Source organism: Notechis scutatus, chromosome 16 (assembly GCF_049901735.1).
Source record: "Notechis scutatus isolate UNSWTSFEM ecotype Mainland chromosome 16, rNotScu1.2, whole genome shotgun sequence".
Lineage (NCBI taxonomy): Eukaryota > Metazoa > Chordata > Lepidosauria > Squamata > Elapidae > Notechis > Notechis scutatus.
The window spans coordinates 1,724,712-1,859,544 of NC_142024.1; the positions used below are offsets into that span (position 1 = coordinate 1,724,712).

General features: G+C 46.3%; 11 protein-coding genes across 27 annotated transcripts in view; 4 read left to right on the plus strand and 7 right to left on the minus strand.

The window, feature by feature from the left end:
* Window positions 1-1,901: 1,901 nt before the first annotated feature.
* TP73 (tumor protein p73) lies at window positions 1,902-35,333 on the plus strand. 3 transcript variants are annotated; one of them, XM_087944483.1, is made up of 14 exons: window positions 1,902-2,002; window positions 3,320-3,409; window positions 4,814-4,937; window positions 12,570-12,815; window positions 25,699-25,885; window positions 26,894-27,009; window positions 27,632-27,741; window positions 28,375-28,517; window positions 28,907-28,995; window positions 29,304-29,428; window positions 30,819-30,973; window positions 31,423-31,555; window positions 32,059-32,152; window positions 33,283-35,333. In XM_087944483.1, exons 2-14 carry the CDS (start codon window positions 3,351-3,353, stop codon window positions 33,604-33,606), a joined length of 1,905 nt encoding a protein of 634 aa, XP_087800609.1. In that variant the 5' UTR covers window positions 1,902-2,002; window positions 3,320-3,350; the 3' UTR covers window positions 33,607-35,333. The 3 variants fall into 3 exon arrangements, with proteins under 3 accessions (XP_087800609.1, XP_087800607.1, XP_087800608.1); XM_087944481.1 differs by lacking the exons at window positions 1,902-2,002; window positions 3,320-3,409; window positions 4,814-4,937 and adding an exon at window positions 6,822-7,106; XM_087944482.1 differs by lacking the exons at window positions 1,902-2,002; window positions 3,320-3,409; window positions 4,814-4,937 and adding an exon at window positions 11,388-12,412.
* A 2,626-nt stretch (window positions 35,334-37,959) lies between these two features.
* LOC113427579 (uncharacterized) lies at window positions 37,960-49,716 on the minus strand. Its single transcript, XM_087944490.1, has 14 exons — window positions 49,551-49,716; window positions 48,944-49,081; window positions 47,663-47,849; window positions 47,168-47,415; window positions 45,526-45,700; window positions 44,546-44,646; window positions 44,321-44,407; window positions 42,766-42,894; window positions 42,296-42,418; window positions 41,847-42,011; window positions 40,448-40,615; window positions 39,318-39,478; window positions 38,438-38,522; window positions 37,960-38,124 (listed from the first exon to the last, which is right to left on the minus strand). Exons 1-13 carry the CDS (start codon window positions 49,714-49,716, stop codon window positions 38,457-38,459), a joined length of 1,914 nt encoding a protein of 637 aa, XP_087800616.1. The 3' UTR covers window positions 37,960-38,124; window positions 38,438-38,456.
* Window positions 49,436-63,344, minus strand: CCDC27 (coiled-coil domain containing 27). Of its 2 annotated transcripts, none has more exons than XM_087944487.1 (13): window positions 62,945-63,344; window positions 62,487-62,678; window positions 61,382-61,511; window positions 60,545-60,679; window positions 59,163-59,296; window positions 57,621-57,797; window positions 56,402-56,665; window positions 55,213-55,399; window positions 54,067-54,197; window positions 52,921-52,998; window positions 51,804-52,016; window positions 50,950-51,054; window positions 49,436-50,824 (listed from the first exon to the last, which is right to left on the minus strand). In XM_087944487.1, the coding sequence occupies exons 2-13, from the start codon at window positions 62,637-62,639 to the stop codon at window positions 50,702-50,704; spliced, it is 1,830 nt and encodes a 609-aa protein (XP_087800613.1). In that variant the 5' UTR covers window positions 62,640-62,678; window positions 62,945-63,344; the 3' UTR covers window positions 49,436-50,701. The 2 variants fall into 2 exon arrangements, with proteins under 2 accessions (XP_087800613.1, XP_087800612.1); XM_087944486.1 differs by having other exon boundaries at window positions 63,181-63,283.
* Window positions 63,345-63,384: 40 nt separating this feature from the next.
* Window positions 63,385-69,875, plus strand: MRPS16 (mitochondrial ribosomal protein S16). 4 transcript variants are annotated; one of them, XM_026690093.2, is made up of 4 exons: window positions 63,385-63,534; window positions 64,263-64,348; window positions 64,632-64,892; window positions 65,857-67,364. In XM_026690093.2, the coding sequence occupies exons 2-4, from the start codon at window positions 64,336-64,338 to the stop codon at window positions 66,009-66,011; spliced, it is 429 nt and encodes a 142-aa protein (XP_026545878.2). In that variant the 5' UTR covers window positions 63,385-63,534; window positions 64,263-64,335; the 3' UTR covers window positions 66,012-67,364. The 4 variants fall into 4 exon arrangements, 3 of the variants coding, with proteins under 3 accessions (XP_026545878.2, XP_026545879.2, XP_087800615.1); XM_026690094.2 differs by having other exon boundaries at window positions 63,388-63,534; window positions 64,266-64,348; XR_015745482.1 differs by lacking the exons at window positions 63,385-63,534; window positions 64,263-64,348 and adding an exon at window positions 69,699-69,875 and having other exon boundaries at window positions 64,616-64,892; window positions 65,857-66,513.
* LOC113427576 (uncharacterized) lies at window positions 65,557-75,341 on the minus strand. The gene is made up of 14 exons (XM_026690091.2): window positions 75,270-75,341; window positions 74,252-74,367; window positions 73,552-73,636; window positions 72,883-72,956; window positions 72,318-72,377; window positions 71,688-71,795; window positions 71,203-71,259; window positions 70,281-70,411; window positions 69,926-69,980; window positions 69,549-69,641; window positions 68,580-68,714; window positions 68,148-68,249; window positions 67,376-67,543; window positions 65,557-66,785 (listed from the first exon to the last, which is right to left on the minus strand). The coding sequence occupies exons 2-14, from the start codon at window positions 74,342-74,344 to the stop codon at window positions 66,624-66,626; spliced, it is 1,323 nt and encodes a 440-aa protein (XP_026545876.1). The 5' UTR covers window positions 74,345-74,367; window positions 75,270-75,341; the 3' UTR covers window positions 65,557-66,623.
* A 696-nt stretch (window positions 75,342-76,037) lies between these two features.
* SLC45A1 (solute carrier family 45 member 1) lies at window positions 76,038-86,195 on the minus strand. Of its 2 annotated transcripts, none has more exons than XM_087944485.1 (9): window positions 86,011-86,195; window positions 83,696-84,104; window positions 82,923-83,015; window positions 82,348-82,572; window positions 80,950-81,680; window positions 79,904-80,057; window positions 79,009-79,185; window positions 77,429-77,580; window positions 76,038-76,463 (listed from the first exon to the last, which is right to left on the minus strand). In XM_087944485.1, the coding sequence occupies exons 2-9, from the start codon at window positions 83,784-83,786 to the stop codon at window positions 76,197-76,199; spliced, it is 1,890 nt and encodes a 629-aa protein (XP_087800611.1). In that variant the 5' UTR covers window positions 83,787-84,104; window positions 86,011-86,195; the 3' UTR covers window positions 76,038-76,196. The 2 variants fall into 2 exon arrangements, with proteins under 2 accessions (XP_087800611.1, XP_087800610.1); XM_087944484.1 differs by having other exon boundaries at window positions 77,429-77,634.
* Window positions 86,196-87,035: 840 nt separating this feature from the next.
* On the minus strand, window positions 87,036-92,048 carry LOC148129374 (claudin-16-like). Of its 5 annotated transcripts, XM_087944437.1 has the most exons (7): window positions 91,802-92,048; window positions 91,260-91,322; window positions 90,168-90,291; window positions 89,937-90,039; window positions 89,005-89,169; window positions 88,529-88,723; window positions 87,036-87,303 (listed from the first exon to the last, which is right to left on the minus strand). In XM_087944437.1, the coding sequence occupies exons 3-7, from the start codon at window positions 90,279-90,281 to the stop codon at window positions 87,215-87,217; spliced, it is 666 nt and encodes a 221-aa protein (XP_087800563.1). In that variant the 5' UTR covers window positions 90,282-90,291; window positions 91,260-91,322; window positions 91,802-92,048; the 3' UTR covers window positions 87,036-87,214. The 5 variants fall into 5 exon arrangements, with proteins under 5 accessions (XP_087800563.1, XP_087800562.1, XP_087800561.1 ...); XM_087944436.1 differs by lacking the exon at window positions 91,260-91,322 and having other exon boundaries at window positions 91,780-92,048; XM_087944435.1 differs by lacking the exon at window positions 91,260-91,322 and having other exon boundaries at window positions 91,802-92,044.
* A 2,195-nt stretch (window positions 92,049-94,243) lies between these two features.
* CLDN19 (claudin 19) lies at window positions 94,244-99,614 on the minus strand. Its single transcript, XM_087944367.1, has 5 exons — window positions 99,326-99,614; window positions 97,331-97,495; window positions 95,914-95,998; window positions 94,847-95,002; window positions 94,244-94,458 (listed from the first exon to the last, which is right to left on the minus strand). Exons 1-5 carry the CDS (start codon window positions 99,546-99,548, stop codon window positions 94,422-94,424), a joined length of 666 nt encoding a protein of 221 aa, XP_087800493.1. The 5' UTR covers window positions 99,549-99,614; the 3' UTR covers window positions 94,244-94,421.
* Window positions 99,615-103,363: 3,749 nt separating this feature from the next.
* P3H1 (prolyl 3-hydroxylase 1) lies at window positions 103,364-114,803 on the minus strand. Its single transcript, XM_087944653.1, has 15 exons — window positions 114,288-114,803; window positions 112,901-113,053; window positions 111,688-111,877; window positions 110,834-110,965; window positions 110,180-110,319; window positions 109,717-109,806; window positions 108,888-108,940; window positions 108,567-108,688; window positions 107,954-108,081; window positions 107,402-107,497; window positions 106,919-107,069; window positions 106,463-106,580; window positions 105,892-105,967; window positions 105,328-105,468; window positions 103,364-104,355 (listed from the first exon to the last, which is right to left on the minus strand). Exons 1-15 carry the CDS (start codon window positions 114,714-114,716, stop codon window positions 104,218-104,220), a joined length of 2,157 nt encoding a protein of 718 aa, XP_087800779.1. The 5' UTR covers window positions 114,717-114,803; the 3' UTR covers window positions 103,364-104,217.
* Window positions 114,804-116,005: 1,202 nt separating this feature from the next.
* C16H1orf50 (chromosome 16 C1orf50 homolog) lies at window positions 116,006-119,489 on the plus strand. The gene is made up of 3 exons (XM_087944658.1): window positions 116,006-116,198; window positions 117,001-117,087; window positions 117,529-119,489. The coding sequence occupies exons 1-3, from the start codon at window positions 116,037-116,039 to the stop codon at window positions 117,673-117,675; spliced, it is 396 nt and encodes a 131-aa protein (XP_087800784.1). The 5' UTR covers window positions 116,006-116,036; the 3' UTR covers window positions 117,676-119,489.
* Window positions 119,490-120,126: 637 nt separating this feature from the next.
* Window positions 120,127-134,833, plus strand: part of CDC42 (cell division cycle 42) — a 15,442-nt gene continuing 735 nt past the window's right edge. The window contains exons 1-6 of one of the 6 annotated variants that reach the window (XM_087944446.1): window positions 120,127-120,262; window positions 125,441-125,582; window positions 127,225-127,297; window positions 128,635-128,744; window positions 129,754-129,951; window positions 133,627-134,619. In XM_087944446.1, the coding sequence (XP_087800572.1) occupies window positions 125,478-125,582; window positions 127,225-127,297; window positions 128,635-128,744; window positions 129,754-129,951; window positions 133,627-133,716 (576 nt within the window). In that variant the 5' untranslated portion in view covers window positions 120,127-120,262; window positions 125,441-125,477 and the 3' untranslated portion in view covers window positions 133,717-134,619. Of the gene's footprint in view, window positions 120,263-125,440; window positions 125,583-127,224; window positions 127,298-128,634; window positions 128,745-129,753; window positions 129,952-133,626; window positions 134,620-134,833 lie in introns of those variants that run through there. The other 5 variants (XM_087944443.1, XM_026690088.2, XM_087944442.1 and 2 more) reach the window with 5 other exon arrangements.

Below are 134,833 nucleotides of genomic sequence, written 5' to 3' on the forward strand. Positions count from 1 at the left end.
GAAAAAAGAAGCGAAACTCCGTCTTTGGTTTTGCTGATCAGAATGAAATTATGTGTGTGTGTGTGTATAATTTCGATAACAACAAATCATTCTCATCAGCAAAACAAGTGTATACACACACACACACACACATACAGACACATATATTTATATACATACATACATCTACACACACATATATATACATACACACACACACACACACACACACACATATATAGTTTTATATATCTATATATTAATGTGTAAAAGCCAAACGTTGAGGGTTTTTATCTAAAGAAAACCTTGTTTTTTTTACTTTTTCTTTCTTTCTCCCATATATCTCCACATCCCTTTTTCCCTGCTCCTTTGCCTTCCCTTCATTTCCTATTTTTATTTTCATTGGATTTGATATCGTAAAACAAATAAAAATAGCTATAAAGGACACACACACATACAAAAAGAAAAAGAAAAAAAAAAACCCAAACCAAACCAACAATCCATCGACTCCCCTCGGTTGCAATTAAGGAGGAAAAAAAAAATGAAATCTCCCACGATATTGCCTCCCACCCCCCACTTCTTATTTCGAACGGGGGAACTTGTTCCGACTTGTTGCTCCGATTCTCAATTTCTGATCGCGGCTAATTATGGGTTGTAATGAGCGGCGAGTCCGTCACGAGCGGCTCCGAGAATTATCCCCTTTGCTTGGTGGGGCTGGAACCAAGTTGGTAAACAATGTGTTAATTGGGTTTAAAAAGAGAGAGAGAAAAAAAAACCAGATTTCTTGGCAAGCTGTTCAGTCAAGGGATGTAATGTTGTCTCGATTGACCAAGTCGGATTAAAAATACAGGAAGTCCTCGATTTACGGCCATGAGGGTTCTCCGTTCCTAAGTGAGACACGTGTCAAGGGAACCTTGCCTTGTTCTACCACTTTTCCAGACCCCCGTCGTTCAGCGAAACCCCCACAGGGGTTCAAGTTAGGTCGTTAAGTGACTCGGTTTCCCCATCTGGAGGTCACAAAAAAAGGCGATGGTGTGACTCCGGGACGCTGCGACGGTTGTTAAATATGAAGCGGTGGCCAAGTGTTTGAATTTTGATCACGGGTTCTGCGGGGATGACGGAACGGTCGTAAGTGTGAAAAACGGCCGTAAATCGCTTTTTCCCCCCAGTGCCGTTCTAACCTCAAACTGTCACTAAGCAAATGGATCTAAATTGAGGGTTACCTCTGGAAGAAGGATGGGATCTACAAAGCCGGAGAACATTTGAGCTGGAAGGGGGTCCTCTGAGGTCATCCAATCCAACCCCCATCCAGGACCTGGAATCTGAGTCCCCGGGGATGCTTGCAACCCATCATGAATGTTTGAGCTGGAAGGGGTTCCCTCTGAGGTCATCCAATCCAACCCCCATCCGGTCCTAAAATCTGATCCTCGGGATGCTGCAACCCATCATAAATGTATGAGCTGGAAGGAGGTCCTCTGAGGTCATCCAATCCAACCCCCATCCGGGACCTGGAATCTGACCCCTGGGGACGCTTGCAAACCCGTCATCATCAACGTGAATCAGTTCTACCAAACATCTGGATGTTGATCGCGTGATACGCACACCCACACCCTGCGGCGGTCGTTAAGTGTGGGGAAAAAAACCCCAGCGATAAGCCAAATTTCCCCCCCCCTCCTCCACCACCAGCGCTGGAAAATTGCTGGATGGATTCGAGGCCGAAAAATGGAAGCGGGTGTCAAAATTGTGCCGGCCGGATTTGGGCATTAAGCTGAGCCACCCAAATTCGGGGGTTGGTCCATGCTTCCTCCCTCCCTCCCCTCCGCTGCCTGTTCCAGGAAGGAGTTGTGTGCAAAGCCACAACTTTTTTTTTTTGGCATAGCTTTGAACAGCTCCAGCGCCATCTCCTTGGTGACCGGGACGCTCCTTGGCCGCTAGCGCCCTGCGTCGGTCCGAATCGCATTCCCTTCCATGCCCTGACAGTTTCCCCTTTCTCTTTCTCCAAAGGGACCCAGGAAACGAGCAGGTAGGCCTTCATCCTTCTCCCCTCCCCGGGGCCCAAAACTCTGAAAATAAAACATGTGCAGGGGAAGAAAAAAAAAAAACCTATATTTTTCCCCCCCCTCCGAACTTGGTGCAAAACTGCCACGGGGTGTGTTTTTTTTTTTTAAAGAGAAGGAAAAGGAATTTATTTTCAGAAGTTAATCCCTTGGCACCGGTGCTCTGTGTGTGTGTGTGTGTGTGTGTGTGTGTGTGCCATCCCTTCCAAGGTGGGCGTTGTGGAACCAGGCCAGGCCCCAACCTTTAATCTCCCCCCCCCCGTGTCCTTCATTTTTGGCTCTTTGGAAGTCTTTGCGTAGAATGGCCAGCCACAACGTCCCTCTCTCGGGGGTTAAGGCGACCAAGACACCGAGATTGATTTATGATGCGCCTGGAGGGAAGGAGGACGTGGAAGGGGGGAGGATGGAGTGGTCAAGGGGTCCCGGGAGGTCATCTAGTCCGGCCCCCTGCCCGAGCAGCCATTTCAATCAATCCATCCATTGGGATAGAGCTCGGCGGGAACCTTATAACGTCTCCTAAACCTCCAGTGACGTCACTAAATGAATGGTTGTAAGTCGAGGACTTCCTGTCCAGGAATTTCAAGTAGTTTTAGGTAATCAGTGACACAATACAGATAGTCCTTGCCTTGTGACCTTCTTCTTCTTCTTCTTCCTCCTCCTCCTCCTTTTTCTTCGGTGACGAAGTTTATCTTCTTCTAAGTGACAATAAAGTTTATCTTCTCCTCCTCCTCCTCCTCCTCCTTCTATTCCTTCTCCTTCTCCTCCTCCTCTTCTTCTCCTCCCTTCCTTCTCCTTTTCTTCTCCTTCTTCTCTTCCTCCTCTTCTTCTTCCCCTCCTCCTCCTTTCTCCTTCTATTTCTTCTCCTCCTACTATTTCTCCTTCTTCTTCTATTTCTTCTCCTTCTATTTCTCCTCCTCCTCTTCTTCTTCTCTTCCCTCTCCCTCTCCCCCTTCTCCTTTTCTTCTTCTCCTTCTCCTCCTTCTCCTTCTCTTTCTCCTTCTCCTTCTCTTTCTCCTCCTCTTCCTCTTCTTCTCCTTCTTCTCCTTCTCTTCTCTTCTCTCCTTCTCCTTCTATTTCTTCTCTTTCTCCTTCTCTTTCTCCTTCTATTTTTTCTCCTCCTATTTCTCCTCCTCCTCTTCTTCTCCTTCCCTCCTCCTCCTCTTCTCCTCCTCCTCCTCCTCCTCCTCCTTTCTTCTCCTCCTCCTCCTCCTCTTCCTCCTTCTAGAGAAACGAATGGATGCGAAAGCTACACAATCTAACACAACTTGTCTTTCCCCCAACAGGGCCACCTATCCTTCCCCAAGTTCGTTGAAGATGTCTCGGGCTTCTCCGGCAGACGAAGGCACAACCTTTGAGCATCTCTGGAGTACCTTGTGAGTAAGACGATTGGTGGTGGTGGGGGGGAAAGGGGGCTCCTTTGAACCTCGCGGGGGCACTCGCAAAATGGTGACACAACGGAGCAGCGATATGATCCTGAAAAGGCAGCCAAGTTGGGTTTGGCTTGACCTGAGAAGAAGAAACTAACGTCTTCAAGGTGGCCTCTGATACAGTGGTCCTCGACTTATGACTGTTCGTTTAGTGACCATTCCAAGTTCCAACAGAGCTGGAAAAAAAGGAATTATCGGTTTTCACACATCCTGCAGCATCCCCACGGTGGTCCTGGGAACGAAATTCAGACGCTTGGCAGCTGATTCATAGTTACGATAGTCGCAGTGTCCTTTTGCGACAAGTCCACGGGGAAGCCAGATTTCACTTAACGACCGGCTTGCTAATTAATCGGCTGCAGTGATTCGCTTAACGACCGAGCCCAGGAAGATCATAGAACGGGGCAAAATTCACACACACCTCGCTTAACAACAGAAAGGGTGGCTGTAATTTGACGAGTCCATTAGCCACGGAGGGACGGTTCATCCCAGTTACTGATTTATTAACTGAGTTAAATCCTAAATCTAAATTACTAAACCCTAATGTCAGGATTCCAGCAACTGCCCTAATTAAATCACGATCCTCGAGCCATGATCCATTAAAAAATCCACCCACGTTCTGGATCCAATGTGATCCAATCTTATTTGGCGATCTGGGGAATCCCCTTTGCCTGAAGCCAGCCTGGGAGAATTCAGCACCTCGGCCAGCGCCTTGTCAGCCATTGTTGGCCCTCCATCCAAGTCACCACTCAACTTAAAAGAGATGAACAGAGTTGGAAGGGGCCTTGGAGGTCTTCTAGTCCAACCCCCTCCCCACTGCCCAAGCGGGAGACCCTACACCATTTCTGACAGACGGCAGTCCAGTCTCTTCTCGAAAGCCTCCAGGGATGATGAAGCTGCCACAACTCCCAAGGGCAACTTCTCTTCCATGGGTTGATTGTTCTCAGAAAATCTCTCCTTATTTCCAGGTTGAATCTCTCCTTGTTCAGTTTCCATCCATTATTCCTTGTCTGGCCTTGAGGTTCTTTGGAGAATAGCTTGACCCCCTTTCCTCCTCTCTGGGGCAGCCCCTCAAATATTGGAAGGCTGCTATCCTGTCTCCCCTGGTCCTCTTCAAAGCCATTGAGAATTTCAACCCTAATTCTCTGTTTATTCCATTTATATAGCTCCCCTTATATGTACTCCTAATTAAAGGCAATTATTATTTGAAATCTGGGCCCCTCTGGCCAAAACATGGAACACGAATGAGCACAGCTTGGGTTGCAAAAGAGCACCCAAAATTTAGGGATGAGTTTGCGGCAAGCTTTCAATCGAGCGCAAAATATCTGATGTTGTGTTTCCTTCTCTGGGCAGGGAGCCGGACAGTACCTATTTTGACCTCCCCCAATCTGGAAATAGGGGAGGGGGAGAACCCCACAACCAAACCGAAGTCACCATGGATGTTTTCCAGATGAGGAGCATGGATGATTCAGTAATGGTAAGTTTTGGGAAAGCGGCGATAGACAAATTTACAAAAATCGGTGGTGTCTGAGCAAGCTGCAATTAGGATGCTAGAGATTGGTGTGGGGGGGAATGGTGCTATGCTAGTCCTTGAGTTACAACCATTGGTTTAGTGGCCCTTGGAAGTTAGAACGGCACTGAAAAGGGGGGAGTTATGACTGGTCCTCAGATTTACAACCATTGCAGCATCCGTTACGGTCACACAATCAAAATTAAGGAGCTTGTATTTATAATTTGCAGCGTCCCGGTGTGTGTGTGTGTGTGTGTGTTGTGCTCATCTGTGATGACCCAGGGTGGGATACAAAAGCAAAAAAAAGTCACAAAAACAGGTGAAGTCCCTTTAATTCCTTCAACTTGGCTTCATTGACTAGAGAAAAAAACTCCCCCACAAACAGTTACGAAAAGGAAGAAATGCCGTTCAAACTCAAAATACATATAAATTATAAATAGGAAAAAACAACACAAACCACACTGAAGCAATTAAGGATAAGGGCTTGAAGACGTCCACGGATATCGAAATACACACACTGGGAAGGACGCCAGAACTCAGATAAGAACTGACAAACTAGAAATATTTTCACTCTTTGCTTCCAGCACTGGCCCATGTGCAGTTCATCCTTTCATACAGTCCTCACAGCTGCAGCCCATGAAGGAGATCAGGGCCCTTTCCTCCCCCGTAGATCACACCATTCACGTTTCTCCCTTATCCACTCCTCCCTGCGTGCCCTAGGATAAAGAGGGGATGGGCCTGGGTCTTCCTCTGGGTGCGGCTTGCTGAATGTGCTTAGCGGCGGAAATTCTGCTTGTGCTTGTAAGTTGAGAGCCGGCTGTCTGCTTCCAGGTTTTGATGCAAAAAAATCCAGGTGTGGTGACCATGTTCCAAAAAAACAAAAAGAGGTTGTGATTTTTGGAAAAAGTGCAGAGAAGAACAAGGATTAAAGGCCTGGAGATTAAAACATACGAAGAACAGTTGCAGGATTTGGGGGTTCGGCTAGTCTGGAGAAAAGAAAGAGTACGTTGGTGACATGATAGCAGTTGTTGTTTCTGTCGTTTGGCTTCTGTGCTGTGCTATTTTCTCTCAGAGCAAGTCCTGGTTTTTGGTTTTAGTTGTGAGTTCCCCTGGTATTATTTGCAAGCCAGGCAGGGGGTCTTTCCATTCGACCAAAGGGAAGAAAGAAAATAATAAATTTGTACCATGAAGGGGTTTTCGGGGGTCACTTCGCTGCTTCAAACATTTGGCAAATGAATTGCAATTCTTAGACTGAATTGTGTCATAATTGCACGAGGGATCCATTTGGTCCAGGGGTAGGCAGGCCCCAAATTTTGTGCTTTGCGGGGGCTACATTTTGGACAACTGGAAACAATTAAGGCATGGATCAAAATTTTCCCCCATCGATTTTTCTATGGGACAGATTCTAGTTTAATGGGGAGTGGGGGGAGAGAAAGACCGTGATGTATGCCCTCTTTCCCCCATCGGGGTCCGTGCTGGGCGTGTTTCCAACGTTTGCCCCATGCCGCCGTGGGAATAAAACCGCCTCGCCGGCCACAAAGGCCTATCTCGCCACGGCTCCGTTGCGCCAGGCGCTTCATTCCCACCAGGGCAGGGAGCACCTCTGCTGCTGCCGACTGCCTGGGAGGGCATTTCAACCACCTGCGTTGCAGAGGAGGGCCGGACGGGCCTTCGCCGTCTTGTGCAAACCGGCATCCACCGTGCGCCGTGCCAGCTCTGCCCTCCCCCCCCCCCATGCAGCACCCTTGGTACTGCCCAATCTTCCAACGGGCATGTTGAAACTTGCCTTCTCTTTAATGAGTAGTCATAAGGGAGGGGGGGAGAAAAGAAAGAGGTTGGCTACGAAGGCTTGGTTGTTAGATGCAACTCAATGACAGCGCCACAATCTAACGGGTGGCAGGAGGAGAGAGAGGGAGAACGAAGCCATCTAGGCTACCACCAACAAGCCAGCTTCGAGTCTGTGCCCCCTGGTCCTTCTGCCATTGGCACCCCCTTGGTGGACCCCCCAAAACCTCCCTCCGTGGTAGCTTCCCTCAACCCTCATGACTCCAGAGGCCAGGAGCTGGTGTGTCACCTTCCAACCCCAAGGAGATAAACATGCTGTATGTTAGCAACTTGGGGCAGCCTTACACCACGGTAGGTGATGGTTTTCTCCATTTAGGAAGGGGGCGGGGGGGGGGGGGAACCAGGCTAGGCCAGGAGAACCTCAACTGGCTTCTGAAAGGCCACCAGGTTTGGTCCAGAAGCTGGTGGAGCCAGATAAGACCGTAGGTCGGTTTGATGAGCTATGGAGGATTCGTGTCTCCTCCACTTTGCGGTGCCCCAAACCGTCATCCGAATCTTGGTTGGGTTTGAGGAGGCTGAAGGTCCTCCTGGGTTGACAGCTGGTTTGTCTCGGTCTCCACCTGTCAAATTTTCATGGGTCGATTCCCCTAAAATGCCAGAAAATTTGGGGCAGGTGGACAAAGGCACCCAAATGGATTTCCATATCATAGAAGGCTTGGAGATGGGTGCCAAGCCAGGGTTGGCTAACTGTGACTTAAATACCAAACCTTCATTAAATTAGGGCCGGATTGAATTCTTGCTCACAGGTTCGACGGACTTCGCTGGCAATGTCCACGAAGGTCAAGGGTCTGTTGTCGCTCTCGTCGAAGGAGATATTAGATGACAAGCTGGCTTGCATAAACGATGCCAACTGTCCGCCAACATTTTTCTCTTTTTTTAAAAAAAAAAAATGCAGCCAGCTTTATTGGATAATATCAAATACGCACGTAGCTGCCTTTATTTTACAATATCCAATGAAGGGAGCTGATTTTTATTCGATAACGTCCAATAACCCCGACGGGAGCTTCGGTGTCGAGAAAAGATTTGGCGCTCTGCTCTCGGTTACTTGCTTTCTAATTCCGAGTTTTTACGATTCGCCCGTGCCAAGAATTAGGACTTGCCCAAATAAAATGCATCAGATTGTGCATATTTCTTATATTTAAACTTATGTTTATTCTTATTTCTATTGCATTGTAAGCTTTTGACAAAATATATCAATAAAAATAAACTGGATCCCAAGAAATCCAAATCAGATTAAAATCTGGATTTGAGGATGGACAGGAGGCGGTGTTTTTGAGACTGGAGTGGGGGGAAATGATCCTCGTCCGCGAGGGTGTGGTCTTGTTTGTTGTAGCCGCCCGACAAACATCTGCAGCTTTTCATGCGCGCCTCTCTGTGTGTGTGTTGTGTGTGTTTGGCGGTTTCCACCAAACCGCAAAACAGTTAGCGAGCTCAGTTTGCTGTTGACAAGGCAGCGGGCCACATCGTTTCTCCAAGCTGAAGCAAGGGTCAAAGGGGATTAAATCCCAAGATTTGGGGGGAGCCAGGATGGCAAAATTTAAAAAGGAGATTCAGATCGTGGAAGATCGAGGGTGCAAAAAAAAAAACCAAAAAAACCCAAGAGGATTTATTTCTCCGGCAGTTGGAAATGAAAAATCCATCCTTCCCCAAATAAAAATAAAACTCGGTTTTCGACGCGGCTGCAGGGTTACGTGGATTTAAGAGGAGATGCCTGTTAAAAAATGTGGCACTGATTTGCCAGCAGTTGTTCACATCGGTCGGATGTTGTTGCGGTACCTTCTGTGTGTGTTTTGCGGTAACCTTATGACTTAATTGCCAAGTGGGAGGGATTGTGTTTCTTTGAATTTGTGCCACACTCGGCAACTGTTGTTTTCAAGTCACATGCAAACCCTGGGTAGTTGTTTTTTTTACAACCTGCCGCGCACTCTCTCTCTCTCTTCATCGTTAGGCTGGACTACAATTCCCAGCAGCCCCAGCCAGCCAGGAAGCTTATTCTTTTGAGTCCTCAACTTACGACAATTCGTGAACAACGGCACTGAACAAAGGGGACTTATTATGACCCGTTTTCACACTTAACGACCGTTTTTCATGCTTATGACCATCGTGGCGACCCCACGGCTGCATGAACCAAATTCGGACGCTTGGCAACTCCTATTTAGGACAGTCGGCGTGTCCCTGGGGTCACGCGATTCCCACACCCCCATTTGCAACCTTTCACGGGGAAGCCGGGTTCATTTAACGACCACGTGACTTGTGGGGGGGTGGGGCTGGACTAGAAGACCTCCAAGGCCAAACCCAGCTATATTCCAACTGATTGACATGGTCCAGGGTCTCCCGTTTGAGCAGGGGTTCAGACTAGAAGACCTCCAGGGCCCCTTCCAGCTCTATTCTGATTGATTTGATTGAAATGGTCCAGGGTCTCCTGCTTGAGCAGGGGGTCAGACTAGAAGACCTCTGAGGTCCCTCCCGACTCTATTCTGATTGATTGATGGATTGAAATGGTCTAGAGTCTCCTGCTTGAGCAGAGGCTGGACTAGACAACCTCTAAGGTCCCTTCCAGCTCCATTATCCTCTAAGATCCATGTTGGTTCACACTGTGTTTTTGGGAAGGATCCCAGCCTGATCGAACTTCCTGTCTCCAAAGAAGTGAGGGGTGTGTGTGGAGGAATTCTGGAGAGAAGGATGAAAATATATATATATATATATATATATATATATATATATATATATATTTCTCGTACCATCCTGCATACTTTCGGGGAGAAAAGAGATGTTTCGTTTTTGCCGGCGCAAGTCAAAGCTTGTTGCAAATTCCAGCCGTTACTCACCAAACACACTGGAAAGATTGTGGGAGACAACACAACACAACCGGAGGTCTCTTCCACCTCCCCTCCTCATTTAAAAAAAACAAACACACACACACACACACACAATTCCAGAACAACTTCAGAAAAGGTCTAAGTGGGTGAGGTTCGAATCCCAAGTTTCGACACGTTCCCTCGACTGCCAAAGTTGGAAAAGAAAAGGGTGGAAGTGGAGCCGACATCTCCGAGAGGCCAGGCGAGGTGATCAGCAGCTAGTCCTCCACTGACGACCGACGCCAAAAACGGGGACGGGATGTTCCTGGCGTTAAGCGAGGGGGCGTCCGATTTTGACGGCCTTTTCTTCGCCGCAGTTGTGAAGCTAACCCTCGTAGTCCTTAAGTGAGTTGGGTGGTCCTTAAGCGCATCAGACTGCCGCTGCTGCCGCCATGGAACTTTGCTGGTTGGAAGCTGTTTAATTTTTTCTTTTTTTTTGCTGTGACCGGATTTTTGCAGCCCTTCCAGCATGGAAAACGCACTTTTTTTTTTTCCTATCAATCAACGAGAATAGAGCTGGAAGGGACCTCGGAGGTCTTCTAGTCCAGCCCCCTACTCAAACAGGAGACCCTAGACCATTCCAATCAATCAATCAATCGATCAATCAATCAGAATAGAGTTGGAAGGGACCTCAGAGGTCTTCTAGTCCAGCCCCCTGCTCAAACAGGAGACCCTAGGTCTGGACCATTCCAGACCAATGACTGTCCAGTCTCTTCTTAAAAACCTCCAGCGATGGAGCCACAGACAACCTCTGGTGGAAAGCTGTTAAGAGGTTGTTGAGAATTGCTGCACAGTGAGAGGAACAGCAAATTGTTGTTATTGTTGTTGTTGTTGTTGATATTATTATTATTATTTTACAAAATGACCATCTTTCACTTCAACAGTGTGTTAACTGGGTACATCTATCTTGTGCATATATTCATATTTAATATACATTTCATGTTATAATATATAGATATATAGATATATATTATATATATATAACCCAAACAGCCTGAAGTCTAGATTAAGATTCCCAATAAGCCTCCTTTGATGGTTTGTGCCTAGCTACTGGTCCCCCAGATTTTGGAGGCCATAAATCTCAGCTTAAGATAAGCCCCCATGGTGGAGATAGTGGTCATTGGATCATTTGCTTCCATCACAGCTCTCTCTCTCTCTCTCTCTTTCTCTCTCTTTCTCTCTTTTACTCTCTCATTCTCTCTTTTTCTTACTCTTGTTCTCTTTCTCTTCTTTCTTTCTCCCTCTTTCTCTTTCTTTTACTTTCTTTCTCTCTTTCTCTTTCTCTCTCTTACTCTTTTTCTTACTCTCGTTCTCTCTCTCTCTCTCTTTCTCTCTTTTACTCTCTCATTCTCTCTTTTTCTTACTCTTGTTCTCTATTTCTCTTCTCTCTTTCTTTCTCCCCCTTTCTCTCTTTTTCTCTTTCTCTTTCTCTCTCTTACTCTTTTTCTTACTCTCGTACTCTCTCGTTCTCTCGTTCTCTCTCTCTCTCTCTCTCTCTGGGAAGCGGAGTACCAAAGCCCATAAACGCAGGGGGGGGGGGATGTTGGTTAGGAAGCACAGGAGGATGGGCCTCGCTCCAACCCGCTTGTGCAAACTTGCCACGGGCAGAGTTTGGAGTCCAGGAGGGGTTGAGTGTCAGATTGGAGACGCAGGCCGGGACAGGCTCCGGTTGGCAAAGTCGACAGCCGCCCCCTCCCCAATTTCTTCCTTCTTCACACACACACACACACACACACACATTTTATGAGCCTTTATGGGTCTTAGCCTTTCCCAGAGCAGGAAAAATATTGACGCAGAGGAAATCTTGAGCTTAGCTTGGCCTGGCTGTGTCTTCCTTCTTAGCTCCCTTCCTTCCATCCTCCTTCTCTTCCATCTTCTTCTACACCTTCCTTTTCCTTCTTTCCTTTCTGCCTTCCTTCTTTCCTCTCTTCCATATCCTTCTTCCATACCTTTTCCTCCTTCCCTCCTTCTTTCATATCCTTCCTTCCCTCCTTCCTCTCCATTTCTTTCATTCCATTCCACTCCTTCCTTTTTCTCCCTCCCTTCTTCCTTTCCATTTCTTCCTTTTCCTCCTTCCTTCCTCCCCTTCCTTACTTCCGGTCTTCTTCCTTTCTTCCTTCCTCTTCCTTTTTCCTTTCCTCCCTCCCTCCCTCCTTCTTCCTTCCCTTTTCCTCCCTCCCTCCTTCTTCCTTCCCTTTTCCTTCCTTCTTCCCTCCTTTCTTACCTTTTCCTCCTCCCTCCCTCCCTCCTTCCTCATCTTTTCCTTCCTCCCTCCCTCCTTCCTTACCTTTTCCTTCCTTCCTTCATCCCTCCTCCTTCCTTCTCCATCCATCCATCCATCCACCCATCCCCAACACAACCCACACGCTCAGTTTATGCTCAACGCGTTAGCGCAACCCCAGGTTCCTTCTGCTGCCAGGTCAACCCCTCGTGGTCCTTCCCCAACCTGCCTCCCCCCGCCCAGCCAGCTTACAAGCCCTCTCCATCCTCTCCCTCGCGCCCACCCTGCCGCCCAAGACCCCCCCTGCCCCATTCCCACCCAACCCTAACCTTCCGTTCCCTCTTCGCCAACTTTTCTCCTCCACCCTTTGCAAACTGCAAAAAGAAAATAAGAAAGAAAGAAAGGGGAAAAAAAGAAAGGAAACTGTGGCACAGAGCAAGTGTGGGCTTGTTTTGAAGGGGAGGGGGTGGAATGCAAAAAAATAAAATAAAAGCCTCCACCGAAAGGACCCCAGCCAGGTATGTAAGCAGGAGCCTCTCCTTACACCTGGTGCATTTTTTGCAGGGTGGGGGCAGCCTCGCTGTGCAACTGGCAGTGTGACTTCTCTTCTCTTCTTCTCCCTTCTCTTCCCTTCCCCTCCCCAACCCTTCCTCTCCCTCCCCCCCCCCCCAACAGTCCCAGTACAATTTGCTAAACAGGAGCATGGATCAGACCGCTGACAGCCAAGCTGCCTCCTCCACGCCTTACAGCTCCGAGCACATCGCTAATGTCCCCACGCTCTCGCCCTACTCCCAGCCCAGCTCGACCTTTGACACCATGTCCCCGGCGCCCATCATCCCCTCCAATACAGACTACCCGGGGCCCCATCACTTCGAGGTCACCTTCCAGCAATCCAGCACGGCGAAATCAGCCACCTGGACGGTAAGTTGGTGTGTGTGTGTGTGTGTCTCTCTCTCTCTACTTTGCTCTCTCCGAAGCGGCTCGGAAGGTGGGGCGGGGGTTCGTAATGGAGGGGTCTCATATTATTTTGGGGGTGGGGTGGGGTTTTTTTCCCTTTTCCTTGTGGGAATGCCACCCCAGGTGGGACAGGGGTGAGCTTGCTGTGCTTTCCCTCCCAATCCGACACCACCACCACCCCGGTCCTAAAATCTGGCACCCCCAAACCCATCCTCCAGAAACGGATGGCCAGCCATCCGCAGCCAACCTCTCCAAGACTTTGAAGGTTGGTCTCTCCAAAAATAGCCCCCTCCTCCCCCAAAAATGAGATTGATCAGGGGTCCGTGGTGCTCTCTGAGCTTGGTGGTTTTCTTGCAGACGTTTCATTACCAAATGAGGTAACAACATCAGTGCTAGAAGGGAGTGGGAGATGAGGAAGAGGAGGAGGACTGTGGGGTCCTTGGTACTCTCTGAGCTTGGTGGTTTCCTTGCAGACGTTTCGTTACCAAACTAGGTAACATCACCAGTGTTAGAAAGGAACGAGGGAGGAGAAGGAGAAGGAGAAAGAAGGAGAGGAGAAACAGAAGGAGAAGGAGAGGAGAAAGAGAATTAGAAAGAAGGAGAAGCAGAAGCAGAAAGAAGGAGAGGAGAAAGAGAAGGGGAAGGAGAAAGAGTAGAAGAAAGGAGAAGAGAAAGAGAAAGAAAGGAGAAGGAAGGGGAGGAGAAAGAGGAGAAAGAGAAGGGAAAGAAGAAGAAGAAGAGGAGGAGAAAGAGAAGAAGAAGGAGAAAGGAGATGAGAAAGAGAAGGGGAAGGAGAAAGAAGGGAAAGGAGAAAGAAGATGAGAAAGAGAAGGGGAAGGAGAAAGAGTAGAAGAAAGAAGTAGAAGAGAAAGAGAAAGAAGGAGAAGGAAGGGGAGGAGAAAGAGGAGAAGGGGAAGGGGAAGGAGAAAGAGAAGGGAAAGAAGAAGAAGAGGAGGAGAAAGAGAAGAAGAAGGAGAAGGAGAAAGTAGGAGAGCAGAAAGAAAAGGAGAAGGACGGTGGGGGTCCTTGGAGCTCTCTGACCTCGGGTCATTTTCTTGCCGATGTTTCACGACCCAAACTAGGTAACGTGATCAGGGCTAAGTCCTAGTTTGTAACCTGGTTTGGCTCATGAAACCTCTGCAAAAACAAAACCCCAAGTTCAGAGGGGATCCCCACATTTCAACCCTGAGCTACCAACATGTGTTTTTTTTTTTTAATTGATAGCCGAGATTGATCTCCGGTTCTCTACCGGCTTAATTTTTATTTTTTTCTCTCGCACGGTGGCCAGGCAGGTTACGTTACTCTGGCCAAAGTTCCCGGCACGTGGATTAAGTGTTTTGGGCTTTTCACGTTGTGTGACCGTCACTTCCAGGAAGTCCTCGTCATATCTGCCTCCTTTGCTTGGAAAGCAGATAAAAGACTCGGTCTGGGATCCTTGTGTCCATTTTACAGATTTTTTTTATCTAGATAGTGACAATAAACAGCATTGCTGCATTGCATTCCAGTAAAAACAGCTAGGTGGCATTTACCGTTAAATACTCTCAGGGTTTAGCTTCAGGAGTGTGTGTGTGTTTCTGTTTGTGTGTGTGTGTCAATGCTGTCCTTCGCCATCTCTCCTTCCTATCGATGCTCCCTTTTTAAAAAATATCTCGGTGCTTTCTTTTACCCAAAAGTCGCATCTGGAGGGGGGAAAATATCTGTTTTCTGAATTCGTTTCCAGAGTGTGCGGCAAAGGGGCAGATTGAACAGCCTTAAAGTGAATTAATTAGAGAGAGAGAGAGAGATAGATAGATAGATAGATAGATAGATAGATAGATAGATAGATAGAAGAGATTGTAGATAGATGAGAGATGATAGATAGATAGATAGATAGATAGATAGATAGATAGATAGATAGATAGATAGATAGACAGACCTATGTACATTTCTTTTCGATAGAAAAAATATCTATATTTCTTTCTCATCCTCATATTATAATTCTCCCCTGTAATATTCTAATATTTAGTTCTGTGTCTGGGTTTAAAGAACTAGAAGCTGTTAATGTAACAAAACATCTAAACAACTAAAGTTTACAAGTTGGGCAAACCAAGTTTACCAGTCGCGCTTTTGAAGTCAGGCAAACTAAGTTGACTAGTTGAGCTGAGGAAGTTGAACAAACCAGGTTTACTTGAGCTTTGTAAGTTGGAAAAACCACGTCTGCTAGTTGAGCTTAACAAATCAGGCAAACCAAGTTTACTAGTTGAGCTTAACAGGTCAGGCAAACCAAGTTTACAAGCCCAGTATCCTATTTTACTAGCCACTTCTTAGGACAACCCAATCCAAAGAGGTTGCTCCCAAAATCATCAGACCCATCATAAACCAGGTTAACTCCAATCCCATCAACTGGGCCAACTGATGCTATTTGGAGGCATACCTGCTTTTCAGGTGACTTCTGATATCCCAGCAACCTTTGCAGCGGAAGCATTCTGGCATGGCTTCAGGACCTCACCCCCTCCTTCTCCATTGGCCACGAAGGAAGCAGGGGTGTGTGGCTTGTCCACCCCGACCAATCAGTGTTTGCGAAATGTAGGCCGCCCTGCCAGGTTGGTGCCCAGACTCAGGTGAGAGATGGGCTAAGTTTTTTCAGCCGGTTTTTCTCTCCAACTCTTTTTCTTGGAGGAGTAAATACAGGGACCTAACTATTCGTTCACTGACCGTTCCAAGTTACGACGACGCTGAAAAAAGCGACTTAGGACCGTTTTTCACACTTGCGATCGTTGTGGTCTTGGGATCAAAATTCAGCCGCTTGGCAACTGACTTATATTTATGATGGTCGCAGTGTCCCGAGGTCGCACGGTCCCCCTTTTGCAACCTTTTGACGAGCAAACTCAACCAGATTTGCTTAATGACCATGCTATTAATTTAACAACCACAGTGATTCACTTAACGACAAGAAAGCTCATAAAATGGGGCAAAAACTCACTTAACAAATGTTTCACTTAGCAACATAAATTTTGGGCTCAGTTGCTGTTGTAACCCAAGGACTACTGCAGAATCGTCTTCTTTTAATGACTCCGTAATCACTTGAGGGGTGGAGTCAGAGACAACTGAATGGAGCTAGCAATTTACTGGCTGAGCCTTCGTCGCCAGTACAAGTTTTGTTCAGCATTTCTCACGTGTTAAAAATTCTTTTGCCTTTACTGCAAAAACGTCCAAAAATTCAGCTTCCAGAGGCAATTGGGGGGATTTTGAAGCGGTGTGAAGGAATAGGCGACCCGGAGGATGGGGGGGGGGGGGGGGGGAGGGTCCTAATGGAAAGAACCCAAACGCCATCTTAGGGGGGGGGGGGGGGGGGCTGGGGGGGGGGGGGGGGGGGGGGGGGGGGGGGGGGGGGGGGGGGGGGGGGGGGGGGGGGGGGAGTCTTGGGGGTGGGGGGTATCCCAAAGTCATGGGGGGGGGGGGGGGGGCCAGACCCAACCAAGTTCGGGGTTTTTTTTCCAAAAAAAAAAAAATTGAGATGAAGGAAAACAAAATATCTAATTGGAGCCCCAAATCATCCAGAAAGTAATTGGGCATCGAATAACCCCACAATTCTTGTGATTTTATTTTATTTTTTATTTTTTGCATGAACCTTCATATCCCAAACTGGCCAAATGCATCGCCCGGCCTTCCTGAGAGCCATCCACAACCCAGCTAATCTTCTAGTCATCTGTGACGAAAGTTGGAGGAAATATATATCATCAGAGCATTTAGAGTATTTCCTATGATTATTATTATTAACACGCTCTGATCAGGGGTGGGATTCAATTTTTTTTAACAACTGGTTCTGTGGGCGTGGCTTAGTTGGTGGGTGTGGCTTGATGGTCATGTGACTGGCTGGGCGTGGCCAACTCAACATCACTCACATTGAGGCACGCATCTCCTTGCCTTGGCCTCTCATGACTTGGGGATGCTGCAACAGTCATAAGTGTGAAAAACGGTCATAAGTCATTTTTTTCAGTGCCACTGTAACTTTGAATGGTCCCTCCACACAAGAAAAGTACCAGCGAAGGAGGGGGGAAAAAACTCCAGAGACGTTCCAGAGACAGGAAGTCTAGTCCTGCCAATAACGTAATAAGGGTTAATGGAGAGGCAGTTTCCGTAAGCAATACCAGAATGTTTCCTTCCTGCCTTCCTTACAGGATTAGCCCAGTAATTTCTTCTAACAACCGGTTCTCCGAACTGCTTAGAAGGTTAACAAACGGTTCTAGCGAATAGGTGCAAACTGGTAGAATCCCACCCCTGGCTCTGATGCTAAGCAGTTCTACTCCCCCTCCCCCCACCCACCTGAAAAGAAATCTCTTCCAAATGCAAAACACAAGCAGAGGAGAGGAGTTTCAGTTTCGGTTTCACAGCAGCAACCAGCTTTAATACAGAACAGTTGAGCTAAGCCACGCCCAGGCTCCTTGCTGTCTCCTTCTTGCTCACAGAGCAAATATGGTTTCAGTTTCCAAACAGCCCTCCACTCTCTCACACACCGACAGGACGCTTAGGTGATGGATGCTGGTAGGCAGAGGCAGAATTTTCCCCTCCTTATTTTCCTCCCCCAAAATTAAGCCCCACCACATAGCTTCGTAGCGAAGCCCATGGGGATCCAGCTAATATATACATATTGCCCTAGTCGCACACCTTCTTTGAAAAGCAAACGAAACACCACAATCCCCAGCGCGTTTTCACCCTTCCCTCTTCACACACACACACACACACGGGCGATCGGTCAGCTGTGGCGGTGCTTGGAAGGACGGTTACACGCCAACCGGTGCAAAAATAAAAATAAAAATAAAAATTGGGGATCTGCCTGTTTGGGCATGTTGGAAATTAGGAACTGCTCCAACAGCTGTTGCTCCTTTTCCCAACCGAGAGATAATTAATATTTTTCACAAATCCACCTCCAGTCGTGCGAATCCCCTTGGATGGCCTGGCAACTGGCAGGGTTGTTGGGGGGGCAACCTCGCCTCCATCTGGCCTAATTGGCATTTGGGGGCGGAGGAAGGGCTTGGGTTTTGGGGGGTCTGCAGAGGCAGGAGAGGGGGCAAGCCGCAATGGAGCTTGGCTTCCTAAATTTGGCCTTTTATGGGGGAGGGGGCAGAAATGAATCTGTAACTCCGTAAAAAAGACTACTTCTTTTAGGAACAAAAACGTCCCTGAAATTATTATTTGTTGCGGTCTCGTCAATAAGATGAAAAGAACCAGGAAGGCGGCATCCTAGGGCTGGAAGGGACCTAGGAGGTCTTCTAGTCCAACCCCTGCTCAAGGCAAGAGACCTGATAGCATCATTAGATAGGGTCTCCTGCTTGGGCAGGGGGTTATCCTTCCTTCTTCCCTTCCCTACCTACCTACCTACATTTCTTTTTCTGTTCTCCTACTTTCCTTTTCCTTCCTTCTTTCTTTCCTTCCTTCCCTCCTCCCTTGTTTCGCTCCTAATTTCTTGTATTCTCCTTTCCTTTTCCTTCTTGTCCTCCTTCCTTCCCTCTCTCCCTCCTTCCTTCCTAATTTCTTTTTCTATTCTCCTTCTTTCCCCTCCCTTCCCACCTACCTATGTTTCTTTTTCTATTCTACTTTCCGTTCCTTCCTTCCCTCCTCCTTCCTTCCTAATGTCTTTCTATATTCTTCCTTTCTTTTCTATTCTCCTTCTTCCTTTCCTTTCCTTCCACTTCTTCCTAATTTCTTCTATTCTCCTCTTCCTTCATCTTTTCTATTCTCCTTCTTTCCCCTTCCTTTCCTTCCACCTTTCTTCCTAATTTCTTTCTATTCTTCCTTCCTTCCAATTTCTTTTCTATTCTTTCTTTCCAATTTCTTCTATTCTTTCTTCAAATTCTCCTTTCTTCTTCTTTCTTTTTCTATTCCTCCTTCCTTCCTAATTTCTTTTCTATTCTCCTTCTTTCCTTCCTTCCTTCCTAATTTCTTTTCTATTCTCCTTCCTTCCTAATTTCTTTTCTATTCTTCCTTCCTAATTTCTTTTCTATTCTCCTTCTTTCCCTTCCTTCCTTCCTTCCTTCCTTCCTATTTTTCTATTCTCCTTCTTTCCCTTCCTTCCTTCCTAATTTCTTTTCTATTCTCCTTCCTTCCAATTTCTTTTTCTATTTCCTTTCTTCCTTCCTAATTTCTTTTTCTATTCTCCTTCCTTCCTAATTTCTTTTTCTATTCTCCTTCTTTCCCCTTCCTTTCTTCCTTCCTCCCTCCCTTCCTCTGTGCTCCGTATTCCTGACAAATGGCAAACTCGTCAACAGAATAACAATCTTGCTCTTATTCTGTTCCTGAAGCAATAAGAATTCAATGCTTTATTCCAAAGGGTTCAGCCCTGGTTTGTGAGCCGGGGGTTAAATTCACAGAAGAAATCTCTCCCTTAGCCACCAAAATTGGGGGGGGGGGCCTCCCTTGCGGTCGTAAGTGGAGGACTCCCCACCATAGGAAGAGGCACGTTGCAGGACCCCGCGTGTCTTTCCCCTCCCTGGATCTGTCCGGACAGATTTTGCCAAGCTGGTTAACGGTATTTGCGGTTTGCAAGCCGCTACACGCCAGAGCGAGACGACATGTGTGTTATTAGCACCTTTCTCGCGCAATCTGCCTGGGCCTGCCCTGCGGATGGGACGCCTCGCAGCTGCTTGTACAAAAGGCGGTAAGGAAATGAGGCTCCCCAGGTCCCCCCCACCCCCACCCCGGCTCTCTTCCCCCAAACAACACACAAACACAATCGCAGCACAACTCCCCCTCGCCCGGTTTGTGCATTTCCGCGCAATCCAGAATCACACTTTTGGTAACAGAGTTGTCAAAAGCCTGCAATATGCACAGGGCTTATCTTTTGAGAGCTGAATGCAATGAAATTTTCATTTTGATTTTTTGCTGATTAGTGTATATTTAAAGTGACAATTAAGTTTCTATTCTATGTTCTATTATATTCTATTGTTCGTCTATTCTATTCTTCATTCTATATTATTCCATTTTATTTTCTGTATTATTGTATTGTATTCTCTATTCTATTCTATTCTATTCTACTCTACTGTCTAGGAAGGAAGGAAGGAAGGAAGGAAGGAAGGAAGGAAGGAAGGAAGGAAGGAAGGAAGGAAGGAGGAAGGAAGGAAGGAAGGAAATAAAAAGGGGGAAGGAAAAAGGGAGGGAGTTTGGGAGGAAAGGAAGGAAGGAAAAAGGGAGGGAAGGAGGAAGGAAGGAAGGAAGGAAATCAAAAGGGAGGAAGGAAAAAGGGAGGGAGTTTGGGAGGAAAGGAAGGAAGGAAATAAAGAGGGAGGGAGGAAAAGGGAGGGAGTTGGGAGGAAAGGAAGGAAGGAAAGAAAAAGGGAGGGAAGGAGGAAGGAAGGAAGGAAAAAAGGGAAGGAAGGAGGAAGGAAGGAAGGAAGGAAATCAAAAGGGAGGAAGGGAGGAAAAGGGAGGGAGTTTGGGAGGAAAGGAAAGGAAGGAAGGAAATAAAGAGGGAGGGAGGAAAAAGGGAGGGAGTTTGGGAGGAAAGGAAGGAAGGAAGAAAAAAGGGAGGAGGAAAGGAAGGAAAGAAAGAAGGGAGGGAGGAAAGAAGGAAGGAAAAAAGGGAGGGAGGGAGGAAAGAAGGAAGGAAAAAAGGAAGGAAGGGGGGAAAGGAAGGAAGGTCTGTCTGTCTGTCTCAATTTGGAGAGCAGGGCTGCCTGCTTCCTTCCCAAGAACCAGGGTGGGTCCAACTCTCCCCCCCCCCAGCTTCCCCTGCCAGACCTGCCCAGCTTCCAGAGAACAAGGCACCCTTGGCAGGTGTGGCCCCCTCCCCTCCGCAGGGGCTGTTGTTGCCATCCTCACCCTCTCTGGGGCCGCCTGGCGGGAGCTGTTGGGGCTTGACAGAGGCGGAAGCGCCTTTGCGTGCGACGAGGATCGCTGCCATGGCCCCGGGGCTCCTCTCCGCTCTTCCTGTCCCAACATGGCAGGACAAACCAACATGCACAGAACTGCTCCTCTCTTGTTTTGGGTTTGCGGCGGAGGTGGGGGGGTGCTCCCTTCCCTGGAAGATGCTCTCCTTTCTGGGAAGCCAAGCCAGCCCAGCCACAAACAAGACCCCTTGGAGGATTATGTGCACGCGATGCCCCGAGACAGGGGGTTTTGCGCTCCCCGATCAATAAACGATGATCGGTTGCTTCTCAGATGCAAGCACGTTAAGGTGGGAACCCTGGCTGATGAACCGCCCAAGCGATTTCGTCCTAGCCACCATGCTAGGACACAAGCCAAGATTCAAGATTTATTCTATTTGGAGGGGACGTGAGTGTACACGAGGATACGTCCACTGGGTTGGACTAGATGACCTCCAAGGTCCCTTCCAGCTAGGAGTCTACCCCACCTGGAATCCATGCAGAGGGTTATAAATATTGCAAATCTAAATATATAAATATGTATATCTACATATTATATTATGTATGTATACAGATATGTATATTTCTATCCATCCATCCATCCATCCATCCATCCATCCATCCATCCATCCATCTATCTATCTATCTATCTATCTATCTATCTATCTATCTATCTATCTATCTATCATCTATCTATCTATCTATCTATTTATCTATCCATCCATCCATCCATCCATCTATCTTCTATCTACCTATCATGTATCTATCTATCCATCCATCCATCCATCCATCTATCTATCTATCCATCCATCTATTTAACTATCTAAATATAAAGATATGATTAAACTGAAGCTTGCTTGTTGTTGGTGACCAAACGTGTCCCATGCCTTCAGTCCTTGGTGGTTTATTCCACAAACCAGCTTTAAACAAACCATACTTTAGCATAATTGCACCCCAAAAAGAAAAACACAATGCTTTTCCTTGAAGGCAAAAAAGAGGCCACTCAGAGTTGGAAAGAGATTAAAATTGGAATCATAAAACTTCACCTCTTTTACAGCTTACGGAATAGCGGTGTTGGAAGGGACCTTGGAGGTCTTCTAGTCCAGCCCCCTTGCTCGAGCAGGAAACCTTATACAACCCTATTGTAGAACTATAATTCCTTTTTTTTTTTTTAATGACTTCCATTTCGTTTCTTAGTCCCCACAAAAAAATCAGAAGTGGCTTTTCCGCTTAAGGGAGATGCTTAAATTTTATTTTTGATTAAGAAATCCAAAGTTTTCATAAAATCAATCGGTGCGTACACACACACACACACACAACACAGGTGTGTACCCAATCGGTTTATCTTTTGGCTGGGTTTCTTCTCTTCTGCAAATTCCCCTCGCCTCCCAATTGCTCCAGGGATGAGCCAAAGGGGGAGGTGGGCTAAAGGGAGGAGGGGGCTTTGCTGGGAAGGAAGGAAGGGGGGGATTGAGCTGGGGATGAAAGATGGGAGGGAGGGGGAGCCAGCTTCTTTTAAGCCATGGGGGGCAGAGGAGGGGTCTTTGCAGTGACTCAGGGCTACGGAAGGATGGGGAGAGCTGCCCACCGAGGGGGAAAGAGTTGGAATAATTTAGACTTCAGGGTTGGGTTGTTGTGGTTTAAATGCAGGAATTTTGAGGCATTTTGTTTTCTTGGGAAACCTTTTATGGATGGTTAGGAGGGGAAACGTCTCTAGTTTTTCCTTCATTCATCCTTTCTTGCTCTTCTATGCATCTATCTACTTTTATTTCCTTCGGTCTTTTCTCGCTCTCCTTCCTTCCTTCCTTCCTTCCTTCCTTCCTTCCTTCCTTCCTTCCTTCCTTCCTTCCATCACTCTCATTCTCCTTCCTTTGGTTCATCCATCCTTTCCCTCCTTCCCAGTTTCCTTCCTCTTTCTTTCCTTTCTTCATTGGTCCATCCATCCTTTCCCTTCCCTCCCTCCCTCTCACCTCCCTCTCCTTCCACCCTCCCTCCCTCCTTCTCTTCCTCCCCTCCCTTCCAATCTTTCCCCTCCCTCCCTCCCTCCTGCCTTTGGTCCATCCATCCTTTCCTTCCCTCCCTGTTTCCTTCCTTTCTTTCGCCTTCCTGCCTTTCTCTTTTTCTTTCTTTCCTTCCTTCCTTTCCTTTCTTCTTTGGTCCATCCATCCTTTCCTGTTGCCTTCTTCCTTCCCCTGTTGCCTTCCTTCCTTCCTTCCTTCCTTCCTTCCTTCCTTCCTTCCTTCCTTCCTTCCTTCCTTCCTTCCCTTTCCTTTCTTTCCTTTGCTTTCCTTTCTTCTTTGGTCCATCAATCCTTTCCCTTCCCTTCCCTACCTCACTCTCACCTCTCTCACTCTCCTTCCTTCCTTTCTTCCTTCCCCATCTCCCTTTCCTTTTCTTCCTTCCCTCCCTCCTTCCCTCCCCCTTTCTTCCTCCCCTCCTTTCCAATCCTTCTCCTGGCCCCTCCATCCCTTCTTCCCCCGCTTCTTGCTGACTCCAGCTCCCATCATCCTCCCCTCCCAACGGGAACCGCTGGCACAGAGGGAGGGAGGCTGCGTGTCCGGACAGGAGGCAGCTGCTTTGGCGTCAAAACATACCTGTGTGGAGTTTGGGGTGTGTGTGTGTGTGTGTGTGTGTGTGTGAGGTGATCTTCAGATCCAGGGATTTCCGAGCATGTGTGCAAGCGCTGGTGGGTGGGAGGCTTGGCACAGGGCTCGGCCTTTCCGCGGGAAGCGGGCGGAATGCTTGGCACGGCGGTGAGGCTTGCCCTGGCGGGATAGGCAAGCCGAGCCGTGCTCTCAAACCCTCCCCCGCCCCCCCGAATGGGGAAGCCAAGGGTGGGGGAGAGGAACCAGGAGCCCCTGCACACCTTGGCCTGGGTCAAGGGCTGCCCCTCTGCAGAGGGCAGGGTCTCTTGGCTGGAAGGCCAAGCGGGGGGAGGGTGAGTCCCGGGGGTGTGTTAACTGGCTGGATGGGGAAAGTGGCTTGGCCTAACCATGGTTTGTGTCAGTCTTCCTTCTTTTTCCTTCCTTCCTTCTTCCTTTTCCTTTCTCTCTCTCTCTTCCTTACACTCCCCTCCGCTCCCTGACTTCCTCTATCTCCCTCCCTCCCTTCTTTCTCTCCCTCTTCTTCTTCCTCTCCTTCCTTCCTTTCCTTATTTCTTTCCCCTTCCTCCCTCCTTCCTCCCTTTCTTCCTTCCCTTCCAATCCTTCCTCTTACTCCCTCCTTCCCTTCTTTCCCCATCTCCTTCTTCCTCTCTCCCTCTCTTCCCCATCTCCCTTTTCTCTCCTTTCTTCCTCCCTCTCTCCCTTCCCTCCTTCCTTCCAAAACTTCATTTTCCTCCCTCCTTCATCTCCTTTTTCTCTCCTTCCTTCCTCTTCCTCCCTCTCTCTCTTCCCCATCTCCCTTTTCTCTCCTTCCTGTCTGCCTCTCCTTCCTTCTTTCCCCATCTCCTTTTTCTTTCCCTTCTCTTCCCTCTCTCCCCATCTTTTCTCTCTTTCTTCCTCCCTCTCTCTTCCTCCTCCTTCCAAACCTTCATTTTCCTCTCTTCCTTCCCCCTCCCTTTTTTCTCTCTTCCTTCCTCTTCCTCCCTCCCTCTCTTCCCCATCTCCTTTTCTCTCCTTCCTGTCTCCTCCTTCCCTTCCATTTAACCTCTTTCCCTCATTTCCCCTCCTCCCTCCTCTCCTCCTTCCTTCCAAACCTTCATTTTCCTCCCTCCTTCATCTCCTTTTTCTCTCCTTCCTTCCTCTTCCTCCCTCTCCTCTCTTCCCCATCTCCCTTTTCTTTCCTTCCTCTCTCTCCCTCCTTCCTTCCAAGCTTTCCTCTTCCTCCCTCCCTCCTTCTGGCAGTTGAACCACCCCACCGCCGTCTTAACATCGCAAAGGGTTGTGCAACCCTCCTCTAAAACAAAATTGCCAATCCCCACCGCTAAGCCACGAGGATCACTAGTTCCCAGAGAGTCACAGCAGTGTCATATTGTGAGTCACGACATCCCAACGCAAAAGACGTGGCCACTTCTCCTCCCCTTCATGGAGTGCCATCAGGTCACTAAACAAAACGGTTAAGTCAAGGACTCCCTGGTTTGATTTACTCAAGATCTATAGCTGCCCTTCTCAACTTTGCGCTACAGATGCTGCCTGAGAAGCGTTTTGAACGCAAAACCCTGTCCCCCCCCTGGCGGCAAAGTCAATTTTCTTTTTGGCTTTGCAAAAAAAGAGAGAGAGAGAGAGAGAGAGAAAATGAACGAATGCAAAAGGAACCCGGCTTTAAGACGATGAGCCGATAATTGAGCTTTAGGGTAGCAACTTGACAGGTTGACGGGAATAAAATCCAGGTTGGCAAATGGTTGACGTCTGGATGAATTAGGAAAAGAGTAGTTGGATTTTCCCCACCGCAGGCTGCCTTCAGCGAGAGCTTCACTGATAATAATCCTAAGGAAATGTTCAAAGCCTGGACAAAATTGTCCTTTAAAAGCGTGCCGCAATTTAAAAATTTTGCACGGGCCGCGTTGACGAAGAAGAGCTGTCCAATTTCCGCCTTTGAATTGATTTAATCCAGTCCAAACAATCTAAAATTCACCCGTTGCGCATCTCCTTTGAAGCCTGCCCACAAGAATATTATGGGGTTTGTTTTGTTTTTGTTTTTTTAGAAAGTTAAAAGCAGAAAGCTCTTTTGGGGTAGGTATTTTCCAAGGGCCGGTTGCAAAGTTGGGCGCTGAGGACTGGAAGCGTGAAGCTTTAGCACTGAGGACTAGAAACATCTTGAAGAACACCCTTTTGACTTTGCGATGACTTGAATTGCTGCCGCTGCTGCTTTGAATGGGCCTGAAACGTTAAATTTAAAAGAGTGATGCGCTAGAGAAAAATTAGGCTCAAGGGGGAAAAAAAGCGAATTTTCAGGCTGTAAAATAATGATGATAAATGACATGAAAAATGGGAGCTGGAGAGGTTGTAGGCTGGAGAAACAAACAGGCCTCGGTTGATTTACGCAAATTCTATTCCGATTTCCAGTATTCGCCTCTGCTGAAGAAACTCTACTGTCAGATTGCAAAGACATGTCCAATCCAGATTAAGGTCTCCACGCCGCCTCCTCCTGGGACGGTCATCCGAGCCATGCCAGTATACAAGAAGGCCGAACACGTCACGGAAGTGGTCAAGCGGTGCCCGAATCATGAACTTGGACGCGATTTCAACGACGGTGCGATCTTTCCCATCCTTTCTCTCTCAAACTCGCCTCTTTGCTTCTCTGAATGCGTTTTTTTTCCGTTCCATAGAAGAGGCTTCTGGTTATTATCATCATCATTTAATGACCCTGTAAATCCCTTGGAGCTAGCAGAGTGTTTTTAGTGGCCAGATGCCCTTCCTGTTGCCAGAGCGGAGTTTTGTTCATTCTCAGTGTGCCCAGAAAGAGAAATATCTGCCTCTACCTAGGATTGAACTCAAAGCCTCCGGATTGTGAGGGCGAGTGCTCCCACCTCTAGGCCAGTACACCATTCTTAAGAGGCTTCTGGTTATCTGCCTCTTTAAATTTAGACTTTGGGATGTTCTTTTTTAAAAAAAAATTCATTTAGAGACTCCTTAACCATCCTATATATTTTTTTAAAAAAAAATTCCTTGCAAAATTTCCCTTGGGAAATTTGATTAATCAATTGAATGATGGATTGATTGCTGTCTGATTGAAGAGTTGATAACTATGACAGTCACAAATATGAATCGGTTGCCAAGCGTCCGAATTTTGAGCACAGGGATGCTGCAAAAGTCCCAAGTGTGAAAAAAATAGGCGTAAGACACTTTTTTCTCGGCTGTTGTCACTTCAAACGGTCGCTAAATGAACCGTATCTGTCTTCCGTCATAAAGCGAGGACTGGGGTCGCTGTTTAGTAAAGAATATCTTGCAATCCCAAAAAGAGATGTGGTGGGGAGGGAAAGGGATTATACCAGATGAGATGTTAATATTCATAATAATAATAATAATAATAATAATAATATTACAGTAGGAAAAGATTTGCCTTGGAAGTATTTTCATAGTGGCTGCACCTGCCCTTGATGGAGCCTCCAAGGACAGGGGCAATATAGCTGATCGCGGTTTTGCACAGCCATCATGAATTAAATCCAGATAATTCGACATTTTTCCTTCTCCAGCTGCAATGCAATTCCCTTGCTCAAATCTGCAACTTTGCAATAAATCGATTTTCTTGGTTTTCTAGGCCTCTCGGCGCCCGCCAGCCATTTAATCCGCGTAGAAGGCAACAATCTCTCCCAGTATGTCGATGACCCCGTGACGGGAAGGCAGAGCGTCATGGTCCCTTACGAGTCCCCCCAGGTGATGTGCCGGGCCTGCAAATTTATGGGATGCTTTGCTTTGCTCTTTGTCCCCCTGTTGGGCTACCAAAGGTGCTAGTCCTCTTTAAGGTTTTTTTGGGGGGGAAAGGATTGGCAGTGCTCGGGGCCGGGAAACCGGTGCATTCAAGAAATTATTCTTGCAAACTTAATCGCCTCAAAAGGAGTGAAGGCTGAACCTTTGATTTCCCTTTTGATATTGAGCCAAGATTTCCATTACGGGGTTAATTTTCATGGGCGGAATGGATGTGTTTGCAGGCAGCAATAAAGGTTAGTGAGAACAAATCTGCTGCCATCTGGTGGCTATCTGAAAAACCGCAGCCACGTCTGTAAGAGTCTCATTTAAAGGGACAACAGAACCCAGCTGCAAGCTAAGCAGGGTCAGGGTGGGTTAGGAGTTGGAGGGGAGACTGGGGAAATGAGAAAAGCCACGTACCAGGTAGCCAGGGTCATTTTCTTGTGTGTTGTGGCCCAAATAAAGGAATCATTGATTTAACTACAGAGGGTTTGTTGTGTTTGGGGAGCTGGGTCCGAACACGTAGCTTATGCATTCCACTCTCCGTTCGTTTGGAAATTGAACCTCCCTCTTGTTTGGTCTCGTCAAGGTGGGCACCGAATTTACCACCATCCTGTACAACTTCATGTGCAACAGCAGCTGCGTGGGAGGCATGAACCGGAGACCGATTTTAATCATCATCACGCTGGAGACGAGAGAGTGAGTTCAGCCCCTTTGGTGCTTCTCTGGAGTCCCGGTCTGCAAGGTCGTTGTTGAGATTAGAACCCGAGCGCCGGGAGTTGGCTTTGTTTTGAGAAAACCAGACACTCCGTACGAGAGATTTTGTAGAATTGGGGGACCCTCCCATACCCTGTGAGAATTTTGCAATGTTTGCTTTCCACCCAAACTGGAAAAGTTGTTTGATCCTTGTAAAAGTTTTCCAAGGGTTTGAGAAACCCCACCGAGCCGATTGAAGATATTTTGCGGCTTCTAGTATGGCACAATTTGCAGGGCACTTTTTTTTTTTTTAATCGTGTCCCGATTTTCAGACACTGTGGTTTTCTTGGCAAGTTTTTTTTGCCATTGCCTCCTTCCTAGGGCTGAAAAAGAGTGGCTGGCTCAAGGTCAACCAGCTGGCTTTCTTCCCAAGGTGAGATTAGAACCGTTTCTAGCCTGATGCCATCGCCACGACGTGAAACTGGTTCTCTCATGTGGCCGTTAAAAACCCCAAATCCCAGCAGGCCGGAAGTTAGTCACCAGTTTGTAAAACGAGGCAAATTTCTCACTTTGCAACAGAAATTTGGGGCTCAGTTGTGTCGAGGACGATCTGTGCTGTTTTTTTTTCCCCTGTAGTGGACAAGTCTTGGGCCGCCGATCGTTTGAAGGCCGGATTTGTGCCTGTCCAGGACGAGACCGGAAAGCCGATGAGGATCACTTCCGAGAACAGCAAGCTCTGAACGAAAACGCTGCGAAGAACGGAAACCCTAATAAGAGGAGTGAGTGTTTGGATTGGGGGTCCCGACCCTTGGAGGCTGGTTAGGGAGATGGGAAATGGAGTCCCATCATGGGAGAGAAGGCATCAGCTTAGGAAGACGGGTTAAAGGGGGGGATCCTTCCAGGATATTGCATTGTCCAACATGTAGTAACGGATTCCCGCCCTGTATTAGCGGGTTGGACGAGATGACCTCCGATTCCCCTTCCGTTCTCCGTTTCTAAGGTTTAGTTTAGATTCTTCCCCTGGGCATGGGTTGGACTCGATGATCTCCAAGTTCCCTTCCCTTCTAGGATTCCAAGCTTTTATTTGGATTCCTGGCCCTCAGGAAGGGGGTTGGACTAGATGACCTCCGAGGTCCCTTCCCTTCTGTGATGCTATGATTCTTCCCAGCTTTCAAACAGAACCCGCAAAGTATCCCAGCGTTGGGGGCCGGGGTTAAGAAACGGAGGCACGGCGAGGAGGAAACGTATTACGTGCCCGTAAGTAGTAAATTTGCAAAAAAAATCCCCCCCAAAATCCCGTTATTCGTGCCTTTTTTAAAAAAAATAAAAAAAATAAAAATCTTGGCACCCAGTTTCTTACAATTAAAAAAAACAAACAACACCCTGAAAATTAGAAATATTTGCAGGTTGCGGGACCCAAGTTGGGGACGCCGCAGTTCGTTCCCGATAATTTCATCTCCGGCACTCAGTCTTTCCCACCGTCGGCGGAGGCCGATGGGAGCTGTAGTCCCCAAGGTGGCTTCCTTTGGATCCAAGCGGTTCCCCTCTGCTTCTCCTTCGCTCAGGTTCGAGGTCGGGAAAACTTTGAGATGCTGATGAAGATCAAAGAAAGTTTGGAACTGGTTGAGCTGGTTCCTCAGCAGTTGGTCGATTCTTACCGACAGCAGCAACAGCAGTTTCTGCAGCGACAGTGAGTCCCGCGCAGACACACACACCCCATCCTTTGTCTCCTTGTTGCAACAAAAACTTTGCAAATGACGGGGAGGAGGGAATCCTGCTGACGCCCAAAATCTCATGTGTTAATTTATAGGTTCACTTCTCCTAACAGGGGTGGGCAGCCCGGATCTTTGTACCTGGGACTTTCATGTCTGGCTGCTCCTATGAAACGTGTAAATCCTGCATTTCAAGTCTTGGAGGTGGCCGAGAATGGCTTAAAGCACAGCCGGGCATCTTAAGGGCCACCTCGGGCTCTTAAGTTGTCCCTGTCCAGCCAGCATGAGGTCAATTGGGAATTAGAAATGAAATGAAATAACTATATAAAATAATAATAGTGTGTGTAGCTCAGGGTTGAAGGTCCTTGCAGACATTTCACGGCCCAACTAGGGAACATCATCAATGCTAGAAGAGAGTGGGGTTTGCAGAGAGGAGGAGGAAGAGGGGGAAGGAGGAGGAGGAGAAGAAGAGGAGGAGGAGAAGAAGAGGAGGAGGAGGAGTACTGTAGGGTCCTTGGTGATCTCTGAGCTTGGTGGTTTTCTTGCAGATGTTTCATAGCCCAACTAGGGAACATCATGGGGGCTAAAAGGGAGAAGGATCTGCACTGGTAGATGTTTCCTAGTTGGATCATGAAACATCTGCAAGGAAACCACCAAGCTCAGAGAGCACCAAGGATCCCCCAGTCGTTGTCCACTTCCACCTTTCTGCAAACCCACTCCCTTCTAGTACGGAGGATGTTATCTAGCTGGCTCATGGAACATCTGTTAGAAATTCTGCTTATATAGGGCACCAAAGGGCAAAGAGTACAATAACCATGTGCTTTACTCCTCAACTATTTTAACTGTAACAGGAAACTCTTACATAGAACAAAAGAGCATAGAGTATTAATATCATATATCCACATTTGTAAACACTGCCATCTGCTGGCTGAATACTACTGTAGTTGTTGCATACAAAGACATTCCAACAATGAATTCCAACAATCTGCAAGAAAGAAAAAAAACACACACACACACAAGCTCTGAGAGCACCAAGGACCCCACAGTCCTCCTCCTCCCTCCCTCTCTCTGCAACCCCGCCTGCCTTTTAGCACTGATGATGTCGCCTAGTTGGGTCATGAAATGTCTGCAAGAAAACCACCAATCTCAGAGAGCACCAAGGACCCCTGAAATAAAATAAAAATAGGCTACAGGGGGCAGGAGAACCTTCAGCTGACTGGCGCCCTCATGTGGCCTGCTTGGGAAAATCAACTGCCCATATCTCTCCACATTGGTTTTTGGGGAGGGCACCACCTTGGCCCGGCTGGAAGGAGGGGTGCCCCCCTCCTGGCATGTCTTGGACTCACTCTCGGCTCCCTTCACCCACAGGACGCACCTCCATTCTCCATCGTCCTATGGCCCGGTCTTGTCCCCCGCGAACAAGCTTCATCCAGGAGGCATCAACAAGCTACCATCCGTGAACCAGCTGGTGGGGCAGCCTCTTCAGCAGGGGCCTGGCACGGGACCCAACCTTGGGCCTATGGGTAAGACTCTGCCCCCCCTTTCAAAGGTATCCCCATAACTTATTTCACACCTGCCCTGCTGATGGTTTCAGGGAACCAGGGTTGGTTGAACCCGAACCAGTTCAGGCCGTTGTGAGTTTCTGGCCCTACCATCACTTCTACAAGTACAGGTAGTCCTTGACTTACAAGAGTTCATTTACTGACCGCTTGAAGTTACTGAAACGGCTGTCAGCATTCTCCAATGAAGGATTTTCACGGGCAGAAGATCCGGTAGCCTAGGCTACAATCTTTTTAAGATAAGAGCGGAATGTACTTCTGGTTTTTAAACTGCTGTAATGCTCCTTCCGATCCCCCCCTCCCCCTGTTTATGGCAACTCAAAAACAGACATAGGAAAGTTTTAGGACACCATAATTGCAAGGAAAATGGGATTTGTAAACTCACCGGGCGTTGTTTCTTTTCCGCACCTCAGGCCCGACGATGCTCAACAATCACACCATGCAGTCCAACGGAGAGATGAACGGGGTGCACTCCTCCCAGCCGATGGTCTCCAGCTCGCACTGCACTCCCCCGCCACCCTACAACCCAGACCCCAGCCTTGTCAGGTATGGGTGCCGTGGGTGGTGGGGAGCGGGGGCCAGTGCTTAAATCCTGTCTGGACCAAGCTGGTTTTGGGCTGAGGGCTGCACGCAATTCCAGGGGGGGTCTCTCTTAACGTGGCAACTTTGAAGACTCGTGGACTTCAACTCCCAGAATCCCCGCAGCTGGTTGCCAAATTTGGGAAACCCCTGGCCTAGAATACCTCTCTTCCTCCCTCCCCCGAAAAAAAAAACCACTGGAAAAATCACCCTCCTGACATGTCATTCCGGAAAACTCTGCTCCCCCGAGGCTCTTTTTGAAACCCAATTCTCAGAAATTTGGGCAGGTGGCACCGGCTGCCCCCCCCCCCTTGTTGGGGAGGATGGGTTTTGTAGTGCTTGCCCACCACTGCATCGCAACCCCCTTAGCATACCCTTCCGAAAAGATTGGGATAGGGCCTTGGGATTTCATCTAAATAATTCTTTTCTCTCTCTCTCTCTCTCTCTCTCTCCTTTATTTCCCTTTGCAGTTTTCTAACCGGATTAGGCTGCCCGAACTGCATCGACTATTTTACTTCTCAAGGTTTACAGACCCTTTATCACCTGCAGAATTTGACCTTGGAGGTAAATACACCTGTTTGGAAAGGTCCCCTGCTTTGTGAGACCTAACCAGGGGTGGGATTCAACATCGTTTACTCCTGGTTCTGCGGGCGTGGCTTGGTGGGCGTGGCAGGGGAAGGAGACTGTAAAAATCCCCCTTCCCTCCCCAGTCTCCACCCCACTGACCTGCTTTCCAGCTCCGTTCTCCTGTGCAGGACAACCCAAGGAGATCCAGCCGGTCAGCTGGGACTCGATGGGAGGCAGAGAAGAGGTGGGGTTGGCGGGGACAGTCAGAGGCGGCTTCGGCCGGTTCTCCGAACGACTCAAGGTTTCCACTACCGGTTCTCCAGAACCAGTCAGAACCGGCTGAATACCCACCTCCGGACCCAACCCATTTCTTTCCTTCCCCCTTCGCTCCGTCTGAGGCCTCCATCCCTCCCCATCCAAGGACTGGCCCGTTTTGCAAAAAAACAAAAAACTAAATTCATATCCGGTGGCAAAGATGGATACAGGCTGCCTTCTCCTGCCCCCCACTCACTCCCCCGAAAGTGAAAGCAGCTGGAGATTGTTTGGCAGATTGGGGGAAGCTGGGGGGAGGGTGTTGGGTTGTTGTTTTCTTTTTATTGCAAATATTCCTGAACAGAATATTTGCAGATCAGGGTTGAACTGTGGGGTCCTTGGTGCTCCCTGAGCTTGGGGGTTTCTTGCAGATGTTTCATGACCAAACTAGAGAACATTGTCAGTGCTAGAAGGGAGTGGGGCTTGTGGAGGGGAGAGGGGGGGGGGAGAAGGAGAGGAGGAAGGAGGAGGAGGAGAGGAGGAGAGCAGAGGAGGAAGGAGAAGGTCTGTGGAGTCCTTGGTGCTGTCTGAGCTTAGTGGTTTCCTTGAAGACATTTCATTACCCAACTAAGTAACATCATCAGTGTTAGCAACGAGTGAGGTTTGCAGAGAGAAGAAGAAGGAAAAGGAGGAGGAGGAGGAGGATTATGGGGCTCTTGGGGCTCTCTGAACCTGGTGGTTTTCTTGAAGACATTTCATTGCCCAACTAAGCAATGTCATCAGTACATCGTCAGTTATGACCTGACCTACTTGGGTCCCGAAACGTTGGCAAGAAAACCACCCAGAGTTGATCCGCGCCTTCCATCTCTCGGTAGGATCTTGCGGCGCTGAAGATCCCGGAGCAGTACCGCATGGTCATCTGGAGGGGCCTCCAGGATTTGAAGCAGAGCCACGATTACGGTGGCCAGCCGCTCCTCCGTTCCAGCAGTAGCAACGCTGCCACCATCTCCATCGGGACTTCCGGAGAGCTGCAACGTCAGCGCGTGATGGAAGCCGTGCATTTCCGAGTTCGCCACACCATCACCATCCCAAATCGGAGCGGGTCCGATGAATGGGCAGACTTTGGCTTCGACCTGCCAGATTGCAAATCCCGCAAACAGTCCATCAAAGAGGAATTTCTCGAGGGGGAAATCAATTGAAGGGATCTCAGGTTGTGGGGGGGGGGGAGTGAGGGATCTGGGGCAAGCCAGCTGGGCCTGCGGACCCCATAGATTTTGCCGCCAGACTGAAGCCACCCCCCTCCAAAACAAAACAAAAAAGTATTTCGGAGAGGTTGTGGCGATGGGACCTCCGCGCTGTCCAACTTTGGTACGTCTGTCGACATTGTCGTTGCCAAAGTGCAACCGCCACCAGAAGGAAAGAGACGGCGTTCCACCAGCAGACTCGGGAAAATCAACAAAAAACTTGCATTTCCACTTTCGTACGTTTTGTCCGACGTTGTTCGCACAAAAATGCAAACCAACCAGAAGGGAAGAGATGCGTCCGATCAGCAGAATTGGGAAATCGATGAAAATTTGAATTTCCTGAACAATCTGGGGGTCGATTTTGCATCCACAAGGAGAGAGAGGATGGGCTGGTTTTCGTTCCTGAACAATCCTCAATTTTTCCTCCAACGACGGCCGTCCTTTCTTCTGAAAAATGGCTTCGTTGCTCCTCAATTCCACCCCCCTGGTTTGGTTGAAAAGAAATCTAGAAACGAGGGTCCCGCCTCCCCAAGCCCCCCCAATCCCTTCCCTTAACGGACTGCCAAAAAGTGTTTGTTTTTCTACAGTGCTACGTAGACTGAAAACAACAACAAAAGAAAAAAAAATGTTTATAACTCGGTCAACAAACCGAAGTGACGTTTGTATTAGTTAGGTTCATCCTTTGCTCCGCTGGAGCAGACATACGCTGTACATAACTGTATTTAACCACTGTCGTAAGGTTTATGTAAGCTATTTTAAGATGGGTGTGGTTTTGTCTACCACCAAGGTTTGACCATTTGGGGTGTCTATTCCGGGGATCTCCTAACTTGGCAACTTTAAGGTTTGTGGACGCCCAGAATTCCCCAGTTAGCACCAAATGGGGCAATTCTGGGACTTGAAGTCTATAAAACTTGGCGACTTGTGAACTTCAACTCCCAGAATTCCTCAGCCACCATCAAATAGCAGGCTAAGGAATTCTGGGAGTTGAAGTCCACAACACATGGCAATTTAAGGTTTTCTGGGAGTTGAAGTCCACAAAACGTGGCAACTTAAGGATTTCTGGGAGTTGAAGTCCACAAAACTTGGCAACTTGTGGACTTCAATTCCCAGAACTCCCTAGCCAGCAGCAAATGGCTGGCTGGGGGATTCTGGGAGTTGAAGTCCACAAGTCTTAAAGTTGCTAAGTTTGGAGAGAAAGAGAAAGACTTATTTGTACAGTCAAAGGGATAAAAATTCATGGATGAATTCGGCTTGGGGAATCCACTCCTAAACTGACCGTCCAATCTCCATCAGGAACAGACTTTTTAAAATTATATGTGCTTTGCCATGAACTCCAAAGTCACATTTCCTATGTTGCAGAAGTAATTTATGCTCGTGTGACAGGGTTGCGATTCAGAAAATGGGTGTCATTTACGGATGCAAAGTTTTCCCACTTGTCACAATCTGCTGCCTAAGATATTTGTTTCAGTCTGCTTAATGATAAAATTAGGAGAAATATTCAGGGGTCATTGGGGGTTGTGGGTCACCAACAACCCCCAAGATAAGCGATCTATACGTAACACCTACATGAGAACTTAACATACGTACATTTTTCAATCTCCATTCCAAACATGCAGCAAATTCCCGGGTAATTTTAAGGTGGGGGGGAGAAATAGCTAGGATTAAAAAGAAGAAGAAAATAATTGGCTTTCCTGATTAAAATCTTTTAGCGTAAGAAAGTGTAAAAAAAAACAACCTCACACTTGCTAGTCCCAAGAGTAAATTCAACGGATCGTAAATATTTTAAAGAAGGTTGTGTTCATTTTGGAAGATTGTCCTCTGATCCCAACCACAGTTCTCACAGCTTTCAAGTGGAAGCTTTGAGGTCCCAATTTAACAGTGCTCCAAATTTTTTTTTGCAGGAGGGAAAGAAAAAAAAATCAAGATTTTCCAGCCAAGTCCAGGATTGAGTTGACTTTTCAAAAGCATTCCTTTTAATATTTTTTTTAATGCAACACCTCTCTCAGCCAAACAAGAGATTCACAGGGCTTGGTTTATTTGCTCGCACAATTGGGTGTTACGCTGTGTTGCTGCTGCTGTGTGTATGTGTGTGTGTGTGTGTGTGTACTGAAACAGCTGGCTGTTTCGCAAGCAAACACATTTCCAGGTCATTTCAAATTCCCCATTTCTCTTAGCAGTTCCCCCCCATAAGGATGAGGGGTAAAAACTTCCTCCTTGTCTAACTAATTCCCCGAGCCAACTGAGAGAGGTATCCTCAAACTGTGCTTTGTGAGCCCAGATCCCGAGATCGAATCACGCCGGCCAAGTGGAAATCCAGTTGAAGCACTTTACTTTCAAAAAAAAGGAAGGAAAAAAATATATATAACTTTTCCATCTCTTATATTGTGGGAGTAAGAGAAATGCCTTTTCTGACCCCACTTTTCCCTGGCAGCAGTATTAACTATCGAAGATTTCTAGGTAAGCCAAGATTGGCAGCAAAAAATAAAATAAAAAATAGTCCAGGAAGAAGCCATGAAGCTATTATCACTGGCTTGTTTGCTTGAAGGAGAACGATGGTTGATTCTGGGGTTTTGTTTTTTTTCATTTGCTTGAGGAGCCAAAATAGGAGAAGAGATGGAGAATGATCTTGTCATCTCAAAGTCTTTGCTTCAGGATAGGGCAGTGATAGATTAAAAAAAAACTGATTTATTATCCCCACAATTTAAATCTCCACAACTTAAAACCTGGAAATAAGGAGAAAATTTCCTCACGGCGAGAGCAATCAAACCATGGAACAGAAGTTGCCTTCGGAAGTTGTGGGAGATTCATCATTGGAGGCTTTCAAGAAGAGATTGGACTGCCATCTGTCAGGAATAGTGTAGGGTCTCCTGCTTAGCAGGGGGTTGGACTAGATGACCTACAAGGTCCCTTCCAACTCTGTTAATCTATATCTAACTTCTCAAACCATGGCCTTAAGTGACCATAAAGGGCCGAGCTGAAGTTTCTGAGATGCTGGCCATACCTAAACAATCCACACGTGTGCCAGACGGATATTTTCTCCCACGAAAAAGAAAAAGTTACAACGGGCCTGGGGGAAAAATAAAGCGACTTATGGCCGTTTTTCACACTTACGACAGTTGTAGCATCCCCGTGGTTCGCGCGATCCGAACTCCGGCGCTTGGCAATTGACTCGTGTTTATGACGGTTGCAGGTTCCCCGAGGTTTACGTAATCCTCTTTTGGCGACCTTCCACGGGGAACCAGATTCACTTAGCAACCACGGCAGGAAAAAGAAAAATCAGGCGAAAGTCGTTTAACAACCCCTCTCACTTAGTGGCAGAAAGGTCGGCCTCCATTGTGGTCGTACCCCGAGGACTACCACCTGTACCACAAATAACGCAGCGAAGAGTTTAAAGGCTGTTTAGAATTCGTGGCTTTCGGGGAGTGTGGCTCAGGACACACCAAATATATCCGCCTCTTTCTGGGGTGATCATTCAGACAACAATCGTGGCTTCAGTTTGGGGGGAATCTGACTGGGAGCCCAAGAAACAGACAGAAATGGACTTCCCCCCCCCCCTTGAATGGTTAAATATGTTTGCTTTGTTGTAATGATCTTTTTGAGGAACAAAAAAAAAATAATTCTTATTTTTGTAAGGTGTTTTTTTTCTCTTCCTTTTGGTAATACAATAAATGTATTTCAAATGTTGTTTTCCCTTCTACGGGGAGGGGAAAAAGAATCACTTTTGTAGAAATGCATATTTTTTTCCCCACATTCCTAAGTAAATATTTCTGACTGTCCGTAGCCAAAATATTAACCCTGTTTAACACTAATTATTCTAAGTGTCTTAAAGCAGTATTTCTCCGCCTTAGCAACTTTTAAAATGGCTCGACTTCCAGAATTCCCCAGCCATTATGTCTCGACTTCAATTCCCAGAATTCCTCAGGCAGTATATCTGGACAATTCCCAGAATTCCCTAGCAAGTATATCTGGACTTCAACTCCCAGAATTCCCTAACCAGTTGAACTCCGTACATCTTAAAGCAACTAAAGTTGAGAAAGAAACACCGTTTTCAACCACAGCCCAGAATGACCGCTGGGAACTGAACGATCGTAGATGTAGATGTCAAAAACAGCCCAGAGAATTCAAGTGGAGGTAAGCTGATCCAGAAAGAAATCTATTAGAAAAATTTATTTTATTTTACTTTTAACTTTAAACCTACCAGGCCTAGGAGTGTTCTGAGCAATTACTTCATCCAGACAATTTTTTTTTTTAGATTCAAACTCGAAAACCAATGCAGAATAAAAGTAAAAAACAACAACAACCACTCACCAAAAAGGAAGGAGACGTTGGTCCAATGGCCATCACATTTTAATCACAGTCTTCATCAAATTTTGCTGCTCATAGTTGGGGGTGGGGTGGTCAAGTGGTACCCAAAGACCTTCATCATCCGTTGCTCAGCCTCTGGTTGATGACCCAACAACTACAGCTCCCATCCTGCTGGGAAAACCTCCCCTTAGTTCCAAAGCTTGGTTATCTGACCATTAGCAAAAATCCAGCCAACTATTCAGGATTATCTCGCACAATGGCAACCCCTCCTGCCAGGAGCCGATGATTAACGAATGAAAGGCAAATTAAAAAGAAGGGGCTTCCAAAACGATTCCTTGCACCCCGGCCTGTTGCAAAGCCTCTCCTTTATTTGGATGCCTCGAGAATCTTCCCAGGTCACTCTCCAAGACCAGGTGGGATTCCTTGCAAGGCTTCAGGCATTATGTGGGTTGTTTTCTGGATGGGTCGGCAAAATACTCACTTTTGGGGTTCTGATATTTTTATTGAATCAGTTTCCTAGGTACGACGGATCCAGAAGGCTTGGCTAGGAATCTGCAGAGGGCCTCCTGCAAGCAAAAGTATATTATTATTATTATTATTATTATTATTATTATTATTATTATTATTATTATTATTATTATCATTATCATTAATACCTAAGATGCTGGCAGCAACCCGTATCAACCATCAGAGACAGTTTGTGATACATTTTTAAATGTTCAGTGGCTGAGTTTCATGTTCAATAGAATAAAAGAGGTAATAATAATAATAATAATAATAATAATAATAATAATAATAATAATAGTACTCAGTCAATACCTAGGGTGCTGGGATCAACCACCAGTGCCAATCAATGATATCTGTGGTATTTTTAAATGTTCAATCGACTGAGTTTCATGTTCAATGAATAAAAGAGGTAATAATAATAATAATAATAATAATAATAATAATAATAATAATAATAATAATAATAATAATAATAATAATAATAATAATAATAATAATACTCAGTCAATACCTAGGATGCTGGTATCAACCACCAGTGCCAATCAATGATATCTGTGGTATTTTTAAATGTTCAATCGGCTGAGTTTCATGTTTAATAAATAAAAAGAGATGATAACAATAATGGTAACAACAACAAGAATAAATCTGACCCCACTCATTTTCCACACTCAGAGCAAGGGGAATCAAATGGTGTCTGCCACCTCAGCCTGCTTGGATCAAGAACTGTCTCTCTCTCTCTCTCTCTGTCTCTCTCTCTGTCTCTCTCTCTCTCTGTCTCTCTCTCTCTCTGTCTCTCTCTCTCCGTCTCTGTCTCTGTCTCTCTCTCTCTGTGGTACTTATAAGGGGTCCCTCACCGGAAAGCCGCAGGTGCCTTCTTCGTAGCCGTGACCGCTGCAGTTCTCCCCTCCGTGTTCCGGGGAAGGGTTGTTGCACCGCCGCGACCGCCGCACGACTCCCAATCCACAGGAGGCGGGACAGGGGGTCCACGAGGCCCAGGGAGACCATGCGCCATCCACTAAGGCCAAGGACAAACCATAGTTTAATCTCCCGAGACCGAGACGTGGCTCAGAAAAAAGGCTGCAAAGACTCCCGATGTCGACTTCCAGAGCCTTGCCGGTGTGGGAGGACGGGGAGTTGTGAATCCCACAATCCCGGGGGGTGGGGAGCGTCTTTCCCACTTCCACAACCATCTTTTTTTGGGGGGGAGTGGTACTGCACAGGTCTGAACAAGCAGGGGGGGGTCACTAACTGTGAGGGTCTGTGGGAAAGACCTTGGGAGACAGGAGGATTAGCCACAGACCAGACATTGGTCTGATAAAGAGGCAACTGAGCCCACTGAAGGAAAAGGGGTGTGGGAAGCACCTAAGCAGGGACCCTCCCTAGTTTCTTGGGCTGCAAAGGTGAGGGGGAGGAGACGGACTTCCCGAATTGCAAAATTCTTCCCTGCGTGGCACGGTGGCCTAGAGGCGGAGCTCTCGCCTCACAATCAGGAGGCTGTGAGTTCGATCCTAGGTAGAGGCAGATATTTCTCTCTCTCTGGGCACAATGAGAATCTATCTGCCGAACAAAACTCCCGCCCTGGCAATAGGAAGGGCATCCGGCCAGTAAACTGCTAGCTCCTTCAGTTGCCTCAGACTCCACCCCACAAGGGATTGCGGGGTCATTAAAAGAAGATGATTCTGCAGTAATACAGGTTGGAGTTCAATCCTAGGTAAAGGCAGATATTTCTCTCTATGGGCACACTGAGAATATAGCTGCCGAACAAAACTCCCGCCCTGGCGACAAGGAAGGGCATCCGGCCAGTAAAACACTCAGCTCCGTTCAGTTGCCCAGACTCCACCCCAATGCAATGGATTACAGGATCATTAAAAGGAGATGATGATTAGAAGCTCCTTCCCTGTTGAAGGAACTGAGGAGTCTACTCAGGAAGTATCTCTGAAAGGATGAACCCGTGAGTCACGGGTCGGGAGTCCTCATTAAATACCGGCACAGTGGCTCGAGTGGCACAATCCGAGTTGCTCCTCCTCCCCTGTGCAAGGGAGACCTCCTCTGGAAGCGGGAGGACTGTCACATAACCGGACCCGTTTCTTGATCCCCGAACACGTCTCCAGGCACACCGACCAAGGGGACCATACCGACCAGCCGCCGTTAGCTGAGACGAGGTTAGACAGAAGCAGAAACAATACTAAATAGGTGGTCTGGGACCAAGTAAAACAAGATTTATTAGTCCTTGACTTGCGACTGCAGTGGAGCCCAACACTTCCATTGTTCAGTGAGTTTTTGTCCCGTTTTGCGACCTTTCTTGTCACAGTTGTGAAGTGAATTCCTGCGGTCGTCAAGTCAGTTGTTTAGTGAAACTGGCTTCCCCCCCTGACTTGGCCGGTCAGAAGGTTGCAAGAAAAGGGGACGTTGCGACTGTCGGAAATACGAGTCGGTGGGCGAGCATCTGAATTTTCGATTGCACGAATGCAAGGATTTCGCAGCAGTCGTCAGCGTGAGAAACACGTTCCTTCGTCCCTTATTTTTCCCTCAGGGACGTTGTAATTCGACTTATGACCTCACCCTGCTTGAGAAGGGAAATTCCAACCCCCTAACGTGGTCGTAAGTCGAGGACTTCCTGTAACCCGACCGATTTTTTTGTCGAAAGGGGAAGAGCGTTGGGACTGGAGCCAGGGGGCTCCCATCTGTAAGGGGAACCATATATAAAATACTAGCAGGATACTTGTGCTTTGCTAAGAAACTATGTGGTAGGGTTTAGTTTTGGGGGGAAAAATAAGGGGGGGGGGAATTGTGTCTCTGCCTACCAGCATCCATCGGTATTCATCTGGCTAGCATCCTGTCAGTGTGTGAGAGAGTTGAGGGCTGTTTGGAAACTGAAAGAGTATTTGCTGTGTGAGCAAGGAGGAGATAGCAAGGAGCCTGGGCGGGGCTTAGCTCAACTGTTCTGTACTAAAGCTGCTTGGTGCTGTGAAATTAAAAGTGAAACCGAAACTCCTCTCCTCTGCTTGTGTTTTGTGTTTGGAAGAGATTTCTTTCCAGGTGGGGAGGAGAAGTAGAACTCCTTAGCATCAGATGATGATGATAATAATAATAATAATAATAATAATAATAATAATAATAATAATAATAATAATAATAATAATAATAATAATAATAATAATAATATAGGAAATACTAAATGCTCTGATGGTCATTTCGAAAAATCATTTCTTAGTGAGCCCCTAGAAACCAAGAGGAGGAACCTATGGACCAAATTTCAAGTTTGTAGGCTTTACGGTTCTGGAGATTTTGCGATGACGCATGAGTGGCATTCCGCTTTTTGTATATATATAGATTGATTTTTCAAAAATTTATTCTTCAGACGGCGAAGAATATGGACTTACTGGGGCAAGGCTGCAGGTTGGGGCACCCCTTGAGGTCAGCCGAAGGGCCCAGGCAGCGCATCCCGCTCTCCTCGTGGGTGCACTTGCGGATACGCATCCGGTTTTGGATGCCGCAAGTGACGGAGCAGGGGGACCACGGCGACCACGGCGACCAGGTGCTCTTGGCTAGGCGGGAGAGGAAAGGAAAAAAAAACAAAACACAGGTAGACCTCATCTAACAACAGAAGTCTGGAAAGGGGTCTGTTTCAGGCTTCTGGAGGGCCTCGGGAGCCCAGGGGAGGCCATTTTCGCCCTCCCGGAATCCTGAGGGAAGCCTCGGGATTCTGGGGAAGGCAGAAAACGGCTCTCCCAGAAGTTCCGGAAGGCCGCGCACGCCATGGTCACGGCCATCCAGCAACCGGACAGCCGAACCGGTCGCTGGGATTTTTCAACCCCACCCCTGGGTTTACCTGCACAGCGTGAGCCGTCGCCCACGAAGCCGCTCTGGCAGGCGCAAAGGTAGGAGCCCAGGGTGTTCAAACACAACGCGCCTCGGTTGCACTTGTGGGTGCCTCTCGTACATTCGTCGACGTCTTGAGGGAAAAAGAGGGGGGCGGAAAAACAGAAGTAAAATAAAGCGGGAGGAAACACGGAAGCAGGCCAAAGTCATTGCTTCATAGCAGAAGTACCTGTGAAGGGAGGTCCAACATGGAACCCACAATCATATACAGGTAGTTCTAAGACTACTTACAACCAGGGGTCTCCAACCTTGGCCCCTTTTAAGACTTGTGGACTTCAACTGCCAGAATTCCCCAGCCAGCTTGGCTGGGGAATTCTGGGAGTTGAAGTCCACAAGTCTTAAAAGGGGCTAAGGTTGGAGACCCCTGACTTAGACAAACTCACTAAAACCTCATCGGGCAAGTGAGAATCTTCTCCCTACCTACGCAGCGGAGTAGGCCGTCTCCTTCTAAGCCCCGAGGGCAGCGGCAGAAATATGACCCGTAGGTGTTGGTGCAGGTGGCCTCAGCCAGGCAACTCAGGGCTGTTTTCCTTTCACACTCATTGATGTCTTTGGGAGGGGAAAAAAGGAAAAGGAGGAGGAGGGAAGGAAGAAGAAGAAGAAGAAGAAGAAGAAGAAGAAGAAGAAGAAGAAGAAGAAGAAGAAGAAGAAGAAGAAGAAGAAGAAGAAGAAGAAGAAGAAGAAGAAGAAGAAGAAGAAGAAGAAGAAGAAGAAGAAGAAGAAGAAGAAGAAGAAGAAGAAGAGAAGGAATAGTGGAAGAGGAGGAGGAGGAGAAGGAAGAAGAAGAAGAAGAAGAGAAGGAATAGTGGAGGAGGAGGAGGAGGAGAAGGAAGAAGAAGAAGAAGAAGAAGAAGAAGAAGAAGAAGAAGAAGAAGAAGAAGAAGAAGAAGAAGAAGAAGAAGAAGGAGGAGGGAGGAGGAGGAGGAGGAGGAGGAGGAGGAGGAGGAGGAGGAGGAGGAGGAGGAGGAGAGGAGGAGGAGGAGGAGGAGGAGGAGGAAGAGGAGGAGGAGGAGGAGAAGGAAGAAGAAGAAGAAGAAGAAGAAGAAGAAGAAGAAGAAGAAGAGAAGAAGAGAAGAAGAAGAAGAAGGAAGGAGGAAGAGAGGAGGAGGAGGAGGAGGAGGAGGAAGGAGGAGGAGGAGGAGGAGGAGGAGGAGGAGGAGGAGGAGGAGGAGGGAGGAGGAGGAGGAGAAAGAGGAGGAAGGAGGAGAAGGAAGAAGAAGAAGTAGAAGGAGGAAGAAGATGAAGGAAGAAGATGAAGGAAGAAAGAAGAAGAAGAGGAAGATAAGGAATAGTGGAAGAGGAGGAGGGGGAGGAAGAGGAATGGAGGAGAGGAGGAGGAATGGAGCAGTAGTGGAAAAAGAGTGAGGAAGAAAGGGAAAAGGGAGAAAGAAAAAGGGGAAAGGAATGGGAGAGAAGGAGGAGGAGAAGTGAAGGAAAAGGTACAAGGAAGGCAGAAAGGAAGAAAGGAAGGGTGATAAGGAGAATGGAAGGAGGGAAGGGAAGGGGAGGGAAGAAGGAAGGAAGGAAGGAAGGAAGGAAGGAGAGAGAAAGAGAAATAAAAATACACTATTTATTAAAAAAAATTGGGCAGAGTTATAATCGTAAGGGGAGGATAAAAAGCAGAATTTGAATACTTTGAACGTGATATTGCTATTGAACATTGATAATATTCTGAACATTCAAAACCTTTTTAAAAGAAAGATAATAATAAGGATCAATAATAATACTACAGCCCCTCCCCATTTATCAACCTGCTGCTTTTGATCTGAGAGGTTACTAATCTGGGATCCTTTGCTGGAGAATCCACAGGTTCTCTCTGAGTTATTTATTTTTTTAATGTTGCTAGGGGATTTCCTATCATTTTAAATCTCCTTTTCGGTTACAAAACCTACTTCGGTAGATTTCCATCCTCGCCAAGGCTAACAACCCAGACCCAGAAACACACAGCTACAAAGAGGCAAAGCTCAAAAGTTACCGACACAATGCACACCCCTTCCTTCGAACCCTGGGTTGCAACGGCAACGCCTTCCTTCTCCACTTCCCTTGCAGGTTTTGCTGACGTCTAGAAATAGAGGCAACATGGTTTGTCTGTTCCAGGTTTCCACGGAGTGTCAAATCAGAATTAACACAGTCCAATTAAACCAAGGTTAGGACGCTGTCCGGGAATTCGAAGAGGCAGAGGGAAAAATCCACTACCTACCTTTCTTTATCAAGAAGAGTCTTTCCGCTACCAAAACACGTCCAGGAACCTCCGAATGGAAATCGTAAACCAGGGCTCGGACGTAACCAAAACTGGACTCCCTGCAAGATGGAAAGAAGGGACAAAAAACACACAGCAAATATTGGCCAATTCTGAAAGAAGAAGAAAAAAGAGAAAAAAGGCTTGCAGAAAATTTCCTGAAACGGGCAGAAAAGGGGCTCCATTTTTATTGATCCCAAACAGAAAGCCGTTTTTGTTTCCCATTTTGGATTTGCTTTGCTTCTGTGGAGTCCCTGGTGCTCTCTGAGCTGGGTTGTTTGCTTGCAAACGTTTCATTACCTGACTAGGTAACCTCATCAGCGCTAGGGAATGTGGGGTTTGTATATAGCAGGCTGCCCTGCCTCTATTGGTGGAGGTGTTTTCTCCTTACGTAGCAGTAAAGGACTATTACAATCGCTTTAAACATGATCAGGAAAAAAAAAAAAGATTTTTGGCCTGTTGTCGAAGTCTAGAATATTGGTTGTCTCAGTCATTAACTTCCAGAGTTTTAATTCTAACTTTACTTCCGTGGGCCTCACCCCATATTTCAGATATCCCCAAGGGGATGTGTGTGAGGGCACTAACGTATCCATCGTCCCTGTCACGTTTTAATTTTTGCCCTTTGCTCGTTCAAATTTGTAATTTTCATTTGACGAAGAAATGTAAATAAATCAATAAGATGATTGTTTTCTGCTCGGTCGTTTGTCTGGGGTTAATCCCCGCTTATCTCCAATGCATTGCCTGCTGGAAGGGATGCGCTCTGGTCTTTTTCCTTCCTAGCTTTTCCTTCCTAGCTTTTTACTGCCTCTTTTAAATGGCGCGTAAATGTGGTTTTCTCTCTATGTGTCTGGTGATGGCTTTCCTTCTAGAAACAGTAATGGCTGGGTGAACGGCTAACCCGCCTCTTATTTTACAAGCAGACAGCAAGCAAGCCAGCCTACGTTAAACTGCTGATCTCCATCTTTTCCACGTCGTCGGCAATGACCACAGCTTGGTTGTCCCTCAAGGTCAGCGGGCGTGGTTCCTTGATCCACTGAACGAAGCTGGAAGGCGAGAGGTGAAGGTACTCAGGTAAGCGGAGGGTCACTGTATCTCCTTCCAGGAAGGGTCCAACCTCTTTTCCGGGGGGGAGGGGGGAAACAAGGAAGAAATCTCTCAGTGTTCCATTGCATCAAATTGGAAACGTGTCAGGGAAAAGAAAGGGGCTAATTCCCTTTTGGAAATTAATAAGGTAAGACGAGAAGGCAAAGAGGAAAATCTTATATATATAATTTTATTCTATGTTCCTATTCTATTCTATTCTATTCCATTCCTAATTTATTCTATTCTTCATTTATTCTATTCTATTCTATTCTATTCTATTCTATTCTATTCTCTACTCTACTCTATTCTATTCTATTCTATTCTATTCCATTCCATTCCATTCCATTCCATTCCATTCCATTCCATTCTATTCTATTCTTCATCTATTCTATTCCATTCCATTCCATTCCATATTCTATTTTATTCTATATTCTACTCTTTTCTATTCTATTCTATTCTACATTCTATTTTCTATTATTTTTTATTTTCTATTTTCTATTCTAAATTCTCCTCCTCCTCCTCCTCCTCCTCCTCCTCCTCCTCCTCCTCCTCCTCCTCCATTCCATTCTTTATACATAAGTTACTCCTCGCCCTACCCTTAGGTACTTTGGAGAATAGTTGGCCCTCTCCTCTCTGTGGCAGCCCTGCAAATATTGGAAGATGCTATCATGTCACCCCTGGTCCTTCTTTTCATTAAACTAGAGTCACATACCCAATTCCAGCAACTGTTCTTTATATGTTTTAGCCTCCAGTCCCCTAATCATCCTGGTTGCTCTTCTCTTTGCACTCTTTCCAGAGTCTCAACATCTTTTTTGTAATGTGGTGACCAAAACTGGATGCCATATTCCAAGGGTGGCCTTACCAAGGCGTTATAAAAGTGATTGTCAGGATTCCAGCAATCGCCCTAATGAAATCATGATTCTCAAGCCAAACTTCAAAAACCTTCAAAGGATTTATTAGAGGTGACATACTGGCACTGCCAACTCTGGCCTACGTCATTTACAGCCCACTGTGACCCTGTTTCCCCACCTCCCCCCTGGGTGTGTCATAAATCAGATTCTCCAATTGAGCCCGTTTACGGGCTGGGTGTTATCAATCACGTTCTCCAATTAAATATATTTGCGGGCAAAAGCTCCGGTATCTTAGCTACACTCTTTTCAAGATAAAGAGTTGGAATGTACTTCCGCTTTCAAACTGCTGCACTGCTCTTCCAGATTTCCTTCCTCCCCCCCCCCTTTTTTGGCAACTACTAAAACAGGCATAGGAATGTTTGATGAGTTGACAGTGATATTAACACTTTATTCTATCCCTCTGTTAATGCAGCCAAGGATTGCATTGGCGTTTTTGGCTGCTGCAGCACACAGCCGGCTCCTATTTAAGTGATCGTCCTCCTCCCGTTCCTTCTATTGAACCAGGTATCACCTATTCTACACCTGCGTGTTGAGCTTTTCCTGCCTAACTGCAAGGACGGCGCTTTTCTCACCACTGACTCCATCTTACCGATCGATTCTCCCTCCAGGGCGAAATAGAACCTCAGTCCAGAAGGGTTTAACATTTGAAAGCGGGTTAAGTCGTAAGCTTCAATTCCCAGAGTTTTGGGGGTCAGGGCGCAGAGCTTCACTTCTGCCCAGAAAAGATTGGGGTAAAAATCGTCATCCTGGATCGAGAGGAGGGTCAGGATATGGCTACGGTTGTGCACCGTTATCCTCAGAGTCCTGTTCCCCATGGATCCCAACCGCTGTCGGTAGCTACGAGGAAGAAAAAAAAAACCGCTTTGTTAAAAAAAAAAAAAGCATAGGTCTCCCTTAACTTACGACCAGAACTGAGCCCAGGGAGACCTTTGTTAAGTGAGTTTTACGACAACAAACTGCCGTAAGTCAAGGACTATCTGTACCTTGGAAATTTCCTGCCTTCCAATGAATACCCATAATTTTACTTGTTCCCAAACAGATGCTCTTGTTTAAGCCGGAGAAACCTTCCACAGCGCAACCTCACCTGTGGTACTGCGGACTCTGTCCGTTGTAAAACTTGTACCAGATCACGCTGGGCGAGCGTCGGTGGGCGGAAGACGAGACGGAGACGTGGAAAGTGACGCGTGGCTCTTTCAGGTGGAGGAGGCACGCCTGCTCGCCCATCTCATCGCAAACAGAAGCGTCAGAAACGGTGATGTGGAAAGCGGGGGCTGCAAAACGATAAGGAAGGTGAATTTGGGGATTAAAAAGAAGAAGAAGAAGAAGTAAGAAACCCAACATCTGACCGTTTTCAGCACGCCGGATATATTTCCCCGCCTTTTCTCTACCTTGCCTTGTGGAAAAGGGACATGATGAATAATCACACTCGGCCAAATAAAATGTTCAATAATTGAGGAGTTGTTGTCAAGAGGGACAACAGAAAGATAGAATGGAGGTCTTTCAGTCCAACCCTGCTGCCTCCCCCTGATCTTAGACCATCTTAGACAAAAACAATATCCTTTGCTTCCTCCAGTCCGAAGCAGGCTACTTCAAAAGTTTTAAAAGAGTACAAATAGATGCCAATTTTTTTACTTTCTTCTTTTTCTTTTTTAACCTTCTTCTTTCTCCATCAAACCCAGAAATAGTCCCAAGCAGGCTACTTTAAAAAAAATTTAAAAGTACAAATAGATGCCAATCCTTTTCTTTTCTTTCTCTTCTTTCTATTTTTTCTTTCTTTTGTTTCTTTCATTTTCTTTCTTTTTTCTTTCTTTCTTTTTCCTTCTTTCTTTCCTTCTCCATCAAGCCCAGAAATAGTTCCAAGCAGGCTACTTTAAACTTTTTTAAAAAACTACAAATAGATGCCAATATTTTTTTTCTTTCTTTCTTTTCCTTTTCCTTTCCTTCTTTTTCTTTCTCTTTTCTTTCTTTCCTCTTTTTCTTTTTCTTTTCTCTTCCCTTTTTCCTTCCTTCCTTCTCCATCAAGCCCAGAAAATTTTTTTACAAGTACAAATAGATGCCAATATTTATTTATTTTCTTTTTCTCTTTCTTTTTTCTTTTTCTTTCTTTCTCTTTCTTTTCTTCTTCTTCTTCTCTCTCTCTCTCTCACTCTCGCTTTTTCTTTCTTTCTTTTCCTTCTTCTTTCTCCATCAAGTTCCCTGGATTCTCCTGCCACCATAATTCCCAGCCATGACTTGGTGGGCTTTGTATCCCAGAATTCCACCGGGCGTTGAGGGGAATGCTGGGAGTTGAAGTACCCACCCCTTGGAAGCTGCTGAGGTCACCTAAAAGGACATGAGTGGGAAGAAAGAGACGAGTGGGACTTGCCTTGGCAAAGATTGATCCCGTCTCCGTCGTAGCCTGGCAAGCAACGGCAATAAAACTCCGAAGAGAGAGCATCCCGTTGACAAATCGCTTTCGGGTGGCACAACATTTTCCGGCGGACACATTCAGGTTTATAAGGATCTAAGGAGCAGAAGAGAAAAAAATAGAGATGGGGAAAAAACACTACTACACAGGTAGTCCTCGACCTACAACAGTTCATTTAGTGACTGTAGTTACAACGGCACTGAAAAAAAAAGCGTCATTTACTGAGTATTCTGTGTTTATTTAGGATGCGTGTTATTCTCTACTCTATTTTCCAAAATGATGTAGGGTCTCCCACTTGGGCGGGGGGTCGGACTAGATGACCTATAAGGTCCCTATAAGGTCCCTTCCAGCTCTGATTATCTGTTATCTGCTTTCCCATGTCAAAATTAGGGCCAGGGCATGAACGAGGGAAGCCAAGCCAAAAACAAGAACGACAGCACCAGAAATTCATGATCACTTGTTTTATTGAGTGATTTAAGAGTCTTATCCTGCCTTTATTACTTGATAAGTAACTCAAGACACCCATATTATTTTGAACCAGCCATTTTGAGGGGAAACAACTCACCATTAATCAGGTTTTTACCCTGCAGGGTGGAGAGGATGATGAGGAGTAGAGGGGAAGGCAGGAAAACCTTCTGCATTTTGCTCAAGGGAGTCTTCCTTCCCCCGTGAACCTTTCGTCCTTTGGCCGAAGAACGCAAGCGAACCGCCATCAGCCCGTCCATCTGCATCCGGTCGGAACGCGCGAGAATCCAGAGTCGGCATGCGAAAGTCCGTTAAACCGTTCTGAAAATTCCAGTTCTGGATTCTACCACCCCCCCCTCCCCAAGAGATTTCATCATCTCCAAAGTGGCATCGTGGGGGAAAAAGGCCCAGAAAGACGGGCCGGCCGAAGAGACCGGGATGAAAAAAAAAGGGGTGGGGGCAATGCGTGGCTAAGAGATTTCCCCAAACGGAATCGAACCCTTTCCCTAGTGCAAGGCCGAAATGAAGAGCTTGAAGAGGTGGGCATGAAAAACATGCGTGGCCTTCCTTGCTCTGGCAAAATATCCACCGGTCAAGGAACCCCAGGGGGCCTTTAGCACCCCCCCCAAAAAAAGAAAATGATTTGGCAAGGTTGATGTAGGAAATGACTAGGCTGAGCCCGAGGGAGGGAGGAGTCAAACGCGTTATCGATCTTGAGTCATCTTCGCCTCCATAAAAGTCCAATTCACCTGAAATTATGTTTAGTTTTATCTACTACCGATTTGCTTTGAATAGTTGGACCCCCCTCTTCTCTGTGGCAGCCCTTCAGATATTGGGAGGCTGCTCTCATGTCTCCCCTAGTCCTTCTTTTCATTAAACTAGACATCCCCGGTTCCTGCAATGCCGTCCTTCGTATTGTTTTACCCTTCCAGGCCCTTCAATCAGTCCTAGTTGCTCTTCTCTCCACTTTTTCCAACGCCTCAATTGCTTTCTTGTAATGCAGGGGACCAGAACTGGATGCAGGTGTGGCCAGACGAAGGCCTTATACAGCTAACACTTCAACCAGTAATCCTACTGATTTCAATTAAAAATCATACTCGCGCACAAGCCAAGGGAAGGAGGAAAAAAAAACACGAGTGCCATCGTTTAATTGGAGACAGGAAAAGCAACAGCTCAGGAGCAGAATAAGGAATTCAAGAGATTTTTTTGGGGGGGGGGGAAGGTTTTTTTTTTTTAAAAAAGGGGGGGTGGTTATTTCCCTCCGCCTTTTTTCTTATGAGTCGGTGGTGGGGCAGGCTCGGAGCTGAGCGACGGGACCTTCACGCCTTTCTGCTTCAGCATTTGATGGAAATCGAGACGGTCGGTGATGATTTTCTGAAAGACAGGGCGTCCGTCAGGAAGGTGTGGGCGGGGGGACAGCCTCGCCGGGCCAGGGGTCTCCCCCCGGCCCCACACCCACGCCGCCGGTCTTTCCACCATCCCGACGACTCCAGGGTTACCTGCAAGGCCTCCAAAACCTCCTCATCGGTGATTTCCGCCTGTGGGGACTTGGTGCCGGGGGTGCTGTAAGCGGCTTGGATGATTTTGCTGCGGAACCTTTCGAACTTTCAAAAGAGAAGAGAGAGAGAGAGAGAGAGAGAGAGAGAAAAGAGGGAAAGCGTAAAAACCGGAACGCAGAATGGGAGGAACAGGCAGCTGCTGGGGACTTGCTATGGTTTGATATTTGCTTCCCTTCAAGGTAGAGCACATTAGAGCCCCCAGAGTCAGGCAGGCTAATGCTAGCGTGTTTCCCCCAAAATAAGACCCGGTCTTGTATTATTATTATTTTTCGCTCCAAAGGACGCGTTAGGGTATCGCGTTAGGCCTTATTTTCCAGTTGGGACTTATTTTCAGGGAAACAGGGTATTTTTATTATAAGGATGCAGTCTAGGTAGTTCTTGGATTGCCACATTTAGTGACCATTCAAAGTTACAACGGCACTGAAAAAAAAATGACTGGGGTTTGGGGTTTTTTTTTTTGGCAGCTGCCACACACCGCTGGCTCATAGTTAAGTGATTGTTACTAAGACACCTAAGGAAGCAGTTCCTGCTCTTGAGCCAGGTAGAGGTAGCCAACTTACAACGGCTTGTTTAGTGACCATTTGAAATGACAACAGCCCACTTATGGCCATGGCGGCATCCCTGCGGTCATGCGATCAAAATTTGGACGCCTGGCAAACCGGTCCCTATTTACGACGGTCACAGTGTCCCCCCCCCCCGGGTCCCGGGTCCCTGGGATATGCTTTTGGGACCCCCTGAGCAGCAAAGTCAATGAGGGAAGCCGGATTCACTTAATGACCGTGTTCCAATCTTACCCGGGCGCTGACGCTCTCCAGGGTGACTCTCGTCTGCTGCTCCGCCCGTTGCAAAATGTCCAGCTGCTTCTGGAGTTCATTCTGGCTGCTCATCTTCTTACCGGTGTGGTGCTTGTTCACCAGTAACTCGGACTGAAGCTGCTGGACGTTGGTTTGTAAGGTGTGGATGGCCTGGTCTCTGTCTGCCAGCTGGACTTCCAGCTTGGTCACCTCCTGGGCAGGAAGGAAGAGGAGGGAAAAGAAAAAGGCAATTGAGAGAATCCGGTCATTTTCGCAGTCCTTTACCTAAACTAAAAATAGGAAGAGAAACAGAACATAGAACTAGAAATATGGAACATAGGAATAGAACAGAACGGTTAGTTCAGTGATGGCTAACCTATGACACGCGTGTCACTCGTGACACGCCGAGGCACTTTGACTGACACGCCTGTGGGTGTGGGGAAAACCTGCACATTTAGAGGCTGCCTGTGCTCTGCTCCAATCCCTGCTCCCTGCTTGTGGCGTGGAGGCGTGGTGTCACCGCTGCCGCGAGATCTTGGCAGCAGAGAACCAGTTTTAACCGCCATCAACTGAGGTTTGTCATTTTCATTACCTCAGGAACGCTACAGGAAGAAAGGAGATCCATGAGGTTCACAGCCCTGTAAGGTGGCCTTCCGATCCCCACATCCTGCACCTGCAGCCCTGAGACCAGGGAGACGAGTTTCACAGCCCTGTGTGATCACCCCAGCCCAGTCCGTCATAAACCAAATTATTGATATTTCTTGGAAGTGACACACGACCCGAGGAAGGCTACACTTTTTCCCGATTTTCGACACACCAAGCTGAAAAGGTTAGCCATCACTGGGTTAGTTAGTTTACTTTATTGTCATTCCACCTTGAACAACAAAATTAAATGCCACCTTCAGCGTAGATTATAACTATATAAAAATAAAACACAAATACACCTCCTTCGCATTCTATACCAATTGAATTGAAAACCCCTGATATTGCATTAACCTTGCACCATACACAGGAGTTGATTGGGTTTACGGAGTGGGGCTGACCCAAACACCCCACAAAGAGGAGAAATCTGCTGAGAAGATATCCAAGGAAGGGGTGTATGTGTGTGTTCCTTTACCTGTCGAAGTTTGCAATTCTCTCTCTCGATGGTGCCCATCATTTCTTCGTGTTTCCTCTCTTCCCGCAAATTGGAAAACTAAGAAGGGAAAGGCAGCGCTTGTGAAAAGTTCCTGCACTGGGGATTTCCAACGAGCAAGTTTTATTTTATTTTATTCCTTTTTTAGAATAAAATGTGTCTTCCCAACCAGATTAGTCAGCAGAACGCTGTAGCTGCCCCCCATCCCAAAAAGCCATCCTAGGTTGCATCAACAGAAGGACAAAAGTCAAGGTGACCAAGAAAGCCTCTTAGGCTAACAAAGAAAAAAAAAATCAAGATGTATTCTGTATTTTGATCACCAAAAAAATTATATATATTTAATCGTAAAAACAAGATAAAAAAAGCAAGCCTGTTGGATTTGACCTTCCTTCCCTTTTATCTTTAGTTTTATCTTTCCCAAATTGGGATTCCTTTTTCTTTTGGTCTCTTCTTCCTCTCCTTCAAAATGATTTCTGCTGCCCATTACACCCACCACAGCTAGTCCTCCACTTAGCAACAGTTTATTTAGTTTCCGAAGTTAACAGCGCTGAAGAAAAAGGTGATCTAGGACCATTTTTCACCGCTCCGGAAGTGGTGATTTGCTCCAACATGGGAGGTTTTAAAAGAACAGATTGGAGAATCCTTTGCAGGGACCCAAGCCGAGCCACTAAACTCACTGGGGGCAGAGTGCGAATCCCAACCCTGTAAAAATCCATTTTTCCCGACCGCCCGGGAGCAGAGGTGGTAATTCAGCCGATTCTGACCGGTTCTCCAGAACCGGTAGCGGAAATCTTGAGTCGTTTGGAGAACTGGCAAATGACACCTCTGACTGGCCCCACCCCCATCTATTCTCCGCCTCCCGAGTCCCGGCTGATTGGCTGGGCCTCCTTTGGTTGCCCTGCACAGGAGAACAGAGCTGGGAAGCAGGTTAGTGGGGTAAGGAAGGAAGGGGGATTTTGCAGTATATCCTTCCCCTGCCACGCCCACCAAGTAATGCCCACCAAGCAACGCCCCACCCATCAGTACTACTACCGGTAATTTACTACTACCTGTGTAATTTATTACTACCAGTAGTTAAAAAAATTGAATTCCACCACTGCACTGGCCGAGGAGCCCGTGTGACCGAACCTTATTCGACATGGCCTCCAGCTGTTTGCCTCGTTCCCCGAGTTCCTTCCGCAAAGCTTCTTTTTCCACGTCGGCTTTCCGCAGTTGGGATTCCTCGAAAGACAGCTCTCTTTGCAGGGATGAAATCGCGCCTGGGGGAGCAAGTGGGAGGCAGGAGAGGAAGCCCACCCACCCACATTTCCACCCCACGCTTCCTTTCTTAGCTTTTTTTTTACAGGCGGTCCTTGACTGAGAACAGTTTGCTTAAGGTCCACTCAAAGCGGCATTTTATTCCGCATTCCTATTCTACTCGACTCCAGGGGTCGCCAGCCAAGTGGGCCGGGGATCACGGGTGGTCCGTGAGAAAATTTTGGTGGTCTGCAGGGAAATGTCACCCCCAAAGCAGCCCCCCCCCAAAGCAATTAATGTGGAGTGTGAAGGATGTGTGTTTGTGTTTATTTTCATGGTCTTGAAGTGCACTGAGTTTGATTTCATTGTACGAGGTGCAATGAAAATAAACTAACTAACTAATCCAGGCTGCGCAGGAACACAAGGCCTGCATCGCTTGCATTGTGAACAACATGAGGTAGTGAGGGGAGCAGGGAAAGGGTGGAGGGGGGGAACTTGCCCCACATGCCCCACACGCCTGGTCTGGTCACCGGGCTGCTTCTTTCCACTTCTTTCTTCTTCTGCTTTTGGCTGCATGCAAGGAAAGCAGCAAAAGTCTTTCTTTCTCTCCCCCAAACTCCGCCAGAAATGAGTCTTTGGGGACCTTGCAAGCCCTCCTGCTCCAAGAGGCTGCGCCAGTGCGACAAGTCTCACAAAGACTCATTTCTGGCGGAGTTTGGGGGAGAGAAAGAAAGACTTCTGCTGCTTCTGCTGTTTTCTTTGCATGAAGTCAAAAGTCTCTCTCTCTCTCTCTCTCTCTCCCCCACTAAGAACAGAGCTGGAGACAGTATTTCTACGATCCCAAATAAAGAATGATCGATCGGTAGGAAAACGGGGAGGGGAATTTTCCTGCAGACTTTTTTGCGGATTTTCCCAGGGTCTCTGGTCCGCGGGGTTTAAAAGGATGAGTTTGGCGGTCCCTGAGGTCCAAAAGGTGGGCGACCCCGCTCTACTTCACTCTTATTTCCCACTCCGGGTTCTCGAGGTGCCTAGGGATACCTGTGGCCAGCTCGTACTCGTTCCGCGCTTTCTTCAGCTCTTCGTAGAGGATCTCGTTCACCTTCTGGAACTCCAGCAGCTTGTAGAGGATCAGCGTGTTCTCCGATTCATCCAGATCGCTCGAATCGCCTTCCTGCCCTTTGGATTCGCTGCTGGAGAGCATCTCATCTTCTATTTCCACCAGGCTCTTTTTCAGCCACGTCGATGTTGCGGGAGGCGGCCGGGAAAGAGTGGGGGGAGAAAAGAGACTCGTTGTTGCGATTGTGATTGTGTTGTTCTTTACAAAAGGGGAGGGGAAGGGGAAAATGCCATCGTCTTTCTGATGATTCCAGGATAGTGGAAGGCATCAGCTGTAACTGTGCTCTCTCTCTCATGAGAGAGCCAGCCCAAAGCTTAGACGGCTAAGTAGGAACAGTTGTTAAAAGTGAATTTTGCCCCATGTTTACGATCATCTTTGCTACGGTTATTGAGGGAATTCGCTGCAGTTGGTAAGTTAGTTGCGCAGTTTGTTCCGTGAAATCGGGCTTCTCATCATTCTTTTGTTCGGTATGGAAGTGTCTCCTGCTTGAGCGGCAGGTTGGGCTAGAAGACCTCCGAGGTCCCGTCCCCCCGCCAACTCTATCATTCTGTTATTCTGTCCACTTTGCTCATCAGGAAGTCGCCAAAGGTAAATCACCTGACTGCCAGGGCAGGGCGAACCATCATAAATACGAGTCCGTTGCCAAGCGTGGGAATTTTGATCTCGCAGGGAGGCTGCGTGAAGTGTGAAAAACGGTCCTAAGTCGCTTTTTCAGAGCCGTTGTCGCTTCGGTCGTTAAACAAACAGTTGCAAGTCGAGGACTATCTGTAATTCACTTTTGCTTTTTGCAATACAGGTAATCCTCCAGTTACAACAGTTCATTTAATGACCAAAGTTACAACGGCACTGGAAAAAGCGACGGGACCATTTTTTCACCCTTACAACCATCGCAGCCTCCCTGCGTGATCAAAATTCCCACACTTGGGCAATGGATCAGTATTTATGACGGTCGCCGTGTCCCTGTGTGTGTGTGTGTGTGTGTCTGGGCCAGAACACCTCCACCGTGGTCGTAAGTCGAGGACCACCCTGCATTCCTATCCCGCCCATGCACTTTTCCAGATCTTTGACCGACCCCGGTGAGTTTTTGGGGAGGAGGGGGTGGCTTCTTACCTCCTTCTCTAAGTGCTCAAGTTCCACCTGGTCTTTCAAGAGCTCTTTCTTCACAAACAGCGCTTTCGAATCCAACATCTCCTCCGACCGGCTCAGCAGCTCTTTCAGGCGCTCAAACTCCTGGCTGGAGTCTTCTGACCGGTCGACCTGGTCCACGTAGACCGAGGGGATGCTCTTCTCGTCCAGCACAATGGAGGGCCAGGTGCCAAGCGTAGGCGGCTGGATGAGTTCCCATTCGGACCAAGCCTCCACTTTGCCACGCTTCTGGGAAGGAGGGTTCGAAAGCAAACTTGATGGATTTTTTTTTGGGAGGGGGGTGACGGGTGAGGGTTCGGCAGTTTGGGCTATTCTGAACGTTGGGATTTACGGGAGGTAACATGGGTAGCCCTCAACTTATGACGATAAGGGAGCCTGCCCATGATGGCTGTAAGTTGAGGACTAGTCATCTGCATTTTTCTCTAGTCTACTCCTATTCTATTTTTATTTTCTATTCTATTCTGTTCTAATTCTAATTCATTCTATTCTATTTCTATTTCTTATTCTTATTCCTATCCTATTCGATTTCGTTCTGTTGTATTCAATTCTAATATAATCTAATCTTATTCTATTTTAATTCTAATTCGTTCTGTTCTATTTTATCCTATTCTATTCTATTCTATTCTATTCTAATCTAATCTAATTCATTCTATTCTAATTCATTCTATTTTAATTCTATTCTAATTCTAATTCATTCTATTCTAATTCATTCCATTTTAATTCTATTCTAATTCTAATTCATTCTATTCTACTTCATTCTATTCTATTCTAATTCTAATTCATTCTAATTCTAATTCATTCTATTATAATTCTAATTCATTTTATCCTATTCTAATTCATTCTATTCTATTCTAATTCTAATTCATTCTAATTCATTCTATTATAATTCTAATTCATTTTATCCTATTCTAATTTATTCTATTCCATTCTAATTCTAATTCATTCTATTCTACTCTACTTTACTCTATTTCTCTCCTATTCCACTCCACTCCACTCCATTTTATTCTATTCTCCCATGGCGTGAAGCAGTATACAAGCCTGCCTAAGGGCTTATTGCTAGTGCTAGTAATAAATCTTGTTAAAGAAAACTTTGCTGCTTTGGGGTGGGGTGGGGAAATAAATAAAAAAAGGTCCCGGCCGCTACCGAGACAAGACTGGGAAGCAAAGAAAAGTGAGTGATTACCTCCTCTGAAATTCTCTCTAAAATAGTGGCCTGCCATTTCTGGAGCTGCTCCAGCTGTTTCTGCATGGCCTGGACCTCTTCCCGCAGAACGGCGATCACTGCCTCCTTCCGGATACACTCGCCTTCAAAAGGAGCCAAGCGGGCAACTTCCTCTCCCATCTTACTGAGGCTCAGATCCTGGGAAGGGAACCAACATTCCTTTAGCCCAACATCCGCACAATGAATGCTCCCTTCTAGGCTTTCCTACTCTAGACCTCTATGGGATTTGCAACCAAACAACACCTGCCTGTTGTTCCACCTATCTAGACCACACCTAGAGTACTGCATCCAGTTTTGTTCACTGCACTATAAAAAAGGTGTTGAGAGTCTTGAAAAGAGTGCAGAGAAAAGCAACCAGGATGATGAGGGGACCAGAGGCTAAAAGACACGACGAGCGGTTGCAAGAACTGGGCATGGCTAGTCTATAGGGAAGAGAAGGACCAGGGGAGGCAGGAGAGCAGTCTTCCAATAGCTGCCACAGAGAGGAGGGAGTCAAGCTATTTTCCAAAGCGAAAGAAAGAAAGAAAGAAAGAAAGAAAGAAAGAAAGAAAGAAAGAAAGAAAGAAAGAAAGGAAGGAAGGAAGGAAGGAAGGAAGGAAGGAAGGAAGGAAGGAAGGAAGGAAGGAAGGAAGGAAGGAAGGAAGGAAGGAAGGAAGGAAGGAAGGAAGGAAATAAAGGCATCTGAGCAAACCATGGATGGACAGAAGCCATGTCTAGTCGGAGGAAAAGAAGGATAGGGTTGACATGATAGCAGTCTTCCAATATTTGAGGGGCTGCCCCAGAGAAGAGATGTAAAAAAGATGCTGAGGCTCTGGGAAAGAGTGCAGAGAAGAGCAACCAGGATGATAAGGGGACTGGAGACTAAAAAGTACGATGAACGGTTGCAGGAACTGGGCCTGGCTAGTCTAGGAAAGAGAAGGACCAGGGGAGACAGGAGAGCAGCCTTCCAATATTTGAGGGGCTGCCACAGAGAGGAGGAAAGGGGGTCAAGCTATTTTCCAAGGCACCTGAAGGCCAGACAAGGAACAATGGATGGAAACTGAACAAGGAGAGATTCAACCTGGAAATAAGAAGAAACTTTCTGATAGGGAGAACAATCCACCCGTGGAACAGAAGTTGCCTTCGGAAGTTGTGGGAGCTTCATCATCCCTGGAGGCTTTCGAGAAGAGATTGGATTGCCCTCTGTCAGAAATGGTGTAGGGCCTCCTGCTTGGGTGGGGGGGGGGTTGGACTAGATGACTTCCAAGGTGCCTTCCAACCCGGTTCATCTGTAATCTGTTCCTTGCAAACTGCTCCCTTCAGCCCCTTTTCTGACTGATCAAACTGTCGCGTGTTCATCTTTAAAAAATGTCCTGCTTTTTTACGGAACTTTTGCAAGTCGGAAAAGCAGCAAACAGGCTCCTGGTTTTAGGCATTCTTCTTATCACGTCCCGAAACGTTTCTGGCCCAACCTGTCTGCCTTCTTTTCCTCCCGCTGGGCTTGCGCTGGGTTCGAATCCTCACCTTGTCATGAAGCACGGGGATGTACCAGGGCATCCGGTTGGTGGAGCGGGCTTTAAGCTGGCTGTGGGGGACGATGCCTTCTGTGAAGCTCTTCCATTTGGGCAAGACCACTTCCGAGGAGAAAGAGGGATAAACTGGGGAGGCGGAAAGAGAAACGTCAAGAGAACAGCCTGCACCCCAAAGTCTTGCTGGGTCCCCTTCCCTCTCTTTGTTGGATGTGGGAGGAACAGAGGCCGACCGTTAGGAGCGAAGCTTTGGAGCTCCAGGGTGGAATTGAGGGGTCCTTGGTGCTCAAGGAGGAGAGAGGGGAGAGGGAGGGGAGGGAGGGAGGGAGGGAGGGAGGGAAGGAAGGAAGGAAGGAAGGAAGGAAGGAAGGAAGGAAGGAGAGATGGAAGGAGGGAGAGGAGGAAGGAAGGAAGGAAGGAAGGAAGGAAGGAAGGAAGGAAGGAAGGAAGGAAGGAAGGAAGGAAGGAAGGAAGGAAGGAAGGAAGGAAGGAAGGAAGGAAGGAAGGAAGGAGAGATGGGAGGGAGAGGAGGAAGGAAGGAAGGAAGGAAGGAAGGAAGGAAGAAGGAAGGAAGGAAGGAAGGAAGGAAGGAAGGAGAGATGGAAGAAGGGAGAGGAGGAAGGAAAGAGAGAGAGAAGGAGAGAGAGAAGGAGAGGAGAGAAGGAAGGAAGGAAGGGAAAGAAGGGAAGGAAGGGAAGGAAGGTAAGGAAGGAAGGGAAGGGAAGGGAAGGGAAGGGAAGGGAAGGGAAGGAAGGAAGGAAGGAAGGAAGGAAGGAAGGAAGGAAGGAAGGAAGGAAGGAAGGAAGGAAGGAAGGAAGGAAGGAAGGAAGGGACTGTGGGGTCCTTGGTGCTTTCTGAGCTTGGTGGTTTTCTTGCAGACGTTTCATGGCCCGACTAGGGAACATCATCAGTGCTAGAAAGGAATGGGGGAGGAGGAGGAGGGGAAGGAGAAAGAGAAGGGGAAAGGAAAGAGAGAAGGGGAAGGAGAAAGGAGAAACAGAAGGGGAAGGAGAAAGAGGAGAATGAAGAAGAGGAGAAAGTGAAGGGGAATGAGAAAAGGAGAAACAGAAGGAGAGGAGAAAGAAAGGGAAAGGAGAAGGAGAAAGGAGGAGAAAGAGAAGGGGAATGAGAAAGAAGGAGAAATAGAAGGAGAGGAGAAGGGGAAGGGGAAGGAGAAGGAGAAAGAAGGACAGGAGAAAGAGAAAAAGGGGAATCTGTTGACGAGGAGGAGGAGGAGAATAAGAATTATGGGGTCCTTGGCTAAAGCCCACACATCACAAGGTTGACCAAAGTGCCATTACTGCTATAAACCTCTTCTGTTTTGAGGGAGGCTGGTGGGGAGAAAACCTATAATTGAAGCCAAACAAAGAAACTTACATCTGATGCGGCTCCTCGAGTCCCAAATTTCGGGATTTTGGACCAGGGAATTCCAGTCGTTGAGGGAGATCTGGGAAGTGAGGCTCATGGTGCTGAGGTTGACAGGGAGATCCCCAGATCTTGAAGTGCTGCTTTCTGGGGAGGAGAGGAATGAAGGGGTGAGGAATGGGGACAGCGAGCAGAGGATTCTTCCCACGTCTGGGGTGGTATCAGGTCTCCTGCCTCGGGTCAGGGGGGTTCGACTAGAAGACCTCCAGGGTCCCTTCCAGCCCTGGGATTCTAGGTGACTCTTCGATAAGCTTGAAAAAAATGTGGATTCATACTTGCGCTAAGCAGCTGCCTGCATTAGCACCAAACGTGGACTGAGCGTCCTTGAGTTACAACCACCGGTTTAGTGGCCGTTTGAAGGGACAGTACTTTCCAAAAGGACCATTTTTCACACTTAACGACCGTCGCAGCGTTCCTCCAGGGTCACATGGCCCAAATTCAGACGCTCGGCAACCGACTTGTATTTACGATGGTCGCAGCATTTGTGTGTCTACGCGATCCCCTTTTGCAACCAATAAGAGTGGGGAAAGCTGGATTCACTCAACAAACCGTGTGACTCACTTAATGGCAGCAGGGATTCCCCTGAACGACTGGCCGCCGAACTGGGGTGAGAGGTTCTGTTTCACGACCGTCTTTAAAGCAGCGCAGGAATTTTTGCGGTCGTTACGTTGAGGAATGCCCGCGCCGTGCCATTTCTCGCCACCCGCCCCAAACCAAGCCGAAGTGGGCAGCGCACGGAGGCCAAGCCAGGGACAAAATGGACACCGGCCAAATGGGTTTTTTTTTTACCGAGAAGGACTGCTGACGTCGCCTGGTTGCAATACTGAGGACATCCGGGCCGTTTCAAGAAGCATTTTTGCAGCAACGAGGAGTCAGAAAAATCATTGAATGTATTGGAGATCTTCCTTTGCGCCTTGCCCTGGGAGACAAGAGAAAGTAAGACTCTCAACGCCTTTGGCTTTGATCAGGATTGTGGTTTGTGTATAGGGATTAAAAACTGACAATATCAACAGCGTATAAAGAGAATTTGTACAAGGTGTTTTATAGAGCAGTGGTCGCCAACCAGAGGGACGGGGACCACTGGTGGTCCACGAAAAGGTTTTGGTGGTCCGCAGAGAAATGTCACCCCCAAAGCAATTAATCCAGGCTGCACGGGAACACAAGGCTACACTGCCCACATGGCCCGCGGGAACACAAGGCTTGCGTTGCTTGCATTGTGAACAACACCAGGTAGTGAGGGGAGGGGGGAAAGGGCAGGGGGGGGGAACTTGCCCCACGCGCCTCACCTGGCCACCGGGCTGCTTCTTTCCACTTCTTTCTTCTTCTGCTTTTAGCTGCACGCAAAGAAAGCAGCAGAAGTCTTTCTTTCTCTCCCCCAAACTCCGCCAGAAATGAGTCTTTGGGACCCTGCAAGGCCTCCTGCTCTAAGAGGCTGCTGCGGCAAAGACTCATTTCTGGCTGAGTTTGGGGGAGAGAAAGAAAAACTTCTGCTGCTTTCCTTGCATGAAGCCAAAAGTCTCTCTCTCTCTCTCTCTCCCCCTCCACCCCCCCGAGAACAGAGCTGGAGACGGTATCCTGCGATCCCAAATAAAGAACAATTAATCGGTAGGAAAACGGGGTGATTTCACTGTCTCAGGGGTCATCAGATCCCCTTTTGCGACCTTTCTGACCAGGGAAGTCGATGGGGGAGCAGGATTGACTTAACAGCCTTGTTACTCACTTAACGACGCCGGCGATTCACTTAACCACGGTGGCAAGGAAAGTTGTAAAAATGGGGCAAATGAACAAATCTCTCGCTTGGCTCAGTTGTGGTCGTTAAGTCAAGGACTACCTGTATTAATACCTATCCAAGTATTAGAACGACTAAATGCCCCCTTTTTGCAAATCCGCTTACCTGTTTCTCATAATAACGCTTGACGGCATGAAATGCTTTACTGGGATGAATTTTGTTGCTGTCTGGATGATTCCACACAAGGGGCTGTTGGGGAGAACTCGTCTTCCTCAACTCTCTGATCCCCTTCGTCATCAAGGTAAGATTTTTCTCCATGAATGCAGAAACCTCGTCCTTTCTTCCAATTAAAAAGTCCTGGATAATTAAAAAAAAAAATCAAGTTGGTCATGCACCATCAAGATGCGATCGATTCCGTCCTGCGTCAATAAATAGATTTTTGGTTTTTTTACCCTGCTTTGAAAGGGGGGAAATAAAGAGATGACTTCTCCGGCTGTTATTAATTTCATTTCTTTGGAAAGAAATATCTGTAGCTTCCCATCAGCAATTTAAACCCGTGTGACTAGCCATATTGGGCGGGGGGAAGCAAGAACATTTTAAAAAATCACCCAGAAAATATCTACGTTAGGAGAAAAAGGCCAGGCAAAACATTGACCAAGATTTTTTTAAAAGCTAATGTTCCTTTATTTTTATTGCTTGTGACAGTGACAAGGTTTGAGTCACAGACTTTGCTCAATGCTTATGGTTTAAGGGAGCTCATGGCTAAGCCATCTTTGGGCCAGTCCTTCTCTCAGACCAGGCCATCTCACAGGGCTGTTGTAAGGCCAGAGATGAAGGTTGGAAGAGGAGGGTGTCTTACGTTCGCTCCCCTCGGACCCCTCGCCGTTTTAGGCCCGCGGGGGTCGCTCAAGGGATCTCGGGCCTCCTTTTTCAGGTTAGGCCAGCCTCGGTTGCTTAGCAACGCGGGGGAAACTCGCCGCGCGGCGCGATGACGCCATCCCCTGCGACACGTGGGCCGCATGCGTGGTCGAGGGCAGACGGGACGAGGAAGGGCACCTCCGAACGGGCGGCCCGGATTCGAGACTCCGCGCATGCGCCTGAGGGTTGCGCTGGATCGGCGTGGGTTTGGCTGGGAAGCCCGCGGGGGATCTTAAGGATCGCTTTTTCCGGGCCACTGGGTGCGGGATCGCGGCTGGGAATCCCATCCTTGCAGGTAAGGCAGAAAATCACCAGGTGCAGCTTATCCATCTCTCTTTCCAACTTGATCCATAATAATATTAATAATACTTGCATCAACTGCACCGGTTGAATTGCAGGCTGGCTGTTGCAAGAAGCTGTTGTTGCAAAGGATGGGGGTGTGAAACTCCTCCGGCCGGATCAGCTCCTTACAAAAACGGAGCAAAAACAGCTTTCCCTCTTGCAGCCAGCCTTGCAACGCTGCAGAAATTCAACAGGCGCAGCTTTGCTTGTTAGGTCACAAAAAAGGATCATAGCCGTCATAAATATGAGACCATTGCCAAGGATCTGAATTTTGATCATGTGACCATGGGGACCACGGTCGTAACTGTGAAAAACGATCTTAAGTCCCTTTTTTCAGTGCCATTGTAACTTCGGTCTCTAAACAAGCTTCTTGTAAATCAAGGAATTTATGTTTTTATATTTATTGAAATCTGAATTGATTATAGGATTCATTCCGATTTTTCAACTGGCTCACCTTTAAGCTTGGGTGGACTTCAACTCCCACAATTCCCCAACTAGCATGGAGAAATAGGAAGATGGCTGGCTTGGGGAATTCTGGGAGTTGTAGTCCACCCAAGTTTAAAAGCTGGCTAACACTGGTTGTGTGAATCGCATCTCGGCTTCCCGGAGCCCATTTTTTCCCTTAAATAAATGCCACTTTATAACTGCAAAGCCTGCCTTTCTCTTTCTGCTCCTTCCCAGCAGCCATCTGGATTCTGTTTCCTCTTTTAAATTTGGATATTTTTTCCCGTTTTCTCTGCTGGAAGACATCGTCATGGTACAACTCGGTAAGTTGGCATTACAGAATATTATATCTACATTCCCCTACAACAGTGATCCCCAAACTTGGCAACTTTAAGACTTCAACTCCCAGTATAGCCTGCTGGGTGACTTTGGACCAATCACCAGGAGACTGGGAGTTCTAGTCCTGCCTGAGCCATGAAAGCCGCCTGGGTGACTTTGGGTCAGTCTCGCTTAGCAACTGCCTCACTTAGCCACCGAAAGGTTGGCCTCCGTTGTCGTCGAGGTCTGCTGACTGACGGTGTCTTCCACCAATGTTTCTCTCACCAGGGCGCCCCCTGCTGAGGAAATACCGCAACGTCCGTGTGGTCATCCGGATGTCCCTCGGCGGTTGCACGAACCGGCCTTTCTACCGGATCGTGGCCGCCCACAACCGGCGCGCCCGCGACGGCAAATACCTCGAGCAGATTGGCTGCTACGACCCACTGCCCAACCGCTACGGCGAGAAGATTATGGGGCTGAACTTTGACCGGTTCAAATATTGGTTTGCCTACGGAGCGACCCTGACGAAGCCCCTTGAAAAACTGCTAGGTAAAGCCCCCCCGCCCCCCTTTTTGGTTTCGGTTACGCCTAGTCCTCGGTTTAATGACCGCTTAACCGAGCCAAACATTTCTTGGAAGGTGCATTCCAGGGGAAAAATCCCCTCAGGGGTCCTTCCCTGGGCTTGTAGTCCTTAGGAACGCTTTTTCACCGGTAGCAAACGGAGCACAAAATTTCTGTCTTTAAGCGAGGCGTTGAATTTTGCCACGTTTTACGACTTTCCTGGCTGCAGTTGTTAAGTGAATCCCACTTCCCTGTTGAGTTTGCTCATCAGAAACTCGTCAAAGGAGATCGCATGACTCCGGGACGCTGCGACCGTCATAAATACGAACCAATTGCCATAGGTCTGAATTTTGATCGGTCCCAAGTCACCTTTTTTTCAGTGCCGTTGTAATTTTGGACACTAAACGAACTGTTGTAAGGTGAGGACTACCTGTATCAGCTCCGCTTTTCAAAAATCAAATTTGTAAAATATTTTTAGACGTTTTTGAAGAATATGGGACGGTCCTTGACTTATGACCGTTTGTCGCACGCCCATTTTGAGAGCTCTCCTGTCACGAGCCCTCCCGTCACAGCGGCACTGAAAAAGGGATCGCTAATCCTCGCAGATATGTCCGCAGTTGCCTGAACCTCACTTACGACCGTTCCAAGCAGCTTCCCACAAGCAAAATCAGATTTTATTTATTTTATATTCGTTTAAGAACATTTATAGGTCCGTTCAACTCGCTCTCAGTGACTTACAAAGATGAGGAGACCAACTCGCTTAATGACCACAGCAAAAATAGTTGTAAATTTGGGCGCAGCCATGCGATGCCTCCCTTAATGGCAAATCTTCTGGTCACGATTGCTGTCGTAATTCAAAGAACTCCCAATACGCTCGATATTTTTTCCTATTGTATTTGCAAAACAATGCATTTTTTTAAATTTTAGGTTTTTTTTTTTTTTTAATTTTTAGGTCTTACTGGATTCCTTCCCCTGCATCCAATGACAGTCACAAACGCGGAACGGTTAAGGAAGAAAAAAGCCCAGGAGGCAGAGAAGGAGGCCGAAAACGAAGAAGGAGAAAAGGAAGATTTGGAGGAAAAGCAGGAACAACAGCAGCAAAATTGATCCATGGAGTGAGAAAAACCTCACGTTTTTGGAGACTGAAAGGATAATGTTGATTTTAGGGTGGTTGTTTTTTAACGCACGACGGTGTGACCTCAGTTTACAAAATCTCACCTTGGATTCTTACCCGTTTGAAGGAAAGTTGCCTCCTGTCTTTAAAAGAGGCACACACACACACCTTGTAGTGCACACCAAAAGGTCTGGTTCACACAACCTGGAACTCGTGTCTTCCTACCCCGAGCGGCTTTTCGTGCAATTAAATCCCAAATTTAAAACGAACCACAGAAAAGTTCGGATTCGATGCCGCTGTGGGTCGCGGCTGAGCTGCGGCCACATTTTAGCGGAATTCTAAATTTGAATTTTCTGCAGTGTTTTTTAAAATAAGGTGCACAGTAGCCTCAAGGCAGAAAAGTAGCTTTTTCCATAGAATTCTTAATTTTCCACACTTTCCGGCGAAACGAAAAATATGTCATTTTTCTGAAATTTTGAGATGGCAGCCGCCGCCGTCTTAGGTGTCGCAGACGATAGGTGTGGTGGTGGCAGAGAAAGTCGCTGCAGAAAGGCCGGGGGAGAAGGGTGCTTTGAGCCTGTCCATCCTCAGCAGGGGTTTTGTAGTCATTCACCGTGCACGTGAGCCAGCTGTGAGTGCGAGTTTTCCCATCCGGTTTCTAAAACCACCACTCGGTTTTCTCTGCGAGCTTTTTCGGCTGCGAACACCAAGAGGTGAGAACAGAGCGTGTCTTCGGCGCTGGTCAGAATTCGAGATGGGTCGTTTTCCTGTTGGAAACGGGAGAAAAGGCTGCCATCTTATGCTATGCAGCTAGTCCTCAACTTACAACCATTCATTTAGAGGCCAAAGTTAACAATGGCAGTGCAAAAAAAAAAAGTTTCTTAGGACTTTTTCACACTTACAACCGTCACTGTATCCCTGTGATCAAAATTCAGGACATGAACTCGTATTTATGACGGTCGCACCGCCCTGGGAAGAGGTGTCACACCATCCCCTTTTGCGACCTGAACAACTGCAGTGATTCATTTAACAACAGGGGTGTGAAAGGTCATAAAAGGGGGCAAAACTCATCAAAGTGTCTCCCTCAACAACAACAGAAATGTTGGGTTCCATTGTGGTCGTAAGTCGAGGACTACTCATGCTGGCTAGGGGTAACTCACCTCATGGCAAGATGGCTGGCAGGCCAATTTTAACAAATAAAAAAATAAATAATTGGACTTGTAGCCGGAAACTGCCACGCTGGGGAAACTTAATTCACCCTAGTAGAATCTGCACAGAGCACTGCAGTCTATCTGAGTTTTTCTATGGTTCTTTTTTTTAAAAAAATAAAGAGGGGAAAAATAAAATAAAACTTCACCAATACGGCTGAGACGAAGTTGTGGATCAAGTAATAATCTGCACCGCAGTGACCATTTAAACAAGCAGGGATGTCGGGCATCACTTGGGGAGAAAACGAGGTCTTTTTTTTTTGAAGGAAGTCGAAAATTTCCACGTCTGCCCCCTCCCCTTTACAGGAAAGCTCGCCCTGGGAAAAAGACGAGAAAGCAAATTATATTTTTGTAACTGGAAACAGCATGGGTGGGAAGAAAAGGGAAAATAAAATGACTGGGGAAACTCCAGGAAAAATGAAGAAGAAACTGAGGGAGAGAATTTCTATTCCTGGCACAACATTCCTGTAGGGTAGACCAGGCTGAAAGGCAGAAGTAATAAATAGGATTTTATCTGGCTTGCATTGCCTTCCTTACTTCCCTACTGCAATGATTGAGCATTGGGTGTGATGGCTTATAACAATATCTCTTTAATTTTTGTGACTTTAGAAAGAGTGGGCTTCAATTCCCAGAATTCCCCAGCCAGCTTGGCTGGCTGGGGAATTCTGGGAGTTGAAGTCCACAAGTCTTGAACTCACAAAGATTAAGCGATAATATCTGATCGTATTTAAGCCAGCCACTTTGCATGTCAATCACATTTACAGCTGGGAAGAGCCCAGCCAATCGTGGTTTATACTCATTCCACTATGCTTCAATAAACCAAGGTTTGATGCAATCTTGAGATTTGGGAGAAATATTTCCACTTCTAAAATAACCTGTCCATTTTCCAAGAAAAACCCAAATTAGCGTTTTGGGCCTCACCTTCGTTCCGTAAATGGTTGTCATCCGCACCCCGAGTTTTTCAGTAAAAGCGACCATCGTGAATGCAGCCGTCGCTCCGCCTTCAAATTCCATATTGACCACCTTGGAAAACCAAAAACACAGGCCATCCTCGACTTGGGAACACAATCATCATCATTGTTTAACGATCCCATAATCCCTTGCAGGGTAGAGAATCTGGGCAACTGAATGGAGCTAGCAGAGTGTTTTTACTGGCTGGATGCCTTTCCTGTCACCAGTGCGGAGTTTTCTTCGGCAAATATATTCTCATTCTGCCCAGAGAGAGAAATAATCTGCCTCTTATCTCGGATCAAACTCACAGGCTCCTGATTGTGAGGCGAGACCTGAAGCAAAGTTAAGGAGCAGCGAAAAAAGCTTTTTGCCTGCTTACCGACGGATGAATACAGGGCGTACCTGGTGGCTAACCACATCGTTGTCACAATCGTAAACACATCTTCCGTACGGGCCGAGCCGCAAAGCCTCCGTCAGGGTTTCTATATCTGACCCACTGTTGCTGCAGACCACGGAGACTGGCCAGTGAAAAGCACCCTGTGGTGGTGATAATCAGCAGGGATGCAAGATTTGGGGAGATTTTGGGCACCCCCCCTCTCAGGTCCCACTTCCCAGACACTAATAAATTGCATAAATCAATTTTTTATGTTTGCATGCTGAATTCACACATTGCACCAAACCGCAGAGGCCCAACACCCTGGTAATTCAATTTAGTTTTCAATTCAATTAATTTTTCAATGCAATTAAATTTTCAATTAAACATTCAATTGCTCAAATTCAATTGTGAATTCCATTTTAAATGCGATTCAGTTTTAAGTTGCAACATTGAATTCAATTTTAAAATGAAGTTAAATGTTCGATTTTCAATTCAATATTCAATTGCTCAATTCAATTGTGAATTCAATTTTAAATCCAACTCAAAGTTTTAAGTTAAAACGTTTAATTCATTGTTCATCCTTCTAACTACAGTTTGTCCAGGAAGTCAGTTCCACGCAGCAGGCCATCAATCATAGTTTCTTAATAGTTTACATCACAATTTTACATATTGGTAACAGAATTTACACATTAATCCCAGCTCTCAACCGAAGAAACAAGGTTGGGAATTTTAGGCCACAAGCCAATGAAATGGCAGACTGGGACAATTTTGGGGTTTTATATAAGAGTTCCTTATGCAATATCAGGGGTTTTCAATTCAATGTATAGAATGTGAAGGATGTATGGTTTGTGTTTATTTTCATAGTTATGCACACTGAAGATGATATTTAATTTCCTTCTATGAGTTGCAATGACAATAAAGTAAACTAAAACTAAACTTCTTGATTATGCAAATAAAGGAATTGGAGGCTCAAACTGGCTTATGATCTAATTCACCTTTTCTGCACGTTCCAGGTAGATTTTCCGCGCAGAATACGGACAGTTTGGTTCCACTGAACAGTCCAAACAGCGATGGCCAGCTCCTTTGGGCTGGAATGAAATCAAAATAAAAGACAAAAATAAGGAAATATGCAATCGTAAAATGAGGACCGTGTGTGTGTGTTGCATATGAGTGTGCATACATGCAAATTAGTGCAACATTTGCACTGAATGTCTGACCCCACAATCAAGAACTGTTTTAACGAATGGAAATCATTTCAATTTAAACCTTAAACATGTAGTTTTAATTCAATTCTATTAAAATGGTTTGATCATTTAATTCAATTCTTGTGCCACCCCATCAAAACAAAATACAACAGCAACCTTTGACAAACCTTGTTCTCTTTTGTGAAATGCGACAGGTGGCCAAAAGAGGAAACTTGTAAACATCTGAAAGGACAGGAGAGAGAGGGGGAAAATATGTGAAGGTTTAATCACAGGGGCTGTGTCAAAGTCTCTAGTCCACAACTTACCACAACCCAACATTTCTGCTGTTAAGTAAGACACTTTTAAAGTGAATTTAAAGTCAAGTCAAGGACCACCTGTATTGTGGACAGATTTTATATTTTTCCAAAAATGTGATTGCAAATCTCTTGTAGCACAAAAGAGGAACAATTTCAATTAAGGGCTGAAAATGATAATGTTAAGAGAGAGAGACAGAGACAGACAGAGAAGGTAAAACACTCCTACCTTTTCCTTCCCATCCAAAAATGGATCAGGTCGAAATCATGGCAGGATTTAGCCAATAAAGAGAAAGAACTTTCGGTTTCGTTTCTCCAATTCCCACGGACGAAGGAATGGGCAAAATGCCAGAAACCTATCTAGAGTGGGGGGAAAAAAGGCAAATGATACACTAGAAAGGCTGAAAATTAAAAAGCGTGCATTTTGATAACCGTTAATGCAGTTTTAGAGCTACTTTGGCCTTGGTGTCAACAAGCTACGAATCTTGGTTTCTTAGTTCTTTTCCTCTAACTGTAGAAAGCCAAGCTGGTTTATCTGCCAGGGCTTCATACTCTGAAGACTTGTAAGTTCAAATCCCCTTAACAAGATTCACATACAATAGTCCTCGACTTACAACAAGCTCGACTTAGTGGCCGTTCAAAGTAACAACGGCAGAGAAAAAAATTAACGTAGGACAGTTTTTCACACTTATGACCATCGCACCATTTTGACGTGATCAAAATTCAGATGCTTGGCGTCTTAACAACTGTATTTCCAACTTAAATAACCACAGATTCACCTAATGGCCGTGGCAAGGTAGGTCATAAAATGGGACAAAACTCATTTAACAACCGTCCTGCTTTGCAACGGAAATGTTGGCTTCCATTGTGGGTCAGGATTACCTGTACATAACATCCTTATAAGCAGTGGGACAACCTACATTTGACGTGTTCCCAACAAGAACTAACAACCAGTTAGGCAATGCTGCCTAGTGGTTAGAGTGATTAATCTGAGCATGGAACTTAAGGGGCCGGGTGGCTTTAAAGACCATAAAATCTCAAACCTGGAAGAAAAAAAATGTGTATTAAAAAAATAAAATTGGAGAAGGAGATACAACGGGAGCAAAGGATACACTTTCGGCATAAATTCCTTTTTATAAAATAATTCTTACAGGTTCCAGATGTTGAATATGGCAGATGTCGCCGATCAAGCCAGCGTCTAGCAATTCCTAAAAAGAAAGAAAAGCTTGTTTTCCATTTTTTTCCCCTTCTTCTTTTCTTTTTTGTGTGTGGGTTCATGAAAGCTGTTCTGTTCTCTTCGGCTCCTGTAAAAAAATAATAATAATAATGGCAATTTTAAGAAGGGGCATCTGAGCATCTGTTTTTTTCCCCCTCCTCCCTCCTGTTCCCCTCTTTTTCCTTGTGTGCGACGTCTTTTAAATTAAATTATCTGTTAAAACCTAATTCCTCCAGGCCTTCGGCCTTTGGTGGGGGGAAAAAAACACCTCAGATTCAAATCTTGGTCCCTCTTATCTTCCCGTTAACATAGCCAGCCAAGTCAGCTGTTGGGAAGAGAGCGCCACCATGCTGTCGAGACAAGAGAGAGGTCATCTAGTCCAACCCCGCTCCCCAAGTTGAGTTCTTAAGAATACCTCACCTTGATCTTCAGGGTGACCGGATGGTAACGGAGCACGTGACATACAGCAAGGATGACGTGGTTACTTTCGCACACCCGGACGACCTCTATGCAATCTTCGGCCGTCACCTAATTCATGAGTGAAGCATTTTTTTAATAAATTAAAAATAAAATAAAATGATGAAATGAAATACAATAAAAATTAAATTAAATTAAGTTAAATCAAAGCAAAGCAAAGCAAATCACAACCCATCAGCTCTGAAAAGTTAGGATTTTGACTGGAAGACCTTTTTAAAATTATCTTTATTTATTTAAGGTCAGGTTTCTATTTTTTCTCTCTCTCATTTCTTCCTTTCCCATGCTGGTTTTGTATAGAATTTTCCCCTAAATATTTGTTTCGTTTGGACAAATGCACCGTTTTCTCGTTGCATGAGGGGTGCATGCAAAACAGCGACAAAACCTGAGGGTTTTGCAACAGCGATTTGGAGGGGGAAAAAATCCAGATTCCTCCTCTAGGCTTAGGGTTTGATAAATACACTGCTAGAAATATACTTTGCATCAATATTAATAATTCCCAATTATCTTAATGTAATATTACTAACAATATTCATAAGTCCAAATATTTGTATTTTAGCCATTGACAGAACTTACCGCCATGGGTTTTTCCAACAAGATGTGATATCCCTTTTGGGCAAAAGCTACTGCAGGTGCCTGATGGAATAATAATAATAATAATAATAATAATAATAATAATAATAATAATAATAATAATAATAATAATAATGTTTGACTAGTGATTTGTGATACAAAACCCAGCACAGTTATCTCATTTGCTGTGTACACTGTCATTTTTTGTGTATAAAGCAATACTAATAATATTAATAATAATAGTGTCTTGCACTATGAATGAGCAACATATAAATGTGATCAAAATGAAAGTACAATAGCAAAGTATTAATGGAAAAAAACTACACAAAACAACACAAACAACACACACACACACACAAAAACCAAAGTTGAATGATGTCATAAAAGATTGCACGGCTTCCAACGTCTTTTTTTCTAATGGCAAAATGTTTATTTTCAGTTTTTGGTGGTTAAGATGCTCCCGGGGACACAAAACAACTGCAAACTGCCATACACTTAAAAATTAAAAACTGATTTTTGTGTTTACAATTTTGACAATGACAATTAAAAGAAAAATAAATGGACTCACCTTATGGAGTCTGTCTGGAGTTGCTATAATCACGGCGTCGGCAAACTTTTCTCGCTCCGCAGCGGCAATCCAATCTTTAAAAGAAGTAACCGCTAAAAACATTGCAGAAATTGGGGGATTCCAATGACCAGAAAATCAGAAGGGGGGGATCTGGAGGTCATCCAATCCAACCCCGTGCTCAGTGCAAACTTCTAAAAAAAAAAATTGAACCTGACCGACTTCTCTTACGGGCATGTAGTTTATTCCTAACACAGTCAAGATTGGCTTTCTTGTAACTTCAATGCATTACAGGTAGTCCTCAACTTACAACAGTTCGTTTAGTAACTGTTCCAAGTTACAGCTCAGGGACTTATGACCATTTTTCATACTTACAACCACTGCATCTTCCCTGTGGAAACTCACTGAACCAACGTCTCACTTTAGACACAGAAATGTTGGGCTTCCCGGCGGCCATCCTCGTGTTTTCAAAACGATTTTAATGATTTTTTTTTAAAAAAATAATGTAAACAATTTTGTATTTTTAAAAAAAAATATTTTTAAGCATTTAAAAAACTTTAAAAAGGAAACTTAAAAACGTTATTTTAAAAAGAGTTTGGTTTTCTTTTTTTTTTTGGCAAGGAGGAGGCTCATTTGAAGGAAAAGAAAGATGAAAATGCAGGAGGCCCTCACCGTCGAAGACATTCTCCGCCGGGATTTGATGCACGTCTTGTAGTTTTTGACGGACAAGTTCCCGAGGATCGGCCACGCCAATCACCTGGAAGAAAGAGAATTGTTCTGACCCAGCTGCCCAAACACAACAAACCCTCTGGAAGTGAATTCAAAAGATTCCTTTAATTAGGAGCGCTGGCAGCCCCGGCGAAGAGTTTCTCTCTCACCGCAGGCTAACAAATCCGTCAGGCCAGAAGATGAATAGTTGCCTGGCACATCTATTCATCTCCGCCCCCTGCCTTTTATCCCCAGAGCTAGGTGTGGCTTCACTAGCAGCAATGGCTTTTCCGTCCCAAGGACCAGCCCATAGATTTCCACTGCTCTCCTCTCCTCTGCCTGCTATGCATTCGTGTGTCAGGCACTGGACCCGGCTGTTCCTCCTCTTCCTCATCAGCCACCTCCAGACCTGGGGGCTGTTGACTCTCCACCTGAGGTCTGACGGATGGCTCAGGCTCCGCCCCCATCTCTCTTTCCACCAACTCCATTCCTCCCTCCCCCCAAGCTCTCAGGTTGCCTTGAGGCTGGCCATGCCTCCTCCTCCTCCTCCGATTAGAGGCATTTTGCTGGATTTATCTTCATACAAAGTCTGCTCAAAAGCAATAATAATAATAATAATAAGAGCAAAATAAATAATGATATGAATCACAAACCAGAATTTTACCTTCATGCGATCCGGGTAACATAAAGCATAAGAAGAATAATTCTCCCCCCGGTTTCCCGCGCCAATAACCAATACGGTGATTTTGCAAGACATCTGGACGAGAGCTTCCCATGGACCTAATCAATGAAAGAATGAGTTCAGAAAACCTTTTGAACACTCATCCCCTCCTTGTGTGGGATTAAGACATCAGGGTTGAAATCAGGAGGTCCTGAGTTCAAGTCCCGCCTTAGGCATGGAAGCTGGTTGGGACTTTACGCCAATCACCAGGAGGTGATGAGTTCTAGACTCACCTTTCAGGCATGCAAGGCAGTTGGACTTTGGACCAATCACCAGAAGACTGGGAGTACAAAGGAGGTAAATAAATAATCCAATAAAATTTTTTTACCAGCCTGGATATGGTTGTTTATTTGAGTCTAACCTTACATAACCTGGATAGGACTTTTTTATTTATTTATTTACCAAATGACTTCCTTCTGGGAATGAGGAAAATTCCATTTTACAGAGCAGTTTTTTTAAAAAAACCATTTAGCATAAACGGATTCCCCCCCACGCCCCCAAAGCTGGAGGATTAAACTGGCCGGGCTTAAAATTGGTCCTAAAACTGGCTGCAGGGGCTGGAAAGAGACAGGACACGCAAGTTAAAGCATTTATAAAACGCATTCCACCCGCAAACACGTGTAGGGATTTCCCACCCACCCCCGGGTTTTGTGAACGCAGGCAAAAGGGTCAGTTTTTCAAGGCAAACTCTTTCCAAAGGGGAAAAGACGTCGCTTCCAAGATTCCAACCCTTCCCTAGAGTGACAAACCACGATCGCAAATCTCAGTTTCCTTTATAGACAAAACCAGGATTACAAATCTCAGTTTCTTACAAACTAGCCTGTTCCTCTTTTGCAAAAAAAATTATTCCTTGGCATTGCAAAAAAATTCTTCTGCCTTCGGTATCTGCTTTGTTTTCCCGACAGGATCATCCAATGCAATTTAAAAAAAATAAAAAATAAAGAAAAAGGAAATTACTCACCGCCCAGAATATAATTGCAGCAAACGGTCTCGGAAACAAAATAGACATTAAAACCGCAGCTGACCAGGCCACGCCCCCTCCTGGCTCCTCATTGGTGCGAGGTTCTTCCAGCGGGGCGCTGACGTCATGAAAAGGAAAGGAGTCTTTACTGGCCGGCAAAGTGAAACCCGAAAGCTGATTGGTTAGAACTTGAGAAGTCAATGGGGAGGGGAGGGGCTTCTCCATTCATCATTTCAACGTGTATATTAAGTTGGGCTATCACTATAATAAAGATTTGATTTGACTTGACTTGATTTTTATTATTTTATTTTATTTTATTTTATTTTATTTTATTTTATTTTGGGCAGAAGCATTTCTTTTTGTAATGCTTACTGTTTTCATGGTTCTTGCAGACAAATAGATGGTGCATCATTATTATTTTCTCTCTCTAAATTAGTGCATAATTAATTTCCCCCCCCTCAAAATTAGTGTTTCTCTACTTCCTCAACTTTTTAGATGTGTGGACTTCAACACCCAAAATCCCCAGCCAGCCTACGTGGAATACAACTCCCAGAATTCCCTAGCCATCATTTGCAGACTTCGCCTACCAGAATTCCCCAAGCAGCATATTCCATAACATGAATCAGGAATGTTGCCCGACTATTTCTGAGTCAATAAAGGCAGTAGCCCCTCTTTGCAAGCCCTTCCTTGAGGTCCAGAGCAATGGGTGAGACTAGATGTTCTCTTAGAACCCCCACCGCCTTTGATATTTTGATAATTCCACAAAAAAAAAAAAATCAAACCAGCCAGCTTGGATATTTTATTTTTATTAGATATGCATCTAGGATTCTCCTTCTTACTCCTGATCCCCAAAAAAAGAGAGAGAGAGAAAGAGAGCATGGTACATGGGGCCTGAATTGCTAATTTATTTATTTATTTTGCACTCCTTCATATGCTCAACATCAGAGGTTGCTGTTCTTCAGCCAGTTCCTCCCCTGGGGGCATTTCGTAAAAGACGCAGAGCGAGGAATACAGGCAGCCCACGAAAGAAACCACGCTGGCAAAGTACATCACCCCATTGGCACTGCCCACCGCGGCCGTTAAAGGACCCATGACGATCGAGACCAGAATCTGGGCCAGGAAATATTGACAGCTCAGGAGGGAGATATCAACACCCATGCCTCGTTTAGTGCCATCTTTGTCAGTGCCGGCAAACTGTCTCGAGAAAGACAGAAGAGAGAGAGAGAGAGAGACGGAGGGGAAGAGAGAGAGAGAGAAGATTAAAAAGGTTTAAAAGTTGCAAAACTTGCCAGCTTTGTACCCTCGATAACTGCATGGCGATAATAAGAGACTAGCTCGATCCCCGTGCTTCACTATGAAACTATGTGGTGGGGCTTAGTTTTTGGAGAGGAAAATAAGGGGTGGGGGGAATTCTGCCTCTGCCTACCAGCATCCATCGGTATTCATCTGGCTAGCGTCCTGTCAGTGTGTGAGAGAGTTGAGGGCTATTTGGAAACTGAAAGAGTATTTGCTGTGTGAGCAAGGAGACAGCGAGGAGCCTGGGTGTGGCTTAGCTCAACTGTTCTGTACTAAAGCTGCTTGGTGCGTCTGTGAAACTAAAACTCCTCTCCTCTGCTTGTGTTTTTGCATTTGGAACAGATTTCTTTCCAGGTGGGGAGGGGGAGTAGAACTCCTTAGCATCAGAGCGCGTTAATAATAATATAGGAAATACTCTAAATGCCCTGATGGTCATGTCGAAAAATCCATTCTTAGGGAGTCCCTAGCAGCCAAGAGGAACATATGGGCCCAATTTCAAGTTTGTAGGCTTGACGGTTCTGGAGAGTTTGTCATGATGCGTGAGGGGCATTTCGCTTTTATAGAGAGAGAGATTATACACAAAGATGCATAGAAAATACTGTAATTATACAGCAATGTTTCGCAACCTTGGCTGTTTGAAGATGAGTGGACTTCAATTCCCAGAATTCCCCAGCCAGCCGGGGAATTCTGGGAGTTGAAGTCCACCCGTCTTCAAACTTCCGTAGAGTAAGAAGTTCTCACATTTCTAAGCCACTTCTAAACCCTTAGACCGTTCTCTTCTAAGGGACTCCCCTCTGAAAGATGAGGGCCCTCTGTACATGCCCAGAGACCCTCCGGCCGAGGAATCTGAGCAGTTGCCGTACCTGCTTACTTTGATAGTAGTCACACAGCAAGGAATAAGGGAGTGTGCAAAGGGTGGAGAACAGCACGCCGTAAGTGACACAGAGCGACAGGATCACGTAGATATTCCGGGTCAAGGTAGCCAGACCGGTGCCCAGGCCGAAAACTAAATAGGCTATAAAATACAGTGTGCGGATGCTGAAGTGTTCTTCCAGTTTTTCAAGGGAGGCTGTCAAAGGAAGGGAAATTGATTCAACCCAATACACAACCCAGCCCGTTCCAGACCTTTAAAAGGAGAAACTGCACGCTGCAAAAGCGTTAATGGCAAATAAATTATTTGGAATGACTAAACCTATCCCTGGTGTTTTCGTTGTGTGTGCGATTTGATTCTCTCTCTCTCCCTCTTTTTTTTAAAAAAAAAAAATTGTATTTTTGTGTCTTGTTTATGAGCCATCTTCAGTTTCATAGAGGAGAAAAGAAGGAAAGTCAAAGGGAGGGAGTAAAGGAGGAAAGAAGGAAGGAGAGGAAGGGAGGGAGGGAGGGAGGAAGAAGGAAGGAAAGACAGGAAGGAAAGACAGGAAGGAAGGAAGGAAGGAAGGAAGGAAGGAAGGAAGGAAGGAAGGAAGGAAGGAAGGAAGGAAGGAAGGAAGGAAAGAAGGAAGAAGAGAGGGAGGGACAGAGGAAGGAAGGAGGGAGGGAGGGACAGAGGAAGGAAGGGAGGGAGGAGAGGAAGGAAGGGAAGGAGAAAGGAAAGAAAGAAGGGAGGGAGGAAAGAAGGAAGGAAAGACAGGAAGGAAGGAAGGAGAGAGGGAGGGACAGAGGAAGGAAGGAGGGAGGAAGGAGAGGGAGGGAGGGAGGGAGGGAGGGAGGAAGGAAGGAAGGAAGGAAGGAAGGAAGGAAGGAAGGAAGGAAGGAAGGAAGAAGAGAGGGAGGGACAGAGGAAGGAAGGAGGGAGGAAGGGAGGGAGGGAGGGACAGAGGAAGGAAGGGAGGAGAGGGAGGAAGGGAAGGAGGAAGGAAAGAAAGAAGGGAGGGAGGAAAGAAGGAAGGAAAGACAGGAAGGAAGGAAGGAAGGAGAGGGACGGAGGGATAGAGGAAGGAAGGGAGGGAGGAATGAAGGGAGGGAGGAAAGAAGGAAGGAAAGACAGGAAGGAAGAAAGGAGAGAGGGAGGGAGAGAGGAAGGAAGGGAGGGAGGAATGAAGGGAGGGAGGAAAGAAGGAAGGAAAGACAGGAAGGAAGGAAGGAAGGAAGGAGAGAGGGAGGGAGAGAGGAAGGAAGGAGAGAGCGAGGGAGGGAGGGACAAAGGAAGGAAAGGAAAAAAGAAAAGAAAGAAAGGGAAAATAATTATAGGAATTTTCCACTGTAACTTCAGAATGAAAGCCACCAGTGGAATAAAGTCTGGAAGAGTCTTAAAAACCCCAATGAGACAATCCTTAAAATGGGTGCAACCTCCTTGCCCTTACCGTGTCTGCAAAGTGGTCCAGCCCTCTCAGAGCTCAGGACAATCTCCCCCCCGCGCAGAAAACCCGCCGCCTGAAACTCCCCCCCCGCCCCGGATCATCCCCAGGGGTCTTCTACCCAAGCGGAAACTCCCTCCGATTACCTGAATACAACGCCGCGCTGAAGGCGTAGACGCACATGCCCCAGCACCCCATGGTGACGCCGGAGTTGTACCTCTGGTGCTCGACTGAATCCGGGGGGGCTTTGGGGTTCCCCTGGTAGACCACCTCCCCCATGAAGTCAGTGTAGAAGAGCAGCATCCCTTCAAAGGACAGCCAGCCTGCGAGCGGAGAATGTGTCGGAAAGGGACACGAGGAAAGAGGAGAAAGAAGGAAGGATGGAGGAGAAGGTGGTTAGAAGATGGTTTTTCAAAGGGGGTTGGAGAACTGAGGGCCCTCCCAAACCTTGATGAGCTATATTCTGCCCCCAGACACACAACAAACCAGGATTGGCCATCCACAATGGTTGGATTGGCACCTGTGGCCAGCCTGCAACCATGTAATCCCATGGGAACTTAGTTTAACTGACTGGCTAGCCTACCTCTCCTGGTTGTTGTGAGTTTAAGCCAGTGGGAAGGACAAAGGAGAGCCAATAGAGATCTCTTTGATCTGTGTTTCTCCGCCTCAGGAATTAGACAGGGGCGGGATTCAGCCGGTTTGGACCGGTTCGAGCAAACCGGTAGCAATTAGTTAGCCCCGGCCATCAGCCCCTCTATCTGTCCTATCTATCCATGTCTTGCAGCCCAGCTGATCCGCGTGGCCAGGGCTCAGCTGTTTTACTCACCGGGGCTGCAGCCGAAAGCAAGTCTTAGAGCTGAAAATGGGCGGTTTTCGAATGGTGTGCGCTTGAAGCACGCGCTCACCAAACCGGTTACACCGCTTGAATCCCACCGCTGGAATTAGAGGACTTCACCTCCCAGAATCCCCTCCCCTTAACGTTGTTGAAGTTGAGAAACATTCTCCTAGATGAAGGAATCAAACCTTTTTTTTTTTTTTTACCTAGGAAATGGTTGATGCAAAGATTGCGAAGAACTTTTGGCATGTGACAGACGGTGGAACACAGGAGTTTGATCGACAGCGGCTGTTCAGGGACGTCATTCAAGCCATTCAATTCACTCTCGTACTTAACTCCATTCAGCAAAATATTTGCTACCTGTGACACAAATATAATATTATTGCAACTAGCTGAAGATGAATATCCCAAGGTCCTCATGGGGATTTCCCAGGGGTTGTTTTGTTTTGTTCTTGTTCTATTATTTGGTTGGTTTGTTATTCTAGTCTAACTTTACATGGGATGGTTCTCCAAGACAATTTAAATAGAAGAATTCACTACCATGAAAGTGAAATTTCTTTGCTACAACACCACTCTGGAATAGGTTGTTGAAAGAAAGAAAGAAAGAAAGAAAGAAAGAAAGAAAGAAAGAAAGAAAGAAAGAAAGAAAGAAAGAAAGAAAGAAAAAAAAAGACAGACAGAAGGACAGACAGAAAGACAGACAGAAAGACAGACAGAAAGACAGAAAGAAAAAGAAAGAGAGAAAGAAAAAGAACAAAAAAGAAATAAAAAGAAAGGAGGAAAGAATGAAAGAAAGAAAAAGAAAGAAGAAAGAAGAAAGACAGACAGAAAGAAAGAAAGAAAGAGAAAGAAGAAGAAAGAGACAGAAAGAAAGAAAGAAAGAAAGAAAGAAGAAAGAAAGAAAGAAAGAAAGAAAGAAAGAAAGAAAAAGAAAGAAAGAAAGAAGGAAAAAAGGAAAAGAAAGAAAGAAAAAGAAAGAATAAAAGAAAGAGAGAAAGAAAAAGAACAAAAAAGAAAGAGAAAGAGAGTAAAAGAAAGAGAAAGAACAAAAAAGAAAAAGAAAAAGAAAGGAGGAAAGAAAGAAAGAAAGAAGAAAGAAAGAAGAAAGAAAGAAAACACAGAGCCACCATTTCTTTTGGTTGATTCCCATCACAGCCTCGCCTTTTCCCAGCGTTTATCACCTGCAGTACATTTTGCGCGGAGCAACAACAGGAGGCTCGAGCAAGTGAGCCCGACTGCCTTTCCAGCTCACCTGTTGGCTAAAGGTGACATTCCTCCGCCGCGTGCTTTCTGGAAGGTTCCCGGTGATGATATCCGGAATTGCCAATGTCTGCGGCCGTTTCAGGATCCCCGACGAACGGGGCTTTATCATGTCCAAGGACCCCGCTCTCTGTCCTTCCCTGCCATTTTCTCTGCTCTCCAACGCCCCGTTTTCGGGACAATGTAACCCCTCTGGAGCTCGGGGCAGGCTGACGCTGACACCGACGCTCTGCCCTGGTAAGCTTCCCGGGATGGACAGGTAGCCGTCGGTTCCGCTGGTGAAGCAGTCGATGAGGACGCTGTCGATATTCGAGGTGCCGAAGGAGGAGGCGAAATCATTGAGCCCCGTCAACGAGCTGTCCCAGCTGATCAGGCTCCCGTATTTCGGGGTCAGGGGGCTGAGTGGAGACATGGGGCTGGTAAAGTTGGCATACATACGGACCGGGTTTTGGGACCCCGCAGGGCTGTCCGGGGGACACTCCTCGAACAGCAACGGGGGAGAAGGCGGGAGGGTCAGATTTGGGCTCTTCATGATGTTCTTCTCCTTGACGAAAGACGGCAAGGAGCGTTCGGGAATGCTGACCAACGTCAGGACGGTGGCAAGCATCAGGGTGATGGAAGTGAAGATGTAGATGACGCGCAGCTGTCCCCCCACGGCCTTCCCGAAGGCGGTGCCGTTCCAGTGAATTCCACCCACGACATAGCCAAAGCCGCCACCGAGTCCTGCGAGGAAGGAACAAAAACCTGGGTCAGTTTAACTTCTGGAAAGTCTCCCTCCACGCCCTTAGATAGAAGCAGCTCCTTTTTCACAGGAAAGGAAAAAGAAGAGGCTGCTTTGAAGAGTTCCCAGTGAAGGGATGCAGCTACTTTAAAGAGTTCAAAGCCAATGGATGCAACCACTTTAAAGAGTTCAAAAACACTAGGATGCAGCTGTTTTAAAGAGTCGCAAACAGGTGGATGCAGCTGTTTTAAAGAGTTCAAAGCAAATGGATGCAGCTACTTTAAAGAGTTGCAAACAGATGGATGCAGCTACTTTAAAGAGTTCAAAAGCAGTTGGATGCAGCCATTTTAAAAAGTTGCAAATGGGTGGATGCAGTTATCTTAAAGCGGTCCAAACAGATGGGTGCAGCTACTTTGAAACTCAGTAAAACAAAGGGAAGCAGCTGCTTTAAAGAGCTGCAAAGAGGTGCCTGATGCTTTTGCCTTAAATCTAAGCATGGCATGGCTGTGGTTGTTGTTGTTGTTATTATTGGAGCTGCTGGACTACAACTCCTGCTCAAAAGAATTTGCTGAGAGAATCCAAGCCTGGGTTTTGCTTCGCTTGGCTTTATGGCTGTTGGGAACCCCTCTAACCATGACTCAACCACCAGGCATTGCGGGGAAAACTGACCAGCTAAAAGAGCGTGAATGTTGAGCGCCCGGTCTTGATCCGACGGGCGACAGACGTCAATCATGTAGGCATGGCTGGGGTTGTCGGCGGAGTCGGCACAGAAGTCCATCAAGATGACACCGCAGATAGTCAGCGCGATGCCCCATTTGTGGTTGTTGCCCGTGTCTGAGATGGTAGCGCCGATATCCCGGCCATTCAGCATCAGGGAGAGTCCCACCAACGCCCCTGCGGAGTAGGCAGAAACGTCCACCGGAAGAACAGTAGGTCCACGCAAGCAACGGGCAATAACACCCACATCCCCACAACCGTTTGTTTCTTCAAAACCCCGAAACCTCATTACAAGTAGTCCCAGACTTACAACAATTCACTTAGCGACCATTCAAAAGGTCCAAACCGGCTGAATCCCACCCCTGCCAACTCGTCGCGTTTCTCCAAACCGGCTAAAGCAATAAGCTAAACGCATCTCCCCGCAAGCAGAAAGGCAGCGTGTCAGCATTTTAACCCAGGCTTTCTTGGAGGGCTAGCTCTCTCAGTGCGAGGAGACACCCCACCCCCCACCCCACACACACAATTACCGATCGCCAGAACAAGGATGAAAGGTCTCCGCCGGCCCATCCGGGAGGTGCACCGGTCACTCCAAGCTCCCAGTAAGGGCTGCAGCAGGAAACCTGGAGTGGGGGGAGGGGGGACAAAGAAAATTGCAGCCACGTGACTTGGCTGTTGGTATTAGTAAAAGAATTCTTACTGGTTCCTTGACTGGGCTCTGGTTCACTCACACCAGCCCAGGACAAGCCACTAGTATATAAATAGAGAACAGATCCCACTCCTTTCTAGCACTGATGATGTTACCCAGTTCGGTAATAAAACGTCATTATCCTCCTCCTTTCTTTTTTCCTCCTCCTCCTCTTCCTCTTCCTCCACCCTCCTCCGTCATTATTCTCCTTTTCCTTCTCCTCCTCCTCCTCTTCCTCTTTGCAAACCTCGCTCTCTTCCAGCACTGATGAGGTTACCTCGTTGGGTCACGAAACGTCTGCAAAACCTTCCCCACCCCGCAATCAAACGCAGAGAGCCCTCTTCAACCCTAAAGCTGCAAAGACCCTCTTCTGTCAGACAGGAAAACCACCTCCCTTCTTACACCAAAGAGAATCAAGAACGGTTCATCTAGAGTCCCTTTCTCGCCCTCACCCTCTTTCCGGGGGTGTAATAGCTGGTTCCTTTCTCCCTAGCAGCTCTTAAGGCCAAGGCTCTCTTGACAAGAGCCGAGAGAGGTGGATCTAGGAGTCCTACACCGGAAACGCATGGCATTTCGGACATTTCAGGACCGGGTCCCCGATTTTAACTCCCTCACCCAGGATTGGGCTGATAAACCACACCATCCCATACAGCTGATCGGGCAGGCCCATCTGAAGCAGGGCCGGCGTGACGTAAGCGGTCTCCATGGCGTAACTGAACTCGATCCCGAACAAGATGCACCCGTTGAACAGCAGTTCCAAAAATGACCTCTCCGGGTGGATCTCGTGAAGGGGGCCCGGTCCTTAGGGCAGGGGGTGTTGGGAGGCGGCGGCGGGGAAGGCCGGATCGATTTCCTCCGCTTCGGATGCCGTTTGAAGTTGTTGGCCCGGTGGCTGATGTGCCGAGGGACGGAGCTGGAATAATGCATGACTTGAGTCCTCCAGAGATCCGGCGAAGAGACGGTAGGGAAGAGCAATTCGCTGGACGGACTGGCGAGGATGGTCGGCGCCGTCATGTTGGGCGTGCTGCAAGGAAGAGACGCGATGAGTTTACTCGTGGGAGATGACCAGGCTGAGCCCAAGAGAAGGAGGAGTCAAACGCCTCATCGGCCTCGAATCCCTTCGTTCCCACAAGCGATCTAAGTCCAGCCCTCCTTGAATTCTTTCGACTCTTATCTACCGTCAATTCGCTTTGAATGTCAGTAGTTTGCATTCTTGTGGAGAGCTTAAGCTTGCAATAAATCTTTATATTGATTTGAACTGCCTGCACTTCCTGGTTTTCCTGTCCTTGACAATACTTTCTCTCTCTCTCTTTCTCTTTCTTTTTCTCTGTCTCTGTCTCTCTGTTTCTCTGTCTTTCTCTCTCTCTCTTTTTCTCTGTGTTTCTTTCTCTCTCTCTCTCTCTCCCCCCCTCTCTCTCTCTCCCTCTCTCTTCTCTTTCTCTCTTTTAATATTATTTATTGTTTTATCACAAAGAGTAAAATACAAAACAGAAAAACAAAACAAAAGCGTACATTGATCCTTAACAACAACAAAAGGGTACAAAAATAAGAGAAGAAAAAGTGATCGAATAAATTTAACATTTAGGATCCACCCTGGTTGGTTGCTGGGGTGGGTGGGGGGAATCAATAAAACATTCCATGCTTTAAAAAAAGGGAACTAAAAATAAGAAAAGAGAAACAAAATTTAGTCACAGATATGAAGAATACATTTGAAAGCTTACACAGAGATACTTGTCATATTTAATTTCTATGTCTAGAAAAATTGTTATATAATATGAGCAAAGTTTGACCTGTTTGGAATTTTGTTAATATAGCTAAAAAAATATTGAATGCCAACCAGCAAATGGAAATATCTCTAGCCATATCTTTCGTCCACTTTGCTAAATGTTGGCTGGCAAAGAAAATATATGTATGATGTCATTTTTCTATACGGTGCTTCAAGTTGCTGTTTTCATACCTGCATTCCTTTGCCTGCTAATATAAATTGTTTCCGTCACTTATCCACTCTTTTTTCTTTTTTTAAAAAAAATCCACTTTGCTTCTTCTCAACTGGAAAGCTAAGCTCATCCTTTTCCTGACATGCTAGATTTCTATGCGCGGGGATGGCTATTTTCACAGAGCTGTCTTTTGTTCCTGCCAAGCCTAAAGAGAGACAGCCAAATATTTTGATTTGGGAAGCCGATCGATGGAGATCCAAAAAAACCAAGAGAGAGACTGCCTGAACTAAAATGACCCCTTAAATCTGGGTAGAGAATGCAGGGATACAAAAAACAATTTTCTGACTTATTTTCCAAAGCACCTGACAAGACAAGGGTGGAAACTGATCAAGGAGAGAATCAACCTAGAATTAAGGAGGAATTTCCTAACAGGGAGGACAATGAACCCGTGGAACAGCTGGCCACCAGAAGTTGTGGGTGCTCCATCACTGCAAGCTTTTAAGAAGAGATTGGACCGCCATTTGTGTGAAATGGCATCGGGCTTGAGCAGGGGGTTGGGCTAGAAGACCTCCAAGGCCCCTTTCAACCCTGTTCCTCTACACTCAATGGCTTGTTGCCAAGAGATGGGGATAGCTTCCCTCTGCACAGAAACCTAAAATCAAGAGGACTAGAAACTTGGGCGGGGGGCGGGAAATCATCCCAGGGGAGCAAACGCAGAGAGCATCTCGCTCCTGGCCTTAGGAAGCAGTTTTAATCGTGGTGGTGGGGAAGGAGGGATTGAGGGAAGTGTAGGAAAATCATGGCCCCTTTTGGAAAGGTGGGGGTCTGAGTATGGGGCACCCCCCCTCTCCGCTTTTCTCTTTGTCTCTCCCCCACCCTCCCCACCCAGCCAAGAGGATGGGGGAGATGCAGACGGGAGCGAGGATGCTTGGCTCCTGTATCCTCTGCAGGGCCTGGAGGCGAGGAGGTTGGGTACCAATCGGGAAGCCTCACCTGGATCACGAGGGCTAAAAGAGCATCCTTGGGAACGGAATTTCTGCACAGAGACCTGGAGTCCTCCAGCAGCTCCCTTGCTAACTTCATCCGCCCCCTCCCCATAAGGAAAGCTGGGGGGGGGGTGTTTCAGGCTGGGAGGTGATGTCACCAGCCTCCGCCCTCCTCTGCTCCCCCCCCCACCAGCTCTGCAGACACCCGCCCACTTCCTCCCCCCTCCACTTAAAGGGACAGGATGGCAGGAAATCCCAGCCTCTCTGCTTTTAGCTGGTGGGTGGAGTTGGAATGTGATCCATGAAATAAATTCTATATCTATATGTCTATATATTTCTATTTCTATTTCTATTTCTATTTCTGTTTCTATTTCTATCTATCTTTCTATCTTTCTCTCTCTCTCTCTCTCTCTCTATCTATCTCTTCTCTCATATGTCTGTCTCATCTTTTTATTCACTCTATATAATCAGTATCTATATCTATCTATCTATCTATCTATCTATCTATCTATCTATCTATCTATCTATCTATCTAATCTGTCTGTCTTTTTGTCTGTCTGTCTATCATCTATCTACCTGTCTGTCTGTCTGTCTGTCTGTCTGTATCTGTCTATCTATCTATCTATCTATCTATCTATCTATCTATCTATCTATCTATCTAATCTGTCTGTCTTTTGTCTGTCTCTATCATCTATCTGTCTATCTATCTATTATCTATCTATCTATCTATCTATCTATCTATCTATCTATCTATCTATCTATCTCTATATGTCTGTCTGTCTATCTATCTATCTATCTATATCTCTATCTGTCTATCTATCTGTCTGTCTGTCTATCTGTCTATCATCTAGCTAGATCTACCTACCTACCTACCTACCCCTTCCAGCTCAATTCTATATGATTGATTGATAATGGTGTGTGAGATTGATTAGGTTGTGCACAGCAGGGAGAAAGTGAGCGGAAAGAGAGAAGTGGAAGACACGTTCCTTTTTACTTTATCAGCCAATGAGTCGCTCAGGATGGAGACAAGGATGCACCAATGAGATCTTTAATCCGAGCATTGTCAGCCTGCTCCATCAGATCTCCCCCCCCCACACCATCCTTCTTATGGCAACTCAAAAGCAAGCCAGGGATGCTTTACGAGTTGACACAACTTCTGTTGGCTTCCCCAAAGATGTGAGAGATGGGATCTCCGAACGCCGGTTTCCACCTCAGACCCGAGAAGCCACTGCGTACATCTTGGGAGTAGATCTCTGCAAAGCGGCGGTGGCACCTCGGGATTTCCTGCCCAGGTCAGCTCCTGTTTAACGACCGGGAAGCAAAGTTCAGTTTGCAACGGGATGTGAAGGTTTAACAGCTGGGCTGGCACCCCACCAAAACGGGTTTTATTTTGAATGTATTTTGGGCAGCTGGTCTCAAACCATCGGCGTTCCTTCCCTCGACCGCATCCGGACTACGGGGGATTATATGGCAGTTTATTTATCCCTCCCCTGGCTGCCGTGTTTAAAAAAGGAGATAAAATAAGAAAGATTTTGCCTGCGTTTGGGAAACGCAGAGGAACACCAGGCGGATCTACTCTGCGAGATGGATAAATCAATTGGATAAATACAAATTAATCGATCAATCCATAGCTCAATCCAAGGCCAAGGAGACTAGGAAACACTTTTTAGGGTGGTGTTTCTCAAATGAGGCAAATTTCAGAAGGGTGGACTTCAACTCCCAGAATTCCCCAGTTGGCATGTATGGACTTCAACTCCCAGAATTCCCCAGCTGGCATGTATGGACTTCAACTCCCAGAATTCCCCAGCCAGCATTCCGATACTTATACAAAAATAATGCTTAAATGTTCAGGAAGTTGAGAATTATGGCCCCTTTAACTCTTAAAATGCAGCTTATCCTGGTTCAGAGAAACGGATGCATTGAGGCTGTGGAATATTTTTCTGGTGTTGGAAACCTCACAACATCCTTGTAAGGTAGGCCAGGATGATGGACAGGATGAGTTCTCACTGATGGCTAAGTGAACATCCATGCGTTTGCCTCGGAGCATCTATCGAACAGACATGAATTTTCTCCAGTCTTGTAGAACAGAGTGGCCATAATCAATGAATGAACCGATCGATCGATGGGAATTCATAAATAGCAATGCATTGCTCTGCTTGGAAGTTGGCTAGATCTTCTAGAACAGGGGTCCCCAACCACCGGTCCGTGGAACAAGTCCTACCGGGCCGCTGGTTGCTGGGCGCCGCCATCTTTTTTTGATGAAAAAGCCAGCTTTCTCCGGAAAAGCTCACCGGAAGCGCTTTTCATCAAGATTTTGATGAAAAGTGAGCTTTTCGGTAGAAAGCTCCGGAAGCACTTTTTCATCAAAAAAAGATGGCGGCGCCCAGCTGATGCCGGTACCGGGCCGCGGCATAAAAAAGGTTGGGGATCACTGTTCTAGAAGGTCCCAAATGGGGAAGCATGGCTCAACGTGAAGAAAGACCTCAGCACGCATTGAGAATCGTCTGTGTACCCATTTCACTGACCTGGAGAGGAACAATGGAGGCAGCACGACAGGAGAATGCAGGCCGCCAGGTTTCCCGCCGAGCCGATCAATCCTAGCCAACAAGACCATCCAAAGTCTTGGTGGACGTCCAAAAAGACATTGAGGGGCACATGGGCAGCCCTTTCCATGTACGCATTTACGGCATACCAGAGGGAGCCCACCAATCCCAGCGCACCTGGGCAGGTTGGTCAAGGAAAGAAAAAAAAAAGGACCGTCATTATTTGAGCCAAAACTCACCTGGAGAAAGGACATCCTCCCAAATCTCAACATTTTAGAAACGACAAAATGTCTTCCTAAATGTCTGTCAGGGTTCCGGTAGTCGCCCTCATGAAATCGTGAGCTTGAAGTCGAGCTTCAAAAAACTTCAAAGGATTCATTAGGAGCAAACATGTCGGCCTGTGGCCCGAAAATGGTGGCGCGCTCGTCAAACAAAGACCAGCCCCCGAGATCTCTTACCTCCGGTCCCAAGTGCCAATCCAGCCGCCGAGTGCATCTTCCGCTTCATCTGCGGCTCGTCCAGGAAGCCTTTGATGCAGTCCAGGCCGCCCACCAAAAGCACCAGGCCGCAGCCTGAAAGCAGGTCGGAAGTGATCAACAATGCCCTCGTCACCACAATTTTCACTGTAAGGGGAGAAAGTTAAGAGAAATAACAGGAAAAAAAAAAAACAGAAGGAGAAGGGGACCCTGGAGGTCATCTAGCCCAATACCCCCTACTCGGGCAGGAGACACTTTCATACGGAATAACAGAATAACAGAGTGAGAAGGGACCTTGAAGGTCATCTATCGATAACCAGCTTCGCTACGAAACTATGTAGTGGGGCTTAGTTTAGGGGGAGGAAAATTAAGCAGGGAGGGGAATTCTGCCTCTGCCTCCCAGCATCCATCAGGATTCATCTGGCTAGCGTCTTGTCGGTGTGAGAGAGTGGAGGGCTGTTTGGAAACTGAAACAGTATTTGCTGTGTGAGCAAGGGGACAGCGAGGAGCCTGGGTGTGGCTTAGCTCAACTGTTCTGTACTAAAGCTGGTTGCTGCTGTGAAACTGAAACTGAAACTGAAACTCCTCCGCTTGTGTTTTGCCTTTGGAAGAGATTTCTTTTCAGGTGGGGAGGGGGAGTAGAACTCCTTAGCATCAGAGCGTGTTAATAATAATAATAATAATAATAATAATAATAATAATAATAATAATAATACAGGAAATACTCTACTCTAAATGCTCTGAGGGTCATTTGGAAAAATCCTTTCTTAGTGAGCCCCTAGAAGCCAAGAGGAACATACGGGCCAAAATATTTGGCTGAATGGCGGAAAAGCTGCTGCCGGCCCCTGTTGACAAAATTGTTCTAAATGGAATTAAATCGAATCAAATTAAATGGGATGAATTAAACCACTTACTGGGATGTTCAGCCAAAATGGAATCGTACTGGTCACAGGTCTTAATGCCGTCTTGGACATTAGTGACGCATTTCCTCCAGAGTCCTTGGCACTTGTGGCTGACCTACGAAAGAAAAGGCCTATGACTGCAGATAGTTTATTTTATGTCGGCTTTATGTCCGTTGGAAGATACGACGGGCTCGGCCGACGTTCTCCGCGATTCAGTTGTGCCGACGTTCTTCTGCCACTGACCTCCAAGCTATCATCAGCGTTCACGATCCAGCAATCCGACCAGGTCGCTGCACCCAGAAACAGAGTGGAAAGCAGAGCCATGAAGAAGCACACCAGTTGCAAAGCGGCTGCCATTTTTGCAGGACTGGAGGAAACCAAAATAAAGCTTTCACTGGATTTTTTAAAAGACGTCATTTCTTTCTCTTCTTCTCCCCCCGCCCTCCACGGCTGAGGAAGCGGTGCCGGTAAAAAAAGAGAAAAAGAAAGAAAGAAGAAAGAAAGAGAGAGAGAGAGAAAGAAAGGAAGAAAGAGAAAGAAGGAAACAAAGAAAGAAGAAAGAAAAAGAAGGAAAGGAAGGAAGGAAGGAAGGAAGGAAGGAAGGAAGGAAGGAAGGAAGGAAGGAAGGAAGGAAGGAAGGAAGGAAGGAAGGAATAAATTACTAAAGGAATTTTGAAACAAGAATTAAAAAGCCAAAACCAACTAAAAATAAAAATAAGATTATATATATATATATTAAAATAGCATTCTAGTATCTTTCTTTCCTTCCTTCCTTCCTTCCTTCCTTCCTTCCTTCCTTCCTTCCTTCCTTCCTTCCTCCCTCTCTCCCTTCTTTCTTTTCTTTCTTTCTTCTTTCTTTCTTTCTTTCTTTCTTTCTTTCTTTCTTTCTTTCTTTCTTTCTTTCTTTCTTTCTTTCTTTCTTTCTTTCTTTCTTTCTTTCTTTCTTTCTTTCCACTCTTAAATATTGCTACTTAAATATTTTTATCCTTTAGTTTGAACAATATTATTTCTCTTTGGATCAGTTTTATGATAACTGAAAATAAGCTTATATATTTTTTTCTTCAAAAAACGCAAGCACCTTAGCTTTCCTTGCTACGTGATACGTTATGCAGAAGCGAACCATTTCTGCTTGAATTGGTTTAGTAGACCTTTCTCATGAATGCTTGCATAATCTGCATTTTTAAACTCCCTGTCCTGTATGAATGGCACACTTTCTCTTCTTCAACACTGCCTGAGTCCTGCTGCCATCTGCCTCTACCCACCCTAATTTAATCAATCGATGTTATTATGATGCATCACTTTAATAAACGATGTTCTCTTTCATTTGTTTCCTACCTAATAAAAGTATTTGTGGCTTTTATTCAAAACTTGTTTCCTGGATGTGGTGAAGTTCTTTTCCTGAACGATGAAAATTCATTGATTAAAATTCAGCTATGAAGTTACATCGGACTTGAATAATTCCTCTCTAGCTTATACATGAAGAAGAGCCTATTGCTTCTTGTGGCGGTCAGTTCCACCGGCAATCAGCTCAAAATCTTTTTAGGAAGTTTTCCCACTCTACCTTTTCCAAACCTCAGCATCATTTATCATCAGGCGTGTCTCACTTTGACACACTCTTACCATTGCTGGCTGGCCCAAAGCTTGCGTTTTGTACGTATTACATCCCCAAATTTTGCACACATTATGCCCCTGAAACATTTTGCAAAGCGAAGCCCTCCCTGTCTTTTATTCCTGCTGAAAAATGGAATTTTACCCACTGAAAAATGATTTTTACCTGCCGAAGAATTTCACGTGCTGAAAAATGGAATTTTACCTACTGAAAAATGAATTTTTCCTGCTGAAAAATGTATTTTACCTGCTGAAAAATGGAATTTTACCTGGACAATGGGTGGACGGGGTGGTCCAAGAAGGCGCTCTGGTTTGTGAAGGCAAAGCTACCTGGAGACCATGCCCCCACCAACTTGGGGGTCAATCAAATGCAATATTTTATGAGTCAGGAGCAAGATCTGATCCAGGAAAAACAGGCTGGAAAAAAAATAAAATAACCCAGCCTTTATTTCACAAATCCACTCCCTGCTCTCGTGATCGAGCATGATTCGAATGGGGAGGGTTCAGTGTTGCTTTTTTAATGTCGGTCCAGCTTTGGGGTTTGACGGGTGACGGCTTTCTGGCAATTAAAACCCTTATGGGTCAGGGAGCACCAAGGAGGCACGTTGACATCTTCAAAAACCTGGCAGGGAAGAAAGAAAAAAAAAAAAACCAGCTCGGTGGTTGTTCCAGCTGTCATTCTTTGAAGGCTAAAGCGGGTGTGTGTGTTTATTAATAATTCCAGTTAATTTGTCTCCAAAAAAAAAAAAAAAAAGAGTGGAGGGTATTGAAGAACGAATGTGTGGCTGGCTGCAAAACTTTTTCCTTCTTTGCTTCCTTCCTTCCTTACTCTCCCCTTCCCTTCCTTTCCCTTCGCTCCTTCCTTCTTCTACTCTCTCATTCCCTTCTCTCTCTCTCCTTCCTTCCTTCTCTCCTTTTCTACCCTCCCTTTCTCTCTATTTCCTTCCTTCCTCTTTCCTTCCTTCCTTTCTCTTTCCATCCTCCCTCCCTCCCTCCTCCCCCTTTCATTTTCCCTTCCTTCTGCCCTCCCTCCTTCCCCTTCTTTTTCTACCCTCCCCTTCTATCTCCTTTCTTCCTTCTTTTCTTTCCTTCCTTCCTCTCTTTCCTCCCTCCTTCCCTTCCCCTTCCTTCCTTCCCTTCCTTTTCTACCCTCCCCTAAACTCTCCTTCTTTCCTCTTCTCTTTCCTTCCTTCCTCCTTCTGCTTTCATTTTTCCTTCCTTCCAACCTCCATCTTTCCCCTTCCTTTCTTCCTTTTCTACTCTCCCCATCTATCTCCTTCCTTCCTTCTTTTCTCTTTCCTTCCTTCCTTCCTTTCTCTTTTCCTCCCTCCCTCCTTCCCCTTCCTTCCTTCCTTTTCCACCCTCCCCTTCTATCTCCTTCCTTCCTTCCTTCCTTCCTTCCTTCCTTCCCACTATTAAAAATTAGAATGAAAAAGAGAAAAAGCTAAATCAATACAGATTGTCCTCAGCTTACAACTTGTTTAGTGACTTTGCTTGTCAGAAGGTCACAAAACGGGGCCCCCAGGGACACTGCAACCATCGTAAACAGGAGTCGCTCACCAAGCGTCTGAATTTGGATCACGGGACCACAGGGGAATGCCGCAACGGTCATAAGTGTGAGACGTGGTCCCAAGTCACTTTTTTTTCAGTGCCGTTGCAACTTTGACCGGTCACTAAACGAACTGTGGTAAGTCGAGGACTGCCTGTATCTTGGAAGAGGGCGCAAAGGACCTCCAAACAGTATCCATCGGCCGATTGCGAATATTTCCATCCCTTTTTTCCCATTTAAAAGTACCACAATATGATGCTTCGGTGCGCAAGAACAGCTTTGGGGATGCCGAACCGAAAAGCTGAGCTTCACTCTTGCAGAATTTCCCCCTTTCCCCCCCTCTTTCGGAGAGGAAAACTCGGCAAAATCCCAGCTGGATGCCGAAAAATAGCCGCCGGAGGACATTCCACTCCAGCTGTTTCCTTCGCAGCATCAATTTGTGCAGAAAAATCAGATTAACGAGTCTTTCCTGTAGGTGTGTGTCCAGCTCCCTCCCCATTTCTCCCCAAAAAATTAAGAAAAAAAAGGAGGTTGAATTGAACAATCAACTTTGAAGAGCCGGAATGGCTGATTCAGGGGTCTCTGCTACTGAAATAGAATAACGGAGTTGGAAGGGGCCTCAGAGGTCATCTAGTCCAACCCCCTGCTCAAGCAAGTGAGTTTATATTATATTAATCCATCAATCAAACAAACAAAGAATAGAGCTGGAAGGGGCCTCAGAGGTCATCTAGTCCAACCCCCTGCTCAAGCAAGTGAGTTTATATTATATTAATCAATCAATCAATCAGAATAAGAGCTGGAAGGGACCTCGGAGGTCATCTAGTCCAACCCCCTGCTCAAGCAAGTGAGTTTAGGTTATATTAATCAATCAATCAATCAGAATAGAGCTGGAAGGGACCTCGGAGGTCATCTAGTCCAACCCCCACTGCTCAACAAGTGGGTGAGGGACCCTGAGGTCAGGGGGGGGGGGGGGGGGTCCCCCCTTTTTTTTTTTTAATTGGGGGGGGTTTTTTTTACTTCCCCCCTCCCCCGGGGCCTCAATCCAAAGCAACAGAATACAAGAATTTATGTACTGGTTTATTTATTTTACAAAACAGGAGAACATCAACTTGTCAAAAGGAGAACCAGGCGCCAAAAAAATACCAATAATAACAACAATAAGAATGTTAAAAAGCGGCTTTAATTCTACCAAAACGGGGCGTTTTCTTTTCTTCCTTTCGCTTTCCCAAAACGAGACGGCCTGAATGTTGGAAAACTGGACTATTATTATCATTATTCTTATCATTTAAAAAAAAAAAATTATTTCAAGCCTGCTCTGGGCTTCCCATGTCGGAAGGTGTCTATACACATTGGTGATTATCCCTTTTGACGGGGAGTCTGAAAAGGGGAAAAAAAAGAAAAACAAAAAAACACAAGAGGGCTGTTAGTTGCCAAACTATCAATGCAAGGAAAGCTCTGTGTGTGTGTGTGTGTGTGTGTGTTTGTCCGGCCGGGCGTGAGAGATTTCATTTTGGGGACACCCCACGCTGCAATTTATTTTATTTTATTTTTTTTAAAAGAGGGGTGTATGAATTGGGGAGGCCGCCCCTCCCTCCCCCCCTCCCTCCTATGCCAAAAAACAAAAAAGCAACCCTGAGATTTGTAGAATGGGAAGGGCGACCCCAGAGGCCATCTAGCCTGACCCCACCCAGCGTCGAGAACGGCACACGTTTCTCCAGTCTCGTCACCCGGAAGAGATCCAAGCCGAAGGGAAGCTTAGACGTACTCTCTCGTGGCGGTTGTCGGAGGTTGTGATTGTCGGTAATATTGCTGCCCCCTCCTGTCTTCCGGTTTGGGGCAGGAACAGGCCAGGAAGCTGCCCCCCAGGATCAGCAAACTGGCCGCCGACCAGCCCACAAAGAGAGCCGGTCCAAATTCGTACCTGGAAGAAAGCCAAACGTCGTTAAGAAGAACGGAACCAGGTTCTAACCAGGATCCTTAACCAATGCTGGTTAATTATCCCAGGCGGATTTGGATGGGGTGTTTGACTTGCCTCCAGAAGCTGTGAATGCTCCAACACTGGAAGGTTTTTAAAAAGATGTTGGATAACCCTTTGTCTGAAGGGGTGTAGGGTTATCCTGCCTAGGCAGGGGGTTGGACTAGAAGACCTCCAGAGGTCCCTTCCAACTCTATTATTCTATTATTCTGCTATTCTTTTTCCTTTCTTCCTTCCTTTCCTCCCTCCTTTCCTTCCTTCCTTCCTACCGCAGCAACATCTCTGCGTGAACACGTGATCAAAATTCTGGGCAACTGACTCGTATTTTACGACAGTCGACGGGGTCACGCCATCCCCTTTCTATGACCTTCTGATGTCGGATTCGCTTAATGACCGGGTGAGTAATTTAACAACCACAGGGATTCACTTAACAATGGAGGCAAGGAAGGTCTCCCAACGGAGCCAACCTCACTTAACCGATGTCTTGTTTAGCAACAGAAATTTTGGGCTGCCATTGTGGTCGTAAGTGCGAGGACTACCTGCCTCGGCTTCCCATTCTCTGATATATTTTTTTTCAGAGCTAACCTGCTCTTGACAATGGAGGCTCTACTCAGGGGAGTGAAATGGTGGCTTTTGGCTGGGTTTTTCCAAACCAGCCTTCGTTTAACTTTCCGGAAAATATGATTTTTTAAAGAGTGTTTTGAGATGGAGGAAAAATCAATTGATTTTTTTGTCTTGGCGGTATTTTTATTTTTTATTTTTTTTTAAAGAAACCTGGGGCACTGAAATTCAAAATTTGGGAGGCGGGTGGGACATGTGATCCGGATGGATGACCTCAAGGGGACTCCCCTACTCACTTGGCATTCAAGGGGGTGCTGGGGTTGAAAAAGTCGTGGGTCACCCGGGATGCGTACCACGAAACGGCCCCGGCTGTGCACAGCCCTGAAAGAGAGAAAACGAATACATAAATAAATAGGGCCAGCCAGAGGGAAATGACAGGTAGTCTTCTAGTTATGGCCAAACTTGACGTTGCTAAATGAAACATTTATTAAGGGAGTTTTGCCCCATTTTACAGCTCAGCGCCCACTTCCATATTTCTTCCTCCCTTCCTCCTGCTTTCTCTCCTTCTTTTGTTCCTTTGTTGTTCTTTCCTCCCCTTCCTCCCTTCACTTCTTTCCTTCCTTCCTTCCTTCCTTCCTTCCTTCCTTCCTTCCTTCCTTCCTTCCTTCCTTCCTTCCTTCTTTCTTTCCTGCTCTTTTATTCTTTTTCTTTTTTGGCATGTTTTACTTACCTTTCTTTCTTTGTTCTTCCTTCTTTCCTTCCTTCCTTCTTCTTCCCTTCCTTCCTTCCTTCCTTCCTTCCTTCCTTCCTTCCTTCCTTCCTTCCTTCTTCTTCCTTCCTGCTCTTTTATTCTTTTTTCTTTTTTTGGCATGTTTTACTTATCTTTCTTTCTTTGTTCTTCCTTCCTTCCTCTTTTCTTCTTACATTTCCATCTTCCCTTTCCTTCCTTCCTTCCTTCCTTCCTTCCTTCCTTCCTTCCTTCCTTCCTTCCTTCTTTCCTGCTCTTTTATTCTTTTTCTTTTTTATGGCATGTTTTACTTACCTTTCTTTCTTTGTTCTTCCTTCCTTCCTTCCTTCCTTCCTTCCTTCCTTCCTTCCTTCCTTCCTTCCTTCCTTCCTCCCTCCCTCCCTCCCTCCCTCCCTCCCTCCCTCCCTCCCTCCCTCTCCTTCCAGCAGCACAATTCCTCCAAACACTCCCACAAGAGGAATTTTGTTCCCTGTTTCACCCTCACCCCTGACCAGGACGTGGCCACCGGCCCTCCCTCCTTAACAGAATTCCATAATATCTTTATTTTGGCCCTTGACCAGCAGAGAGTAAAAAAATGAGATCAACATATTCTGTTTTTTTCCTTCCCTGCCTCTTCCCCCTCCCCCTTCTTCCTCCCCTTCCCTTCCTATATTCCTCACTTCCTCTTCCTTCCTTCCTTCCCTCCTTCTCTTCCTCTCCTTTCCTTTTTCCTTTCCTTCTCCCCCCTTCCCTGTTCCTTCTCCTTTTCCTCCCTTCCTTTCCATTCCACTCCCTCCTTTTTTCCCCTTCTTTCCTGTTCCTTCTCCTTTCTTCCCTCCCTCCCTTTTTCCTTTTTCTTCTTCCCTTCTTTTCCCCTCTTTCTCTCTCTCTCTCTTTCATTTCCCGTCTTTATTTCTTCCTCCAATTAATTTTCAGGCTGGGTATCTTTTGTGGGGGGGGGGGAGCTCTTCCCCCTTTTTCCTTACCGGCCAGCAGGAAAAGGATGCCTCCTAAAACCGCGATCCAGCTTTTGGCCACGGGGTTCTGGTCCGCCACTTTCGTACACTTCATGCCAACCACGCTGACAATCGTCCCCACGAAGCCCAGGAGGATGGAGACCACCATCAGGGCCCGAGACGTCTGGATGTGAACTGCAAGGCAAGGCAACCATTGGGTCACGTGCAGAGCGCAAAGCGGCGAGAATCCCTACGGGCGGTCCTCGCCTTACAACCACAAAATTTCCGAGGCAGGTTGTAAAGCGAGCTTCCCGCCCCCCCTTTTTTTGGGGGGGCTGCAGTTGTCCATTGAATCCCTGCAGTCCTTAAGTGAGTCACGCAAGGTTGTTAAGCGAGCCTGGTTTTCCCCCTCTTTCCCAGTTGACTTTCTCAGGAGGTCGCAAAACGGATCACGGGAGCCCTGGAATGCTGCGACTGTCATAAGTCGGCTGCAACGGTCGTAAGTGTGAATAACGGTACTAAACTACGTATGCCAAGGTGACGGGAGGTATATAAGTTTGGTAAAGAAATAAAATAGAAATAAACAAGTACTCCGCAGTCCAGTTTTTAAAGGATTATTTTGGTGAATTTTAAAGACACCCACGCCGGGAGTTATTTGTAAAATCCCCAAATCTATCCAAAAGAACAGAAGACCAGATAAGTCGGGGGTTGGACTAAGTCCCTTCCAGCTCTATTCTGATTAATTGAAATGTCTGGGGTCTCCTGCAGGAGCAGAGGGGGTTAGTCTAGAAGACCTCCGAGGTCCCTTCCAGCTCTATTCTGACCGATGGATTGATTCCCCCCCCCAAAAAAAAATCTGGCAGCCAAACCAGGAGAGAGAGAGAGAGACCTCCAAACCTTCCCCCAAATCCACGCCCCTCACCCACACACCCACGGCATTCCTTTTCCACGCCACTCCCTGCCCCCCCAGCCGGCCACCGGGACTGAATCCACGTATACATTTTTTTTTGGAAGGAAGATAGATAGATATAAGATAGGCAGATAGATAGATAGATAGATAGATAGATGATAGATAGATAGATAGATAGATAGATAGATAGATAGATAGATAGATAGATAGATTGATAGATGGATGGATGGATGGATGGATGGATAGATAGATAGATAGATGGATAGATAGATAGATAGATAGATAGATAGATAGATAGAGAAAGAAAGAAGGAAGGAAGGAAGGAAGGAGGGGAAGGAAGGAGGAAGGAAGGAAGAAGGAAGGAAGGAAGGAAGGAAGGAAGGAAGAAAGAAAGAAAGAAAAGGGAAGGGAAGGATGGAAGAAAGAAAGAAAGAAAGAAAGAAAGAAAGAAAGAAAGAAAGAAAGAAAGAAAGAAAGAAAGGGAAGGGAGGGAGGAAGGAGGAAGAAAGAAAGAAGGAAGGACGGAGGGAGGAAAGGAAGGGAAGGAAGGAAGAAAGGGAAGGGAGAAAGGGAAGGGAAGGACAGAGGGAGGGAAAGGAAGGAAGGAAGGAAGGAAGAAAAGGAAGTGAAGGAAGGAAGGAAGGAAGGAAGAAGGAAGGAAGGAAGGAAGGAAGGAAGGAAGGAAGGAAGGAAGAAAGGGAAGGGAAGGAAGGAAGGAAGAAAGAGAAAGAAAGGAAGAAAGAAAGAAAGAAAGAAAGAAAGAAAGAAAGAAAGAAAGAAAGAAAGAAAGAAAGAAGAAAGAAAGAAAGAAAGAAAGAAAGAAAGAAAGAAAGAAAGAAAGAAAGAAAGAAAGAAAGAAAGAAAGACCGTCCGGGAAAAGCCAGAGATCTGCCTCTCCCAGCCCCGTCTCGAGCCACCGGTGCCTTTTGCAACGCGCGTGGGTCCGTTCCCACGACCCGGCTCCCCCTCCCCCTCCCACCCCAAAAAGTAGAAATGCCCCGTCCGGGCAAAGCCGGAGACCTGCCCTCCCACACCTTCCCTCCCTTCCCCCGTCTCGGTACCCCCCTCCCCTTTTTATGTTGTTGGTCGCGCGTGGGTCCCCCTTCCCCACGCACCGTCCAGCGAGAGGAGCGACTCGTGCAGCTTGCACTGCACCTGCCCGGTGCTCTGCGCGGCGCAGCTCATCCAGAGCCCCTCGTAGAGCCCCACGGCCGTGATGATGGCATCCCCGGCGTAGGAGCTGTGCTTCCACTGGGGCAGCGCCGAAGCGCAGATGGCGCCCACCCAGCCGGCCAGGGCGAGGAAGTAGCCGGTCAGCTGCAGCCCCGCGCTGGCCATCGAGCCCCACTGGCCGGCTCCGGGACGGTCGGTTCTGCGCCTGGCCGCGGGTGGAGCCCCAAGCCTCACCCTCCTCCTCCTCCTCCTCCTTCTCCGGGCGGGCGGGCGGGCTGACAGCGGCTGGAGCCGGACGGCAGCTGGACCCGCGCCAGGGTGGGAGACCACCGGGAGAGCCGGGCAGAGGTGGGCGCTGAGCGGCAGCCCGGAAAAGCGGGAGCGTTTGGATGCGCTCGGGAAGCGCCCCGGCCCACCCCCACGGGGAGAAAGACCCCCACCCAGGAGAATAGGAGCTGAGGTGGGGGCTGAGTGGTAGATCAGAAAATAGGAGCGTTTGGATGCACTCGGGAAGTGCCCCCCAAGAATGGGAGCTGGGCTGTTGCCAGGATGGGAGACCACCAGGAAAGCCAGAGGTGGGCTCTGAGCAGCAGCCCAGAAAACAGGAAGTGTTTGGATGAGCTCGGGAAGACCTCCCCAGGAGAATAGGAGCTGAGGTGGGGGCTGAGTGGTAGATCAGAAAATAGGAGCGTTTGGATGCACTCGGAAGTCCCCCAAGAATGGGAGCTGGGCTGTTGCCAGGATGGGAGACCAGCAGGAAAGGCAGAGGTGGGCTCTGAGCAGCAGCCCAGAAAACAGGAGTGTTTGGATGAGCTCGGGAAGACCCCCGGAGAATAGGAGCTGAGGTGGGGGCTGAGTGGTAGATCAGAAAATAGGAGCGTTTGGATGCACTCGGGAAGTCGTCCCCCAAGAATGGGAGCTGGGCTGTTGCCAGGATGGGAGACCAGCAGGAAAGCCAGAGGTGGGCTCTGAGCAGCAGCCCAGAAAACAGGAACGTTTGGATGAGCTCCGGAAGAGCCCCCCAGGAGAATGGGAGAGATGTAGGCTACGGGAGAGGCGGAGGTGGGCGCTGACCAGCAATCCAGAAAACAGGAGTGTTTGGATGAGCTTGGGAAGGCCCCCAGGAAAATGGGAGCTGAGGTGGATGGTGAGCAGCAGCCTGAAAAACAGGAGCGTTTGGATGTCCTTGGGAAGCCCCCTGGGAGTATGAGAGCCGGACTCTCACCAGGATGAGAGACCACCAGCAGACCCAGAGGTATGCGCTGTGTGTGTACATGTAATACAACTTCTATTGTGTATATACTGTGTGTGTGTGTGTGTGTGTGTGTGTGTGTGTGTGTGTATACAATATCATACCATAACTATACTATAGTGAATGCAATATTATAAATACATAATATATACTTAGTTAGTTTTGTCATTCCTGCCCGTTCTCCAAATTTTGAGGTCTAAATTCTGCCTTTATTTCTTGGATGGAGCAAAGTTTCTTCTTGACACCCGACGCCTAATTTTGTGTCCTTTTCTATTTCGGAGAGAAAAAATTGTCCAAATTGTGGTTTCGTTTCCAATAAAATGGAAATTCCCAGATTTTTCTCTGCACGGAAGTCGGTCCGTCCTTCTACAAAGTACCCTGATTTCTCTGAACACCCCACCAAGAATCGGGGTCCAGGTTTTCCTCTTCGCTCCCCTCTTCCTCCAGCCATCCACCACTATCCACTCCTGGCCCCTGGCTCTACACATCTGGGTCTGTTGCCTCGCAAACCATGATGGCAAGGATGAAACTTCTAACCAGGTTGGGGGGGGAAAACGTCGCCCACCCAACCCAGAAAAACGAAACAAAACGTAGAATTGCACTCAGCCCTGGGATGGTCTGTGTGCACAAGGGCATTCCTAGCTGGAAGGGCCCTCCGCGTGCGCTTGCACACACAACACACACACACACACACACACACACACACAGCGCTTTGCAGCCTTTTCTGTCAGAAAGAACCTGAGTTGCATGCTAAAAAGGTTAACCTTTGCATTTGGAAGCAAGGCGAGCTTTGTGTCCGAAAATTGTGGGGGCCGCTTGCCATTTCGACTGGAATCCGAGTGGGTTGCGTCTTTGTCAACAAAACAGGCATTGACACACAACGGGCCTGGCGAGAACGTGTGCAACTTTTGCTGTTTAATGGTGGGGTGTTTTTTTTTTTTAAAAAAAAGTTGCTTCGGGCTTCTTATAAGAAACCCGGTTCAAATAATTACAGGTGTTACTTCAATATAGGTAGTGCTTGACTGATACGTTCATTTAGTGTCCGCTCGAAGTTACGACGGCACTGAAAAAAGCCGTGTTTCATACTTACGAACATGGTAGCCTTTTCCCTGTGGTTGTGTGCTCAAAATTCAGATACGTGGCCCACTGCTTCGTATTTATGATGGGCGCAGCGTCCCAAGGTCACATGATCAAAATTCGGAGGCTTGGCCCACTAGTTCGTATTTATGACGGACGTAGTATTCTGGGGAGAATATCCTGGGGAGAATTAAGTTTCAGCTTAATTCACTTAAGGACCGGGAGAAGAAAAAATAAAACGGGCCAAAACTCACCTCACGAACGTTTCACTCAGCAGCCCAAAATTAGGGGCTCAATTGTGCGTGGAACTCGACAGGGAGTCCTCAACCTACGACCCATCCATTTAGTGACCATTCGACGCTACAGCCAGGCTGGGGAAAAAAAAGCAGCTATCCTCGTCCTTATGGCTGTTTCAGGGGTCTGACGGTCGCCCTTGGCAACTCCTCCCCTCAACAAAGCCCGGTTCACGTAACGACCAGGTGACGTCGTTCACAAACAGCAGCGATTCGCTTAAGGACCGCGCCAAAGGCAATTTATGCGACGTACGATGTGTAGTGAATCTACAGGCAGGAACGGACAGTCTCCAAGGGCCGCCCCAGCAACGCTGCCCTGCAGTAGTCTAGACCGAGGAGGGGAGGGTGCTGTGAATTCCTTTGGGGTTCTGGGAACTGTCCCCCACCCCCCCCAAAGAGGCAGGCGGCCGTAACTGAGAAGCAGCTGACCCGTTAACAAGCCAATTAAGGTGAAACCAGGAGGCCGATCGTGAGCTGATTGCTAATGAGAACGGCGGTTAAATATTTCCAACTTGGAGATGGGTGTCCATTGTGCACAGCGGAGGAGGAATTTGTCGTGTTGGGTTTTGTATTTCGCATTGCACACTTCCCTCCCTCCCTCCCTCGGCAGCTGCAGCCAATGCATGCACTAGCCAGCTTTCCCAATCCTGGTTTGTGGGGAAAAAAAACAAGCCGGCATGGACCAGGCGAAATGATAAACCACAGTTGGCTAGGAGGAGGAGGAGGCAAAGGTGGCAGAATGTCCTGCCTCAAACGATGACGTACAGAGGAAGCCCCCGTTATAAAGCGAGGCGGCAAAAACCGTGTGTACGGCTTAATGAATGCCGGCTTGCAAGAGATGAGGACGATGGGAGACGTAGTCCACGCCAGTCACAAATTGCTTGCTCTGGAGGGGACCAAACTCCATCCAAGTTGCTGCCAAGGGAAATTTCCAAGGGTGGTGAGCTTCATGCTCTCTGACCCTTTGGCCGGGCTGGGAATGATGGGAGCTGGAGTGGGGCCCCTAGATGGGGACTTTCCCGCCTGTTTTTCCTAGAAAAAAAAAAATTAAGGTTTCCTCCCCCCTCTCCTTTCTGCCTCATTTCGATCCCTCCTTTGCAAGAAAAGCTTTTCTGCCCGGTTAAATGAATTTAAAAAGCACAATTGTTTCACTTTCCCCTTTCTTTGCGAGTCTGTTTTTCCGGGCCTAGAAATAAAACCAGCTTTATTTTCTCAAGCATTCCAATCTTTGGATGAAGACCACGCCTTAAATATACCTTGTCTTCCTACCTCTTATTAAATTTTTCCTTCCCTCTCTAGCCTCAAAAACCGTCCGTCTCAAAATATCCTTTGCAAAGAGTTCAAAGAGACTCACAAACAGGTTTGCGAAAAATGTATTTATAAAAGCAAGTCCTCGAATTACGACCGTGATCGAGCCCCCAATTTCTGAGGCATTGGCAAAGTGAGTTTTGTCCCAATTTACGACCCTTCCTGCCGCCGTTAAGGGGATCGCGGCAGTTGATCCTAGGTGAATCCTAGGTGAATCCTAGAATTAAGACCACACTCGAGCCCAACGGTTGTTAAGTGAGACATTTGTGAAGCGAGTTTTGCCTCATTTTTACAACATTTCTGGCCATAGTTGTTAAGCGAATCACTGCAGTTATAAAGTTAAGTCACATGGTCGTTAAGTGAATCCGGCTTCCCCGTTGACTTTGCTGGTCGGAAGGTCGTAAAAAGGGGATCGCGTGAGCCCTGGGACACGGCGACCGTCATAAATATGAGACAGTTGCCAATCGATTTTGATCACGGGACTGCGGGGGACCTGCAACGGTCATAAGCCTGAAAAACGGTCCCTTTTTCCCCCAGGGCCGTCGTAACTTGGAACGATCACTAAACGAACTGTTGGGGGACTATCAGTTATGAAGCTACGTCTCTCGAAGTTGCGGGTTCTCCATCGCTGGAATATTTCATGGGAAAAAAAAAATGCAGTATATGAAAACTCCTGCCTCGGGCAGGGCGGGTTGGACTAGAGGACCTCCAAGGTCCCTTTCAACCCGATGAATTTTCCAGCCATTCAAGAAACGGGGAAAGGGCAAACCCCGATATCTCCCGCCTGTATTTTTATAGTCACTGTTTGTTTATAGTCAGTTTTCTCTCTTGCTCCAGAGACCAATTCGTACCCCAAATTATGACGAATTATTTCATAATCCCGCTGTTTGAACCAGATGTGGCTCTATAGTTCGTCTTTCTTTTCAGAAGTTTCTTTGGGGGCTGTTTCGGCCTCTTTGGGGTTCGGTCCCGTTTCGGGGAGCCATTGGGTTTCTTCGGTTTTGAAGAGCATCCGAACCAGGTCATCGGCTTGGATTCTCTCCTGAGTTGAAAAAAAGGGGGAATGAGAGAGAGAAAACGGGGGCGTCCATTTTAATTGAATAACACAACCCGTGGACTTCAACTCCCAGAATTCCTGAGGCAGCGTCCATTTTGCCAGCCCCTGCGAGGTAGGCCAGGCGAAGGATGGCAGGATTTACAAGAAATGTTTATAAAAGTCGACATAAAATTTTAGGTTTGACTCTCAATTCGTGGATGAGAGGGCCATTAAAAAAAAAAAAAAGCTGAGATTTTTTTATTTTATTTTTAGCTTTGGGCCTTTTCATTTTTATCTTTTTTCGTTTTGAGTACAATTTTTTTCATTCAATATTTTTATGAAGGGACTGAAAACCAACACAAACCGCTCTTTGTTGAGAAGACGAAAAAGGAAGACATGAAAGAAAAAGCAAAAGAGGGGGGGGGGGGAAAGAAAGTCAAGAAGAAGCAGAAAGGAAGGGGAAAAAAAGGACTTTTGTTTTTAGAAGCCTTGAGAGGAAAAGTCGGGGACACTGAGGACTAGCTACTTTGTGACCCTCCAATAAAGAGAGGGAGAAAAAAAGTAAAGAAATAGAAAATGGGGGGAAAGGCGTTTTTTGCAGCCTTGAACAAATTTTTGCTTTTTATTATTATTTTCTTGCAAGCCCAGAGCGAATTCTTGAAGTGCAGGCAGAGCAAGTTCCAAGGCACATTGAGGACTAGAACCTTGAGCCCATCGTCCTTTTCTTTTTAAAACAAAGGCATGTGAACTAGATATGATTTTTTTTAAAAAAAATAGTCTTTGATTTCAATAATTTTTTAAAAAATCTCCTTTTTCCTGAGCTTCTCACGGCACGAAACCCCCTACCCGTCTCCTCTAGAACTTTCCTGCTGCACGAATTTCCCCTCCACTATCAAAAAAAAAACCCACACAAGGTCGAGATGGCTGCCATTTTGACTTTTTTGCCCACCACGGGGTCTGAGGAGGTGCTGCACTCACCCGTTCGCTATGGCGGGGGTCCAGGGTAAACCACAAGGCGATGGCGCAACGCTGGCCCTTCGTGACGGCTCGGACGCCGTGGGGGTTTTCCAATCCGGCCGAGAAGCCCACTGTCCGGCCGCACTGGGGCTTCACCTCTGCCTGGAGAGCAAATTGGGATCCACGCAAAAAAACTATTTTAGTAGATAATCCCCCCACCCCAAAATCCATCAAGGCCACCTTGGGGTTTGCTCTCCCAACCGATGTCGCTGATGCGCTGAATTTCTGTGGTTACGGGAGACTGGAAGTGAGCTCTGCCCCGTTTTACAACTTCTCTTGCTGCTGTTAAGTGAATCGTCATAAATACGAGTCAGTTGCCAATTTTGACCACGATATGGATAATGGGGACAAAAGTGGTGACGGTGAAAAACGGAGGTTTTTTTTTCAGTGCATGGGGTAATTTCATACAGTCGCTAAATGAACTGTTGGAAGGCAAGGATTCACTGAAAAAGCGGGTTCCAAATAATAAATTAAAAATGATTGACAACGCACCATAACTGGAAATCCAGAAATTCAGAGACTTACCGTGACGGTCGTGGCATCCAACTCGGTAAAATAAAACTCCCCTCCTTCGAAATCTCCGTTTAAATAAAGGATGGCGCTAGAAAGCAATAAATCTCTTTTATTGACTGGGAGATTAAACCCTGAGGAACCCCCCCAAAAATAAAAAATAAATTCTGATTTTTTCCTTGACTTAAGCGAACGGATCCTAAAAGGAGAAGCTTCCAGATCTTTCTGGAGAAAATCAGGTTGTTTTTATTGAGATGGTGTAAACGGGACAACGAGAACAACAATTGTAAATGGACGAAAAACATACTAGTCCTCAATGTTCAAGGCAGATTAAATTGGCAACTTAAGACCTGTGGACTTCAACTCCCAGAATTCCCCAGCCAGCTGGGAGTTGAAATCCACAAGTCTTTAAGTGACTAGGGAACTCTGGGATTTGAGGTCCACAAGTCCTAAGGTTGCCAAGGTTGGACTGATCTAGGCCCATATTTTTCAACCACTACAACTTTTAAAACGGGGGGACTCCAACTCCCAGGATTCCCCTGCGGCAGGGGAAGATGGGAGCTTCAGACGACCCCGCCAAACTCACCTGTAGTCCCGAAAGGTGTACGCCGGGGGCTCCTTGAGGCACACCATGGCCTCGGCGTTGAGAATGCAGTTGTCGACGTGCACAGGGTGGCTGGGATCTGTTCGGCCCCCCTGTTTATCTAGGGGAGAGAGAAAGGGGGGAGATCCCTTTTGACCCCCTCCTCCCCCACAGCTCAATCTGGCCTTACCCCAAATCGGGGCATCCGGCGAGTTACGAATCCCACCCACCCGGCTGAATCAAATCCCCTTGGGTGGAAAAACAGAAGCTGAAAACGCAGCAGGTTTCTAGTCCTCATGGAGAGCCTGAAATTCTGAGCGAGGAAAAAACTTGGTGGGTTGGGAATCTTACCCCCTTTTCTACTCTCTCAGCCTCAACCTGCCGGCCTTTGTGTCTTCCAGGTTTTAAAAATCAATTCTCTTCCCCCCTCCCCCACCTCGCCGTTGTCCACCTGCTCACCTGCGATGGCCGTCCGGCACACCAGGTGAGTATAGGAGAAATGCAGAGGGACGTCCAGGCGGAAGTAAGACTCTATCACGTGGCGGACTTTCTCTGTGGCGTTGTAGTAGAGGTAAGCGCTCGGCATGGGAACTCTGCCTTCCTGCCCCAGCTGGGGTGGGGTGCGAGAGATCCACACGGAGGAGGAAAAATAAAACCAGGGTTACCCCAAATCTGAGACCCATTGGGGGAAGGGTTTTAGAAATCGATTTAATTTTGGGAATTTAAAAACAAAAACAAATTGCCTCCCACGAGCTTTGGACCTGTCTTTCGAAAGGCTGGGCTTCTAGTCCTCATGAAGGCCCTGGCTTTGGGCAAGGGGTTGGGCTAGAAGACCTCGAAGGACCCTTCTAGCTCTATATTTTTATGCTTTCGGAGACCAGCTTCCCAAATCCCAGATCTTTGCTCTTTTTTGGGGGGTGGGGGGGTGGTGGGGGGGCTTACCTTGAGGGCTTTCAGGACAGTCACCCCATGAAAAGTCTCGCTGGGTGTGTGGGGCGAGGTCTGTCCCCTATAACCGTCGCCCGCCGAAGCAGCTGCCTGCAATACAAGGAGGAAAATTAAAATATCATAGAACTTTATAAACAAAGTTTGTATGATTAAGAAAAGAAAAATCCCAGAAGGAAAACTCCAATTTTTTTTTTTTTTTTGCTTTAGTCCCATTGGGGGGACTGCGGATTTAAAAGATGAAAATGCCCCCCCCCCCAAAAAAAATGTATAAAAAAAGAAGAATTTTGGGTTCGAATTGGTTCTTCACGCAGCAGAAGGAAATGCTGCCATCTAGTGCTCACAAAACGAACTGCCGTAGGTTGTATGGGCGAGTCAGTCCTCAAACGTTCGATTGCAATTGAGCCCAGAAACTTAAAATATTCGTTAAGTGTTTTTTTTTTGGGTCGCTCGCTCACGGGACCACGAAACGTGGTTTCCCCAAAGGGAGGGGGGGCTCCGTGAGTGCAACCTGGGCAGGTATTCCAAAGACCATAGTGCTTGACTTACATTGGTCAGGGCTTGCAATGTCCGGCATTCTTCTTCGGAAAGGACTCCGTCCACCACCACACGCTGAGAGCCGTTCAGGGTCTTGGAGTTCATGGCAACCCTGAGCCCATCGTAAACCAATGGGCCCCCTTGGCAGGAAACAAAATCCTCGAGTTACAACCGTTCACTTAGCGACCGCACCGAAGTGACAACAGGGACCGTTTTTCTTTCTTTTTTTGTTGTAAAAAGTTTTTTATTTTTATGTTTCAAAAAACATCTCTTTTGGTGAACAGCGTGGTTCCAGGTTTTTATATTTCCATCCAAACATGAACATTCAATTTCATATCATATCATTACATTTCATAATTTCTGTCACATGATCTCTTTTTGATGACCAAAAGCCAAAAGCCAGACTCACTTAACGACCGTGTGACTGACTTAACAACCACAGTGCTTCCCTCAACAACTGTGGGGGGGAAGAAAGGCCGTAAAACGGGCAGAATTCCTCGGTGCGCTGTCTCGCTTAGCGGCAGGAATTTGGGGCTCAACGCTGGTCGTAAGTCGAGAACTACCTGATTTTAGCACCTTTGTGGTTTTCCGAGGCCTTCAGGTCCCAATTTTGGGGGCAGCTCACCTTCCCGTACGAGTTTATTCATGTCGGAAGATTCCTTCGTCTTCTCCTCCACCAGATTCTCGATCTCCTTCATGAGATTACCGATCTCCTCAGAGATCCGGGCCGCTGTCTCGCGTTCAACCCTGCGGAGACAGAGCGAAGGCAGGTTTCATCCTTCCGCGAGGCGACACCGAACCTGGGATTTCACCCTGCAATCCAGGTTCATTTTTCCTGCAATCCTGAAGAGATTCTCTCTCTCTCTCTCTCTCTATTTTAGCTATGTTATTGCTGTGATTTTATCCTGGTTAGTCCTTGGCTTATAGTGATTCATTTAGGTCTTACTTTTGTTTCTCCTGAAGCCTCTTGGGAATGACTTCTTCCGGGGTCCATGTGTCCTTTAAAGCCAAGATAAGGACGGTTAAAGAAAATAGCCACACTTTTCTGAACAAAACTTGTGTTTCTCAACTATGATGGTTTCAAGAGGAATGAATTTCAACTTCTAGAATCCCCCAGCCAGCTTGATTTAAGATGGACTTCAACTCCCAGAATCCCCCAGCCAGCTTGCTTTAAGATGCATGGACTTCAACTCCCAGGTTCCCCCAGCTAGAATGCTTTAAGATGGACTTCAACTCCCAGAATCCCCCAGCCAGCTTGCTTTAAGATGCATGGACTTCAACTCCCAGGATCCCCCAGCTAGAATGCTTTAAGATGGACTTCAATTCCCAGAATCCCCAGCCAGCATGCTTTAAGTTGCATGGATTTCAATTCCCAGAATGCCCCAGCCAGCATGCTTTAAGATGGACTTCAACTCCCAGAATCCCCGAGCTAGAATGCTTTAAGATGGATGGACTTCAACTCCCAGAATTCCTTTGTCTGCTTTAAGACATATGGACTTCAATTCCCATCATTCCCCAGCCAGCGTGCAATGCTGGGAGTTGGAGTCCACCCACCTTAAAGCCTAAATTCGAACCTTGCATTTTCTCAAAATATTCCACTTTCGTTTGAATTTCAAGTCCAACTTGTGGGTCTTAAGTCACTATCAAAAATGGCTATTTCAGGGCACAGCACAACAACACAAAAACACACACACACACACACATGCACACACACACACCCTTAAATCTGTCTATCCTATTTTTCAGTTCCTTGGAAAATAACACATTTTGCTTACCGGATCGATGAAAGGAATGCCAAAGATGTCATAGGCAAAATAGAGTAATTCCTTCTCTAAAAGACTCCGCCGGCGATAAATCTGGACTTTCTGCAGCAAAAAAAAAAAAAAAAAGCAGAAAATTGGGTCAAAATGGCTTCCATTTGGCTCCCTGCCCTGGGCACGGGGGCTGGACTAGATGGCCTCCCAGGTCCCCCTCCGACCTTCTCATCCTACGCTTCAGTGTGGATTCTTCTCCTGGGCGGCGGGGGGGGGAGGCTGGACTAGATGACCTCTGGATACACTTTCCACTTTTCTTCGTGAAAAGTTAACTGCCTATTTTACAGTGTCAGCCGAGGCCCGTGCCCAGATTTCTCTTCCAATGGGTCTGGGGGTTAAGGGACCCCTCAAAAGACCCTCTTTTCAAGCCTCTGTGTGTGTGTGTGAATGGGTGGGTGGGTGGATAGCGGGGGAGAAATCTTGCCTCTCTGGGCCCGATGTGTTCGGCCAGGTTTTCTCCCAGCATAGCTGCGTAATAAGCCACATTCTGCTTCATCACATTGTCGTTCGGGAAGAAAAGCAAGTAGGTTTTTGCGCATTCGACTGCCTTCCCATAGTGGCCACCTGTGACAGGGTGGAAGGAGAGCTTTAAGGGAAGACTGGAAATATATCACAATAATCGCCAGACATTCATTCCCATATACTCAGACGCTACCTGAACAGCTCTTAAGTCCTTGGTTAGGACCTGAACTGCTAAGTTTTAACCAAACCCAGACTGTGAATCGAATTGAACATTAAATATATAATAATAACGTAATAATATATATTCAGACATTAACCTAACGGCTCTTAAGTCCTAGATTAGAACCTGATTTTTTTTTAACCAATCCCAGATTGTGAATCAAATTGAAAATTAAATCTATAATAACAATAACAATAATAACAATAACAGCATATAAACACATACTTAGGTGTTACCTTAACAGTTCTTAACAGGTTACCTTAACAGGTTAGAAACCAACATGCCCCGAAACTCAGTTTAAAGGTAGCCAACTTCCCCGAGAGCCCCCTGGAAGACGGAGCGGGGTGCAATTAATGGGACCCCCCCCCCAAACTCCCGTCCCCAAGCCCCACATACTGTTGTAATAGGCGAACTGTAGGTAGTTGAAGTGAGACGGGAGGAAGTCTTCGTTGGGTTTCTCCTGACCGGCTTCCTGCGCCAACTCGGTCACGCATCCTTGCTTGCAGTTCAGCACTTGGGTGTAATGATCTGCCCCCGGGAAGGTCCGAGAAAAAGAGGATTACTCACAGGAAGCCATTGGGATCGAGGGTTCGGACATCGTTCTAAGACAGACGAGCGTTTCCCGACTTTTAGGATGGGTGGACTTCAACTCCCAGAATTCCCCAGCCAGTCTAGGTAGATTTTGACTTCCTGTAATCTTTGTGAGCCTATTTGGACTTCACTTCCCAGAATTCCCCAGCAAGCAGCCCGTGTGAACTTCAACTCCCAGAATCCCCTAGCTAGCACACATTGGATTTCGACTCCCAGAACTCCCCAGAACAGCATATGTGGACTTCGAGTCCCAGAATTCCCTAGCTAGCATGCACAGATAAGCCCTCAAGATACAACAGTTGGTTTAGTGAACACATTTCTCACTTAGCAACATAAATGCTGGACTCAATTATGGTCGTAAGTCGAGAACTAACCGTATGGACTTCAGCTCCCAGAATTCCCTAGCCAGCATCTATTTTCTGGTTGACTTTCAATGTTATTATTTTTTTTAAAAATGGATTTTGGAGGTTTCATACACTGCCCAGAATCCATTGGAGCGGAGCGCTCATAACCAATTTAAATGAATAAATAAAATCCCAGAATCCCCTAGTCATGACCGAGTCAGGCATCCCAGATACATGGCCTTCTCCCAGCCAGCAGCCCATAGCTTCCCGCCGAGCCTTATGGGACTTGTTGTCCCGTTCTTTCCCTCCGCTCACCGATAAAGGCTTGGTAGAAGTCGGCATTGTATTCGAGGTAGTTGTAACCATCGTGGTTGTACGGCTCTTCGCAGAGGACCCGGCACTCCTCGTCGGCTACCCAGTATTCATCCAGCGCCTTCTCCAGGTGCAAAATGGCTGCCTGAGGATTCTCCTCCGTGTAGTAACTCACACCCAGGTGGAAATCTTGCTAGGGAGAGAATTGGAGAAGCCAGCTTTAAACCCCAGAAAGCAAAGCTGAACCGTCTTAGCATCTCCAGCTAGCAATTCTATTTTAAGTAGTCCCTGACTTTCGTCCCTCTTCGAGGCCATCGCTAGGCAGTACGGTCGCTAAGAGAGCCACTCCTTCCTACCAGCAAATCTAGCTCTGTTTATCAGAAGTGGGAAGATGGCAAATGCTGATCACTTAATCGAGGGATACTAAAACCGTCATAAATACAGGTGGTCCTCAACTTACGATGTCAGTCGAGGCCAAAGTTTATGTTGTTAAGTGAGTTTTGCCCCATTTTACAACTTTTTCTTTTGGCCGCAGTTGTTAAGTGAACCATGGCAAGTCGTTAAAATAGCAACCTTCCGGCAAGCAAAAGTCAACGGTTCACTTAGCGACCGACTCATTTAACAACTGCAGTGAAGAATCTCTTTAACAGCTGCAAGACAGGTTGTAAAGCAGCTCAAAACTCACTTAACGACTGTCTCGCCTAGCAACAGAAGTTTTGGGCTCAAAACAGTGGTCATAAGTTGAGAACTGCCTTTATGCTTCTGAAACATCACATCACATACATGTATCCATGTGTGTGTGTGTGTTTATATGTCCATATGTGCGTATATACCGTATATTATATGGTACACGCACACACATTTATAGGTTGTAAACCACCCCGCAGAATCGCTTAGGTGGGATGGAAGACGTAGCACTTTTAATCAATTTCATGCATTTTATTAAATGTAATAAAATATTTTATTCAAGATAATTTTAAATTTTAAAAAAAAGCTTCGATAGCATAAAGACACGCCCTGGGTGATTTTCTTCCTTGCTTTTAAGTTTCGTTGTATTTTTTCCCTCCTGCCTTTTTTATAATTTTGCACATTCTTCTTCTCTCTTTTGCTGCAGTTCTGTAGAATTCTACAAGGTTCTGCAATTCCTTTAATTTAAAAAAAGGGGGAGAGGGGGTGGGGAAAAAGGGGTGTGCATCAAACTGTGACGTGACCTCACCATGTGGGGTTTAGCCTCCAAATCAATAAAATCCGAATCTTTGACCCCAACCATCATCTGGTAATAAGCCAGGTTCTGCCGCATCTCGGCGTGGTCCGGATTGGCTGAGAAGAAGGTCTGGGCGGCTGCCACAGCCTTCTTCAGCTTGTTGATCTGACAAAGAAGAGAAATTCTGATATTTTGGGGGGGAAAGAATGCGGCTGTATTTGGATTAAAAGAGAGACAGAGAGAAAGAAAGAGGGAGAAAGAGAGAGAGGGAGAGAGAGAAAGAGGGAAAAGAAATGAAAGAAAAGGAAGAAAGCTGAGGAAGGGATAAGGAGAGGAGAGCAGAAGGTAGAGAAGGATCAAAAATGGGAAAAGGAGAGAAAGAGAGTGAGAAAAAGGAATGAATGACCAGAAAGAAAAGAGGAAGAAGGGATAAGGGGGAGAGGAGGAAAGCAGAAGGTAGAGAAGGACAGAAAACGGAGAGAGAGAAAAAATAAAGGAAAGAAAAGAAGAAAAGAGAAATATGAGGAAGGGATAACAGGGAGAGAAGGAGAGGGGGAGGTAGAGGAGAGAAGGACAGAAAATGGAAAAAGTAGGAGAGAAAGAGTGAGAAAAGGAATGAATGACCAGAAAGAAAAGAGGAAGAAGGGATAAGGGGGAGAGGAGGAAAGCAGAAGGTAGAGAAGGACAGAAAATGGAGAGAGAGAAAAATAAAGGAAAGAAAAATAAAGGAAAGAAAAGAAAGAAAAGAAGCTGAAGAAGGGATAAGAGAAAGAGAGTGAGGAAAAAAAGGAATGAAAGGAAAAGAGAAAAGGAAGTGGAAAGAAAGCGAGGGAGGGGATCGTGAGATTCGATCTGAAACTTTCCACTTTGGGCATTTACAACTCCCCCTCCCCAAAAACCAGCCAAGGCCCACTCCCCACTTCCTCCATCCTCCCCAGCCCCGAAGTTTACCCTCTGCATGACGCCCGGGGGGGCAGGAGGGATTTGCAAAGCCCCCCGCCCCACTTTTCCACCCGCGCGCCTGCGCCGAGACCCTGCGGAGAGAAGGCGCAGCCCCTCCACCGACGTGGCAAACGGGGCGGAGAGCGGAGCGGGCGGGGCTCCCACGGCCCCCAAAGTTTCCCCCGCCCCCCGCCTCAAATCCCCGATTGCGCGCTGGGGATCACGACCAGCCCCTTCTTCCTCAATTGGAGATTGGATGGCGGGGAGGGGGCAGGAGGCGGTGCCAACCGGTGGGGGCAACCCTCCCACCCCCAAATTTCCCCCTCCCTTCCTTGCTTGGGGTTTGGATGGCAGCAGTAAAGAGGCGCCGGGAGGGAAGAGGAAAAGGATGCGGGGGGGCGGTTGGCAGAGGCGGTGCCAATCGGGACGGGGGGGCGACCCTCCCCAGCCCACCCACCTTGAAATACGCCACTTGCAGGTAGTTGTAAGGGCTGCGCTTGCGGAACTCCAGTTCCACCTCCTCGCCCAGGTAGTATCGAGACGGGCCGGCCGGCAGGCAGCGGCGGAGGCAGGCGGCGCGGCGCAGGAGCTGCTGGAAGAAGCGCAGGTCGCGCAACGGGCGGCGGGGCTCCCGCGCGGGATCCTCGGCCGTGTGGTTGGCCGCGCAGCCCGTCCGGCAGCCGGCCAGGCGTTCCCGGTGCGCGGCCCGTGCCCGGAGCGCCCGCTCCATCTGCAGGATGACGCCGGGCCAGTCCCCGCGGTGGTAAGCCTCGGCTCCGGCCGCTAGCAACTCGTCGGCCGGGCGGAGCTGCTCTACCGTCGGGCCCGAGCCGTCGGCGGCGCTCAGGATCGCGCGCAGGAGCAGGGCAAGCAGCAAGGGCAGCATCTTGGCGAAGCGAAGGGAAGCGCACAATGCCCGGGCTGGCAGGATGGGGCCACGCCCACTCGGGCCACGCCCGTTCTTCGGCCACGCCCACTCACTCTGAGCAACACGTGGCGATGGTGCCCCCCCTCTCCTCCGGGTGGACTACAATTCCCAGAATTCCCCAGCCAGTCTGGGGAATTCTGGGAGTTGTAGTCCACTCATCTTAAAGTGGCTGCAGTGTTTTCAAACTTTGTGATATGATACAAATTCTCTCTTTTTAAGATGAAATGCACGGATTTATCTGCGGGATGGTCCTTTAGTTTCGAATTTCTGTACCTAAGTCGGTTTAAGAAGGGTGGTATGGCTGCCTGGGAGATTCGGGGACGCAGTCCAAACTTTTTCAGTCAATTAGTGCGATTAGACACACAAATTCTTTGTGTGTCTTAATCACACTTGGCCAAATCAATTCAATTCAATTCAAAGGGCTGAAGAAAGGATGGCTACGAAAGGATGGGCCTTGTGGCTCAGCAATAGTCAGAAGGGCAGGATGGGGGCCTGCAGCAAAACTCTTGAAACCAATGGAATGAAAGGGGGGAATGCCGAGGCCATCTAGTCCAACCCTCTTAGCATTTGACAGGCAGATTCGTTGTGGCATAGACCATTACTCTTGCCATGGGTGAGGTTTCAACAAGGAACTCATAAATCACCCCCAAAATATTGCCTTTAATAAAAAGATTTGAACCTTCTGTGCTCAGCTGGAAGTTCAATAAGGAATAGAATAAAATAAAAGAATGGAATGGAATAGAATGTAGAATAGAAAATAGAGAATAGAATAGAATAGAATAGAATAGAATAGAATAGAATAGAATAGAATAGAATAGAATAGAATAGAATAACAGAATTGGAAGGTCTTCTAGTCCAACCCCCTGCAAGGATAACTATCTGTTTTATTTTCCTATTTTAAATATATTTAGCTTTCATCTTTTTTGCTGATAAATTTAAATAAATTCTTAGGCCTACTTACAAAAAAGTTTTACATTGAACGCACAATATTCTACATTAACTAACTCCCCATTCTGCCTTTACTAATTCTTCGTTTACCTCTAACCTTTGCTATCTCTCGGTATGACGCAGTCGCTCTTGCCCCGCCTTTTTGTCACAGGGAGACGTCCGGTTGGCAGATGCCCCGCGAGTCCCGCCTGTTCCCCCGAACGCAGCTCTTTCGTCATCCGTCCAATGAAAAGCCGTCTCCGCTCCTTCCGCCCCGCCCTCTCACTGAGACGCGAGGGCAAGCCCTCCAATAGGAAAGTCGAGTGGGCGTGGCCTGTGCTACCTCCCAGCATGGCGGCCAGAGAAGGGGTGGAAGTGGACGCTCGTCCGGTTCCTCCGCCGGCGAGCTCGGCGCTGGTCGAGCGGGGAGTTTCCGAGGGTCTGCAGCTGACCCCCGCCGCTCGAAAGTCGCAGCCGTCGGATCTGGTGGCTTTGGCCGAGCAAGTGGAGAAGGTGAGCGAGAGTGCCTCTGGGCATGTGCAGAGTGCCGAGGGATCTCAGGTCCCCGGTGTGTCCAGAATGACCCCAAGGGAGACCTGGCTGCTTACGACGAAGGAACTCCAACGATAGGAGTCTATTATTTGGGGTTAATGAAGAAAAAACCCTAATTTTACGAATATAATATAAGAGAGGCCTCTTGTGTGCTGGGTTGCCCTTTTAAATGTTAGATTTTGTATTTATATATTAGTTGTTTGGATTGTATTATTATTTATGTATTTATAATTTATTATTATTGTCTTCAATTCGATTCAGAGTCTGGGACTGACAAAAACAATAGTTCAGGTCCTAACCAAGGTTTTTTTTTTGCATATTATTACTATTACTATTATTATAAACTTTAATTAATTCAACATAAAAGTCAAATGAACGTTTGAAAACATATTATTGACTGGCACTGATGGCTGATACGGGATGCTGCCAGCATTTATTAATAATATTTAATAATTTAATAATAATGTAATGATAATTTCTATGTTAAACATGAAACTCAGTCAACTGAATATTTAGAAATTATTATTACTGGTATTACCATTATTACCATTATTATTACCATTATTATTATTATGCACAAATGACACTTCCCATTATTATTGGTATTGTTGGTATTATTATTGTTGATTTAATCTTCAATTCGATTCACAGTCTGGGATTGGTTAAAAACAAAGTCCTAACCAAGGACCTAAGAGGAGTTGTTAATTTATTTTGTACGCCACCCCGAATTGCTGTTTCAGAAGTCGGCCTTTTGTCTCCCCAGGCGGATGAGTTTGTCCGAGCGAATGCCTGCAACCGGTTAACCGTCATTGCAGAACAAATCCGATATTTGCAAGAACAAGCCAGAAAGGTAATAATGGGCACGACGCCAGACCAGAATTATCCATAGTTGAAGAAGAGTTGAAATACTAAAAAGGGCAAGAGATGATGTAGATATAAATTACTTCTTAATATGGTACCTGCTTTGTTAAGGGTTAGAAAATAAAGGTAGAAAGCAGAAATTGGGAAAATAGTATTATGTATACCGAGATATAACAGAATACATTATAATTACTATATATACGTAAATGTTAGAAGTTGAAAGATTATGTACACCTAAATAGTATTATTATTAGTATTGTGTATAAAATACATTGACCCACACAATTCACTGGTCACCAAACACTTAATGGTTGTTAAAGAAAAAAAAACTATAAGTAAAATTGCAAAAATATATATATATATATTGATGTTTGATGGGAATTCGCCTATTTTTATGCACTAAGTATGACCTGGTTTTCTTAACTTGTAGGTTCTGGAAGATGCCAAAAGAGACGCCGACCTCCACCACGTGGCTTGTAACTTTGTGAAAAAACCTGGAAACACTTATTACCTGTACAGGAGAGAAAGTGGCCAGCGTTATTTCTCCTTGCTTTCCCCAAAGGTATTTGTAAACTGAGAAAAAGTTGACGCGGTAAATCCTCTGGGTTAAAAAAGATAACATTTCCCCCCCTCCTACCCACCTCCAAATTCTGTATATAGGAAAGAGAATTCTGTGTCACACTAAAAATTAAATTTTGAACTTTTAATGTTCGTTGTTCGCCTAGTCTCGACTTATGACAGTTCGTTTAATGACCATTCGAACTTACAATGGCACTGAAAAAAGAACTTATCACTCTTAAGGCTGTTGTAGCATTTCCCCGTGGTCACGTGATCAACAGCCTCGCATTTACGATGATTGCAGTGTCCCAGTTTTCCTCACTGCTGCCAGCCTTCATAAGCTCCGAAGGCAGCACTCCACTCCCTGATGGTCCTGGCCCCATCCCTGCATCCCACGCAGGCCCCTCACCCGAGTCCTCGCTCTCCGAGACCTCAGCCGTCTTAACCTGCTGCCGGCAAACCACAAAAAAAGCGGGGTTGGTTGGCAGCCTGTTTTTTTTTCGGGGGAACCCTGCTTAACACGCTCCTTTCTTCCATCCGTCTAGGAGTGGGGGCTAACTGCCCCAACGAGTTCCTCGCCGGCTACAGGCTGCAACACGACCTCTCCTGGACCCCTTCGGACGAGGCGGAGAAACGGGACACCGAACTCAACATCTTGGAGAAGCTGCTGGACCAACAAGCCATTTTGCCCCCTTGTAGCGAACCCAATTTTTGCGGCCTTACGATGTGACGCCCGGTTCTCCTCTTCGCAAAGGTTCTCTCCTGGCTGCTTCTGAGAAACCGAAAGGGGCAGAATGACTGGAGAACAGCTTCCTCTTCGACACCCATTTGGAAATTTTTTCCTGATTTTTGTTTTGAATTTTAGTTTCCCATCCTTGCAGTTTTAGCCCTTTAGTGACAGGACGGCGGCCTGAGAAAGTAATTTTTGCCTCGTTTCAGGTCCCCTCCTGCAAGGGACAGTCCAAATTAAGACCGCCTCTCCTTTTCCCTCCTCCCCAAGTTGGGAATCCTCTCGCTCTTCAGCAGACAAGGTAAGAGGCGGTAGGGTCCCCTTGGAGGTCATCTAATCCCACCCTGTTCCCAGGGATAAAATCCATCACAACAAACTTGACTGTAATTATATTTATGTCTTGCTTTCCCAATTGGGAAGATTATTTATTTATAGAATGAAGGTTTTTTTCTTTTCATTTTCCCAATAACCTGAGAGGTAGCTTGGACCGAAAGAAAACCACAGGTTTTTTTAAATTATTTTATTTTTAATCAGAGGAAGGAGATTTAACTAATAGTTTTATTTAGTTAGGAATCCCATTGCATTGAGGAGAAAATTCTCTTCCTGTAACGGATGTAATAAGAATATTTATCACGGGGAATGCTGAGTGTCCGGTATGAGGCAACAGATCTTGGTCCTAACAGTTTGGATATTTTAATTATTTTTTTAAGAACCTAAAAACGAACAGAAACTAGTTGAAACAGAACAAAGAAGGAAGGAAAGAGAAGGGAAAAAGTAAACACAAACATGCAACAAGAAAGAATAAAAAAACACAAATTTCTGATTTCCTTTACAGCAAAACATAATTATAAAATAATCACGAGGATTCCAAAAAGGCTCCCTTTTTCCATTTTTTCCAATCATCAAAACCACGAGTGTATTTTTTTCTTGTTTCATGCAAAATGAAATGACTTTGGGCCAGTCCCTCTCTCTCACCACCTCACAGGGTTGTTGTTATTGCGGGGAAAATAGGAGGAGGGACTACTAGATATGTTCGCCGCCTTGAATTATTTATAACAATAATGGAATTTTTTAAAAAAAATCTAATAAAAATGCAAACATCACTACTTTTGTGCATCCCTAATGTTTGGAAATTGAAAGGTGAAAAATTTGACACACCATGTATATATATCTGTATTTCTCTCTGTGTATGTGTGTGTGTGTGTATATATGTGTGTGTGTATATATGAAATCTGTATATGTATATATGGTAGCCTTTGTATCGTGTGTATACACACCACATAGATGTATATAGAGACAAACATGGAGATACACTATTTCCTATACACTATTGCATATCTATCATCCATCTATATAATATACACCTCCATACATGCATATACATAGGCATATGTGTATATGCACTATCTCGTATGTATAGATGCGCACGTATGTCCATATTCATGCAGATATATAGACAGATACACAAAACAGCATGCATACATGCATGTAGCCTATCTGTGCTGGCGTATGCACACGTGTGTGTACACACACAGATAGACAGACAGACAGAGAAGCTAGATGGGATCCTCCTCCATGTCCTCCATTAAGCAGGCCGCCCCTCCCAAGAGAGCGGAGCGGAGGCCCCGCCCGACGCACGAGCGTAACGTGCTCCCTCCCCTCCCCTCCCCGGCGCCGCCTGAAGCCCCGCCTCTGCAGGGACGCGGTGATGTAAGCGCGCCCGCCCGTCCGCCCGCCCCTGCTGCCCAGGCGAGGAGACCCCGCAGCGAGCTGCCAACGCCCGGCGGAGCAGCGCTGTGAGGTAAGAAGGCGGCGGCAACAACGGCGGGATTCTCGGCCCGGTCGGCGGCGGCGGAGGCTGAGGGAGGGAAGGAAGGTAGGCGGGCGGCCTCTGCGGTGCGTCTCCGGGAGGGGGATGAGGGGGAGAAAGGGCCCCCGGGTCGGCCTCGCCTCAGCCTTTGTGGGGGAGGGGGAGCTCGGCCCTTTCCTGAGGGGGTGGGGAGGGGCGCGCTTACCGGGAGGGAGGGGTCACCCGCCGGGGTACGTCTATGTGTGTGTGGGGGGGACGGGACGGGGACACGACGACGGCGACCACAACGCCCATCCTCGGGCGGGGATGATGGGAGCTGCGATACCGGCGGCGCTCGGGGACGGGAGGGGGCTGCCCTTCCCCGTCTCCTCGCTCCCAGCTTCCCCCTCACAGCGGGACGGCCGGGGAGGATGGGCGTTGGAGTTCGGCGAGGAGGGGAGGGGAGGGAGGCGCTTGGGGGGGCAACCTGTGTGTGTGTGTGTTGTGTGTGGGGGGGCGAGGAAACGCCCTCCAAGCTGGGGTCTCTGGTAGGGGAGGGGGCGTCTGCCTGTCCCCCCTTCCCTGCCCCCCGATCGCTTCAGGAAGGGGGCGAAGAGGCCCGGAAGACCATAGAGAGCCGGGCCGCGGGAAGGATCGGTCACTTCCGGCGCTGGGGAGGGGAGGATAAAGGGTGGGGAGAATAGGGGGAGGGGGGGTCCTCCCCGCTGCCTTCCCAGCGTTCCTGGCGGAGGAGGGAGGCAGATGGGGAAAGAGGCCTCCTTTCCTTCTTCTTTCCTTCCTTCTTCCTTCTCCTCTATTCCTCCCTTCCTTTTCTTTCTCCTCCCCCATTATTTCTTCCTTCCTTTCATTTCTTCCTCCCCTCCCTTTATTCTTTCGTTCCTTCTCCAGCCTCCTCCTCCATTCCTTCCTTTCTTCCTCCTCCCCACTTTCTCTTCTTCCTTCTCCTTTTCATCTCTCCCTTCCTTCTCTCCCCTCCTTCTCCTTCGTTCCTTTCTTCCTCCTCCTTTCCTCCTCCTCTTCTCCTCTTCCTTCTCCTTTCCCTTTTCCCTCCCCTTCTCTTTCCTCTTCTCTTCCCTCCCTCCTTCTTCCTTTCTTCTTTTCCTTCTGTCCTTCCTTCCTTCCTTCCTTCCTTTTCCATTTTTCTGTGATTCTGTGGTTTCAATTTGCCTTAAAGCACTTAAGGCTGGCTGGGGAATTCTGGGAGTTGAAGTCTAGAAGAAGAACTCCGAGGTCCCTTCCAGTCCTAGAATTCTAAGACGGAAAACGGCTTGGAAAGATGGGGCTGGTTGAGGATGTTTAGGAAAGGGGGCAGGTTGGGGGATTTCGCCCACTTCTCCTGGGCTATATCGTGGGGCCAAAGGCAACCCAGCTCAGACTCCCCATTAAAATCTCAACAGGTTTCAACATGCACAAAGTGCTGGGAATCCAGTTCAGGGCTCTCTTGCATTGACTGGGAATGTTTAGTCATAAGGGGTTTTTTTTTTTGCACGGGCTAAACTCCCAATTAATTTAGGCAGTACTATAGGTATGTTGTATATACCCAAAATGTAATGGCTTACCTCAGGGGTCTCTCCAAACTTTGCAATTTTAAGGCTTGTGGACTTCAACTCCCAGAATTCTCAGCCAGCCATGCAGCCAAATCCACAAGTCTTAAAAGTTGCTAAGTTTGGAGACCCCCTGGTCTGCCTGATGGGAGACCCCTGACTGGTACGTTTGACATAGGTTCTTTTTATCTGGATGGCAGCAGGCAAAATGGCAGCATTTGAGTTACTGGTGGGAAGCTTTGCTTCTCTTCCCCAATCGAATTTACCTCTGGGAGGTCTCCTCACCACTGTGGAGGAGGCTTCTGCAGCCTTTGAACCCCACTGTCTCAAGAATGGGTGTGTATAGCATTGAATTTCATAGGTGAAAAAGGCAGGATTATACTGTGTCATCACTAGCTTGAATCCCCAAGATCAGAAGCAAAGGGATTATAAAAGCTAGTTAGACCATCTCTCTGATTTGAATAGCATTATACGCTACATTAGCGAAGATTCCCCCCCCCCCATCTTAATCCAGTAGAATTTTTACAGTTTAAATGTCCATTCGTTTCCTTGGTTTAGGATAAAGAATAATTCAGGGGAGCCAACAACATAAATACAGATTATACAGTTGTATATTAGTAACTAGTATTTAAACAAGCAGTTATGGGAATCATAAAAGTGGATTCTCTTATATAATGATATAGTGAGTTGAATCAGAGCATTTTTTTAAACAATTAGTTTTTTTACATATTCAAATGGAGATTGGCTCACCTGTAATGTGGAAATGATAGTCCTTTAATGATTGCTTAGATGTATATAATAATTGTAGAGAGCAGTGTCCTTGGTACTCTTTGTGAATGAACTCGGTATATAATATGTCTCATAATGCTCTTTCTAATACTTCATTTAGGTCAGTATTTTGCATGCACACTTTATTTTCAATCTAAAATTCTGTCCCCTGAGTGATACATGGAATGTGGACATTCTGAAAAAAAATTAAGTCTTGTTTTTAAGATGCTTTAGCGGTTCTCTTAATGTAGAAAAAAACCTCTGAATTAGAAAGTCCCTGTTTTGTAGGCCATCTGTTCTGGGAATGCAGAAGAATCTACAAAGAAATCTTCCCCATCTCAGGATGATAAGAGGTTTTGTGTTCCTTGACATACAAAGCACTTCAAATGTGCTACACCATCCATGTTTAGTTTTTATTACCAGTCCAGATTGAAGGCTCGGTGAGCTGAATTGTGTGAAGGAAAGAGATAAGGAGAGGTTTCAAATGTAAGCCTGGCCGGAGATGGCATTGGAGACCTTCTTGTTATCTTTGCTGATTTGATAGGCGAAGGAGCGGGTGGGCTTAAGTGCCTGCAGAGTTTCTGCTTGCCTGTCCCAGTCAGGCACCCATTTTGGCATAGTTGCAAGAAAGGTTGCAAGACAGGCACGAATCAGGAGAGCCAATAACTTGAGGGATTGCAAATCAACTTTTGTTTGTGGTTGCTTACGCTTTAAAATTTCCTTTTTGTATGCACTTGCACAGAGAGCTGGAAAATTTCTGCCCATCGGTTTGTGTTGGTGAGTGGGGAAGATCAGCGTGTTGATTTGTCCTAGGTCGTCATATTCCTTTGTGTTGATTGGTCTCTGATCGGTCATTTTGACAATGCCACTTAGGTATTCCCCCTGTTTTGGAAAAATGTGTTCAAACATGTCATATGAAAAACCTCTCGGGTTGTTCAACTTCTGTGCAGAATATGCAATAAACAGTTATTCAGTCCCAGCTTAAATGCCAAGAAATGGATAGCAATAATTAAATTTGCTAATTTGGCAGTTACTGGGATTGTACATATGCTAAGAATTAGGTATCATTTCATACTGGATGTAAGATGTCCAGTCTCTACCATATTGTATGCTATATATAGAAGAAAGCAGCCTTATAATTTCAAGGTTTGTTTCCCTAAAGTGGGTTTTGCAATTGACTGATGGTTATTTTGTCAATGCTTGCAGTGTTCCAGTGATGCTCCAGATGTTTGTGATTGCACCCAAAATGCCTATTACTATTGGTACTATCTTTGCTTTTTTTTGCCACAGCAGTTCTTCTGTTTGCAGATATTATTTGATGACTTTTTCTAGTTCTTCCTCTTCTATTCTTCTGTCTCCAGATATTGTCCACAATCCAGATTTTTTTTTGTCTTATCAATAGTTGTTACATCTGGGGTGTTATGCAGCAGGTGGGCTGTCTGTTTGAAACCTAAAAACTTAGAGCACTTTAGCGTCTTCATTTTCTATGACTGGTTAAATTTTAAAAGATGCTCATTTTAATCTTTTCTGACCAGAGTAGAGATCCAGATATTTGTTCTCGATGTGGTAGAATACTAAGTTACTCATTTTTGTTTAGACTCTTAGAAAAAACATTTTCCATTTTAGATGAAATGTAACAAATGTGAGTGAAAAATAATCAGAAGTGTATAGATGTTGTACCACAGTGAAAAGTAAAGTTTGTGTACAAGCACACAGACCAGGTTTACTGTGGCTGCATAACAGGCCTCCTGCAGAAGAAAATAATTATATATTCTCTTGAGATGCATCTTGATGAGACTCTAATAAGTCTTAACAAGCTTTCATTATGGTATTATTTACTCCAATTCCCTAAAACCCTATATCAACAGTCTCCAATACTTTTGCAGCTCTGCTTCCTTGTTGGTAGGCCCATTGATGTGGAGAGAAACATGAAAAGAAACCAGTCAAAGTTCAGTGATACAGAGGAACACTCCCACAAATAGGAAGGGGCCGTGCAGTAATTGTCATTACTTGGTATAAATCTGTGCTGTTCAAAATAATTCACCTCTACATTTAGATGATGAACCAGCCAACTTCTAAGAACTTCTGGATTTCTTAGAAAGGTTGCTATTGAGGGTATAGGACCATGCACATGCGTGAACCTTGAAAATTTCATCAGAAGAATAAGAAAACTGCTGCTGGTTTTCATTTTCCCACCCCCAGAACTGGAATGACTTATAGCAGAATTAAAAATTGCAGAAGGATTTTGGTGTTGGTAGATTTCAGCATCCTGAAAAAGCATGTTCTTTTGGTGTGACGTACAAATGATAGAAATACAGTAAGATGGAATGCGATTGTTACCTCCGAGTGCCTGCTTGCAAAACAGGAAGGAAAGTTCTCGTGGTTAAAACCAAATTCTAACATTGGCATGAAGCTTAGCGCCGGTATGAGTAATAAAAGTTTTACGTTGTGTTGCATGATGTGTGATGTTAATGTAAGTCCTTACATTGCACTACACAACCTCTTGTTTCATATTCCTGCTTTACAGAAAAATCTGTACAGGACGTGTTATGCAAATGCTGGCATTTTCTGTTTGGGGGGGAGAAAAAGAGCCTTTTGCTTCTTGTTAGTCATGATTCAGAGCCTTTTCATCAATGTTTCTACCACCCAGGATCCCTTGAGAATAACACATTTTTCATGGGATTTCCTAGAACTTTCCTTGCGAAGGAACAAAGCTAAAATTTAATTCAGAATCTTATAATCAGCTAGATTAGGTGGGGGAAAATTGGTTTTAATCTCCCTTTCATGCTCCTGTTCTCTTTTGATCTGCTTTTGGGGGGTTCTACTTACTGTAGCTGAATTTCTTGAGAGGCCTATGCTGAAAGTGCAATAACAATAATAAAACGTTTTCTATCCTTCACATAATTACCTGACTTCCTGTTTTTTTCCCCAGATTAATTTTGGACCTGATATAGCAACAAATTTGAACTATGCAGACAATTAAATGTGTGGTTGTGGGAGATGGTGCTGTTGGTAAAACATGTCTTCTAATTTCTTATACAACAAATAAATTCCCCTCTGAATATGTACCAACGGTGAGTAAAAGGTGGTACTTTATCTCTCTCTTTTCTTGTACAAGGTTAACAGAGAATTATGGCGCTGCCAATTAGATATATATGTATGAAATAAAACCCTAACCAGTGATGATGGTAGTAGAAACAATGGCTAGAAGGTCCGGCAAAGCATTTGAAGGAGGCATTCAGCAACATGGATGAGTGAGCATTAAAGGAGCCACATCCTTTTCAAGGCTTGGCCGTCTGCATTTGCACACCTAGACAATGGATGAACTGAGACTGCCAGTGGAGAATAGTCTTCAGCGTGTATATATATGCTGAAGGCTCTTCTCCTCTGGCAGTCTCAGTTAATTGTCTAGGTATGCAAACAACTGGTGACAGCTTGGGTACCCTCGGTGCTCTCTGAGGTTGGTTGTATTCTTGCAGACATTTCCTTACCAAACTAGGTAACATCATCAGTGCACCAAGGACCCCACGGTCCAACCCTGAGCTACAAATATTCTCTCAGTGGATTCAAATATTCCAAAGGTGGCTTAATGCTTCCAGCTTTGCTTTACTTTGCTCGCTCTGACATGCTTAACAAAACTTTTTAAGTGTTTGGCCCAGTACTAAGAGCAAGGGGTTTAGATTTAAATACTTAAATACTAAACCTTGCTGGAGATTTTGACCCAAACTTCAGATGAAGTAGATAAATAAATGGGGGATCAGTTGTACCTTCCCAAATCAAGATCATATGTACATCCTGAACTTTACATAAACAAAGGTAAGTTAATAACTGTTTGCAGTACATTTAACCAGCATTAATATATGTTTCCCTGGGTTGAACAACAGTGAAAAGGTGTGTTATACAGGCACTGATGTATCCTAAGTTATGTTTATCATTTTGTAATTGTTTCTAAATGCAGCACAAAATACCCCCCTCCAAAATAAGACTAGCTGTGTACATATGTGAATACTGACCTTAGTACATAGCCATTTAATTAGTTTTATAATACCAATTAGATTACATTTTTATTCCTGCCTTTTTAAACACAACTTAAGGCAGTGAACAACGTACCTAATATTCCTGCCTCCCAGTTTTCCCCACACCCACCACCTTGTGAAGTGGGTTGGGCAAGAGTGAGTGACTGGTTTTCAGGCCTAAGGAAAACCTAGCACTCAAGTTTCCCGGTTTTTAAGCCAGCATATTCAAGTGTGTTTCACTGCTTGGAAGATTATTTAAATCAAGTTATTTAATCTATAACAACGTTGTGTTTTAAAATGTCCACTTAGGTTCAAATGTCAGTCTGCTGGTTTTTCTTAAAAAAAGAAAAGCCTTTGATTTGTAGGCGGGAAACTTAAAATATTGTAATTACACGTTGACTTCATTGATTAAAAATAATGGTTCTGAGTAGGGCAGGTTGGGTCCCATTGTCATTGATGTTGTTGCCTGCTGGTTAAGGATATATTTTGCTGATTAAATTAGCGATAGCAAATTTTGAAAGGGGGTTCCTTTCCCAACTAGATTAGACTGTTACCCACTACTGATGGATGGACTTGTTCTGCTGGTTTCTTACAGGTTCATATTTCTATATAAACAGTTGATTTAAGTCCCAGGTATGCTTTATGTTTGGCAGATGAATGATCGATGCTGAAAGCTGTTCCTTGTCTTTTAACTCCGCAGGTGTTCGATAACTATGCTGTAACAGTGATGATTGGCGGGGAGCCATACACCTTAGGCCTGTTTGATACCGCAGGTAACTGCTTTTTAAGTCTGTTCATCCTTTGAGGAAGAAGGCGAAGAGGGGTTTGTAGTTGCTATGGCACAGCTTGACTGACTGTTGGTAAAACTTCAATGTACAAGTATGCCGAAAACCAGAGAAATATTATAACCGCTCAAAGCAATGTGTAATGTAAAGAATGCTAGTTTGTTTTGTGGTTCCTTTCCAAACATACCCCTTTTCCCTCGGTGGGACTGTTCGTTTTTTAATTTGTAAGCTGCTTTGGAAGCCTTCCTAGAAGAGGGAAGGAATAAAATGTTCCTTGGTGGATAGTTCTTGCTTTTCTCCTCTTTAAAATCCCTTCTGGGCCTTGTACTCTGTGAACGAGTTGAATCTGCCAGAATGTCTTGGTTTGGGAAATGACACTCGGGATGACTACAGCTGTCATTTCCTGCTTTGCATATCTCGGATAGAAAGGACATTTTTTTAGGTACAGCTTCTTCAGAAGCAGAACTGCTAGTGATCTGCACCGTTACATTTATTGTACCAAGCGTCGCCTCGATCTTTCCTCAGAAAGTGGAGGATTAACAGCATTTGTGTCTGGCCTTGGAGTAAACCTTGACTTCTGTCCTCACAGCTATCCGATACAGTGGGGCCGTTCTTCCTTCTAGAAGCAACAATCTGAAAGTGCAACTGGATTTTATTCTGGGAATTACATCCCTGCTTATTTACATGTTATCATTTGGACTTCTGAGTCACAGGCGGAAAGGGGGGGACGCTTCCCTTTGGAATGCGCACAGCTTAAAGTTTGAGTCGCCTGAAAGAGAAGAGGGCAGTTTTGCTTGACTCTCTTCAGCAATGTTCCTTTCTCATACTGATATATACCTGAGCTAAAATTCTAAAGCCACTGACAGATGTACCGGTGGTTCTCGGTTTGCAGCAGTTCGCTTAGTGACTGAAGTTACAGCGGCATTGAGGAAAAAATGACTTAGCACCATTTTTTCCACACTTAATGACCGTTGCAGCCACCCCCATGGTCATGTGATTTAAATCTGTACCCTTGGCAACTGACTCATATTTATGACGGTAACATTGCCCCCGGGGTCTCCTGTCCAGCAAAGTCAGTGGGGAAGCCAGATTCACTTAACGACCGTATGGCTAACTTAACAACTGCAGTGATTACCTTAACAGCTGTGGCCATAAAATGGAGCAAAACTCACTTTTAACACGTTTCTCCCCTTAGCGACCTAAAGGTTGGGGTCAGTAAGTCGAGGACTACCTGTACACCTGTGTGAAATGTTGCCGTCGTACTTTTTTCTTCATCCAGAGACCAGGTTTCTAATGTCGGTCTCTTATTTTTTTTTTCCCCCCAGGACAGGAAGATTATGACAGATTACGGCCCCTCAGCTACCCACAGACGGATGTGTTTCTGGTCTGCTTCTCTGTGGTCTCGCCCTCTTCGTTTGAAAACGTTAAGGAAAAGGTGAGGGCGTTCGGTCTGCACCCATGGCAGGAGGCTTTTGATCCCAGGGCTCCCTGGTGCTCCCGGAGCCTCGGTTGCATTCTTGCGGGCGTTTCATTAACCAAACTAGGGCAATACCATCAGACTGATAGCAGCAGCCGTAGCCCTTAGACTTGTGTGCCGCCTCACAGTGCATTTCAGCCCTCTCTTAAGTGGATGGCAGACTCCAACAACCTGCGTCCTCATTCTACTGGCCTCAGAAGGCTGAATTGTCCTTGAGCCAGTCAGGATCAAACTCCTGGCTGTGGGAATGGTTAGCCTGCAATCCTGCATTCTAATCACTGTGCCATCATAGAATAGAAAATAGAACAGAATAAGGAATGCAGAATAGAATAGAATAGAATAGAATAGAATAGAATAGAATGCAGAATAGAATAGAATGCAGAATAGAGAACAGAACAGAATAACAGGAAAATAATAGAATAGAAGGGAAATAGAAGAGAATAGCCCTGAGACTTATATACCGCTTCATACTGCTTTACGGCTTTTTCTAAGCGGTTTAGAGTCAGCATTATTGCCCCCCAGCAATCTAGATCCTCATTTTACCAACCTCGGAAGGCTGAGTCGCCTGCCATCCTGCATCCTAAGCACCGCACCACCGGGGACTCGTGATATTAAAACTAGTTGGATCATGAAGCACCTGCAAAAAGAGAACCGCGCTTAGAGAGCAATGCACACCCCTACAGTTCCATCCTGGGCTTCCCATATTCTCTGCCCTGGGTGCCTTTCAACCCTCAACGTCAAGGGCTCTTCAGACTTGGCAGCTTTTAAGACTTGTGGGCTTCAACGCCCAGAATTCCTGAGCTAACATGACGGGAGGAGGAATTCTGGGCGTTGAAGTCCACAAGTCTTAAAAGCTGCCAAGTCTGAAGAGCCCCGCTCAACGGTAACAGCCCAGTGTTTCGTTCATGCGATGTTTTTTTTTTTTTTAACCTGACGGCCGGTGACGTTTCCCCCCCCCTCTCTCCAGTGGGTCCCCGAAATCACTCACCATTGTCCGAAGACTCCGTTTCTGCTCGTCGGGACCCAGATTGACCTCCGAGACGACCCTTCGACGATCGAGAAGCTCGCCAAGAATAAGCAGAAGCCCATCACTCCCGAGGCCGCGGAGAAACTGGCGCGGGACTTGAAAGCTGTCAAATACGTGGAATGCTCTGCGCTCACACAGGTAAGCTGCCCCCCCCCCCCAGTCCAAATCTATGTGCATGGCGGTTGTTAGCGGAAGTTGGGTGGGGCAGAACCTCAGAGGGCAATAGGGCTTCCGACAGGTAAGTTCCTCTTGGAAGGGTCTCGCCATCGGTTTGTGCAGCTGTCAGTCACCTGTAAACATTCTCAAGGTAGGATCGGCCAAAAAAACCCCACAAATCTCTTGGACCAACTTTTGCATGCGGTGCTTTTTAAAAAACAGCAATAAATTGGGTTGCGTAAAGCAAATGGAGACGGCCATTCAGCGTCCCGGCACTCCCCTTCGTATTTAACTCCCCATTGATTCAAAACCTTAATTGCAAGCAGAGCCGGTGTCTCAATAGCCTTTGGATGATAAATTGGATAATTGCAAAAGGCAGGAGGAGGAGGAGGTGACGGTCGAAACAAGCAGGTTAGGCTTGTTGGGCAACCCAGAATCTGTCGGGCTCACCCTGCAAAGTTTTTCAACTCGGATGTTACGATTTATTCGTGGTCTGTGGATGCAAGATAAGAAAAGGTGTTTTTTTTTAATGGATGGTGTGCAGAGTTGGTTGCCTGATAAGTGCACCCTCCTTATGCAGGCCCAGGGAGGAAAGGGTCAGGGATGGCACGAGGCAGGGAGGGAGGCGATGGCATGGTGGCAAAGGGACTTGGTGGTTGGGCAGGAGGGGCTAAATTGCCTGAGTTACACAGTGTGCGCAGCATCAGAATTGCGAGGTGGTATTGTCAGAAACCGAGCACCTTCAGGGAGTTACGGAAGAGCCAAAGGATGGTATTAATACACAGTTTTGAATGATAGCTCTCTGAGTTCACCCCCAGCGTTAAAAGGTGGGGCAGGGCATAAATTAGAGGTAGACTTTGACTTTCAGCTCAGAATTTCTGTGGTTAAGTGAACTTTGCCCCATTTAACGGACTTTCCTGCCACCGTTCTTTAACAAATCACTGCCGTTCTTAAGTTAGTCACATAGTCGTTAAGCGAGCCCCAGCTTCCCCATGGACTGCTTGTCAGAAGGGGATTCGTGCGACGCTGCAACCATCATAAATAGGAGTTGCCAACCATCTGAATTTTGATCACATGGCCATGGGGATGCCATTTTTTTCAGTGCCGTTGTAATTTCAGTCACTAAGCGAACCGTTGTAAGGACTAACTGTAACTGAAATCTTCCCTGAACTGCATTAAAGTGTCAGGGAGGGAAAGTTTTAGAAGCATTTTCTTCTAGTGGGGAATGGAGATAAGGGATGTTTCCTCCCCTACTTAAACAATATTTTTGAGAGGGAGGTTGGCATTCTGGAGTGTAAAGTGTCAAATAAGCAATAGAAATCAAGGTACGTCCAGAGCAACTTAATTCTTGCACTTGGAAGGAAAGCCTCAGCAAATGTGGTTAGCTTTTTTTGAAAAAAAAGTTCTTGTTTTAATATGAACATAAGAGGAAATAAAAAAGAAGAACACAAAGCCAAACAGAAGTGAAAAGAAACCGAAGCATGTTTGATGCAAGAAGTAATTCAGCCTAGTTTTAAAATAAACTTTCAATTGTCTAGTCTTCCTTCATTCCAAGTGTCGTGGCTGCTGCGCACAGCCAAGAACAAATTCTAATGCCAATCAAATGTTCCTGCTTGTTTTCTTAAAGATAGGATTGTTTAAAAAAAATGCGATTAATTAAATACTATTATTAATCCGAAGAATGCTTCTGTATAAAAAGGCAGATTAAAATAAATGCCTATGAAATGGGAACTGTGTTTAGAACTAATGTGTCTCTTGAACACGAAGGAGTCTGTTCAGATTTTTATCTCCTAGATAAAAAAAGAAATGCTATAGGAAAAACCCTTTTTTAGTCTATAGCACTCAATTTATTCTGAAACTATGTAAACATTTTCTGAAACTATGTATAGGTTTGTAATAATGTTAAGGCACTGATCTTAAAATGTAGCACAGTATCAATTATAAACAATTTAGAACCAATTGTAATGCTTCTAAGAGGATATGTGTATATGTATATATTCTAATCGGGGATACGTTGCTAGGAAATATCTGGTACATAAATAGGAAACCTGATTCAATTGCTTCTTTCATGCCAGATGAGCTTCCTAGGAGAAGTTGGTTAGTCCTGAAACCCCAAATTCTCATTTTTCCCCCCCTTAGACAACTAGCCTTTTAGAGACCCTTTCCATAAATACAGGCACACCTTAACCACATTTGAAAGTTTTTGTGGAGACTGTTTTTGTGGAGAGCTTTGTTAATATATACAGTTCATAGAAGATCCTCCGCTGGTGCTGATAGATAATTTCATATCTCACAGTAGATTTAAGACTAGTTCAGTTTTGTGCCAAGCGTTCCCGTTGGCTGCGGTGGTGGTGGTTTCTTTTCTTAGAAAATAATCTGTTGCTGCAGATCAGGACTCTGCGTGCTGATGTGACTATTGCAGACAGATGGAGGGCATTTTATCTGCAATTTCCCTCCCCCCCTGTCTGCCTTATCACTTGGAGTTGACCGAGTATCCCACAGGTTGAATTTCTCATGTTGGAAACGCCGAGTAGTTTTCCCTCGGCCCAGAAAATGGGAAGGGAGCTATTCTAGACACGAATGTAATTAGTTTCCTGTTGAAGTATTAACGCGTTTCTTGGTAGCAAACTCACGTCCAGTTGTATGGGAACAGCTGTTGGAAAGTCGATGCCTTTCTCTAATTTTACTCTGCCTGTGGCAGGCTGAAATATTAAAACCAGAGGGCAGATTATTCATCCGTCGTATTTGTGCAGCCTCCCCTCTCACGAGAAACTAACTCTGAAGGTGGGGTGGGCCGAGGGTAGTAAGTGAAGAATTGGAAATGGCCACCCTTGGAATAGCTGGTTCATCCTGTGAATTTTGCTAACAAATCCGAGTAGCAAATGCTGGTTAACCTAAGTTCTCCTTTTCACACTTTGTAGTCAAAACCTGGTTAGTTTCTATCGAGGGCATGGAGCTGGCCAGTTGTAACTCTGGTTAAGAAGCCATCGTGTGGTTTGCAGAGCAATCCTCATAGTATCGTGCTCATGAGCCGAAAGGGCCTGGATAGTCAGAGCCGCCTCCTACACACAAAAAATCAGGTTGTGTCCCCCGTCCCGCCCCCGGTGTTAATGTGGAAAGAATCCGATGTCACATTTAAGTAAAGACCTTATCCTCCTCATCTTTTTAATGACCCCATAATCCCTTGCGGTATGGAGGCAACTGAATGGAGCTGAGTGTTTATTGGCTAGCTGCCCTTCCTGTCACCGGTGCGGAGTTTTGTTCAGCAGATATATTCTCATTGCGCCTGGAGAGAGAAAGACCTGCCTCTCCCTAGGATCGAACTCACAGCCTCCTGCTTGCGAGGTGAGAGAGCTCTACCTCCAGGCCACCACGCCGCTCCTTAAGTAAAGGCCTTCTCTTTGTATGAGAACTGGTGTTCAGGTAGAATGCATGTGAACCCTTCGCTCCGCTTGCCTCTCCTTTCCTCCTCCGAAGATCCTCTTTGGGCCAAAAGTAAATCTGCTTCCACTGAACACTTTTGTTCCTGAATGCTCTTTTGTATCTGCCTGTGTGTGTGTGTGTGTGTGTGTGTGTCTGTGTGTGTGTGTCTCTCTCTCTCTCTCTAACCCTCTAACAAAGCTACTATCTTTTTCTCCTCCCCCCTATGTCTTATAGAGAGGTCTGAAGAATGTATTTGATGAGGCTATCCTAGCCGCTCTCGAACCCCCGGAAACTCAACCCAAACGGAAATGCTGTATATTCTAAACAGTTTCCTCTTTTTTTTTCTTTTTTTTTTCTTTTCTTTTCCTTTCCTCCTTGTTGCTGCTTCCTCTCTCCTGCTGTAGAAAGTTGGTTGGAAAAACAACAACACCGCCAACACCACCACCAATAAAACCAATCCTGAACGAAAGAAGCCGTGTCTTTACTTAACGTCTTTAGAGCAAACTCTGTATTAGCTTTGAGGGTTGGGAAAGGGATTAGTAGAAACTGCTTTTTAAAAATAAATAAGTTGGGTGCGGCTGCGGAAACATGAAAATAGACCCGTTAAAATGTGCTTCAGGGTTGCTGGCTCTTTAATAACTGTATGAGTAGGTCACTCGGAGATGCCGTGGTAGCTTTGCTTAGAATAACAATTTCGAAAAAAACGGGGAGGAATAATTGAAAAAGAAATGGATAGGATTTTTATATCTAAATGGAAAGGACTGTACAATCTTATTTCTCTTTTCTCCTTCCTTCCCTCCCTCCCTTCCTCTCCTGTTCTTTCTCTCTCAATTGTATTTGCATGATGATTGTATCTGACATGCTGACCTGCAAGTAATACTAAAATGTTTCTCTCTCTCTCTCTCTCTCTCTGTGCAGTGGGTTTTGCTATACTTTTGACTGTTTGTGGTGTCGTGCAGTATTTGTTGGGGTTCTGGGGGGGTGGATGTTTGGGGCACGGGCTCCTCTGACAATGGCCGACATCTGTTTTCCGGTGACATGGTGATAAATCACTTGATTCCTTCTTAAAGCTTGCACTGTAAACATGTAAAAGCTTTCTTGGGGGGGGCGGAAAAAAAAAGAATATATCATACCTTTTTTTTTTTAACCTCTGCTGTCCGAAGGAAGGAAATGGATCTCCAATTGTAGTACCTGAACATTTCAAAATTAAAAAATGAGCTGTTTGTATACATTGCCTGATGAAGCATTATTCCTGTTTGCTTTCATTTGCTTCAGTTTTAACATCTTAGCGCTCCAACCTGTTTTTATTTTCTCATGCTGGACCGGAGTTGGTTTCCCACCCCACTATTTCTGAGTCCTTCTCTGCTGCTTCAATAACTGGTGACCCGGGCACTTGAGCAAACTTTGCGGGGAACAAAAGTCTCCCCCATTCTGGCTTGCT

What these genes read in the sequence shown, in the direction of transcription:
- TP73 (XM_087944483.1), top strand. Translation starts at nt 3,351, where the DNA reads ATGTCTCGGGCTTCTCCGGCAGACGAAGGCACAACCTTTGAGCATCTC. An exon ending in GCATGGATGATTCAGTAATG is followed by an intron (nt 4,938 to 12,569) that starts GTAAGTTTTGGG and finishes CCCCCCCAACAG; the next exon opens with TCCCAGTACAATTTGCTAAA. An exon ending in CGGAAACCCTAATAAGAGGA is followed by an intron (nt 28,518 to 28,906) that starts GTGAGTGTTTGG and finishes GATTCTTCCCAG; the next exon opens with CTTTCAAACAGAACCCGCAA.
- LOC113427579 (XM_087944490.1), bottom strand. Translation starts at nt 49,716, where the DNA reads ATGCAGATGGACGGGCTGATGGCGGTTCGCTTGCGTTCTTCGGCCAAA. An exon ending in CAGAGTCCGCAGTACCACAG is followed by an intron (nt 47,416 to 47,662) that starts GTGAGGTTGCGC and finishes TCTTCCTCGTAG; the next exon opens with CTACCGACAGCGGTTGGGAT. An exon ending in CCTGGAGGGAGAATCGATCG is followed by an intron (nt 45,701 to 47,167) that starts GTAAGATGGAGT and finishes CCCCCGGAAAAG; the next exon opens with AGGTTGGACCCTTCCTGGAA.
- CCDC27 (XM_087944487.1), bottom strand. Translation starts at nt 62,639, where the DNA reads ATGGAGAAAAATCTTACCTTGATGACGAAGGGGATCAGAGAGTTGAGG. An exon ending in GACGTCAGCAGTCCTTCTCG is followed by an intron (nt 60,680 to 61,381) that starts GTAAAAAAAAAA and finishes TCTCCTCCCCAG; the next exon opens with AAAGCAGCACTTCAAGATCT. An exon ending in CGAGTACGAGCTGGCCACAG is followed by an intron (nt 54,198 to 55,212) that starts GTATCCCTAGGC and finishes TTGCTCCCCCAG; the next exon opens with GCGCGATTTCATCCCTGCAA.
- MRPS16 (XM_087944489.1), top strand. Translation starts at nt 64,616, where the DNA reads ATGTTTCTCTCACCAGGGCGCCCCCTGCTGAGGAAATACCGCAACGTC. An exon ending in GCCCCTTGAAAAACTGCTAG is followed by an intron (nt 64,893 to 65,856) that starts GTAAAGCCCCCC and finishes TTTAATTTTTAG; the next exon opens with GTCTTACTGGATTCCTTCCC.
- LOC113427576 (XM_026690091.2), bottom strand. Translation starts at nt 74,344, where the DNA reads ATGTCTTGCAAAATCACCGTATTGGTTATTGGCGCGGGAAACCGGGGG. An exon ending in GGCGGAGAATGTCTTCGACG is followed by an intron (nt 72,957 to 73,551) that starts GTGAGGGCCTCC and finishes CTTCTTTTAAAG; the next exon opens with ATTGGATTGCCGCTGCGGAG. An exon ending in ACCTGGAACGTGCAGAAAAG is followed by an intron (nt 68,715 to 69,548) that starts GTGAATTAGATC and finishes TCACCACCACAG; the next exon opens with GGTGCTTTTCACTGGCCAGT.
- SLC45A1 (XM_087944484.1), bottom strand. Translation starts at nt 83,786, where the DNA reads ATGGAGACCGCTTACGTCACGCCGGCCCTGCTTCAGATGGGCCTGCCC. An exon ending in CATCCTTGTTCTGGCGATCG is followed by an intron (nt 82,573 to 82,922) that starts GTAATTGTGTGT and finishes CCTACTCCGCAG; the next exon opens with GGGCGTTGGTGGGACTCTCC. An exon ending in TTGCATCAACCATTTCCTAG is followed by an intron (nt 79,186 to 79,903) that starts GTAAAAAAAAAA and finishes CTCCGCTCGCAG; the next exon opens with GCTGGCTGTCCTTTGAAGGG.
- LOC148129374 (XM_087944437.1), bottom strand. Translation starts at nt 90,281, where the DNA reads ATGGCAGCCGCTTTGCAACTGGTGTGCTTCTTCATGGCTCTGCTTTCC. An exon ending in ACGCTGATGATAGCTTGGAG is followed by an intron (nt 90,040 to 90,167) that starts GTCAGTGGCAGA and finishes TTTCTTTCGTAG; the next exon opens with GTCAGCCACAAGTGCCAAGG. An exon ending in CCTCCATTGTTCCTCTCCAG is followed by an intron (nt 87,304 to 88,528) that starts GTCAGTGAAATG and finishes GTCGTTAAACAG; the next exon opens with GAGCTGACCTGGGCAGGAAA.
- CLDN19 (XM_087944367.1), bottom strand. Translation starts at nt 99,548, where the DNA reads ATGGCCAGCGCGGGGCTGCAGCTGACCGGCTACTTCCTCGCCCTGGCC. An exon ending in AGCACCCCCTTGAATGCCAA is followed by an intron (nt 95,003 to 95,913) that starts GTGAGTAGGGGA and finishes GCTTTCTTCCAG; the next exon opens with GTACGAATTTGGACCGGCTC. An exon ending in CCGACAACCGCCACGAGAGA is followed by an intron (nt 94,459 to 94,846) that starts GTACGTCTAAGC and finishes TCCCCTTTTCAG; the next exon opens with ACTCCCCGTCAAAAGGGATA.
- P3H1 (XM_087944653.1), bottom strand. Translation starts at nt 114,716, where the DNA reads ATGCTGCCCTTGCTGCTTGCCCTGCTCCTGCGCGCGATCCTGAGCGCC. An exon ending in TGGAGGCTAAACCCCACATG is followed by an intron (nt 111,878 to 112,900) that starts GTGAGGTCACGT and finishes TTCTCTCCCTAG; the next exon opens with CAAGATTTCCACCTGGGTGT. An exon ending in GAATAAACTCGTACGGGAAG is followed by an intron (nt 108,082 to 108,566) that starts GTGAGCTGCCCC and finishes TTTCCTGCCAAG; the next exon opens with GGGGCCCATTGGTTTACGAT.
- C16H1orf50 (XM_087944658.1), top strand. Translation starts at nt 116,037, where the DNA reads ATGGCGGCCAGAGAAGGGGTGGAAGTGGACGCTCGTCCGGTTCCTCCG. An exon ending in TGGCCGAGCAAGTGGAGAAG is followed by an intron (nt 116,199 to 117,000) that starts GTGAGCGAGAGT and finishes TTGTCTCCCCAG; the next exon opens with GCGGATGAGTTTGTCCGAGC. An exon ending in TGCAAGAACAAGCCAGAAAG is followed by an intron (nt 117,088 to 117,528) that starts GTAATAATGGGC and finishes CTTAACTTGTAG; the next exon opens with GTTCTGGAAGATGCCAAAAG.